The sequence below is a fragment of the Megalobrama amblycephala genome, linkage group LG4, assembly GCF_018812025.1.
Source record: "Megalobrama amblycephala isolate DHTTF-2021 linkage group LG4, ASM1881202v1, whole genome shotgun sequence".
In the NCBI taxonomy this organism is placed as follows: Eukaryota; Metazoa; Chordata; class Actinopteri; order Cypriniformes; family Xenocyprididae; genus Megalobrama; species Megalobrama amblycephala.
In genome coordinates, this window is record NC_063047.1 from 32,179,433 (window position 1) to 32,305,981 (window position 126,549).

The 126,549-nt window shown below is 38.6% G+C and overlaps 3 protein-coding genes across 9 annotated transcripts in view; all 3 read right to left on the reverse strand.

Moving 5' to 3' along the window:
* Positions 1-40,878: 40,878 nt before the first annotated feature.
* On the reverse strand, positions 40,879-93,807 carry tet3 (tet methylcytosine dioxygenase 3). 5 transcript variants are annotated; one of them, XM_048188906.1, is made up of 12 exons: positions 93,121-93,807; positions 89,861-90,592; positions 77,594-77,650; positions 57,429-60,348; positions 55,844-55,934; positions 53,920-54,013; positions 48,583-48,791; positions 48,004-48,154; positions 47,789-47,878; positions 47,407-47,544; positions 46,762-47,110; positions 40,879-46,476 (listed from the first exon to the last, which is right to left on the reverse strand). In XM_048188906.1, exons 2-12 carry the CDS (start codon positions 90,224-90,226, stop codon positions 44,741-44,743), a joined length of 6,201 nt encoding a protein of 2,066 aa, XP_048044863.1. In that variant the 5' UTR covers positions 90,227-90,592; positions 93,121-93,807; the 3' UTR covers positions 40,879-44,740. The 5 variants fall into 5 exon arrangements, with proteins under 5 accessions (XP_048044863.1, XP_048044864.1, XP_048044866.1 ...); XM_048188907.1 differs by lacking the exon at positions 93,121-93,807 and adding an exon at positions 92,130-92,459; XM_048188909.1 differs by lacking the exons at positions 89,861-90,592; positions 93,121-93,807 and adding an exon at positions 78,094-79,559.
* Positions 93,808-93,956: 149 nt separating this feature from the next.
* Positions 93,957-104,190, reverse strand: ap3m2 (adaptor related protein complex 3 subunit mu 2). 2 transcript variants are annotated; one of them, XM_048188912.1, is made up of 10 exons: positions 104,037-104,171; positions 103,664-103,938; positions 103,288-103,568; positions 100,929-101,100; positions 100,703-100,840; positions 100,482-100,567; positions 97,903-98,036; positions 96,489-96,696; positions 95,600-95,744; positions 93,957-94,889 (listed from the first exon to the last, which is right to left on the reverse strand). In XM_048188912.1, exons 3-10 carry the CDS (start codon positions 103,558-103,560, stop codon positions 94,789-94,791), a joined length of 1,257 nt encoding a protein of 418 aa, XP_048044869.1. In that variant the 5' UTR covers positions 103,561-103,568; positions 103,664-103,938; positions 104,037-104,171; the 3' UTR covers positions 93,957-94,788. The 2 variants fall into 2 exon arrangements, with proteins under 2 accessions (XP_048044869.1, XP_048044868.1); XM_048188911.1 differs by lacking the exon at positions 103,664-103,938 and having other exon boundaries at positions 104,037-104,190.
* Positions 104,191-106,933: 2,743 nt separating this feature from the next.
* kat6a (K(lysine) acetyltransferase 6A) overlaps positions 106,934-126,549 on the reverse strand; it is a 49,566-nt gene continuing 29,950 nt past the window's right edge. For both annotated transcript variants that reach the window (XM_048188913.1, XM_048188914.1), the window contains exons 5-17: positions 125,199-125,280; positions 124,883-124,997; positions 124,423-124,778; positions 122,644-122,759; positions 119,330-119,445; positions 118,371-118,512; positions 115,482-115,643; positions 114,985-115,078; positions 114,608-114,839; positions 113,817-114,015; positions 112,982-113,701; positions 112,550-112,808; positions 106,934-112,408 (exon numbers count right to left, since the gene is read on the reverse strand). In XM_048188913.1, the coding sequence (XP_048044870.1) occupies positions 109,158-112,408; positions 112,550-112,808; positions 112,982-113,701; positions 113,817-114,015; positions 114,608-114,839; positions 114,985-115,078; positions 115,482-115,643; positions 118,371-118,512; positions 119,330-119,445; positions 122,644-122,759; positions 124,423-124,778; positions 124,883-124,997; positions 125,199-125,280 (5,844 nt within the window). In that variant the 3' untranslated portion in view covers positions 106,934-109,157. The remainder of the gene's footprint in view (positions 112,409-112,549; positions 112,809-112,981; positions 113,702-113,816; positions 114,016-114,607; positions 114,840-114,984; positions 115,079-115,481; positions 115,644-118,370; positions 118,513-119,329; positions 119,446-122,643; positions 122,760-124,422; positions 124,779-124,882; positions 124,998-125,198; positions 125,281-126,549) is intronic.

Here is a 126,549-nt window from a genome sequence, read left to right on the forward strand (position 1 = left end):
CAGAGCCAATACATGCATTCATCGTCTCAATCGTGTATTTATTGTCTTGAAAAGTGTTTATCTGGATGTAAAAGTCATGGTTAGGGAGCTCTAGAAGACATGCAGTTAGTTCCTGTTTTCTTTTCTTCTATAGAGTTTTTGTTTCTTTAGCGCCCTCCGGCTGCAGTATGAATTGGAAACTCCATTCATGGAATAGCCTCTTCTTCTTTTAGATGAATTTGTGGACTAAAAATGCACAGAGAGCGCCCTCCGACTTCAAGGATGAATTGAAAACACCAACGCTCATAGTAATGACAATGAATATTAAATAAATATAACTTCTCTGTATAGAAAATTGACATAAGCATATGAGAATCCAATATTTCTCCAAATGTGCATGCTTTTAAACTAAAAGCCAATATTCAGACTCTTTGCATCACAGAAATACATTATATTTTAAAGTATAATATAAAACCATTACTTTATATTGTAATAATATTTTTCTGTATGTTTCATATATCATGATGAGCTTGAGACATCACAGAAGGTTTTTTTCACAGCCTACCTGACTGAAATGCCTCATTAATATGCAAGTCATTTCAGCTCATTACTATCCAATTCTTTTGTCTTCTCAGGTGAGAATGGCCCATTTTTCAGTGGTGATTCACACCTCCATGCATACTGTGTTTCTTGGCAAAAAGTGTCTTACAAAAACTAAATCAATATATTGTTTTATATGAAGGAGTAGGCAGCATCATTTTTACATAATTTTGAAGCAAAAACTCTAGTTTACAACCTCCAATACCCTAAAGTATTGTAAACACAGATTTACTATACTTTTTTTGGCCTTATTTCAGTGACTTAAGTTTTTTGTTTTTTCAGTAACCCCGCATAAACATTATTCCTTCAAAAACACAAACATGTACATACATGTTCCTCACATATTATTGTAGCCTAGTTTATGCTGAATATAGTGTAATGACACTTTTGTCATTTATATGTTTATGAACAACTGAAAAAAGCACAAATGTCAGGGCATGTCAAAACTTCTCCAGGCCCCAAATCAGCCTCAGACTCCAGAGGGTTAAGACACGAGGTAATGCACAAAGGTTTGGTAGGCAGAGATGGAGCCTTTGACGTGGCCAGCGTCTCTTCGATCGGAGGGATCAACGCGTACTCATGCTCCCGCATCCCCTCAACATCAGCATAATTTGCATGAGTGCGATGGATGCGGGCAGAATAGGGCTCAGAATAGAATCCCCAAGATCTCCGCACCTCAGTGTGATGATCTGGGAGAAATGGGAGGCTCATACGAGCTGGACAATTATGTCCTTACAGGAAACCTTTAGAAGTTAATGCAAAAACTGCCTTAGGTGCAGCTTACATTTTGCATAGGCCTACAATTTGTTATTTGAGTGTTGATTATTTTGTCTAAAAATAAAAAGCAATTGAATTTAAGCTAATAGTTTGGGCTCAGTTGTTAACCTTTAGTTTATAGCATTAGCAGAGATCATTTTTTTATCCTTAAGAAAAAAGATAAAATAATTACTAAAAGATAAGATAAAAATTACTGCATGACTAGCTTAAAATGGACCCCAAATTTTTTTTTTAAAAATCAGACATAATTATTAGAGGCAACAATAATAATCAAAAGGTGAACATTTATTAATAAGAAATTAATAAATGAGTAACACTTTACAATAAGGTTCATCAGTTAACATTAGTTAACTACATTAATTAACATGAACTAATAATGAACTGCACTTCTACAGCATTTATTATTATTATTTGTTAAAGGTGCCCTAGATTCACCTCAGCATAGTTAAATAACAAGGGTTCAGTACATGGAAAAGACATACATTGAGTCTCAAACTCCATTGTTTCCTCCTGCTTATATAAATCGAATTTGTTTAAACGACCTCCGAAGAACAGGCGAATCTCAACATAACACCGACTGTTACGTAACAGTCGGGGTGAACGCCCCATTATTTGCATAATGCCAGCCCATGTTCCCAACATTATAAAAGGCATTAGACAAGGGCAGCCAGTTAACGTCTGGATCTGTGCACAGGTGAATCAACAGACTAGGTAAGCAAACAAGAACAATAGCAAAAAATGGCAGATGGAGCAATAATAACTGACATGATCCATGATAACATGATATTTTTAGTGATATTTGTAAATTGTCTTTCTAAATGTTTCGTTAGCATTTTGCTAATGTACTGTTAAATGTGGTTAAAGTTACCATCGTTTCTTACTGTATTCACGGAGACAAGAGCTGTCGCTATTTTCATTTTAAACACTTGCAGTCTGTATAATTCATAAACACAACTTCATTCTTTATAAATCTCTCCAACAGTGTAGCATTAGCCGTTAGCCACTGCGGAACGCCTCAAATTCACTCAGAATAAAACGTTAACATCCAAATAAATACTTTACTCACATAATTCGAAGCATGCATACAGCATGCATGACGAACATCTTGTAAAGATCCATTTGAGGGTTATATTAGCTGTGTGAACTTTGTAAATGCGCGGTAATATAGTCGACAGCTCGTGTGGCAGGGTGCACGCGAATTAAAGGGGCGGCACAGCCTAAATCAGTGCATTGTTAATGATGCCCCAAAATAGGCAGTTAAAAAAATTAATTTCTTCTTAATTTTTCTTAATTTAAAATCTATGGGGTATTTTGAGCTGAAACTTCACAGACACATTCAGGAGACACCTTAGACTTATATTACATCTCGTGAAAAAGCATTCTTGGGCACCTTTAATGTTAATTTCAACATTTACTAATACATTATTAAAATCAATAGTTGTATTTGTTAACATTCATTAATGCACTGTAAACTAACATGAACAATCTATGAACAGCTGTATTTTTATTAACTAACGCTAACAAAGATTAACAAATACAGTATGTATTGCTCATGGTTAGTTCATGTTAGTTAATACATGAATTAATGTTAACAAATGAACCTTATTGTAAGGTTTTAACAATATATGTGTATTGTTTAATTATTATTCATTAAACTTATTGATAAATGTCAATTCCAAACATACTTTGGGTTAATTTTAAGCTAGCAATACAGTAATTTTTCAACAATAGTTAAGTTAAATAAAACTAACATTTAACTGCTGGGTTAAAACAACCCAATTGCTGGTATGTCCATTTTCAACCCAACTTGGGTTGTCTTTTAGAGTGTATATATATATATATATATATATATATATATATATATATATATAAAATGTGTGTGTGTGTGTACTCTAGTACTCTACAGTATGTAACAGATGCTTTCACTGTATGTTCCCTGAACATAATTTGCTGTTCCGTTTATTACAGAGTCAATTTTGCAATCCCCTCAGCATTTCCCTGGGTATGCATCTGCAGTTTTCCGCTCTGACTGTCTGAAAGATTTGTATAGAAGTTCAAGATGACACTCAGCAGCTCTTAAAAGTATGGAGTACTGCTGGACCAAAAACTCCTCTCTATTTTTAACGTTTAAGTATGCAGAACACCAGTGGACCAGTTCTGTATCATCTGTTAATGACACACTTATCTAAATAATCACAAGTTATTATGTTGCTTTTTTATTCATTGCTGTTGGATTTTCATTTCATACACCAACTCTAAGACCACTTGTACAAAAGCTCTCCTGAAGTATCAGTATCTCTCTGCAGCTCTCTCATCTTTTGATTAGTCTGGCAGATCCTGACTGCGATATCAATTGCTTGAAATAGACATTTCTTTTCTGAGTTCATCTGCTCTGTCCTTCAGAATTAATTTTCAGAAGCATAGGCCGTGTGTCCATCAAAGCATTTTTTCCAGCTACTAGCGTACTTTTTCAATTGTTTTCAATAGGAACGCCACGTTTTTTAAATGCCAGGAGCGCAAGGAGGCGCTGAGCGTCTTTTTCACGCTCAAGCGCTGAGAGCTCGGCGTTTTTTGAGAGCTCGACCTCGAGTTGAAGAATGTTCAACTTTGAGTAAAACCAAAAAAGACTATCCGCTTGTTAAGTCATGACATAAGGAACGTCGTTTCCGGGTCCAAGCCTCGACTCGTTTCACTTGAGAATGCCATCGACGGCCGTTTATGAGCGCCATTTATTCATTTTAAACATCAATCATTTTAAAAAGTTAAACATTTTAAATACTTACAGTCTACACAACAGTCTCCGTGCTTGCAGCGCCACAGATATTAATATTTTAATGATTTATAAAAGATGAATCATTAGCTGGCCATCTGGAATTTTGTTATGGAGATAAAAGTTCTAATTATATATTTTTTGTAGTATTACACCACATTGTGTATGTATATTAGCACCATTTGTTGTTTTCTTGTGGTATGAGACATAGACAGTAAAAGAAATGGACACAGCGACCCCATTGGAACTCAATTGAGACAAGTGAAGCCCATTTTTAGCGATTTTTAGCACTTCCGTTTCTGACGCGCAGACTCAAACTAAGCTTGATGACGTCAGCAACCTGTCTGACAGATGTAAATCTTCTAGTAGCTGTGCGTGCAAACTGCCATCGTTAATCTTGCAGAGACGGTGAGCTTCAGCGGGGAGTTCTTTGGCGTGAGTGAGCAGGAGTAAGTATTCTGATTAATTATTTTGTATAGTATTTTAAAATGTAACGCCAGTACGCCATATTAAGTTAATGCATACTATTGCCTGCGAGCTTCTCCTCCTGTCTGTACGGTAATTTATCTACTGTGCGACAGAGAGTCGAGTGGTTATGACGCAATCGTTAGCCTATTTTTACAAAAACTGTTTCTACGGGGCCATAATGTAACATAGAAGGTAATGGAGCCCTTTATACATTGTCGTGTATCTTTAGAAATAAATGATGGACAAATGGAGTCTTTAAACGCCTCAGATGTAAAGTTATTCGCTGTCAAAGTGACGCCAAAATGAATGGGAGTCAATGGGATGCTAACGCAAGTGAAGTTCTGCTACAAGATGGCGACACGCGGCCGACTTCAACTTCCGGTCGACTTCCTTGGGCACTGGTATGAGATCCTGGAAGCGCTGCCGCGTGACGTCAGACTTAACAACCGGATAGAATAACACAAGATGCATCACTCGTATTATTATGAATGGGAGAAAGTGCAACGCCGCGCAATATAAGTCCCGCCTTCTAAATAAGAGCCAATCGCCGACTGGTAAAGTAATCGCGTCACTGCAGCGGCCGTTAGAAGCTCCAGTTTCTATAGAGGGTATGCACGTGACGTCACCGTCGACCGTTACAACTGGTCACGGCCACTGAGTGGCAAAAGACTGAAGGGGCTCGCACACCGGACGCGAAGCTCAGCGTTCTGCCACGTCTTTAAAATTCGAACGCATAGTTTTCTATGAGTGTAACTTACGCACACCGGCAGCGACATTCGGCGCCTGTCCGCGGCGCCCAGCTACGACTCAGAAAAAAATATAAAACAATGCGTTCGAATTTGAAAGACATGCGAGGCGAGCCCCTTGAGCGGCAGCATTGGTTTTCAGCGTGAATGTTGCGAAAAACACACACAACACATCCAAAACGGGAAAAAGCTTTGCGATTGACTGTACAAATAGCTTTGATACAAACCCTGAGGTATATATTTAAAAACTGCAGAAAGCAACAAGGAAAAAAGCAAATGGATCACTGCAATTCACAGAAACAGCTGGACTCCAGGCAGAGAAACATAGATTTGCAGTTATCATTTTGTGTCAAATTGTTGGATTTTGAGGTAAAAACCATACCGTATATATTGTATTGTTATATTAGTTTGACAACTCATAAATTAAATATTTTCCATCTTATATTCTGCATAATTCGGTGTTTTTCAATAAACAACACTGACAAAAACGACACTATAAAACTATATATGTTTTAGGGCTGAACAACATGACGATATAACATTGATATAAGTGATTACGCGGATTTAAACCTACCTATATTGTACTAGTTATATAAAATATTCACAGGCAGATTTGCTTTATGTATTTCCTCACCATCGAAATCAGGCACATATAAATGTCAGGAAACACGACTCCAGGCTGCATGTCAATATCCAATATCCATGGATTAGGTTTATTTGACAAGTTGTAAAGAACACATTCAATTCCAACCTTTAGTGTAATCGTTTGTTTTACTCGCGTTTTCGCAGTTTCCCCTGTTAAATCCAGTCACGCAGCAGGTTCTTTTGCCACTCAGTCCAGCTGAGGGAGCGCGCTTTCGGCGGGAAAGTGACGTCGATGCATACCCTCTATAGAAACAGTCAGATGCGCGCCTCAGAAATAAGGCACAAGAGACGCGCATTTAGGACTGCGCATGCGCATTAGGTTGTTCCAGGCTAAAAAATATCGATTTTGTCATGATTCGTGCGTTTAGAAACAATATCCCAGACAGCAACATCATGTGGCCCAGATCCGGCCCACATCCGGTACATGTGGATTACACACGGACCAGATGTGGGCCAGATTCGGCCCGACACTATGTTGCTGTCAGGGATATTTATGAGACGGTTGTTGTCAAATTTCATTGGTGATTTTAAATATGAAATTTAATTGAAAGCTTGGCAAACAGCTTTAGAGAATTTGATGTTTCCCCATTCAAAGAGCTGCACTTGGATGCCCGAGAGGCGTTTCAAAGATGGCCGCCAAGTGAAGTGACTTGTCTCTGTTACTTATAACTGATTTTGCCAAAAAATTTTTTGACTAAAAATGTTGATACAATGTGAAATTACTTGCTATGTATTTTCGGGGACAAGCAATATTAATTTCTCATCCATTTTGTTCCGTTCTCTGCTTGTTGATGTTGTTGTATTTGTCCCGCCCCTCCTTCACTCTGATTGGACGGCTGGCTAAAAAGTGACAGTGATGAGCGCAGCGTTTTACTCAAAGTTGAACATTCTTCAACTCGAGGCGACCAGTAAAAAACACCAAGCTCATATCGCTCAGCGCCTCGTTACGCTCCTGCCGTTTAAAAAACGCGGCATTCCTATTGAAAACAATTGAAAACGTACGCTAGCAACTGGAAAAAACGCTTTGGTGGACTTTGGTAAAACGCTGCGCTTATCAATGTCACTTTTTATTCAGCCGTCCAATCAGAGTGGAGGAGGGGCGGGACAAATACAACATCGACCAACTGTCAAAACAATCTTGCTGTACAGCGACATCCATAGACACAAAGAATATACACTAACAGGAAGCGACAGTCAATAGAACGTTCCATTGAAACACCGGCGCTCAGCAGCGGCCCTGCGTTTCCGCCATTTTGGGGTGAAAGCGAGTTGGTAGTCCACTAGTTTCTATGGCAATATCAGCTGCTTTGTTAAAAGAAAAACGTACATTAAAGCTGAAATCCAACCTGAATGATGACAACACAGAATAAAATACTGTAAGTGATAATCAAATCCTTTTTACAGTTTATTTTACACACTTTGTGTTTAAATCTTCCACTTTTTTTCACAAAACCTTTGCTCTATAGAAACCCAGTCAGTTTGGGTTAAAATTCTTTAAAAGGCTTATAAACACTGAATTAATACCAACATATGAAATTAAATTAACGACATGCTTCAGAAAAATTGGGAATGTTGGACAATAAATATATGAATATTACAGCTTGATTTTGCAATGTTGTCAAATGTCCGTTAAAGCAAAAGTGTCCAAAAGTGTGAATTATGCGATAATGGACACAGCAATGCATCATGTATTTTAAGATCATTATGTTTGTAGCGTGATCCATTAAAACGTACAATATATAGCCTATTTAAATTCAGATTTAGTGATATATTATTAGGCTACTATTACTCCACTAGGTCTGAAATATATTGTTCGCTGCAACATGATGATCTTAAATTTATTAGTTAATAATTTACTATTAATAAATGTGTAAAGTTGCATAAAATGGAAATACTCAATAAAGTAGGCTAACTACGCTACCTCAGAAGGTTGAATGGTTGGATTCCAAAACTGGTAAAATAAAACATATATAAGGCAATACAACATTTACTGTAGGAGCCATACAATTTACTGGTGACTTAAAGGTGCCCTAGATTATGTTTTTAAAAGATGTAATGCAAGTCTAAGGTGTCCCCTGAATGTGTCTGTGAAGCTTTAGCTCAAAATACCCCATAGATTCTTTTTTTTATTAATTTTTTTAACTGCCTATTTTGGGGCATCATTAAAAACGCGCCAATTTTATGCTGCGGCCCCTTTAAATCCCGTGCTCTCCGCCCACAGAGCTCATGCTTGCCTTCAACAGTGCCTTAACAAAGTTTATACAGCTAATATAACCCTCAAAATGGATCTTTACAAAGTGTTCGTCATGCATGCGGTATGCATGCGTCGGATTATCTGAGTATTGTATACTGTTATATTGTTTACTTCTGATTTTGAATGAGTTTGATAGTGCTCCGTGGCTAACGGGTAATGCTACACTGTTGGAGAGATTTATAAAGAATGAAGTTGTGTTTATGAATTATACAGACTGCAAGTGTTTAAAAATTAAAATAGCGATGGCTCTCTTGTCTCCGTGAATACAGTAATAACCGATGGTAACTTTAACCACATTTAACAGTACATTAACAACATGCTAACGAAACATTTAGAAAGAAAGTTTACAAATATCACAAAAAATATCATGTTATCATGGATCATGTCAGTTATTATTGCTCCATCTGCCATTTTTCGCCATTGTTCTTGCTTGCTTACCTAGTCTGATGATTTGGTTGTGCACATCCGGACGTTAATACTGGCTGCCCTTGTCTAATGCCTTTTATAATGTTGGAAACTTGGGCTGGCATATGCAAATATTGGGGGTTACGTAACAGTCGGTGTTATGTTGAGATTCGCCTGTTCTTCGGAGGTCTTTTAAACAAATGAGATTTATATAAGGAGGAAACAATGGAGTTTGAGACTCACTGTATGTCAACTGAACTCTTGTTATTTAACTATGCCAAGATAAATTCAATTTTTCATTCGAGGGCACCTTTAATTTAAAAAACGGTTCTATTGCGCTTCTGATTTGGTTGTGAAATTGGCGATTTTGGGTGCGTAAGATGTGAAGGATTCTATGGGCCAGTTAGTATTTTCACCCCATAATGGCGGCCGCGCTACCGGAGCGCCATCTAGTGGCTGTTAACCAAAAAGAATAAGAGTTTCGCCTCTTGGGTTCTAAGCTCTTTGATAGACATTATGGCGACATCAACAAACAGAGAACGAAACAAAATGAATGAGAAATTAATATTGCGGGTCTCCGAACATACATAGCAAGTAATTCCACATTGTGTCAAAATTTTTAGTCTGAAACCTGCAAAATCAGTTATAAGTAACTGTCCCGCGGATATTCCGTATCATAGCAACAAAGCGTCTCAACTGAAAAAAAAAAACTCTGCGCAGCTGAAGCGCTCTCAAGCGCTCACAGATAGGCTAGACGTTTTAAGCAGAGCGCCTAGCGTTTTCAGCTGGCTAAAAACGCTTTGGTGGACACACGGCCTAACTCAAGCATATATACACTACCTCACCCACGCGGCAAACCAGGTCTAAACTACAATAACATATTTAGAGATCTAATAAACAACAAACCAAACTGTTATCAGAAAGTCTTGTCAAGTTGTTATCAGGAATTTGTGTTTATATTCAATATAAAGCAAATGTGATGTAGTGGCTTTCATTCTTTTAAAAGTGCTTTCAAAATGCTTTAGATTGCAGTGCTGCCTAGCAGACTTCAACCAAACTCCATGGTGTCTTACAACCCATGGAAATGGAATATGAAACACTAATTATGCGAGCTTTGTTATGTCAGTGACTCTAATACCTAAATATTTCATGGGCTTGCATCTGACTGACAGACAAAGAGCTCTAACACAAAGAGCTCCCCCCCCCCCCCCCCCCCCAAAAAAAAATATTGCTTAAATCTATATGGATAAAGAGCTTCAGGCTATATATAGGCTAAATTATTATTTGAAATGTGTGTCCCTTTCTGATTTCATTGATTTATTTCACACCTGAGCAACATTTCATGCAGATATTGTAGATTATGAAACCACTTGCCTATCTTCAAACTTCAAACTAATTAGAGAAGGTCTTAATAAAAATGTGTTTTCTAATCTCCATTAAAACTAGCAATAAGAGACAGGAGGGGGATTTTCTTTAAAGATGAAGATGAAATATCTCAGATGATATGAAGTAAATTTTGCAGAATATAAATCCAACATCAAAGGAAGCTTTCATTCAGGGAATGCAAACCCAAATGCACCAATGACAGCTGTGTTTGCAGTGCTAAAGATGTATGACCAATCAATATGACCAATATTTCTACTTCAGTGTTTATTTGTTCTTCAATACCAAGTCTACTGATAAATTAAACTATGTCCAACACACTGTGGTACACCAACCAGAAATCACAAGGTTCAGGTAAAGGTTGCAGGTAAACTTATTTTAATTTAATATTTTCTAATGATTGTGTCAAAAAGCTTTGTAAATAAAACAATAGACGAATTAAAAAATAATAATTCTGTATATCAGTCATCAGGCACTGAAGCATTAAAACAATCAATAGGTATGGTCACAGAAACATTGCTCAGCTCAAAATATAAACAATAAATAGGCCCTATGTATTTAGGTGACATGCATTAATGTTGTTCACAAAGCAATGACAGTCAGGCATATTAAAAAAGTTGTGAGACTGCAAACAAAGCACAATTTACCTGAAACAAGCACAACTTTTGAATTTGTTTAGGTTAGCCTACTGTTCTGCACAAAACCATCAAAGCCCTTATTATTCATTCATTTAAATGAATCCCTAAACGAAATCTCTAGTCATTACGAAAGAAAGAAGACAAAAATATTAAGTTTAACTTACCTGCAAACGAGGACTTGTACACGTTTCACTCCTGTGCCCTGGTATCACACTAAGTAAACGTCTTTTAAGTTACTTTTAACTGTAGCTTTAAAAAAAGTCTTTTATGTGCAGTCAGTATACAGTAAGATTCCTCTGTCCCCGCACGGTCATAAATGAACTAGTGTGGCTGAGAAAGCTTGAAGGACGGCTGGTGATCACGTCGTATTATTGGCATCTCCGATGATCCTCTCTGCGCTCCCGGTGAAGCTCTGAGTCAACAAGTAGCGCGCACAGGAGAGTCCTTTCAATCATATTCACAGCATCTCTCAGCCCCTCCACGCGCTGTCTCTCGTCCACGCCACGTCTTCTGCTCCCACCATCTCACAAGATTGAGCGAGACAGAACTGTGTCCTCTGCAAACACCAGCACACTCATTTTTTTCTGTCTTGTAATAGAAGCTTCGTCATTCTACAATAGGCTACATGTTCCAAAAATTTTGGACAAAATATTTAGCCTAATTTTTGGACATAATTTTCTATTATAAAAATTTCACAATTAATTGGGTGTGATTTTTCCCCCTGGTGGTGATGGAAATCTCGCACTTCCGATTCCAATTTCTCTTAATGATTCAGGTTGGTTAACGTTCCTATTAACGTCTGGATGGGTTGGTGGGTGCATGGATGGATGGAGTTAAACTGTAATAATTTTTTAGGTAATTTTTAGGAGAAAATTAAGCTTTTTTTGTTTATTTCCATTGTTTTAAATTCCTAAGCATGACCACAACAACATATTACTGGATATACTGCAGTTTCTTAAATACATGCATATTAGTTTGTAAAAAGTTACAGGGTGCAAAAGATACTGCAAAACACAAATGACTGTCATGCCTGCTGCTTTCACTATGTCACATCACTGAGAGAGAGAACAAGCATTCTGTGCTCTGCAGACTCCAGCACACTGATTCTTTTCTGCCCTTTAATTAGTGGTTTATAAAGCTCTATAAATGAATTGAATGAGCCTTTCACCTTCAATGTGCCTTCAATATTTCCTTTTTATCCATCCTTTTTAAAAATGAAATTTTATTGGATTGTATTAGATTCAAGTCTAAAATCCTGTTTGGCAGAATTCTCTGCTTTGAAGGATCAGTGCAGCCACACAAATCATTTCAGCAAATGCCCTATAGCCACAGTGACCTTGCTTCTTATTTGTGACGCTTAAAATGAATCCCACCTACTAATTCAATTCAGCAGGAATTACAAGGAAAAATTTTAAGAACTTTATGTACTGTATGTGATCACATTTAAATGTTCAGTGCATTTCTGTGTAGGGGGGCACAGATTTGATTCTGGTTTTCACCAGTATTACCATTAAATAAACAGCAATCATGCAATGCTTTCAGGGATAGACTACCCAGAATATCATGCACTTATACATATATAAACTTTATCTTTCAACTGAGCCATGAACATGCATTTTAGACATTTAAGGATCAAAATAAGAATCAAGCCTGTAAAGAAGGATCAAGCCTTATTTACAGCGGTCAAGCCCCCAACCCCAATAATTCACACCCTGATTTTTACTCAGATATGTTTATTTCAGATAAAGTGCTCTGTGTGAAGCTGACGAACTGGTACATGTCTTGCACCTCTTGCTGTTTAAGACAAAAGTGCCACATTCAGCAGGCAAAAGGTTTTAATTTCTCCCTTTGAAAGGTAAGTCAAAAGAGCACTTATAAAAGCTTTTTTTCCTCTGTTATACAACAGCAGCAACTCTAGAGATAAACATAGCTATCAGGCAGTCTAGCTCAATTAATCAAACTTGACACGAGTAGGTATGGCCTGAATCTGTCTTGATTACAGAATTACTGTGTGCAATTAAAATTTAGGGTAGTTATGACAGCTTACTGTGAAGTCAGTAAACTCTAAAGCTTCACGCTACTGTGGTTGTTTTTCTCCCAAAAATGAAAATGCGTGTGTTGTTATTTTTTCCATTGAATACAAAATGACCGGCTGGCCATTTCAAATGAAGAAGTGCTAAAAATGTTCATAGGAAAATGACTTTGGTCTGTTTTTCTCATTTTGTCAATTTATCATTTTATATTCCACAGAGAAAAAAGTTAATATGGAGTTGGAATGACAAAAGGGTGAATAAATAGTGACAAAATTTTCATTTTACATTAAATATGGTCATTCCGTGTCAAATCAACCAAATTTTGGAAACCTCCCAGCTCGAATCTTTGATTTTGTTAATATTTTTTTTTTCTCTGTAGAAAGACAAACATAAATAGTGATGAAAGTGAGAACATGAAAGTGATATAGTTCAGAGGAACATTTGGTACCACATTTGGTTTTTGATCACTGAAAATAGGTAAAATTGAACAATTTGAACATGGAGCTGCTTTGAGATCCCCATATCTATGGAACTGAACTATATAGGACCTTGAAAATGAAGATTTCAAAAGGACAGCTTATTTAGAATAAGAATCTAAGATGATATTAAGATATTAAGAATTGATATTAAGAATACTTTTAGTTATAGGCATGCAAACTTTGGGAAAATGAGTATTTATGGCACTCAGGTATGTTCTATACAATTGAGTTAATAGAAAAACACGAGATACATTTCTAGTTTTAACATTATTTGTTCTTCAGACATTCCTCTTTAACCCTTTGAGGCGTACGATCACACCGGTGTGATCAGTCTTGGCTGGCCCCAGGAGCGCACGATCACACCGGTGTGATTAGAACGTTCAGCGCATTACGTGATCAACTGCCAAATTCAAATGTGCGTGCGCGCTTTGGCTGGCGCTAAACCAGAGACGGACGCGCGCAGCGCTTTTCATATATAACATATATGCAGTGTTTTCAACCAAATAATGTTTATTTCAGGTTTCAGACATTTAAATACACATGAGTACTAACAAAACAATATATTTATAGTTTGTAAAATACACAATTATGTCTATAGAAGCGGAAATAACAACCCTTCCCATTATAATTAGACAACACATTTTATTCATATCAGATACACATTGTGAAAGTAACTTTGAAGCTTACTCTATTCTTCCCCAGTTCCGACTCACTTACTTTAATGTATTTCGGGAGAAGTGGATGAATTTATGTGTTGTAAATCCAACAGATCCGATTCTCTGTGCGGCGCAAACTAACATGGCGGCGCCCATCGTCAAGCATATAGCTCATCTAACATGATCGTTATAAAGGTGTTTAAACAGCAAAACACATCCACTTGCACATATTTGGCAATCGGAATATCAGATATTTCATGCTATAGTTAACAAATTTGTGAATATTTTGAATAAAAAAGGAAAATTGAAATAAAAGCAGATCATCAGTCATACAGCGCTGCGGTGTGTCACCTAACAAGCAATGACGTGTCACCATGGAAACCATAGAGTGATACGTTCTAAATAATGGTCGCCTTTAAAAAACTCACGCTGGGGGGTCAGCCAGAATATTTTAAACTTACGTGCGAAAGGTTAAAAGAAAAAAGTATCAGCTCTATGCAAAGTGACCCACATTTGGTTTTTGACCACTGAAAATGTGTACAATTTACTAATTTATTCATGGAGCCTCATTAAGATCTCCATATCTCTGGGAATGAACCATGAGGGCCTTTAAAATGAAGATACCAAAAGGAAAGTTTGTTAAGAACCAGAATCTACAAGGATATTAAGATATATTTAATACTTATTGAGTTACAGGCATGCAAACTTGAGGCAAAAAACAAAAGAAGTGCTTTTTGCCATTTTTGAACTGTCACCATTGGCATATAATGAAACAAAGATTGCTAAAGTCAACAGATTTTACTAACAGACCTACCAATCTCTATGTAAAAATAAAATGAGGCTGCCATCTTTCTAAAGTCATTTTTTCACCCTTCTAATTTGGCTCCAAATCTCAGGTGAAAACTGTCATTTTGACCCACCTCTAAAATAGTGGATTACTCAGTAAATATACATCTGTGACATGTAATATTATGGCTTTCATCACTATTATTTGTCTTTCTACAGAGAAAAATATGAACAAAATCAAAAATTTGAGCCAGGGACCTCTGGTTGAGTTGACATGGAATTACCCTTTTAACGTTTACAATAACAATGCTCTTTTCCAATTAAAAACTTTTCACCAAGCAAAGCTTTACAAAACTAAAGCTTTCCTCTTTCCTTTTCACAGCAAGCTGTGCTGACATGGTTACACTTGGCAGAGCATCTACAAATATACACTCTGTATTTTGCTTCTTACAAGATTATGAGACTGCATGGACATTTGGTATTTTATCTCATTGTACATAGAACATTTTTCCAGTCATAGATAAATATTCACCAATCCCCCATGAAAACCAGATGACAGATGTCTGCTAAAAATGCTCTAATCATTTGACATAATGTGAGAACTGCTTGTTCCCTTTAGAACTTTGATGCTGCCTCCTGGTACTGATGCTATGGGGGGAATGCCATAAGCATGACCGGTGTCTGATCATGGGGATTATAGACGAGCATAGGGAGGAGCCTGATGTTAGTTTTTCCCCTTTGGGCTTCTCCTGATATGTTGCTTTATTCGTTCGCCATAGTGCAAATACCAAGATGTAGCATCGTTCCACTTCAAAAGGGAACATCTCAGGTTGCGTTTGCAACTCCATTCCCTAAGAAGGGAAACAAGACGGCAAGTTTCATTGCCATACCTCTGGCCTTTCTGCGCATCTCCTTCAGACCAAGGAATTGATGACGTGTATAGCTCAGGTGCCTTTTTACACTAGGCTTGTTCGAGATGCATCAGCGCTGCGCAGACCGATCGTCGTTTGACATCAAAGTCCTGTGAGAGCGTTTGGAGAGCATACGACTCCTTATGCTTTTGAATCGCTCTTGCGGTACTTTGATGTCATACGCCGATCGGTCTGCACAACACCAACGCATCTCGAACAAGCCTACGCACAGGCACCCCTGTTATTTCGTTTTCAGATAAGGTGTTCAGCTGTATGGGCCAGTGACTGATTATGTTTTTTGTGGTTTGTGCACTGTTCATTGCATCAAAACTTTTCTGGCACACATAAGACCGCAACTTAATTATTAGTAAACTGGGGGTATTTATGAACATACTGGGCTCCACTGAGGACTCCTATTATGGTTATTGGTTATTCAGATTGCTTATTAGCATCTAACTGGAACACTTTTCCCATAATAACTTTTTATATTAAATGATGCATTGTAAATTATGACAGCAAAATTTAACACAACAGCATAATGAATATCCTTGTTAATAGACCATGATTCAAAGACATCAAAAGTTGAGCCTTGATCAAGATATGATAGGGATTACTTTAAAATATGCATTACAAATGGCATTTTTTGAACTTTGTTTTCAAAGCTGAAACTTGTGTTAGACTTTTGATCTTTAATTGGGAGCTCAATGCATGTGTAACAGGCATAGGCCTGTTACTGTGTCCTTTCTGACTGAGTGTAATATTACTACACACCACCAGAGGCGCCAAGAGACTCAGAAGTATGGTTTATACCCAGGTGGGTAGTAGAGCAAGTTAGATTTGTTGGGCAGAGGAAGCATGGCCTACCTTCTGTGTTACCACAAACCACTTTGAGTCCTGATTGGGAAACTTGATTGGGTTTTAAGCTCAATCAAAGTAAGAAATCTTTTCTTTTCTTTCTTTTTATTTATTCTATATATTTTCTGGTGTGGTTTTGTATGGGTTTGTAATCAATGTACATGCTTATTCTATGTTTTCTGTGTGGTTTGAGATTGTTTGCTAAGTGGCCTCCTTGCTAATGTGAAGTTTATGTCTTATATTGTAGAAGGACTCTTTATTGCTACTGGCAGTTTTATGACTACCATTCATTGCTGGGAGTTCAAAAGATGATGTTCATTCATGAACTGTGTCTTTATTTCACCTTGTGGATCTTTTGGATCTCATGCATGAGGATTGTGAAGATTTAACTGTTCTTTTTTGGGATTGACTGCACTTTGGATTTATTCTTTGGAGTGGAGTTTTTCTTTGTTCAAGACTACCATTGCCATCTTTACCGGTTTCAAGGACTGTGAAACCTATTTACAGCTGCGCCTGCCTACATTCATACAGTCTGTTATTTCACATGCTCATTGTTTATTTTGTTTCAATATCCATTGTTGGTTTATTGTCTATATGTCGTTTGTTTGTGGGTTTATTTATATAAAATTGCAAAAATACATTTTCATTGCCTGACTGTTCTATGTGATTTATACCTGGTTTAGATTAGGTCTATGTAAGTCGGCGGTTCCCTTCCTTAAAAATCAGACCTATAGCAGGTTTGCACTTAAGGTGGTTGAGGCTGTTATACATGTTTTAGTACTACTGCCACAGAAAGCAGAATATAAAGTTTTGGGGTTAAAATACGAATACCAGTTCCAGATCTTTTTGCCACACATGAAAGGAATTTCATGCTTACCATGTGATACAATCACTTAGACACTTTACTAGCGTCTTACAAATGAAAGCAAAATAAAAATGTATAAGTGGCTTAAGATGGAGGAATCAAGGTTACTGAACAGGAGTCTGTTTAGTGTCAGCATTTGTTAGCAGCACTATAACACACTGTCAAACATGGCATGAATCCAGTGAGCTGGTGATAATGTAATGCAAGTTTTACATGCTGTGCTGTTAATTTCCTAAGGCATCTTTTCATTTATTTTTGACTGTGGATTTCTGAAATGTAAATCTACAATTATATTTGATATCAATTAAAGATTGATGTTAGGTTTTTAATCTAGTAAATAAACATAATAGATTTGGTTGATTGATTTGTCCGCTTCATTTAAACCACTACTTTTGTGATTTAGTACAAAGTTATTTTGAAGCCTTGTGATAATCATATTTTGTTCTGATAAATAAAAATGTGACAATTAAGTGGGGTTTACAGGGATTTCTTTAGGCTCGATCCTACAGAGTTAACCAAATTGTGTTTGAATGTTCTGACAATAGCCTTGGGAAGGGGAAAAAGATGATCTTTATTTCAAGTTGTTCTCTGATTGCTAATTCTCTGATCACAATTTTTTTTTCTTCTTTTTTTTTTTTTCAAACAAGCACCACTGAACTAAGTCTGCAACATCTGTTACAGCATTAATATTTAATGGTGAACCATTAGAAGTTAGACTTTTATTCAGCTCACTGATTTTTGAGTCACAGAAGCTAAGAAATGTGAATGAGTCTGGGTACATATGATCAGCAATATTGTGATTTCCCAACTAACCTAAACAATTTTGTATTGAACTGTTGTTGATTTGTGAACTCACAGCATGTATTATGCGTTTATAGTTACAGATATGCTGTTGTTGAGATTTTTAGCATCAGTGTAATTTGTTTGTTGTGTGGTGGTGATAAGAGCTCAATTTTAATGGAAATGTATTGATTATCACTGTCGTTGAGCTTTGTGAGTTACTGTTAGTACTAAGGTCTAGAGAGTGTTGCTGTAACTCAAACAGTAGAGAATGGTGCTAGCAATGCAAGAGTCGATTTGCAGGGAATGCATTAACTTATGAAATAGCCTATATATCTTGAACGTAAGTGGCTTTGGATAAAAGCACAACATATAAATTGCATAAATGCCAATGTATTTATACAACTGTTTCACAGTATGTTTGCTTAAGATGTTTTCCTCACTTAATATAAACCATATTCAGGAAGAAAATTACAGAAAAATAATGTTGCTAGTTAGCTAATAGTGTTAATCTAACTGATCATTTTAATAATGTAGCTTTGACAAGAATTTATTGACTAAACAGGACATTTAGCATTTAGTGAAGAAACACATTTAAGGGTTAGTTCACCTAAAAATGAAAATAATGTCATTTATTACTCACACTCATGTCGTTCTACACCCGTAAGACCGTCGTTCATCTTCAGAACACTAATTAAGGTTTTTGTTTTTATTAAATCCGATGGCTCAGTGATGCCTGCATTCACAGCAATGACATTTCCTCTTTCAAGATTCATAAAGGTATTAAAAACATATTTAAATCAGTTCATGTGAGTACAGTGGTTCTATCTTAATATTATAAAGCGACAAGAATATTTTTTGTGCGCCAAAAAAAACCCCAAAATGACTTTTTAACAATATCTAGTGATGGCCGATTTCAAAACACTGCTTCAGAGCACTATGAATCTTTTGAGTCAAATCAGTGATTTGGATCGCGTATCAAACCGCCAGACTGCTGAAATCACGTGATGTTGGCGCTCCAATCCACTGGTTTGATTCATAAAGCCCTCACATGAACTGATTTAAATGTGTTTTTAGTACCTTTATGGATCCTGAGAGAGGAAGTACCATTGCTGTCTATGCAGGCCTCGCTGAGCCATCGGATTTAATAAAAAATATCTTAATTTGTGTTCCGAAGATGAACAAAGGTCTTAGGGGTGTAGAACGACATGAGGGTGAGTAATTAATGACATAATTTTCATTTTTGGGTGAACTAACCCTTTAATGTATTTTTCAACTTTTATCAACAATTCCTTTTATTTTGTAGTTTAGCATCATTCTGAGAGCATACAGCATGTATAAAATCAAAGGAATGCAGAGTTTGGATTGGTGGTATGGTTCAGTTCTGGGCATCCATGCAGCCTAGCATGGATAAGAGCAGGGAGAGAAGTGATAACCCTCGTTAGGGTAAACGGAACATAACCAACATAAATGTATTGCAGATATCATTAATGTCAATATTTTAATGTACAACATAATTTGAGAAATTAGTCAATCAGAAGGCCTAATCCTGACAGACGAGGAGGAGCTGGGGATGGAGGAGGGTGATTAGCTTCTGAGTCGAGTCAAGTCATCTTCATTTATATAGCGCTTTTTACAATACAGATCAAAGTTTCAAATCAGCTTCACAGTAAAAATAGGAGAATTAATGGACAGAGATTGTTTTGGCTTTACAGTAACTCTAGGAAAAAGTAATTAACTTAGGGTCCACTTAAATGACACCTTTTTAACTGAAAACAGAAGACTTTTAATATGTTCTTGTTGTTCATTTATGTGTTTAGTCTATGCGCATTTGAATGTGTATGTGCGCAGACGCTTAGTCTTTCTTTACAAAGTGACATTGCCAAATTACTTGTCTAGCCCGCATAATCCAGAATTATTAGTCGTTTCCGCGGATCCTTGCGAACTGGAATCATTTTGATATTTGATAACGTTTTATCTATACATAGGGAAAGGAAAGGGAAGGAGGCCTTCGTAGGGGATAGTTTAGTTGACACTTCAGGGCTGCATTGTCATTGTGCCTATAGGTGCAGGTCCTTCATCTCATCTGAATACGGCCTGGATCTGGCAGAATACGGTAAACCTCGGGATAAATAGAAAGAGACTAATATTAATTTAGATGCCATTCTTACTTGCTCTGTACTCGCTACATCAGGTGTTATGGGAAGTGTTTACGGTTCCAGCTGACCTAATTTATCCAGCCTAACAATTTACATTATTTGAATTATAGAAGTAGATAATGTGTTGTGTATGCCAGGTTAAAGAGATGTGTTTTTAGTCTAGATTTAAACTGACAGAGTGTGCCTGCTTCCCGAACAATGCTAGGAAGACTGTTCCAAAGTTTAGGTGCTAAAAAGGTAAAGGATCCACCGCCTGCGGTTGATTTTGATATTCTAGGTATTATCAACTGGCCAGAATTCTGAGATCGCAATAGACGTGAAGGACTATAATGCGTCAAGAGCTCTTTCAAAAACTGGGGAGCCAAACCATTTAGTGCTTAGTATGTAATTAACAAGATTTTAAAAATGTATATGATGTTTAATAGGGAGCCAATGCAGTGTTGACAGAACCGGGCTAATATGGTCATACTTCCTGGTTCTAGTAAGAACTAGCTGCTGCATTTTGGACCATCTGGAGTTTGTTTATTAGGCATGCAGGGCAACCACCCAGTAGAGCATTACAATAATCTAGCCTAGAGGTCATGAAGTAACTGTTCCGCATTTGTCATTGAGAGCATATGTCGTAATTTAGATATATTTTTAAGATGGAAGAATGCAGTTTTACAGATGTTAGAAATGTGGCTTTCAAATGAAAGATTGGTATCAAAGAGCACACCAGGGTTCCTAAGTGACGACAAAGACTTAACATCCATCAAGTGTTCGACAGTATTCTATGTTATTACGTGCGGAGGATTTTGGTCCAATAATTAGAATCTCATTTTTTTCAGAATTAAGTAGTAGGAAATTGCTAGAAACACAATAGTTGCTGATAATGCTGAAGGACTTTATATTTGGATACTATGATAGTCGTCGTATACCCATAGGTAGACGTGAGTCACCTGAGGGTCAGCTGATGCGAGCTTGACTGACGTGACCAGCCAGAACTAACGCTACACTTGATTTTTAATGATTCTCATATATATTATAGCATAATATATTTGTACAGATTCAGCCATTTCACCCTGTTATTGACAACTCATTCCGGCACTGAAAGTTCTTAAATAAATGTTGTTATTGGGCACTAATAAATAAAGTAGTAAAATTCTCTTCCATGTTTGGTTGCTGACGGTTTCCTCCTTAGCAGAGACTAATTGGTGAGTTGATGCCTGCCCCTTCAAGCTTATGCCTGGGGAAAATTCTCAAATATCAGGGTTTTTATGGGCATTAAGACAGATGCAGTGGTATCTGTGGTGATACGCCTCAGTGAGACTTGTATTTGAAATGAAAATACAAATGAAAGAAGGGATTAAAGTGTTGCCCTGAAGAATACAGAGTGTTCTTGGTGAGGGTAAAAGTGAAGTTCAGACTTTGACAAGCTCAATACAGAACTCAAGAAATAATATGATTGAAACTTGGCCTATACCTGAATTGTACTTATATAAACCTAAAAACTATTTAGAATTATGTGTAAAATGAATAGAAAAACATTGCCTCATGGAGGCTTTTATTTTAAATTCTTTATTATTATTATTATTATTATTATTATTATTACATTTTTATATTCTTCATAGCAGACCAAGACCATTTTGGCTAGATTATAAATATATTCAAAACTGATATTCATCTTATGAATCTGAATAGATATTAATGGATTTCATATAGTTTAAATCATTTGTATACAGTCCACTTTAAATAAGATGCAGGTCTTAACACGCTCAATGAATGGGCAACATTGATAAAGATCACTTCAAATTAAAATGGGAAAAGCTGTGGTAGAGGATACAAGAAGGGGAGAAATGCAAGGGGTCAGGATTTGGTTGGTCAGCATGGTCTAGTTTGCCCCTGCTGGTAGATGTTGTAACTACACTATCTGGCTGCAAAGAGCATCTTTCTCCTTTGACAGAAATTTGAAAGTATTCAGGGGAAAAATGTCAGCCTAGTCACTAGTGAAGGAAATAGGACTTTGTGTAATTCTTGTTGTACCATCAGTCAGTCAATGTTGTAGTAATTAATTTTTCCTGTGGCTTTGAAAGACACATAGGAATTAAACAAAAACTGTGCACATCCAGCAGGCTAAAAGCTCAATGAGGGTGCTCAGAGAATGCTAACAGTTTGCTTTTTTTCCTTTGAGAGAAAGCAAAACTGGAACTCAAGTAAGACACCATCTGCCTCTTTCTGGTCTGGAGATAAATAATACATTACCAGTCATGTCATGATCTATGCAACCCTTGTTGATAACTCTGCAAGGGTCTGTAACATAAATTCAAAAATTATCTCAAATTAGTGGTTGTGATGCACTATTAATCATGGATGGCTGTGAAACTAGAACAGGGTTCCTGTGCATAAATATTAGGCATCTTGGTAGTTTGTTGTTAGTTTGTTAGTGCCCTGTTGTCAGTATTTACCCAGTATTTATGCTCAGCTTCATGTAGAATTTAGAGTGAAAGTGCATGGAGGGACAATTCAAGACAAGAATGTATAAGCAATCATAATGCCTTTTTTTGGGTGGACATATTATTTTCCTGAGAAGACTTCCAAATATCACACCATAGGGAGAAGAGTTGCAAAATTTTTATTATAAACAACAAGAATGTTCTTTATTCATGTAAAAGACAAACAGGTAATGTACCCAGATGCAATAAAAGAGAATATTTCAAGAAAATGGTGAATTATGCATCAAGTTTTCCTCTTAGGACCCTTCAAAATAATGGTGCGATGGTTATGGCACACTGCTGTACAGTGGTGGCCTTCAGGGAAATTCATTCTCTCCAGCTGAGATGAACACCAGTCAAACATTTACATACTGGGCTGAAAGACAAAAATCTATGAAAATGAACTAGATCAAAGATGCAAATTGGTTTTATAATACTGCTATTTTTGGGCAACTTCTAATCTAATTGAAAATCAAGAATATTGCAGCAATAGTAAAAGTATTTTTCATCTAGTATTTTTCAAGTCATGACATTGTAATGTGGTTGAAAACAAAGAATGTTCAGTAAAGTATGATAGAATTGTAAACATTTAAATGCACAATATGAAATAATTTTGCAGCAAAATATCCAAAAACCACTAGGCCAGTGTTATATATTTTGTTCAGTTGAGTACTTACAATATCCCAAATGTTTTCAACTATTTGTAAATCGTGAGAAAATTGCAATTTTAGCCAAGGCTCCGGGACGTGTGAGGAGTCGCCAGTCAATGGCCTCATACTCGCGTTACCCTCAGTTTCCTGTTTTATTTTGTAGAAATCATGGAAACACTAAAGACACTTTAATATATTACATGTTTTATTAGACAAAGGAACAACTGTTTGGTTACATTTATAGACAGAAAACGAGCCATATTAAATCTTATTGTTTAAATCTACTTATCTTGATTTTCTGAGAGTACCATGCTTTTATCATACCTCAGATTTTGCCAAGTAGCTAAGTAATGCAGCATTTTCTCCATCATTCAATACGTTTTAAAATTAATTGCATGCCATTTATCAACACAAGCCACCCAGAATTAACATCTATCTAGCAGTGTGCAACAAGTGTCTCACAGCAGCCCTTATATTTACTAGCAATATCTGCATAAAAATGTTTACATTGTAAATCTCAAACAACACAAAGTGTAGGGCAACACATCAATGACAAAAATGCACAACTTAAATTACTGTTTTGAAATGGGGGTTGGATATCTCTGTGACATTCGATAGTCATTGACATTTTAAGCTCTTCAACAAATTGGGCTATTCAATGCGGAGAAATGCACTAGAAACACAGCATTCAAGAGAAATTGTTTTAAATCAATAAAATGAAACAAATAATGCAGTTTATTGGCTTTTTGGATAAGGTTACTGATCCCTTAGGATGTTTTGTGCGATAATAGTGAGTAATCTCACCTGGGTATTAAATCTATGATGGCTGTTGATAATAGAAGGAGCAGCTTGAATCTGTGCTATTGTGAAGCTCTTGTAATTGGATGAATTCAGGTTATATATTTTAGCAATGCAGTATATTATTCAAGAAGTGTTTTCTTTTTTGTCTTTGATTCTTTTTGCACACATCAGGATCATCTTACAAAAGATGCAAACAGTACACAGTATGTCACCTTTCGTCCTGGATCAGGGTGACCATCCAAACTTCCTCAACCAATCAAACAGGAGATGAATTGAAACGTTGCTGCATGGTGTACAATAAAATAAAATGTATGAAAAGAGGATGGTCTTGCATATTCAAAGTGCAAAGCAGTATGTAATGAACCAAACAGTGCCGTTAAATGTGATGATGGCATTATCACTAAATAGAGCTAAATGGTGTCTAATACATGGAACAGATGCAACAAAATTAGAAGCTAAATTATCAGAAGACCAAACCTGCTGTCTGCCAGAAAGAAAGGTGAACCATGGAGAGAAATATAACTAATAATATAATATAAAATTCATAATTACCTCAAGCGCACAGTTTTAATGAGGTCATGTTTAAAGAACAAAAACATCAATGTCATTGATTTTTTTTCTTTCACTGCACTGACCCGATTACTCTTTAATATGACTGCTGTCAAAAAAAATTGCCGTCAATCATAAAAGTATGTAAGGGCTGTCAAAATCGTTGTGAACCAAGAAATTTCAACCTTTACAGCCTCTTCAGAACCAAGATTAAGAGTTTCAGCCTACTCTTTTTATTATTATTAGTGATACAGCAATGGAGAGCAACTGCAGTCTCTTGCTTAGTTCTCCTTCTTGTAAGGTTTTTTCCTGAGAGAAGACCACAGTAATCTTATAAATCTCCATTAGAGTTTCTGAAGACTTCTCAATAAAGTCATACACTCCGATTAGCCAAGGTACTAAAGATAGTGTCTGTATATGTGACTGTGATGTGAAGATATTGGATTCCTATAAGTTCCGGGGGATATACAGTGATGACAAACTCAACTGGACTAAGAACACACAGGTGATGTACCAGAAAGGACAGAGCTGACTCTACATAGAAGACTAAAATCCTTTAACGTCTGATGCTTCACAGTCTCTTGTTGCTAGTGCCCTGTTCTACACTGTGGTGTGCTGGGGCTTTGGTGTTAAAGCTGGTTGGTGCTAAAATTCTGAATAAACTCATCAGGAAGGTAGGCTTAGTCAACAGGGTGGCTTTGGATCCTCTGGAAGATGATTGCTGAGAGGGAAATGAGGTCCAAACTAAGGTACATCATGGACAATATACATCTCACCTCCAATATTGCTTGCTGGAATGAGAAGCACTTTTAGTTGCAGGCTGATCCAACATATAGGTGCAAAAGGGAGTGCTTTAGAAGTCGTGCCTACTGCCATAAGACTATACAACTCATCCCTCATGTGCAGAGGCACTATTGATTATTGTCTGGTGGAGAACTTATAGCAATGACCACACCCTCACCCTTATGCACCCAAAATATCACATGCATCCTTTAATAAACTGTCTTAACTTCCACACAAATGTTTTTTTTTTTTTTTATGTGTATATTTGTAATACAAATAAATATATGTGTGTACATTTACGTGTAATATATGTATACTGTATTTGTACAATATGTGTAAATGTGTTTTTATGTATATGTATATGTATAAGACATTGTGAATTTTTAGGGTTCTGTATGTTTGATTGTCCTGTATATGTATGGCTGCTATATTTCCTCATGAGTATAAATATCCATATCGTATAAGTATCAATCAATCAATCAACGCAATGCAATGCAATTCATTTTATAACTCAAACTGTATAGGAGAAATATCTCTGACAAAGTAGCTTTATGAAGTCCAGAATTACAAAAACAGTTTTTGTTTGGATGTTAAAATAATCTGTCGTTTTCTGCCAGGCTATTTCACAGTTCAGAGGACCCTTTGTCAGTCTGTCTTAAAGGTGCCCTAGAACCAGTTTTTACAAGATGTAATATAAGTCTAAGGTGTCCCCTGAATGTGTCTGTGAAGTTTCAGCTCAAAATACCCCATAGATTTTTTTTAAATTAATTTTTTAACTGCCTATTTTGGGGCATCATTAACTATGCACCGATTCAGGCTGCGGCCCCTTTAAATCGCGCGCTCCCTGACAAAGTTCACACAGCTAAAATAACCCTCAAAATGGATCTTTACAAGATGTTCGTCATGCATACTGCATGCATGCGTTGGATCATGTGAGTATAGTATTTATTTGGATGTTTATATTTGATTCTGAATGAGTTTGAGGCTGTGCTCCGTGGCTAAAGCTAATAGAGGTCTTTTAAACAAATGAGATTTACACAAGAAGGAGGAAACAATGGTGTTTGAGACTCACTGTATGTCATTTCCATGTACTGAACTCTTGTTATTCAACTATGCCAAGGTAAATTCAATTTTTGATTCTAGGGCACCTTTAAACTGGACTTTGTTTGCTTTATTGCAAACAAACTTAAATCTTATCAGTTTGATATTTATAAGATCTCTGAATCACACTGACAAGACAGGATATTAGCTGAAGCAAAAACTTTTTATTATTCTGTATATCAAAGATTTGTGATTGCTTAAAGCTGATAACTTCCCAGACGAGTCCTTTGAGTATTATCATGGGCCCACACAGTCTTGAAACTGCAAAAATAAAGAATGATTATGAAATATTAACCTAAAGATATATATATATGTGACCGATGCTGGCAAAATGAGTCAGAATGCGCACAGGCTCATCAAAAATGTAGATTTTGGTCAAATTTGAGGTTTTCACAAAAATTAGTTCATTTAGCCCTCGTCTAGCGATCCAGATGCTTCAAATAGCAATTAAACATCAAAAAGTATCTTTATTTGTATGTTTTCTGAGAGGAGTACCTTTCCTTTGTCCATGAAAAATGCCAGTATTTTAAGGTTTGGTTGCTAGGTGATTTTGTTTTAGAACCTTCAGAAAACTTTAACTCGATGTGTCTCAAAATTGACTTTGCTGACTCTATCGACTTCAAACAGGTGTAGCTCAGTCATTTGTTCACTGATTCCAACAAATCATACATCATTTTGAAGGTTTTTTAATAGATATTGTGAAAATGTGCTCATTGTGAGTCATTTTGCCAGCATGGGTCACATATATTTAGTTCTTTCTGGTTCTCAAATCTGATTGGCTGAGAGCCGGTTAATATTCTCCCAGTATCAGCACTGGTACAGTTTCACCGTTTGTATCACTCCGCTTGCGGCAACTGTTATGGTGGTCGAGCAAATCTACCACATTTTTTATAAATACTACTGTTGTTATGTCACGAAATGTAGTTTAATGAGTTTTTAAGTCGAGAATGTAGTTATTTAGACCTCAAATATGCCACTCGTATCATAAACATAACAAACCTATTTTACTGTTTGTTTTGACGCTTTCGCAGATGAAAGCTCCAGGCCGTTCAGCGCTCATGTACCCGCAGAGAACAGCTTCATCTCAGCCATTCAGGTATTTGCTCCTCGCTCTTATGTAGATAGTGGTTAAAAATATAATTCAGAGATTTGTTTCGAAACACATTATAAATGATATGTATTGCTGAAAACACATTACAAAGACTGTGAACTATGTAGTACTGAATTTAGGAGTTAGACCGTTAACTCTCTGGTCCAAAACTTGATCTTGACATGTTTAGTCATTATTTTTGGAGCTTTTGCTTGTCAGTGTGTGACCAATAGGCAGTGACTGATCATTGCTGACCTGATATATTCTAAATTTTATATTCTTCATCTCTCCTCCTTGATCTTCAACTTCTTTTCTTACTACAACCTCTTTTTCTGATACACTGTCATCACTTTTATCAATACTTTCTAGAAAGTGTACAGCTTTTCCTCAGTAAACTTACTAACATCAACCTAAAACACAGGCAAAAAGGCTATTATACTGCCTGCCAGTACTGAACAACTACACAGAAAATATGTATCCTCTAAAAGGACTTTGTCATTTATGCGTAACAGTTTTGTTGGTCTTTGCGTTATAGTTTTTACAAAAATGTCCATTTAAAATGACAAAAAACTTTAGAAAACACATTTGGATGTGCAATGATATTTGTTAAAATGGAATTTGTATGTGCTAATGTCTTCACTTCCTTGTTGCCAAAAATGACAAGCATATAGCAGATAGATTTTAATTTTATTGACTGATATTACTAATATTACTAAAATGCAACTTGTTTATACATTTATTTTTAGAGTGTTTATTAAACAAACACCGTGTCATTGAAGGATTGTTCCTCAAACCTGCTCCTGAGATACCCCAGCACTTTACATTTTGAATGTCTCTCTTATCTAATATAGCTGATTCAGTTCATCACCTCATAAGTAAATGTTCCATGACCAGTTGAAGGTGTCAAATAAGTGCTCCCAAAATGCAGTGCCGAAAACCATGGAGTACCAAGATTGAAAATAAATCACTGAATAGATTAATCAAAATATATAGGCCTATACAAAAGCAGACAGAGAGAACTTTTGCCATGCGGGTTATTTGGATGTGAAAGGGCACACTCCATGCACATTAGTTCACATGGTAACAGCCCAGTTGGAATTCTGTTTCATTGGTTGTGTTAGCAGTAAAAAAATATCTGCTCAGAAAAGTCCAAACTATTTTGTTTGTGAAGAACTGTCATGATATTCATGTCAGGCATCACATTTAGAACTCTATAAAACAATTTTGCATTAACAAATTGGATATTTGAAAATTTGAGCAAGCACCTAGAACGTTTGAATATGTTAAAAGTATAAACTAGATATATACATTTTCTATTTTTTCCCCTATCGCATGTTGATTTTTGGATATTAGACTTTCCTGGGTGATTGTTTACAGCCTCAAGAGAGTCTACTCTGAAGTCTCTATAGCCTGGTTTCCAGTGAAATTACCCAGAACAATTTGTCCCAGAAACTTTATTCCCCCAAACCTGTTGCTGTCTGCATTTCCATTGCGGTCTAAAGTGGTGTGGTGTGGTGACTGCGCATGACTTTCCAGTTCCTGCTGGATTTCGTCCTTTGCATTAAGCTTAAAGGGACATGAAACCCCCTGTTTTACCCTGGTCGTTCACACCTCAAAGCTCAAAAAACCCTGTAAAAATGGGCGTGTAAAGCTCTGGAAAAGTGGGAGTGTAGAGGGGGAGAAGAGGGTAGACAACAACCAATGAAGCACAGACATAGAACACACTCATTATACAGAATAATGAATATTAATATATGAGCACGGAGAAAATGACAACAAACTCCCAAACACAAAGGAGAAATGCAAAAAAATATTTAATAGGGCTAATAATAGGCTACTTTGATTACGTTTACGAGCACTGCAGTCTTTTGTCTTTTAAGAATAATCGTGTTGTCACGTTCAGACTGGCTACACCACTGTATCAGTGTCCAGTTTGCACATATAATTCATTTGAAGAAGACTAGATGAAATATGTGTGCATAACAACACCGTGCTGGTTCATGTTTGGTGCAGGAGAATGTGTGAAATAAAAACTTTAAACACGGATACTTTATTCTGTATGAGCTATGTGCCACGTGGCTAGTGTTGTTAAACACAAAGCGAAGCTCCGTGCTGAAACCGATATATGTATATCATAACAGTCGTATTTTTCATGTGTTCGTATTCAAACTCCAGTTCTGACCACATCGCGAGCAAAATACAAACAACACATGTGCTGCCGTGCTGAGGGAAACATAGCCTATGGCTCGCGTGTTTGAACGCAGCTAGACCAGGCAGAGGTGAATGAGCCGCACTTTTGTGACATTTGAATTCTCCGCTGTGATGCGATCTCATGCGAACATATTTTCCATTTGTGCTGGTAGATTACAGCAAAACAATCCACATGCACACAAACCTCTGCTCTGGTCGCGTCGCAGAAAAACGAATTTTTGTGTTGTAGCACTGAGGAAACGAACACCAACGATATGACGAGACCGAGGCGAGAAAGTGATACTTTCTCATGCATAATACCGCAATTATAATCTTATGCATACTACAGAGCAGTGATTAGATTAAATGAGCTTTATGTCATGAATATATGTCGAGAATCACTCGAAACGGTCTACGTCAGCATATTCGACCATGCCCATACATGGGCCGAAAGTACACGATGAAGTCTGATTTTGAGACGTTGCTCCGACTCAGCTTTTCAAACCGGAAGACAGAAATCGCTCTGAAAAATGCAAAAATAACTATTTTTCACTTATGAATAACATTAATGAGAACCTTTAGTGTTTTCAATGATGTGCAGCCTATACATATCTGTTTACATCTCAAAAAAAGTGTTTTGGGGTTTCATGACCCTTTAATAAAGCCTGAACCTCGCCATCGATCCATCAGTTTTTAAACTCCATTGTTGATTCGAATAGCAAACAACTCTTACTGCATGCACCGCAACAGACCTTTAAAAACGGTGGTTGAAAAAAAATTCTGCTTGGAGTCAACCAATCAAAATGCTGCATAAACAATAACCAATCAGCATGTTCAGCTCCGCAGTCCGACCCCCAAAAGTTCCTGAACTTTGAAAAAGTACTACTTCGCGAGTAGGTCCTTTCTGAGGGGGAAATTTTTGCCTGTAACTTAATTTAGACCCTGATCCCTGTGATCGAAACACCGAGTACCACCCCAAAGTCCCTAGTTCCTGTGGTGGAAACATTTTGTCCCTTGATATAGCTATAGCCTCTATTGAAAAATCCACCAGGCAAACATGAGATTAAAAAAAGCACACCTTTCCCCAGCAAGCTGCACAATTTGCGCTATTCATGTCTGTAGTACAAACAATGCGAGACAGGATACGTGCAATATGTGAGATAGGCTTTAAGTAAGTGCCACTGATAATGGGAAAAAGAAAAACTCATATGAGCCTGTTTATTATAGTATCTTCAAAAGGCCAGCAGTATTGAACACAACCAATATTGAAAAATATAGAGACTAATTTGCACGGAGGCAATTTTATCCATCTATTAGAAATGGATTACACAACAACATCACACATTGACTGTATACTGAGAACCCCTTTCATAGCAGAAACGTTATTAAATAGCCAATTAAATGCTTTTTGCATTAGCGTGAAACTTTTTTGATTAGTAGTCTCATGCTAAATTCTCAATCTGAAGATGTTGAATTCTGGTCTAGTATTCAAAAAGCATGGTAAAAATGACAAATAGCCCCTTTTTCTTTGGGCTTTTATTCTTGATCCTGGTCATTATACCAGGTTTTTTTGAAAGAACATACTCTCCTGTCAGTAATTTACAGTGTAAAAAAACAATAATTGCCATCAGAAAGAGACAGGTTTTCTGAGCTAGAGTGCTGAACTGAATTATTTGCAACCACAGACATATGAAGATGAGAGGAATCTGATCTATATAAGCCAGCTTTAATTGCTGTTTCTTCTTCACACTTCTTAACCCTCTTTGGCATTCCTCATTTATCTTCTGCATTCAGTGCTTCAAGGACCATGTTCTGTATAGGAGCACGGCTCCAGAATAGGTCAAATTCAGGCTTCCAGCCATTTATTAGCAGTTCACAAATAGAATGAAAGCTAGATTTGAAAAAAAAAAAAAGGAAGGGTTAAAGCCATTCATCACACAGCTGAGTGAAGTTACTATACATATGGGTAGTTGTTCATGCTAAATGTTTTCCCCCCTTCGCATTGCACTATAGAGCCATAAAACTGATAAATAAATTATTTGAAATAGGCTGGAATTTTCATATTTTTATATTAGTATGCATATTTGCACCTGTTACCCTCATTTGCATGCACATGCAATCTGCCTTCCTGTTCTGTACACCAACGCCAAAGCACTAATGCTTCTTATTCACCACAGAAATATACTCATACTTCACTGTCGGATGAAACATGGAACTCAGATGCAGATGAAATGAAATGATGTCCAGACCCACTTAGCAAGCAAATTAGAATCATGTAACAGTTAATGTATTTATTTAGTGAATAAAGGCAACCAATTATTTATGGTTTCAGATGATGCCATGAATATCAGATCAAATGTTCTCCTTGATGTCAACAGCACTTTCAATTTGGTCTGAGACATATTGAGCATTTTATAGATGAAAGCTATTCACTGACTCTGCTAAGTTTAAAAGCTTGGATATACGCTCAGTTGACGTTCCATTTTTTCTCACTTTCTTTGACGTTAGAAATACACAAATTTAGATGGTTTTCAAAGTGTTCCTACAATCTCAATAGTGTTTTACGTTATAATTGTCGCATCCACGTCTGTCACGAACTCCATTTCCCAGAATCCTCCTGTTCCGCACACCTGTCTTCACTCATTCCCGCCATTCTCCCCGGATTCCCTGCACCTGTTGTTCCTCGTCAGCACTCCCTTTAAGTTGGACACTTTCCCTGCACTCCCTTGTCTGTGCTTGATTGTTGCTACATGTATGTTAAGATGTCTCTCATTTCCTGGATTATTATTAAAGCCTATATCTTGTGGATTTCCGTATTCGCTTCATCTATTCAGCAGCATACTTAACAGAAGAACAGACCAAAACTGCTGGGGATCCACTATCAAAGATGGGCTTATTCTTCATGTCCGAGATGTCTGCTCCTCCCGTACCTCCCACGCCAACTTCTGCCGTGGATCACCTCGTTGGGCTCCTGCAGGAGGGACGTTCACTGGAGAGGTATATGGAGGAGTTTGTTGAGTTGGCTTATGTGACGAATTGGCCAGATGCTTGTTTAAACACCCGGTTTCTGGAGGGGTTGGACGAGAGCACGATCCATTTTGATGAACCTGCCGATCATTTCTCCTTAGAACCATTTAAATACAAAATCAAATTAATGATATTGTCTAAGTTTATCGAAAAGATTCCGGATATTGGGTGCAATTCTCGTCCAATTCCCCCACAAACACGGGCGGCCTGGCCAGTTCGTCCATCTCCATCTTCTTCCGCATGCGCCTCCAGTGAGCTTTTCCCCTGTGTCCTGCCGGACCCACAACCCTCTGCTGGGTCCAGACGACCAAAGAAGAGGAAGAAGGCTGAACAGCCCAAGTTCCCTGAGTTTCCTGCCACTGAGCCCGCTCCAGTCCCAGTGGGGCTGAAGTTGTACTGAAAATCTTTCAGCATACCTTGTGATGTTCATTAATGTTCATTCTGTGCTGTAACAAAGACTATGTGATTGTTAAGTCTGGCGTCACGCGGCAGTGCTTCCGAGTCCAAACGATCTATACACAAGAAAACGACAAACGATGCTAATATACACACACAATGTGGTGTAATGCTACCAAAAAATTATAATTATAACCTTAATCCCCATACCAAAATCCCAGATGGCCAGACAGTGATTCATCTTTTATAAATGTGATGCTGTGAGCATGGAGACGGTTGTGTAGACTGTGTATTTTAAATGTTTAACTTTTTAAAATGTTAAATGTTTGATATGAATAAATAGCAGTCATAAACGGCCATCGAGATGACATTCTCAAGTGAAACGAGCTGAGGCTTAGACCCAGGAACAGCGTTCCTTACGTCACGACTTAAAAAGCGGATAGAATAACACAAGTCGCCTCACTGGTATTGTTTTGAATGGGAGAAAGTGCAACACGCAATATGGCGGAATAAGTCCCGCCTTCTAAATAAGAGCCAATCAGCGATTTGTGTGTTCTTGCTCTACGTAATCATCAACCGTCGAAGTTCAGTTCCAATACTCAAGAACGCAAGAACAGAGGAAGCATGAAAGTACCTGAATGTGTTCTTGATATCGAGGATGCATCGAATGCTGACTTGAGAGAATCGAACCGTTAAATATCCCAGAAGACGCTGCGGGCGGTCGACGTACGGAAGCCTGCAAGCTTTAAAGTTCTCGTTCTCACTTATGAGATTCCCACAACAAGCTCACATATACGTGACTGCTTGTGAAAGTAAACCGTTTGTTTTGCTTAATGTTTAATAAAGTGATAACCTGAAGAAAGTCTGCAGTATTTTTATTGGAATATAAAAAAAATCTTAACATTGACAAAGCATGTAACACAAAGGCTACTCATTTTTATAAATACATGCGGTGAAATAAAAAGATACAAAATTATATGAAAACAATGTCTATAATAATATGAAAGAAATCTTTTAATAGGTTAGGACATTTGTTAGATTTGCACTGTGACAGGTGTTTTATTTGTGTTGATTTTATATTGTTTATTTAGTTTCTTAAAGATTGATAGCTGCTTTGTATTTATGTTTTTCTGTTTGACAGATCTTCCTTTGTGGAGTTCTATGCATATGGACCTCTGGGGCCATATTCACAAAACATCTTAAGGCTAAAAGTAGCTCCTAACTTGCCGATTTAGGAGAAACTCTTAAAAATAATGGGCGTGTCAGTCCTAATTTTAGGAGTCCTAAGTTTTTGCTCTAAGAGTATTTCACAAAGCATTTTAGCACTAAAACTAGCTCCTAAGTCTGTGAAACTTTAGGAGTAGTCAAGAGGACTCCTAAGTCACTAAGACCAAATCACAAACAGTCCTAATCCACCCAAAGACACTGTACACCATTGAGGCAATAGTGATAGAGCCTTGGGTGCTGAACCTTTTCTTCATAAATTTTGATTTATAAATTTGAATCTACAATGAGATGCCAAAAATAAATCTTTAACAAATAAATAAATATTGTCTGATTACCTGTGGCAGTGGTTTTCATGAGTTCACATTTACAAATGATTGTTTAGAGTAAAAAAGAAAATAAAAAAAAAAAAGCATATTTGGTGTACTGTCCAAGGGGATCGAGGGCTCCGAGCTTGAAATTTAGCCCAAACCCAAAGTTCTCCCCATATCCCCAGCCGAGAGTGAGGAACGGGGTGGCGGAGGGATGCAGAAAACTGTTGAAGTAACTATAGGCGAGTCGGCTCTCGTCTGTGTATATATTCCTCCTCTCGAGCTGATTTGATTCGAGCTGTTTAAAAGTGTTCCTCCCAAACTTTGTTTATAAAACATAATTTTTCACTTGCATTTTGCATTCTGTTGAGATGCAGACATCCAAGAGGCGGTCCACAATCAACTGTATATACTAGTTTAATTAGTGACACTTAGCCTACATTTTAAAACCTTTATTTGAATATGACAACATTTTTATAAAAAAAAAAAAAAAAAAATTGAATAGGGCAACATTTGTATTTTAAAACCTTTATTTTAATATGGAAACATGACACCTCATTCTACAATATTTCTATGATTAAATCGCTGACTTCAGCCAATCACTGTGTGTATACTCCATAGCAACGAGGTCAACCCCGCCCTTACTCTTAGCTTAAGACTTCAGTCTATTCCTTAGTAAAAGTTTGTCTCAGCAGCTTTGTGAATAGGTTTTAAGAGAAAACTCTTAGCTAAGAACTTTTACTGCTATTTAGGAGAACTCTTAGTGGTAAGATAAAATGTTTTGTGAATACGGCCCTGCTGTTTATTTTTTTTCATGTAAATTTTAAGCTGATGGTCATAAACTGATGTTTGTTTTGTATTTGAGTCCTGTTTGTACCAACCACTAATGGTCTATATGTGTGGAGAAAAGGAGTTTTTAATCCACTTTTTTCTATTCTAGGAGCCAGCCTGTGTGGGAGTGCTTTCCTCTGGGGTCATCTGGGTCTTTCCTTTACTGCATGTGGTGTGAGGTTTCCTGCGCTGCATGGGTATTGATTTGATCGTATAGCGTTATTTGCATTATTCACTACACCTATTTAACATTTTTTTTGGTGCACGTCAGTCCACGTGCACGGTGTGTGCTCTTGAGGTTGTGGGACTTTGACCCAGTGACTTTTTCATTCTTCTTCCCGCAGGCTTGGTTGATCTTGCATTCAAGAATTATGGGTTCTGATTTTAATATTTGACAAAGTCTAGACATCTTAAAATTGTGATCCTCTCTTTTTAGATGGTTGTAAATGTGAAGTTGACTGCTTATTCAGAGATTTCAGTACTGATTGTTAATAAAAGTGTACTTGAAGGTCACGTCATTCACTAGCTATAGAACTTGTGTTGCTGTGTTTAATTATTTCTGTGGGTATCAAAGCCACATTGGCGTAGTCGGAATCAAGTGTGATCATTGGCTATCGCTTGGTTATGCTGACAAGAAGTGAAACTCAGTAGAACATTAGCAGCCCTACGCTTCCGCCATTTTGGGGTGAAAGCAACTCGGCAGTCCACTAGTTTATATGGCAATATCAGCTGCTTTGTTAAAAAATAAACATACATTAAAGCTGAAATCCAACCTGAATGATGACAACACAGAATAAAAAAAAACTATCATTAGTGATAATCAAATTCTAACAGTTTATTTTACAGACTTTGTGTTTAATTCTTCCACTTTTCACAAAAACTTTGCTCTCTAGAAACCCAGTTTGTTTGGGTTAAAATTCTTTTAAGTTAAAGTATTAACATTATAAACACTGAATTAATACCAACATATGAAATTAAATTTAAGGACATGTATCAGAAAATTTGGGAATGTTGGACAATAAATATAACAGAATATAATAGCTTGGCAGTAAACAGTTTTTGCAGTGTTGTCTTATATTAATGTCTGTTAAAGCAAGACTATGTAAACAAAAAACACAGCCACTGTATCCAAAAGTGAGAATTATGGGATGACAGACACAGCAATGCATCATGTTCTATAAGGTCATCATGTTTGTAGCTTGATCCAGGGGATTAAAACGTACAGTATATATTTCAAACCTAGTGGATTAATTGCTATTACTAGGCTCCACAAGATCTGAAATCCACAAGATCTGAAAGAATCCCCTGGATCATGCTACAAACATGATGATCTTAACTTTATTAATTATTATTATTAATTTACTATTTTTAGTAAATATGTAAAGTTGCATCAAATGGAAATACTCAAAGCAGGCTAACTACGTTACTTCAGATGTGTAATGATTGGATTCCACAACTGATAACATAGGCTAAAACATATATAGGCTAAGACATTACAACATTTACTGTATGTGTCATAAAATTTACTGAATTTGAGAATTTTTCTATTGCTTTTCTGATTTGGCTGTGAGATTCGCCAATTTTTGGTGCGTAAAATGTGATGGATTATGTTGTCCAGTTGGCATTTTCACCCCAAAATGGCTGCCGCGCTAAGAGCCACCTAGTGGCTGTTACCCAAAAAGCATCAGAGTTTTGCCTCTTGGGTTGTTGTGCTCTTTGCTGTAACTAGTAAAGCGGAAGAGATGATGATCATTTCACTTTTGGTCTCGCTCTGCCGTTTAGCTTCAACCAAAGAATATACACTAACAAGAACTCAACAGAGTTGAGTTATAATAGAACGTTCAATAGAACGCAGTCCACTAGTTTCTATGGCAATATCAGCTGCTTTTTTTTTTTTTTAAACGTACATTAAAGCTAAAATCCAACCTGAATGACGACAACACAGAATAAAATACTTTAAGTGATAATCAAATCCTTTTTAACAGTTTAATTTACACACTTTGTGTTTAAGTCTTCCACTCTTTTCACAAAACCTTTGTTCTCTAGAAACCCAGTCAGTTTGTTCAAGTTCAAGTATTAGCATTGTAAAGATTGAATTAATACCAAAATATGAAATTAAATTAAGGACATGCACCAGAAAAATTGGGAATGTTGGCCAATATGTAACAGAATATAACAACTTGTTTTTGCAGTGTTGTATGTTAAAGCAAAAGTGTCCAAAAGTGGGAATTATGCGATAACGGACACAGCAATGCATCATGTATTATAAGATCATTATGTTTGTAGCGTGATTCATTAAAACATACAATATATATTTCAATTCAGATAGTGGAGTAATACTTTTATTATTCCAGGTCTGATCTATATTGTTCACTGCAAACATGTATTATTAATTTACTATTATGTGTAAAGTTGCATAAAATGGAAATACTCAAAGTAGGCTATGTTACCTCAGATGGATGAATGGTTGGATTCCACAACTGGTAAAATAAAACATATAAAAGGCAATACAACATTTACTGTAGGTGCCATAAAATGTACTGATGACTTAATTTGAAAAATGTTCTATTGCGCTTCTGATTTGGTTGTGAAATTCGCCGATTTTGGGTGCGTAAGATGTGAAGGATTCTATGGTCCAGTTGGCATTTTCACCCCATAATGGCGGCCGCGCTACCAGAGCGCCATCTAGTGGCTGTTACCCAAAAAGGATACAAGTTTCGTCTGTTGGGTTCTACACTCTTTGCTTCAACTGAGGGTTGTAGTAGACGGCTACATCACTTGTCACTCCACATTAAAGAGCGCCAAAACGGTATTAGGTAATTGTTTGAATTTCTTAATAAAGAATTGTCAGAACTGACAGAATTTGAAAGCTGAGACTTTGTTTCATATCAAAAGTAATAAAGCAGAAAGCTTTTTGTGAATGATTGGATTGGAAGCGACGAGAATATTTTTGGAGCGCCAAAAAAACAAAAAACAAAATAACGACTATAAAATGATGGCCGATTTCAAAACAATGCTTCTGGAAGCTTCAGAGCACAATGAATCGGCGTATCGAATCTTCTGTTCGGAGCGCCAGTCACGTGATTTCAGTCGTTGGCTGTTTGACACGCGATCTGAATCATTCGATGCGCTGATTCATTTATGCTCCGAAGCTTCCTGAAGCAGTGTTTTGAAATCGGCCATCACTAAATAAGTCGTTTTTTTTGTGTTTTTTTTTTTTTTTTGCCGCACCAAAAATATTTTCGTCACTGTATAATATTAATATTGAGCCACTGTACTCACATGAACCGATTTAAATATGTTTTGAGTACCTTTATGGATCTTGAGAAAGGAAATGTCATTGCTCCCTATGTAGGCCTCACGGAGCCATCGGATTTCAACTAAAATATCTTAATTTGTGTTCCGAAGATAAACGAAGGTCTGACGGGTGTGATATGAGGGTAGGTAAGTAAGTAATAAATGACAGAATTCTCATTTTTGGGTGAACTAACCCTTTAAGAATCAATATCGGGTCATCAAAATGATTGAATAAAATCGAGAAAGCGATATTTTTATCCCAGCACTAGCCTAGCTAATGTTTGTGGAAGTCAGTAGGGCCTATCTAGGGGTAGTAGCCTACACAATTAAAGTGCTATCTATGTGACATTTTATTTGCCTGTTCATCAATTCATGTCATCATTTGTTGCAAAGAGTTTACATAATCATTTACTTACAGCTTTAAACCGTTTCATCATCTTTGTGTTTACCATACGGGATTTGTCATGATCTTGGAAATGTGTGTTCTCAATTTCAGAACACCAGAGAAAACATACCCTTAGTTTTTCCATCTCATATTTTATGGCCCCCATTTTTCATTTGTCAAAAGGTAATAAGAATGTATCATTGTGAAAGCAGGCATTTTATGTCAAAACCAACATAACATGTTTTTATTCCATTGATGCAGAATGTGAAGAAAATGTATTCCAAAATGCAGAAAACGCTGAACAAATGTTGTAATTGTATCATGTCAATTCTGACACAGCAGTGGGAAAATGTAGACTAGCATATGTTTTTGAGGTTTTATGTAAATGGTCCAATTCAAATAATCTACACCAAGTGAAAAATAAAAATCATTCACATCGGCCTTTGGCTAGAGTATTATGTTAGGGAGAATATATATTCAACTGAAAACTATTCATAGCCTATGTGCTTTTTTTTACATTGGACACACTACAGGGAGATTAAAGCCTCATTCACATGCAAGAATTTATATTTTACAATTTGCACCTTTCCACAAGTTAGCTCTAACACATATTTGTCTGTCATGGTTAGAAAAAAAGACTCGCGATACTAGTGCAAAAACTTAGGTTTACATTTTGAATTTGAATGCGTGACCATAACGTGTTACTGCAAAGTGTCCAGCAGGGGGCGCTGCCACACCGAATAATATTTTATTGCAGAGCTACAAGATCATCTGAACTGAAAAAAATGTAAAGAGGAACCTGATTTTATGGTATATGCAAATGAGTGTATTTGGTGTCTGATATTTTTCTCTGCTGATTTAAAGCTTTAATGGTTTTGAATTTGAAGCTAAATGTTTGAATAAAAGTCGTGATTGAGAGATGCTCATTGTGTGATGATATGAGGCTAGGGAGAAGTGTCACACGTGTTTTAAAATAAACAGTTGTAGCCTAGCCTACTACTTTTCGGTCTCTAAAATATGTAATTAACCAATGCAGAGTTTAAAACAAATAATTGTCTTGGTGCCACGTGGGCTTTAAACACAGAGAAAGGTCTAAGTATGAACTTCAATAAACAAGAATATTGCTTATTGTTTCATGCAGCAATAATAATAGATTACGTTTTTTTTTTTTTTTTCTAGGAAATAAATATAATCTGTTTAACAGCTGTTGCTGAGTAGTGGGTCTTTTGTTATGACCACTAACTGCAACTCAGATAAATACATTTCCTAATAATAATTAATTACCCAACAACAATTTAATGATACAGCATTCAAATCTAGGCCTACTCATACATTTGTGCACATACGCTGATGACACAGAACTCTGTTGCCATCATGTGGGCTTGTAGCAAAGTACAACTCATTGAGCTTACTTAAAAAAAACAAAAAACAAGCAGTCCTATTCAGACTGATTGTCTTTAAACATTAAAGCTGACTGGTTTAGTCTCAAAATTAACATCTGGTGTACAGCGTAAATTTATAGTCTTCAGTGTTCAACAGAACTGTCAAGATAGGCAGTCAATAAATGAATAAACATTGCCACACAAGTTCTTAATTTTTTTATTTTTATTTTTTTTTTCTTAGTTTAGAACATAAAACAGTATTGTGGATCTTACCACATACACTATGTATTCACATAATACACCATACAGCTACAAGGAGAGAGACCAAACAAAAGATAACACTTTTTACATACTGCATACTCAACATGAAAAATAGAACCAAGAACAATCTTTAACTCATAAAGGAATGTAGCTGCCAGTTTTTATCTTTCTTTCTTTTTCTGTTTTTTTTTTTTTTTTTTTTAGACATTTTGTCCTTTTGATGTTTAAAACTGGGCATGATTTATACTCATAACTGTGAGTGCTGATAGAGGGGGCAGAGTAGTGTGTGTGTGTGTGTGTTTGTAAGTGAGTGTTGTGTTTGTGTGTATTTGTATGCCTTTGTGTGACATTGTGGCCAAAGGGTAGATGTGAGTAAAGAAAAAGAATGAGTATATTCAATAAAATGACAAAATGTATAAAATTTCAGAATGGGTGAAAACACATTTCTGGGCAGTTTAGGTAGCACCAGAATATTAAATTAACAGTCTATTCACATCAAAAGCATGAGAGTACCTATTCCTCCACCTGCCATCATGCTCTTCAAGTACCATTTCAATTATTTATGGTGATGGCTAAAAAGGGAAACTGGAGCAGTTGGAGTGCTTTTTTATTTATTTATTTTTTTTAAAAACTGCGACCATCAGAAGTGTTTCAGAAATAACCATGTAAAAAGATTTAAAAATGATCAGCACCATATAGGTTTCCTCTCAAATACTCTCAAAACGAGTTCACATGTCAATTTAAGAGCCCAAGAACTGCAGCAACAGTGTTTGCCGAGAGTCATTTCCACAGTGAACACTAGGGGGTAGCACCATGGTTCGAAAGCCATTTAGGGTGAATGAAATTGCACTGGGCTTCAAGAGCAGTACTGAAACTCAGCTTTTTTTTTTCTAAACTTCAGGGGCAAGTCTCACATCTCCGAGAACAAGTGACAATCTAGATAATATAATGTCAGTGCAGGCTCAGAATTCTGTAAAACTTACCCCAAACAATATTTAATAAAAAAAATAAAATAAATGTAAAAAAAAAAAAAAAAATCAGCATTACATGATCTACCTGGAGATTTAAACTGAAAGCGGTCACATTTCAAACTTCAAGTTTAAACCTGATATTCTTTTCGGTTCTATGGGCAATTTTCATGTAAAAGTGATGTACTTCCACTCCCTTTCAAAACAAGAGTCCTGAATCCTTGCGAACTGTATTAGTCAACATGTTCACATTTTTTTTTTCTTTGTTCTCCAATAGTTTATGGTATACAGAGGTGGATCAGATGCAGGGGAAGGAAGCCGGTGACGATGGTAGTACAGAGGTATTGGTGTAAGTACAGTACTCACGAAAGGAAGGACAGCAGTATCTTGAGTAGACCGACAAAGCATCCTGCTTTGTGGCCTGTTGTTGACGGCTTGACATACAAACAACTGAAGACTAAAAATTCAGGAATCATTCATGATTAGGCCATCATCCCTCACCAGTTAAATAATCTTACCTAAATATTTAACTATTTACATTTCTATCTCTCCCAATAAAATTCCTTTAAAACAAAAACTAGGTTTCAAGTTGTCAATAATCCGTTCTTATTTTTTTTCTCCTCATTAAAATCAAGATTAAAAGTGCTTTTATAAAATCCTCTCTTCAATATTTACAATTTCTCTAAAATGAACAAACCCAAAAATAAAATGACAGCAATCACAATAACAATAATCATCATTATCATATTAATAAATAATAATAAAAAAGTAGGTACGAATGTGGATGTAGGCAGCAAGCCTGCAGACTGTAGCGCCCGTGTGTTTGTAGCATGTTGCGACTGGGACCAGTGTCTGTACAACATGAGGTAAAGAGCTTTAGGACCACTTAATGAGCACCAGGATCTCTCCTCTGTGAGTGTCAAGCATCTTACAGCCCTGTGTAAACCAGCGGCAGCCCTGCATTGCTCCCTATATGAAGCTCACAGACAGGCATTCACACTGGCACACATACATTCTAACCAGCGTGCATGTTTAGGAATCCATACAAAAATGCACACACACACACGCATTGTGTACTTATACATACACTTGCACAAACAACTGAGCTGAAACTGTATGCATTGCCATTCAGCACCATAAATTCCAGGTGTGGGTGATCTCTCAGGGCAAAAAGAGAGAAGAGGACTGTTTACAATGAGAGGGGCAACTTTACAAGAGCATAAAATATTCATAGTAGCACCAACTCCATGAAATGTGCTCTGTCTGTTAGGCTGGTGGGTTTTACCAGCAGTAGGTAAGAAAATATCCCCAAAATAATAACTTGGAATAAAATCATCACCACAGATGGGTAACTACAGATAAATCAGGACATGGAAGACATGTTCAGTTAACACAGGGCCAATTGTGTTGGGAATACATCCATAAAACCAATTATTCAACACGAAAGGGAACCAGTTAGGAAAGTCCCCCTTTAGCGTGAACCCTGTGCACATCTTTTTGGACAGTCTGCTGACTGAAACCAACCAGATCCACTGACGTTTCAAATCTATAGATACTCATCTGTAACGACAATTTTGCAGCAAGACACTTTTTTTTAAATACTGATTTCTTGCCTACTACAGCTGAAGGTCTTTGCACTACAGTCAATTTGAACATATCTAGGGTAAATCAAGCAGAGATTGCAGACTTTCAAGCCAATAAAAATTGGCCGATGATTTTAGAATTCCCTGTTTGAGCCGTGTCTATGTGGAAATCACAAGCTTAAGACCCAAGGTGGGTTATCTGTAGCTCTTTAGGGCGGTTTTATGAAGGTGGATTTTTGCTAGCACTATCAGCACCTTAGAGAATTTGGGCTAAAAAAATGTTGCATGGGAAGTGAAGAATGGCCAATGAAACTGCAGGCAAATGAGTCAGCACCAATCAGATGACATGATGGAAGGTTGAGCCAATTACTGGGACTGGGAGGTCCCTGTCACTGAACATGACTGACATCTGCTGCTAAAGAGCACCCAGGTCCAGCACCTGCCTCAATATTGTGAGAGCAAAATTAGAGACACTTGAGAAGAAGCACCATTTGAAGGGATGAGAGACTTTACAGATTTCATTAGAGTGGCACCAAACAGAAAGGCCCAAGCTTGTGTCTGGCCCTCTCTTTCTTGTGCACGTGTTCAGTGACTAGTGCAATATAGAGCAAATGCTCTATAGTTGCCTTAATGCAGTCACATAAATGTGACTTGCAATGATGTGAAGGCGCTTCATTAATATAGAGATTGGTGGGGTTGGGAGGCGAAAAGCGCGACAATAAAATGCTGTATAGCTTTTTCTCATGTTCATAATGAACAAGCGAGAATGAAGAAAGGAAGTCCCTCTTAGTCAAAAGGGGAAACAAAAATCATAATATTAATAAAAATGATGAGAAAAACAATAACATTAAAATAAAAAATAGTCATCTTCATAATATAATAACAATACCTGTAATATCAACGTTGACAGTAACAATAGCAATTGTAATAATATTGATAATAGAGCAATAATAATTAGGATCATCAAATTCACTTAAGGAGGGGTAGCTATGGAAATCCCTCCCACGCTGGAGAGAGCAAGAGCACCATAGACAGCGTGTCCGTTTGGGGAGCTCCCAAACTGCTGCCAAAATTTGAGGTAAAAGAAAAAACGTGAAAAAGTGCCCCTTCCTCTATTATCCCTCCCTTGTGGTGACCTGAGAGAGGTGTCAGAGCTAGAAGAGGGGAAGTAAATGGTAACGGTGTAAGATTCATGATCCTTATCATTTCTATTCCCATCTCTGGCTCTAGGGGGCAACAGTTTACAACAGTTCACACAAATCGACTGTAAGGACCAGTGAGCTGTGTGGACGGGTAAGGTGAAACTGTGACTATGGTGGTGGTATGCTGTGTGGGTGCCATTCGTGTCATCACACCGTCTCGTTTGTCCTTGGTTTGTCCAGGGGATGGGCTTGCTGATCCAGCTGCCCATTTGCGCTTTTTCCCATAGGCCTTAATATCTTCCTGTGAGAGACCCAAAAGAGCTGCTTCTTGTTGCCGCTGTCGTGCTCGCTCGGCCAGCAGTTTCATCTTGGATTCCCACAAAGCCAGACCGTGGCTGGGCTGGTTCAGGTTCTTGTGCTGGTAGAAGACCAGGGATATGCGGCTTGGGTGAGAACGGTCAGGCTTTTTAAGTGGCGTGGTGGCATGGAGCTCCCGACGGGCACACTCAATCAAGATAGAGCCATGAGCAGGGGCCACGGCAACTCCTCCAATGTTGGGATCCAAGAAGTTGTGTTCACTGTCCGACCACACCTCTTCCTCGTCAGGATCGCGTTCACTCTGGGTCTCTGCCTCACTGTCCCAACAGCCCTGACCATTTGACCTTTGCAGTGCATCAGGAAACAAGCGTCCCTCAGGTGCCGGAGATGGTGTGCTGCCTGCTGCTGATGCACCACCAGATTTCCAGGCTTTCTCCTGGAGTCCCAGAGGTGCAGAGCCACAATTCCCACCTGCCTGGGAAAGCATTTTATCAGGGAAAGCACCAGCAGGGTTGCCTTGCCTGATACCACCAGTGCCGTAACCCATGGGACCGTAAGGACTCCATGCTTTAGGTTGTGGACTAGGGGCAGGGCTACCCCATTGTCTTGGTGTGGATGGGTGTGGAGAGGGTGCAGGTGATGGACCGCCTTTTAAGGATGGGGACGGAGAGGGGGCAGGGGATGACATTAGAGTGTTAGGGCAGGGATAGGAATTCCACTGTTGCTTCTGTGGATACTGAGGGTGTTCATGTTGGTGTGGGTGTTGCTGGTGGAGCCTCTGCTTATCTGGAGTGAAGGGAGAATTAGTTGGACCAGTTCTGATGTTTGCATCCCAGCCTTTTGAGACTATGCTGCCATTTGGTTTGTGCTCAGGCCAGCTGTCAGGTTTTGGTGTGGTACTGGGAGTGCTAGGGCAGCTCTGAGCTTGCCCATTTGATCTGCCATCATATAGTGGCACATCCATGGGCTCTTGCTTGATGATAGGTGTTGAGCGGTGGGTCTGCTCAAGTGACAATGATGGAGTATGGCTGGGTGGAACAGGAGACTGTGAAACCTCAGAAGGGTGTGGGTAGCCTTGAATGGATGCATCAGCCATTTGTTGCTGTGACTGCCCAGGATGGCTGGGATAGGCCTGTGCCAGTTTGGCTTGGAGACAGTGAACATCTGGCTTTTGTTCAAATGGTGTGGCAGAGGGATCTCCAGCTTTTGGCCAGACACCTTTATCATATCCCAAGAGCTCAGGAGGAAAAAGTGCACTAGGAGGGTAGTTGTAATAACCGTATCGTATTTCTTGGAGGTTAGGGTGAAAGCCGTTGATTGGGCTCTGTGCAGGAGGTTGGCTGTTGGTAGGGATGCAACCTCTTGCATAGTTACCAGGGTAGGAGAACGGACTGCTCATGCTGTGGGGATCAGGGGTTGTCTTGCCGTTCCCTAGTGCTGGGTAGCCATGTATGGCTCCATTGAAGGGCTGGAAGTGGTCGACAGGCTCTTTTTTGATGGTTGGTTTCACCTCTTGTTTTGGAATAGCTAGATAACAGATAAACAAGAAAACAATTATACATTAAATGTATACTTTATAGTTACTGAGTGTCAGTTTTAGAGCTTAAATTCAAAACCATCAACTGGAATGGCAAATTCCATTCAAATAATAACACCACTGTGTCCAACATCTCTAAAATACGCCCACTTCAGCAAAATCAATGGTTTGTCATTTACTTTGAACATCCATTAATTTATAGAACTCCTTTTGAATTGGAATTTTACATAAACTACTTTATGTATATAGAGGTAAACTGATATTCAACCACTGACCTTTATTGCCTTGCTGAGGATGGGGTGACTCCACGTGGTGCATCTCCATTTTGACAGTCTTCTCTGGGGTTTCTACAAGCTGCAATTTCCTGTTCTTCTTCTCTGATGCTGCCTTTTTGGCCTCCAGCCGACGCTGTCGGCAGGATTTAGCAGGTTCTGGAAGTTTTCTAACCTCTCGCCGGAAGTTAGAGAGCACCTGGATGGCTCCTGTTTGCATTTTGAGACGCTGGTTCTCCTCACTACCAAATTCATCGGTCGGAGAGATTTTGTAGAGTGGAAGCACATGCAGCTGCTCATCTTCTGGAATTGTGCCCACTGTGCGATTGTCCTCTTTTGTAAGAGTGCACACCTAGAAGTAACAAAATATGGAAGTATAAGGCTAAAGTAAATAGCAACTACTTCTAATACCTACTGCCTACTGTACATAAAAAAAAAAATGTACAAAACACAAATCTAAACTCGAGAAGTGAATCATTTTTATTTATGTTCATTTATTTTTACAGGACTAATTCACTATGCATATATTGTACAGTAGTACTCCATGCAGTGATTACAGTACAGCCCTAGCTAGAATTTACATAAAAAATAAGTAAAACATCTAAATATAGATAAAAATGTACACATAAATGAAAATGAAAAATGTACCACAGTGCAGCCATTGTGGAGGTTATGCTGGTCTTTGTGAGCATGGGCACAGAAATCCATGCATGCAGTGACTCCTGAAAATGGCCGTCCTTCCTTCAAGCCCAATCGACAGTCTGAAGCAATGTTCTCATTTAAACACTGAGTAACACACACAAACATATTGTAAATAAATAAATACATTTTTTGTTTATTTCTTTCACACTTCCTGATTTCGTAATTCAAGTTCTAAAAAAAAATTCATAAACGTTTTGAACACCTGAAACCCCACCAAACCAATTACCAGAAAAGCTGTTTGATTTAATGTGCCTGAATGGTATGAACTGTGAACCATTCAGTGTAGTGTGACTACACTGATTATTTCTAATAGTCATATAAAACAAACCTGGTTACTGTAGGCCTGGGGAGCCAGCCGCTTATATATAGGGGCCACATGTGTGGCCAAGTTTTGGAAGTTATCCCTGAGATCGTCCTCCTGTACAAAAATAAATAAATAAATAAATAAATAAATAAAAACCCTTGGCTGTTTTTATTGGGCTTATAAAAACAACCACCAATTACATTAAAGTATTATTCTCCCCTTCTTTATGTGCAACTAACCTCTTTGGGGTGGTCTCCCTGAAGTCTAAACTTGCGAGGGTTTTTGCTTCGAGCATACTTGCATCCATTGAAGTACATGCTCCAGGAGCAGCCAAAAGAGAAGGAAGCTCCACAGGTATCTGGGTCCTTCCCTTGGCATGCACAGGTTCGACTGCAAAAGGCACCCACCATGAATTGAATTAGTAGTCACTAAACTCTTACAATAGATGACATACTCTGAGGCTTTTCTTTAAATAATGCTTGATTACAGTACTGCCTTTATGTAAACGTGTGATTAAACTGAATTTGTGATGTAAGAGCTCTGCAATATCAGTCAATAATGTGATTTGCATAAACACTTATTTAATTATTTTACAATGACTCTAAAAACAGTCTAGAAAATGCTGTTAAAACTGCTTATAATGTCCCTAATATAATCAAAGGAATGATTCAGAAATTGTCCTTAGGTCAACAAATTTTGACAGTAAATCATCCAATATAACTCCACCAGATTAATCGATGCACGTGTGATACAACATGGATACTTCATACCCAACCCAAAAACAAACATAAAACATATCATTTGTGTTCAAAACTCACTCGTCATTGAGTCCACAGCGGCGGCTGGTGGGGTTGCCATATTTGATGATGGTTTCTGTGAGTTCTCTGTATAGTTTATCTCCCAGAGCACGGGGAACGCCTTCCCAGGCCAAGATGACAACAACAATAACAGTATTGGCACAGTGGTGCCCAGGCCGTTGCTTCACAATGCATAACAATTTCTCCTTCTCACTGCTGCGACGAATCACCTACAGAGAGAACGACAGTCAGTAACGATGAAGACATATGGTAGATGCTAATTTGTAGGTGCGTTTACAGCAAGAAGAAAGAAAATCTATGTATGTAAACTTGTAAATTATTTTCCCATTTAGGCAGGGTTACAATTAAGGGTGTCACAATTTCGATTTTAAATCGAAATCGACCGAAATTAAGTCACAATCTCAAACTTCAAATAAAAAAATGGAATCGTCGATGCTGCCACGCCCCCATGTCACGTCCGGTTGCTTGCCAAGCTGAAAAAAACACGTGTTGAAGTGCTGCGAGTAAACCTCCTCAAACAGTCATTCAAAAGATAGCATGGCAACTGCAGATGCAGGAGACCAATCGACAGAACTCGAACCCCCTCCTCTTTCACTGAAGTCGCTGGTGTGGAAGTATTTTGGATTTCCAGTGAGTTATGTTGACAACGTTTGCGTTGTCGACAAAAAAACAACAGTTTGAGTTTGCAAGCTATGCTATGTGCGTGTACCATATTCTCTCACTGGCAGCATGGCACATGGCAGGGCATCTCCACAGGCACCACAAAAACATAGATTTATCTATTAAACCAACAACTACACAAACTACTCTTCCGTCTTCATTTGGAATTAAACTTCCAAGCAACTCAACTCGTGCAAATGCAATTATGCGTGCGTTAGGAGTGTTCAAAGCCGCGGACATGCAACCTTATTCGGTGGTGGAAAACTCCGGTTTTAGGCATTTAATTAGCGTGCTAGAACCACGCTACGAAATCCCAAATAGAACGCATCTCACAGCTACGGTGATTCCCTCCATGTACAATAATGTAAAAGAGAAAGTTATTGAAGGTCTGAGCAGCGCACATTTAGTTGCCTTGACTACAGATTGCTGGATATTAGATATTAGATATCAGATATTATATTGCATAAAAGTCTAGTCTGAAAAATGGCATAGAAACCTGTCGTTAAAAAAAAATAAATGTAAAAATTGAGAATCGAATTGAACCGTGACCTTACAATCGAAAATGTAATCGAATCGAGGATTTGGAGAATCGTGACACCCCTAGTTACAATGTAAAGAAATGATTCGGAGAAATGTCTTTGACTGCTATGTCATGTCTTGTGATGTTTGAAGTTCAAATTAGTCCCACAGTGCATGCTGACTAGCTGTTTTTGAATGCCAGAAAGGTTCTAAGAAACATACTTGTTTGGCTCAAATGAACTCCAAACCATTATAAAAGGTCCCATGTCGTGCTACTTTTTGGATGCTTTTATATAGGCCTAAGTGGTCCCTAGTACTGTATCTGAAGTCTCTTTCCCGAAATTCAGCCTTGGTGCAGAATTTCAGCCACTACAAGCCAGTCCCACAATGAGCTTTCCTCAGGACGTGCCGTTTCTGGGTCTGTAGCTTTAAATGCTAATGAGGAGGAGAGAGGCGGGGCAAGGTGGAGGGTGGGTGTGGTCTTAACCAGCTTGCGGCCACTGTACCATGCGCTAATGTTGACAGTGGATGTCTCACAATAGCTCGTACGTAACACGCAGTCATTCAAGCTTTTCCGTTTGACCCAGAATCTGATCCGGATGGAGAAGCACCGGATGAAGAAGTTGCAACTCAGCGTCTATAGCAGGATGTCTCCAAATGGTTAGTTTAAAACATTGTGTCTGGATATGGTAACTTAGTTGGTTTAAGTATGCTGTTACAGTTATTATCATGTAGCTAATGCTAGCCTACATTGTTGGCTCTTCATGTTGCTCTGATTTGCTATCGTATATATATATATATATATATATATATATATATATATATATATATATATATATATATATATATGTGACCAGTCACGGAAAGTAGGGACACAAGACGGTTTTGGGGCATTTTGAGTTATTCACAGATTCTGAAAGTGCAGTCTCCAAGCTTTCCAACGATGTGTGACACATGGAAATCTGATAATATTTGGAGAAGTTGTGGCCATTTGAAGGTAGGCAATCAAGAAAGCTCTATAGGGAGAAAAACGCCTCTAAAGTTGCAGTTCTCGCCTGTTCTCACCTGCTGGGAGTGACAATAGGGCTCATTTACATATCATTTAGATAAGCCATACCCCCTGTAAAGCTGCATGGACCGCATACTATTAATAATAAAGGTTAATGTGCATTGTAAATGTCAGTAATTTATCTTTTTTGACTTTTATAAAAATGATTTAGAGGCTGAAATATGTGACTTTTTTGTCAAAACTCTATTTGAACTTGTGCATTGTAGATAACATGTTGCAAGACACTCCTTTAAAATCTGCCCATCATTTTTAATGTTATTATTTTAATGTTTATGTAAAGAAAAAGTACATATTGATGCTAATTTTATTTTTTATTTGCTGGTTTTCCACATAAAACTTGGTGAATTGACTTTTTGAACAGGATTCTGTGATAACCGTGATCATTTTGGTCACTATAATCATGAAATGAAATGTTCTCACCTGAGAAGCCTGTTAAAGAAGAATAGGCAATCCAGGAAATAACTGGACTAACAGAGAGGCCAGAGATCGCTAACTATGGCTATTCAAAACACTTTTCAAGTCAATAAATACACGATTGAGACGATGAATGCATGCATTGACTCAGAATTTGCGTCTGAATAGCGCTGGCTCCGTGGGCGTGGCCGCATTAGCAGATAATGAGCTGAATCACGGACTTCTGACATGGCTCTCTTTTCATACAGATTACATAAACACAGAAGGTTTGTTTTGATTTGACTTACACATTTTAACACTTGACATTTCAACGTTTTTTCAGACATAGGCTAAGTATAATTTTTTTATGATTAGTATTCACTAAGTTACAGTTCATTTTCTGAGAACTATCAGATTGGACTTCGTTCAGAGGGAGACGAGAGATCACGCATAATGTTAGTTTTCTTTATTTTTCAAAAAGCACAACATTTTGTTTTTACTCTGAGTGTACACAAATAAAAGAAGACATTCTATAGTTTCAATTGATATATTACTTATGTCTCTATGGCAAAAAATGACGGAGTATTTTAAGTCTGTTTTGCTGCAATGTGAAAAAAATCCTGCAAAATGCGCCGGCGCGTTACCCGACTCCAGAGAGGTAATGTCTTATTATGCCGCTTTCATCGTCGCTCAGATCGTCTTCAGAATCAGTGAGCGCTTGTTCATAAGCATCCGGCTTGTCGAAGAAGTACTTCAAACATTCATTGAATTTTGATATCAGCTAGAGCCGGCCAGAGCGCTGCATAGTAAGTAGCCACGCTTCCCAGTATGGAAATACACACAGACAATGACACGCCCCTACTGCGTGCTAGAGTCTCCGAAAAACAAGCCGATTTCAACCTCAAAATGTACGCTTTTAAATATACCAATACTGCTATCTCAAACACGGAAAGGCTTCTTCATGATCTCAACTAACAGATTCTGCAAAAAAACGAAAATCACCAATTTTGAAAAAAAATGCTTCTTTCTCATTTTGCTCGAGAGTTGTGCTGCCGACTTGTGTCCCTGGTTTCCGTGACGGGTCACATATATATATATATATATATATATATATATATATATATATATATATATATATATATATATATATATATATAGTTATCAGCTATAGACAGTAACCAGCGCAACTAAATTAGTCAGACCTCTGCCATTATTACAAATACCTTTTCGGATAGGTGCTGTTGTGGAAAATGTGCTACCATGCCAACATCATTTATTTGTTTACATATTTTATATTTCATAAATCTTAAAAGTTTTTACAAACTTATTACAATTACATCAAGCTCTGCAATCTGGAAATGTGGATGTCGCATGTGCCAACAGCAGAACAGTTATCCAAACAACAAAGAAATGTACAATTCTCGCCATACAGTGTGTGTATTCACGCACATACTTGATGCTGTCTACCTTTACATTAACGACAGTAACTGGGCTGTATTGGCCCACGTTGAGGAAACAGTCGTCGGTGAAATGTGTGGTGCAGACATACAAAACTTTGGAAAGTTGTATCAGTGCATTACTAGAGAAAATAAAATTAACCCACTGTTTCTTCATAGGCTCGGATGAAGGAACTAAAAAATACTAAGGTGTTAATTTGTACATCCAAACACTGAGCAACTGCCATGATTCGCTCGTTTACAAGGCATGATGTCTCTTGAGGAAAAAAAATATATATATTGTGCTCAAATCTCACTGTAGTAGCTAATTTTCTCATGGGCGGGCAAAGCAGAGAAAGGGGAGGTAACCTTCCCCGTATGAAGATTCCAGATTGGGCCGTCTGAGCTTTCATTTTCTTAATTTACCCAGGGCTCGGTTTACACCCATCGCCTTTTCTAGCCACTGGGAGACCATATGCAGGCTAGGGGAACTCATATTAATGTTAAAAAACCTCATAAAATGAAATTTTCATGCCATGGGACCTTTAAAGGGTTAGTTCACCCAAAAATTAAAATTCTGTCATTAAGTACTCACCCTCATTTAGTTCCAAACCCGTAAGACCTTTGTTCATCTTCAGAACACAAATTAGGGTATTTTTGATGATCAAACTTTTTTTGAAAAAAGAAAAAAAAAAATTCTTCTCTTCAGTGTTAGTCTCTGATGCTTTTCACGCTGTAAACACAGTGGTACACTTCCGGGTTCTATGTCAGAACGCCGGCTCAGTATTGCCCGGCCTCTGCATCAGCACTACACGCATATGTCGTGGTGCTCACGTGAAGCATCGGAAACTGACACGGAAGAGAAAAAAATTCTTGAATAAAGTTGTTATTTTGTTATTATTTCTTTGTGCACAAAAAGTATTCTCGATGCTTCATAAAATAAAGGTTGACCCATTGTAGTCACATGGACTATTTTAACGATGTCTTTAGCTTTCTGGGCCTTGAAAGTGGTAATTGCGTTGCTGTCTATGGGGGATCAGAAAGCTCTCGGATATCTTAAAAAATATCTTAATTTATTTTTCTAAAGATGAACGAAGGTTGTACGGGTTTGGTACGAAATGAGGGTGAGTAATTAATGACATAATTTTCATTTTTGAGTGAACTAACCCTTTAAATCTGTTTAAAACCCTTTAAATGTTTTCCAATCAGTCAGGTAACCCGACTAGTTGATATTACAAATATGTAGATTTCCACACTTACCCACTTAGCGATAGGACATCCCTGAGAGCTCTTTCCTTCTCGCCCTGTGTAAACCACCCTCTCAATACGAATGGCTTCACCCTTCTCTCCATACCTGGAATAATAAGGGGAGAGAAGGGGACATAGGTAACTCAAATTACAGTTTAATAATGCAACATGAATACAACAGCACTACTCAATCTTAATGAACACTCATTTTAAATCACTTTATACTTAAATCAGATTTGGGTGCACATATGTAGAATTCAAATCGAGGATTTAAGGCAGTCAGTACCAGTGTGAAGAGTATGGTATAGCTTTAGTAATGCAATTTTGATATTGTGATACATTGAAATGTATTGAACGGTTACATTTGTATAGTGAAGTAGTGGGTGATACTCAGTTCTAATACACACATTTGTATATGACGGCCCATGTTTGCAGTCAACAATTGCTTGTCTCCTCAAATGAAACTCTCAGGGCATGAGCATGACAGCAGCATGTGGGAAGTATAAATACTGTCAGTTATAACTACACAGTCTGGTGGATAAGCTTCTAAGATCCACAGGGGTGGGCTATAAGGTCAAAGGCCACAAAGGGGTCAGGCTTAGGCTTAAGAAGGCTATAGCCACTGTCTGACAGACAAACAAAGGGGAGGTTCTTCCTCTACCAACCAGCTCCCCCTCTATCTCAGAGGAGATGACTCAGGCTATAGAATTTACAGCCACTATGCCCTCAATCAGCTCTCAAATAAAGCAACGAGAGTGGACAAGTGTACCAGAGGTCAGCAAAGGTGGAGATACTCTATCCAAATGGGTCAAGGAAGTTTTAGGTTCTGTATGCTTACAAGGGAAAGGGGGCAACACCCTGTGGAGCTTTTCATATTCCTCTTCACTTCTGAATGATCACAGGATCATTAAAGTATTATTAAAAGTTTTTAGTCCTCAGGGAATACAGTATATCAAGTAATCTCATTTATAGCAAATTAACGTGATTCACCGCATAAACAGAGTGAACATTTTGAACATATGATCCCTCCTGTAAAGAGAATACTACAGGATACTCATTGCTTCAAGCTTTAATATGTACCCTTTATATATATATATATATATATATATATATATATATATATATATATATATATATATATATATATATATATACCCCAACCTTTTCATCACTTCATCTCCTTCTTTAATTTCCTCTAAATTCTTTCTCTTTTCCCCTGCTATTCATTGTCTCTCTATCTCCCTGTCTCTCCCCTGTGTCGATCTGCTGATGCCAATATTTCCTGTTTCTCCTGTTGGATTCTGGGTCAGGAATTCCCTGGGGACAAGATCATAGAGAAGGAAGGTGGGAGGAGGGGAATGGGAGAGCAAACGGCAGAAAAGAGAGATGCTTATCCTCAGCTGGTTAAGAATCTGTTGCCAGGATCCAACTGCCAGAGCTTCCAAACAACTCTCTCAGAACAATGAAAGGGTCGCTAGGGAACTCTTAAAGCAAATGACGTTGGGTCAGCATTATTCCTCTGTGTTTTTTGAAGATTAATAACTTCTGTTTTGAACTGTAGAAAAATATATTTTAATCTATAAATGGATTTTCATTTGAGTTTGTCTGATTGTTACTCATTGTATGTGTATGACAATATTTTCCTCCAACTTTTTTTGGTAACATCTAACTAAAAAAGGACAACACAGAATAGGCAATTGCTAGAGAAAAAGCAAGCAAGCTGAACTTTAAATTCAACATTCAAAATAGTTTCTCCAGCTATTTCCCCTCAATAAAAATCATTTTAAAGTAGAATCTCACATGGCCTTTAGGTCATGTCCTGTAGGTTGTGTTTGCAAAAAAAAAAAAAAATGCCCACAACGAAATCTGCAAAGGAGACATTATGGAATGCAGTGTGAACCAATAATGATTCAAGAATCTGACTCGTGCCTCTCACCTCTCTTCCATCAGTTTTCTGACTGAAGCCATGTCTGGCCCAGACCCCAAGTGGTTGTAATATGGGCCCTCGTCCTTTTCTAGGATTTGGTCTAAGGGAGACAAAGAGTGAAAGAGAATGCAGGTTAAAGCATGGACACACTCTTGTACTCTTGTAATATTGGTTGATTCAGATTCCTAATGTGTAATACCATTAGAATGATAGTATGAGTCAGTCCTGTGTGTGGGTGAGCAAAAAAGAGAAAGTCTTATGAAAAAAGTGTTCTTGAGAAAAGAAAAACATCTAGTGGATGCATACTACCTGCTTACTCAGCAGCGTAAAATACTGTAACAGTAATAAGTGTAAGAATAGTTAAAAATATAGGAAAAACAGTACTTTTGAGAATGACAGACTGAGAGAAAAATGATACAACAGTCAAATATATATACTAGATATATTCCCCATGTTAAAATCAATATAAAGACTGTAGAACTGCTGAATGTACTACATATGGGACGTGTTTTCTGTGTTTGTAAGTATCAAATGGCACTGGGTGTTCCCTGTGGTGTTGACAGAGTGCTATAAGGATTCACTATGGAAACCTCCCTTCTATTGTCCTTTGCTTTTAGTAACAGTCAAGCTCCAACAAGTGTTCAGGCACAGCTTACTACCCTTGAATGAACACTTTCTTAAATGATTTCTTTCATATTTGGCAAATAATTTTGACAATTACATATCACATGTATAATAAGGTTTATATAATGAGCTTCTGATAGCTTATCAGAAAATCTTTCAGTTGAAATTTGCAAAGAATTGTCAGCTGCTGTTACAATGCAAAAGGACAACTTTCACACAGTTCAGCAAAACCTCTGAAATGACAAAATAAGACATACGAGGGCCAAGCTGAGAGGTTGCAGTCCATCTCTTCTCACCCTGTCCTCCCTAGTCCCTCCCATCTTTGATGTCTGACCACAGTATATCATATGATATATGAGCAGACTCTCTTCATTGTGTGACTGCCTCCTTTGGAGAAACTAGCTGTACTCACTGTACCAATAGCCTGAGCACAGACAGAAGGCACTGCACTGCCCTGGCCCAAAGAATTACAATGGGCTCCTTTCTTCAAAACTATTGTTCCTCTGCAAGAGGCACAGAGAACAGACTGTAGAGCAATGCACGGTCCCTGATAGAGCATGCATTCTCAGACATGGCCCAACACTACCCTGAGAAATGTGCTGATGCAGAAATTATGTGATGAAAAAGAAACATTTGGGGCTTCCTGAAGGGAATTTTGATGATCAATTTAGTCTATGTTGTAGTCTAATGGAATAACCCTAACCCTAATATTTACTAGCAATAAAGCTAACTGTAATGAAGCTTAACTATAATAAAACATAAATTGAGCTAAAAAATAAATAAAAAAGATAGGGGGTTAGATGGGTTAACTAAGCGGGTCTCATTGTCTGATCAGTAGAATGTAAGGGGATGTAGAGTGGGGTGCTGTGTTATAATGTCACAAAATCTCAGTGTCTGTTTGAGAATATGAATGCTCTTCCCCAGTTTTCTAAACCAGACTTTTTTTCCACCTGAATTCTCTCACACTTACCTACGCAGTCACAGATGGGAAAATCAGGTTGGGAATTTTTCCCTGGTGTATCCAGTAGGCTCTTGGTGGGAGTGTCCAGGTAGCGCAATGGTGACTCAAGAAAACCTTTAAGTGAAGGAGAGGAGGGAAACATATCCTTGGTGGGAGTATTCAAATCATCCCCCTCTCTGTCTGCAGAGAAACATGCAGTTGTGGAGAGCACAGTCACGCCACCAGATGACTCAATCTTTATACGTTTAGTTGGAGGGGAGAAAGGTGTAATGAAGGGGTAATTTTGCTCCAGAATTGCATCCTGAGCTACAGATGGGAGCTGCACAGAAGGTTTCACGTCCACCTCACATTCCTCACTTTCCTGTTTGACAGTACAGAGCTCCTCAGATGGCAATGGTGTTTTTTCCTTCAGTCTTTCAGTCATGTCCTTTTGACCTTCATCCATAGGCTCAGACTCATTTGTGGGAACAGGAGGGCAGTTAACTGGCTGCGTTGGGGATGGTGACTCGGGTCTGGTTTGTCCTGAGTTTGGTTGTGACTCGGTCACCACTGGATGAGCAGGGCCATTCTCTGGGGTCTCTGCTGCAGAAGCTGAGGAAATGGTGTCCCCAAACTCCTCCTCAAACTGGCGAATCAGCTCTTCAAATTTAGGATCTAGGTTACTGAGGCCAGCCAGAGAAGGAATTGGCTGTGTTGTAGAGGTTTGAGGGGTGATACTGTTTGTTGGGACACTGTCATTTGGCCCAGCTGGGCCTGAGCAAGCTATCACCTTCTGGGTGGATGGTGCTAGGACTGACACAGGGGTAGAAGAAGAATGAGTGTTTTCAGAGATGGGTGTACTACTGCCATTTAAAATGGATTCCTGAGATTGAGCTGGAGCTGGGTGGCTCTCAGCCACCTGAGAGGGGGGAAGCCCAGCTTCCATGCTTGGTAGAGATGGAACAAGCTGAGACAGGGATGGTGCATATCCTGCGGAGATGAAGGGAGGTTTCGATATTGTAATCTGGTTCTGTGGGAGAAAAGTTGGTTGGGAAGCTTTCTGTTTATGCTTCTTGATAACAATCTGTTTGGGTTTTGGAAGAGGTGTGCCCAGTGGACCAAATAGCCCACCCACTGGCTGCTTGAGAAGAGGAGAACTTTGAACATTTTTTTTCTTTTTGGGTTCTTTGTGATCCTGTTTGATGGTTAAAGGACTCTCTGGAATAGACTGTGGCCACCATTTACGAAGGTTCTGACAAGCCATGGGGGCTAATGGACTAAAGGTAGGAGAATTAGAGAAGAGGTTACGCTTATGATGAAGGTGCTGCTGTAGTGCTGCCTGAGTTGAGTGCCTAATGGTGGGTGAAAACGGCTGACCCTGGAACGGCTGCTGGCCATTTACCATACCCTCCTGGCCCATGACTGCACATCCTGAGCCCAGGTACTCCTTTGTATCCACCTCCTGTTTAATGTGAGGCACTCCAGCAAGGCTGCCCTTGCGACCATCCTGCAAGCTGGGGTGAAGGAGTGGGAACTTGAAGGCTGAGTTGGTGTACTTTCCACCGGTGTCTCCAAGGAGTTGCTTTAGCTCAGATACTGGGTCACTGCTGCCTTGGGATGGGTTTACAAAACGAAGCTGGGACTCTGTGTTCTCAGTCATCCATGGGTTCCGAGGGGAGCTTCTCTCGCAGTTTCCAGCTGTGCCCTGGTTCCACTGCTGGGGTCGGGGATTAGGGGTTGATGGGTGTATGATTGTAAATGGGGACTTGGAGGATGGGTATGGGGAAGCATAGTGAGATGAGTTAGGTGCAGGGGCCTCACCCTGAGACTGAGGTCTCTGCTGCTCCCATGATGATACCTCCGGAGGGTAATGTCCTGGAGGGATGGATCGTGGCATAGCAGAGGAGGCCAAAACAGGACCAGAAGATGAAGAGACCACTTGTGGCATACTCTGGGGGTAGGAGGTTGGCAGATGCTGATGGTGATTTGCAGGAGAAGACTCGCCTGGAGAAACAACAGATTGTGGGACAGTGGCAGACAACTGAGTCAGAGCCTCAATTGCAATGGCTGTTTGCAAGCTAACATTTCTTTCCTTGGCTATGGACAGAACACTAGGTGAGCAGGGAATAGGTGCTGGTCGGCCAAAGGGTCTAAGAGCAGAAGGCTGGTTAACAAGTGGCTGTGGATTTGTGTCTTGCATACACAAGGGGTTACTTCCACATTGTTGAGGTTGGGATTGAGAATAACGATGCTGTGCATGTGGCTGTGGAGGAGCACCCGCGATTTTACAGGAACCTTTATCCTGGGAGTTAGCCACCATTTTGATTTGCTTCTCCAGCCACTCCAGGTAGTCAGGGCAGTCTGGGCCATCACAATCACAGTTAGGTGGCTTGTGGCCATGACGGGCCTTGTTCAGTGCTGCCTGAAGAGTGTTTAGATCTTCAGGGGGGTACAACTCACCATCCACACCTTTCTTTCTGGCCTCATCTGCTCCATTAGACATTTCCTGATGGAACCTTTCATACAGCTGAGCTGTAGGAGTCTGAGAAGTTTGATGGTTGGTGTAAGGTGGCAGTGAGCCAACAGTAGCAGAAAAGGCCACCAGGGTTCGTGCATCCTCCATATCCACATCATTCACCGGTGTGCTGGCATTTTGGCCACTCCAAGCACCCTGTTGAGATTCAGGATTTGAAGACTTCCCAGCTTGCTCAGGGACCCAGCCCGGTGTCTGGGAAATACATCCAGCCCCCTCATGGAAGTTGTGCTGGTGTTGCTCCCTGGCCACGCCACTGACTTCTTCATCACAAGTATTTTCTTCATTTGCTGCATGTTTGCTAAGCCCATTAGACAGTTCATGGTTTAACACGCCTTCTTTCAGGCGGTCATGGGACCCAATTTCCATCTGGCCTCTTCCTCTGGGGCCATCCACTGAACCCACCACAGAAACAGTCTGTAGAAGAGCAAAAAACATAAGTTACTTGACAATGCTTCAGCAAACTGACAGTTTACATATATCTACTGAGTGTGTGTATATTCTTTCAATCTTTGTAAACCTTTTGTAGCAACGAAGTGTTATGCATTGATTACATCATACAAAAATAAAGAGCAAATACTATTTTAATATATTAATTGCCGACTAATTAAAACAAACATCATAGCATTTTGTCCTGAAATAGTGACATAATCATTTACCTCTATTAACTAAACAACATATTCTGATCTGTTAGACCATCTTGGTATTCTCTGTAAGGTTGCTGCCTGATTTGAAAGAAGACTACATAATACTTTGTCCCATGGAGTTCCCTGGGTTGCCTTATGCTCTTCTTTTGCTCTTTCTCTGTCTTTTTTTTTCTCTGCTTGCAAGAAGAACACATTCCGCAAAGACAACATAAAATTGGTTATTGCTGTATTGTCTAATTTAATTGATGTCATTGGGCAGACATTATTAAAATAACCTGAGTCTACCTCTACATTTTTCAAGGGCACAATTAAGACTGCTTCTACCAGTTCAACTGTCTCATGCAAATACAACCCCATATTTACAATTATAATAGAACTGGTAATGCCAAAGTCAACATACTGAGAAACATACTCTTCCTGGTTCCTGGTTTTCAGATATCCTCTTTGCTGGTCTATACGCTCTCTATTGTGCTTTTTTCTTGAAAGGGCTAAATGAATGTTGTGGAAACTGTGAACTGGCTCCAGGTGAGTGTGAAAGGGCAATATCTATAAGCAACCATCTTCGTGACACTTTTAAGTGATAATGTATTTCTAAAACATACTATAATATCATAAATTTAAGTGAATGATTTGTATAATGCCTTTAGTGCTCTTCTATGTGAAATGAAATGACATGAAATGAAAACCTGTTTGCTGCACAAAAGACAAATTCAGAGGGCTTTGTCCATGGTGAAGGCATATATTATAAAAGAGGACCTTGTGGTTTTATCATGCTAACTAAAAAAAAAAAAAAACACCCATGAAAAAAACCCACTAACATACATAACTCTGTCTATTCAGATGTCTTAAGCAGTAATTCTGTAGAAGCATCTACAATATTTGAGTATAGTATAAGAATTTTTTTTGCATAAAATGAAGTTGTTTAAACCTCTCTGATTGTGCCTTCATCGTAACAGCCCTTTAAATGGGTTATACTGATGGGCAAGCTGTTCAGACACTTTGAATTCACCTTAACTGATGGTGTCTGTTTGGACCCCCATGGGCTGTGTGCCAGCCATTGAGTAGACTGTTTGTGTGTGCGTGTTTCAAAAGCATGTGTCAGACTAGTTACCCCACTTACCAACAATGGTCACACTTCAACTCTTCAAAAAAGCTGAACCACACAATTGTTACAACAGGCTATTTTTCCTCTTTTCAGTGATGCAATAAACACCCACGTGTATGCCTTCATGCCGAATACTTTCACAATATGGTCTTAGTGTCACCGCAGAGTTCACTAGAACACACTTGCACGCAAAAAAAGCACTAGATAGTTTGTTTTTAAAAATCAGAGAGTTGATTTATTACATGCGCTGTGCAAGATGTGTATCAGATTCTTTGGATCAGTGACATACATATATATATGCAGTACACCTGCAAATGCACACCTGTCTTGACAGCAGAAAGCACGTGCTTAGGCAATTATCTGAGGCGTGCCAGGGCTTTTGCTGCCAAAACTCTCTCCCTCTTCTTACAGACACAGAGCTACTACTACTACCAAAACATTAACACGCCCAACCAGAAGAGACTGTAAAACCGGTTTTACTCAAAAGTATGAGGTGCCCTTTAAACTCTGTATGTTGCATCTACTATGTCTCAGAATTGCACACAATTAACAGCTGTCCCAGAGGTTGACAGCAGAAAGCAAAAAACCAAACAAAAAACCAAACAAAACAAACAAAAATCAGAGAGGCTGCAGACGAGGTTTAAAGCCTAGTAGTAGACAGCTGAACACGGTAAGACACACAACCCCCCCCCCCCCCTTTCCCGTTCCCCGTACTCCGGTGCCTTTCACAATCAAAATACAAAGCTAAAGCATACAGAGAGAGAAATTAACAGATTGGCATCTACTCACAGTGGTCTATCTGTCCCAATAACGTTGCTGGAGAGACAAAGGTGGGAAACGTGGACAAGAAAGTGCATGGAATACGGCATTCGAGACAGTGCCAAATAAAAAAAAAAAAAAGAAGCCAGCCGGTGGAAATCCACTATGGGTTCTTTTCTCTTTCAGTCTTTCTTTCTTTTCTTTCTTTCTCTCCCTCTCTTCTCAGTCAGCCAGGCAGTGCGGCACACGGACGCACACACACTCACGCACGCACTCTGTCATACACACCTCCCCCACGCACACACACTCGCTCTGTTTCTCTTCCTATCGCCACTGTCGTTTCTCTCTTTCTCCCTCTCTCATTATGTCTCTCTGCTCCTCCCTTCCCTTTTCTATATTCTCCTTCTTCTTTCTGCTTTTCGCATTCACCGTCTGCTTTGCCTTAAAGCCCCCACCCCTCTCTCTATCGTTTGCTAGCTCACTCCCTCCCCCCTCCCTCGTTTTCTCCCTCCCTTCATTTTCCTCCTCCCCTCCTCTTTTCTGTGTGTGCAGAGTGAGAGAGGCCATTATCTGAGCCACACTGGGCACGTACGATGGAATGGTGGAGCGTGCAGGAAATACAGCCGCTGCAAAGCATAGAGAGTGAGAGAAAGCACGAGTGGCAGACTGGCTGGCTACTGCGCTAAATAAAGGACTGTATGAACACAGATCTATGGCTTATGTGAAAGCAGAGATGCATGTTATTGTAGAGGTGTTTTGGTCTTGGTTTTTGGCTCCATAAGATGGAGGCTGCAGCAGTTAAATGTAGACGTCTACTCAGTCATCACACAGCAGCTGCCATTTAGTGTTTAAGAAAAATACAAATAAACAAAAACAAAGAAACGGAAATGACTGGCGCCGATATATTTATTCCTGTCATTATAGTGCTGTCCTCAATAGTAGACAGTCTGTTTGAACTCTGTATTGACAAGCGCTATATATTGCAAAACATCACAAGATGCTGATTTCGAACAGAAGATAGCTGGCAGAAGATGCTTACAGAAGAAACATACACAGTTTCATGAGAGACTGTCAAACTGTGAAAGGAATGGCAGTCATCTACATCATATACGAAGCATATACATTGGTGCACTTATATAAACCGCAGATATAAGAGCCAAGCAGCAGCAAACGAGTCTCAAAGCCGAGGAACACAGGATGTGAGGGGGAAAGCACAGCGACTGACAGAGGCAACCACAAGGTACAGGGAGGTTAACAGGAACCGCAGAGAGATAGGAAGCTCAAAGTTTTGAGGGAAAAGACAACGACCGTCACATAACACACATGCGTTTATGCACAATTTTGCTGCTGGTATTTTGACTCGATGGTGTTTATTCTGCTCGGAAGCGAGGGAAGGCGACGAGGTGCTTTTGCAGCGATACAGAAGGGGCAATGTTCGCGTGAGGGATTCGAGGGTAGGGAAGAGCAGAAGATAGAGACCACGATGGTAAGTGAGTGTTCGGTGTAAAAAACGAATCACTCTCGCAGTCTTAATCATGTTCTTTTCTAAGCTTTCTTTGCTGCCTAAACACTTTGTTTCATGCCAACCCATCTCTTCGAACTCCGAAGCTTCTCAGCTGGGTCTCTCACGCTCGCTCTTTTGCTGGCATCTTTTCTATATTTACCTCTCCCTTTTCTCCATGAGCTTATTTTTGTACTCGTTCTGTTCAGAGGAAAACATTGCAATCGTCTTTGACAGTTGCCAGAAAGCCCCTCGGTAGAATCGCTTTTGCATTATGAGGATGCGATCGCAGACTGCGTAACGTGCAATTTGTATGAACCCGCATAACCTCTTGCCATGTCCGCGACTCTCGTCTTGTCGTCTTTCCTTCTAAACAGTGTCTTTCTCTCCCGCTCTCTCTCTCGCGGTTGAGTCCTGCCAGTTGGATCGCCACCATCAACACAGTGAAGGCAAGGCAACCCCATGGACAAACACACACAGACCCAAAGCCCGAGCGGAGAGGTAAAATGCACTGTCACCAGCGGAGGAGAAGTGAGTGAATGAGAGAGAGAGAGAGAGAGAGAGGAAAAACGGAGAGTGGGAACCGTTATGACGTTGCAGTTGCGTCACCACAATCATTCTATGCTCCTAGTCGGCGATAGAGGGCTGGGCAGATGTGTCATAACACATAATGTAGATGTGCCTCCCCTTACACACATACACATTCTAATTCACTCGCCCGTCTAAGCGTAGTCCCTCGCTCCTTTCAGCGTGACACAGCAGTTCCTGTGCCCTGTAGTTACCTCACCCTTCCTGTTGCAAGTTACGGCGCATCTATGCTGAGAGGAGCGAAAGCGGATCACTAACAAAATATGCAGCAATGCGGAGCTGACATAACACTGATTACATGGCAACATTACTACACGCATTCTTTTGTTAAGCTACAAGGTGTCTTTGGACTTTATTTATCGGGTGAACGATTTGTGCCAATATTTGTTAATGCTGACAAACAATGTACCTTTAAAACGCCAAACGCTTTGAGACATAAATCAGGTGAACTGACACAATTTTTAAGCATGCAATCAAACAAACTCACAAACACATTTAAAGGGATAGTTCACCCAAAAATTAAAATTCTGTCATCATTTATTTACCCTCATTGCACCCCATTGACTTTCATTGTATGAACAAAAAACAAAGACTGAAATTTGAAAATGTACAGGTTTGGTACAACATGAGGTGAGTAAATAACAACAGGTCTGTAATAACGGTCCGTTTAACAAACTTTCTTCTCACCTCAATGAGAGACGTGACACTAGCTGGTTACTAATATTGAAAGACAAAAATGATACGTACCTGGCCCATATAATCAGCTCTACTAAACCATACAGGAAAATCTTGATTATTCACAGGTATACACATGGGACCTTTCCTTCTGCATTACAGTAAATGCCTGAGATGTCTTGTGTCTTTTAAAATATGAGAAATCTTAACCAAGCAAGCCACAAACATGCACAGTGTCACAAGACACTGATCATTGATCCAAACACAAGAGACACGGGGGATGTGAAACTAAACAGGTCTCAGAAAGACCACGGTAATACACGGAAAGATTTGGCATTTCAATTAGATCCAAAAGGTCACAACTAAATGCCCTTTCTCACAAATTATTACTCATCAGACAAGTGTCACCTGAATCTTGAACCACCATTAGAATACTAGACACACAAGGTCATGCTTAAGATATGAGAGTCGTTGACCTACTACCACTAGACAGGAACTGAAATTCACTGCTTCATGGCAGATGCAACTCGCTATAGCAGTTATCCTGCAACAACTATGGACAGACATCGTGTCTGAGGGCACAACATTGATAGAGTATGCCTGGGATTAGTGATATATTATAGTGATAGATTTGCCGGGCTGATTTTGAGAATACTGACCAGTAACAGTTACACATTTACATTAAATTTTCAGTCTAAAGCAATAATTTATCTTTTTAAGATGCTTTAATCCAACTGAAATCATTCCAGGATGATTTTTGCAAACTAACAGACCTAACTTTGTCCAGCATGTATACACATTAATCAGACTACATTTAGCATAGGTGAAACACTTCAAATAATAAAATTAGATATTGTATACTTAAAAGATTGTAGCTTGACAATATAAAAACCCTGTTTTTTAGATATCACTATCAGCAACAGCTGCTGAAAAAAACAGAATTGGTCAAAACTCAGGTGCAGGTCTCTTCCACCTCAGCAGATCTGGGTTTCAACCACCAAGTCTTAGGCACTGTTTCCACCTGGTATTAAGATGCATTTTGGTCGATCAGAACACAAGTGAACAAGGGAGACAGATACCCGTTTACACCTGGAGTTTTAATCCGTCTCTTTTGTTTACTTTCGACCACTTCTGTCCTGATTTCTTTGAGGGTATGGTCTATGATTGGGTAAATGTATGGGTTTTTTCAGATCTTTCGATCTAATGGATGAAATAAGCTCACACAATTTACATATGAACACGAAAGGAGATGACAGAAAAACACATGGAGAGCAGCAGCTTTCGTTTCTGCTCTGACAGCCGTGAGACCATGCCAAACGCTGTGCTTGGTACGTTTTTCGTCTTCAGCCGGCAAAGTTTAAATCCTGTCTGGCTAGCACGCTTCCCATAAGGTTTATGCATTATAGACAGATAGTAGCCATTTTTTGTGGCTGTTCGAACACGTTCAACCATATGAGCGTTTCCACTACGAAAGCAATCTGGTCAAATGCGCTTTCGACTACCTCTGGAAGTGGTTGAAAGTGGACAAGCTCAAAACGTTTTAGACCATGTTTACACCTGTATTTAGTGTTGTCCACTTGTGATCCGATCGACCAAAATGCATCTTAATACCAGGTGGAAACAGGGCCTTAGGGAAACAGCACAAATAATGAAACAATGACCTCCAATTCTTTACCTGCATTATCTAAACAATACTCATGTTTGATTAGGAACTCTCAGTTAAAGAATGCTCATTCTCAGATTTGCATGTTCTCAGAAAAATGATGACTGACACAGTAGTTGTTACGGCATTTGATGATGTCTTTTTGTCTTTTGGTTCATCAGTCTAGAGTGACTCATCTGTTGCTCATCTCAGCTTACAATCACCCACATTCAAAGAAAAGGAAAAAAAAAAAAAAAAAAAAAAAATCAAACCCCCACCTACACAAACCACCTACAGAAAAAGCAGAAAGAAACACACACACCCATAAACACACAAGGATTCAAGCATTTCTGTGAAATAACTCATAAAGCATGTGAGGTTGAATATATTATTACAGTGTACAGTCTTTTAGGGTGGAATGTATAGATTCAAAATACTGCATTTTAAGTAATCCATATATATCTACAGTCAACAAACAGCTAAATTAACTGGATTAGAATAAAGAAAGATACTGTTTTGGTCTTGTTTGTTCTGCTTAAGCATAGTATTCCAAAAGCCAAGTATCCCCAAAGAAAATTCCAACCTTTCAGAATTAAGAATTGAACAAAAAGCTAACAAAGACAACTTTACTTTAAAAAAACAGCTGTCTTTTTGTCTATTACAAGTTCATCCACTCTCCCTTTCCATTTCTCTCTCACACACCCTCCCTCCCTTTCATTATCTATATTTGTTTACTAAACCTCTCCCACCAGTCCAGAGCCGAACACTTTCACATGAACAGATAAAACATGCCTCCGCTATACTAGGGGCCCAACAAAAGGCTAAACCACGGAAGAGTTTCAAACATGCTTTCTAAGAAATGTATACGATTGCATGTGAGGGCACACGCGCACACTCAAACGAAAGCAGAGCACTCGCATGCGTACGCGTCGATGCAAATAAGCTTAGGGTCACTGAGTGCATTAGGTCTGGGGCAGATCATGAATGGCCCAGACAGTCATTGAGACCGTCAAGACTTCCACTTCTGTTTCTCTTGACTTACCTTTCCATTTTTTCCCATCTTCTTTGTAATTCCCATGTCTTTAGTTTTGTAATTGCCCTTTCTTTAGATCTATCTATTGTTCTCTGGCCCCCAATACTTTACTACCTCCCTCCCTCCCAACCTCGTCCTCTTTCTTTTTGCGTGCACCTTATTTTTGGCGTCCCCTGACCTGATGCCTCTTTTTTAGAGCAAAGTGGGTAGGTCTGTGAGGTGTAGGATGTCGAATGTAAATGTCTGTGTGTGTGTGTGTGTGTGTGTGTGTGTGTGTGTGTGTGTGTGTCATAATTCGTCCTGCCTGACACATGGCACATGCAAGTCAACACGCACAACTCAGCTGAGAGCCCCCTCCTCATTTCACCCCACAAATACTCACAAAGGGAAAGAGGGAGACAGACCGAGAGAAAGAGAGAGAGAAAGTGAGGGGGAAGCAAAGCAGAAAAGACATAAGGAAAGAGGGGGAAGGGAAGGGAAGGGAGGAGCGACCCTCATCACTCAGTAAGATGGTGGGAAAGGAGGAGGTATGAGACGGAGGAATAACAGAGCCTAAAGAGTGGTCTTTGTGCAAGAAGTTTTGGAGGAGAAGGAAAAAACTGAGGTGAAATTTGATGAGGGGGATACAAGAGAGAGGAAAGCAGAAAATAGCAGACTGGTAAAGAGACGAAAGCTTGAAAAAGAAGAAGGACAGAGAGAATTGAAAGACAATCATGTTGAAGGAGATAGATGAATGACATCATGCAGATCTCTTTCAAAATGGGAAGAAACCTGATACATAAACCACTCTAGGTTGGCTATATAGTCTCATATGAAATAATCCGTCAAATAACAATTTTTATTTATTTTTTTTTTTACTCAAAACTCAATCTATGTTGGGCAAAAATCTGCCACTAATAACCCAAAAACCTTATTTTGTTCAACTTCTATGGCAAAAGAAGCAATGAGAGAGAGAGAGAATACTATCTTTCCAGTTCTGCACAGTGGCTGGTTGCCAACCTTGTTTCTCTCAGGAGTAAGGCTAAGATTAGCTCCCCATATGTTCAAGTCAGGCGTAGCTGCTCTTAAAGGGCCAGGGTCTCTTTGAAAATGGTACAAAGTACACTGCAGCACTGCATGCGCTGTTTTGTCTCAGCCTCTCTTTCACATACAGCTGAACACAAAGCACAAATGCCTTCCAGCTAACAGCCAATCTGCCTTTCATGCATGTACAAATATTCATCAAAGAATCATTGGGGAAAAAGCATCACGGTTTACACAAAAATTTTAAGCAACACAACTGTTTTCAATATTGATAATAATAATAAGAAGAAGAAATGTTTCTTGAGCACCAAATCAGCTTATTAGAATGATATCCGAAAGATCATATGATACTAAGACTGGAGTAATGGCTGCTTAAAATTCAGCTTTGCCATCACAGGAATGTATCCATCCAAGGTAGAAATTACAAATCACCAGGGGTCAGGGGTAAGATGAAAAGAGAGAAAAAACACACTGATACTGAGCTAGTTCTCAGCTGACGTGCCACAGTACTTCCTGTCCATTCATTTTTCATTAACTGCAGTAGTGCAGTCATCCATTCCACAGGAGAGGCAAAGCCACAAGCCAAAGTGAAGGGCAAACATGTTAATGCATGTGTGGTTGACTTTACCAAACATAAAATTGAGAACAACTAGGTACAAAGGTCCTGAATAGAGACAGTATTTTGGTTTAAAAAAAAAATTAATTAGGCCACCGAGCAATGGTCTAATATCATGCACTCCTTACTAGCATAACAAACAACATGCTAAGAGAAGTATGTAATTTCTCTGTCAGTCCATCTATCCTCCAACTATCTGTCACTGGTCTCTCCCCTAAATTCAAGCCATTGGTTGTGATGCACAAACAAACAGAGCAATGTCTCTGCATATTAAACTGGGAGAGTATTTTAATATCAAAGTTTATTTTAGTCAAAATTTTAAAATAACATTTAACTATACAAGTTATATTGGTCAAGGTATTATCTTAAAAGCATCTGCACACAGCTGCAAGTTTTTAGTGCATTCATGATGGTTCAGCACAGAGCAGTTTTATTTACAAAAACAGACAAGGATCTGCAAGCATTTATCTTAGTTGTATCAGTTTCCAGCCTCCTGACATTTATCAAGCTGATGCTCTTAAAGGGTTAGTTCACCCAAAAATGAAATTGATGTCATTAATTACTCACCATCATGTCGTTCCAAACCCATAAGACCTTTGTTCATCTTCAGAACACATTTTTGATTAAATCTGAGAGGGTTTTTTTTATCTTTAATAGAATACAACAAAATTACCACATTCATTGTCCAGAGAAGTAGTAAAGACATTGTTAAAATAGTCAACGTGACTACAGTGGTTCAACCTTAATGTTATGAAGCGATGAGAATACTTTTTGTGAGCAAAAACAAAACAAAAATAAAGATTTTGAACACGGAAGTGCTGCATTGCGTTCACTGCGTCAACTGCGTAGAAGACTGACAAGGAAGAGGAAAAGTTGTTGAATAAAGTAGTTATTTTGTTTGTTTTTGCACACAAAAAGTATTCTCGTCACTTCTTAACCTTGAGGTTGAACCACTGTAGTCACGCTGACTATTTTAACAATGTCTTTGCTACTTTTCTGGACTTTGAATGTGGTAATTTCGTTGCTTTCTATGGGAGATAAAAAAACAAACTCTCGGATTTCATCAAATATACAAACCCGATTCCAAAAAAGTTGGGACACTGTACAAATTGTGAATAAAAACAGAATGCAATGATGTGGAAGTTTCAAATTTCATTATTTTATTCAGAATACAACATAGATGACATATCAAATGTTTAAACTGAGAAAATGTATCATTTTAAGGGAAAAATAAGTTGATTTTAAATTTCATGGCATCAACACATCTCAAAAAAGGGACAAGGCCATGTTTATCACTGTGTGGCATCCCCTCTTCTTTTTATAACAGTCCTCAAACGTCTGGGGACTGAGGAGACAAGTTGCTCAAGTTTAGGAATAGGAATGTTGTCTCATTCTTGTCTAATACAGGCTTCTAGTTGCTTAACTGTCTTAGGTCTTCTTTGTCACATCTTCCTCTTTATGAAGCGCCAAATGTTTTCTATGGGTGAAAGATCTGGACTGCAGGCTGGCCATTTCAGTACCCGGATCCTTCTTCTACGGAGACATGATGTTGTAATTGATGCAGTATGTGGTCTAGCATTGTCATGTTGGAAAATGCAAGGTCTTCCCTGAAAGAGATGACGTCTGGATGGGAGCATATGTTGTTCTAGAACTTGGATATACCTTTCAGCATTGATGGTGCCTTTCCAGATGTGTAAGCTGCCCATGCCACACGCACTCATGCAACCCCATACCATCAGAGATGTAGGCTTTTGAACTGAGCGCTGATAACAACTTGTCCTTGTCCTCTTTAGTCCGAATGACATGGCGTCCCAGTTTTCCAAAAAGAACTTCAAATTTTGATTTGTCTGACCACAGAACAGTTTTCCACTTTGCCACAGTCTATTTTAAATGAGCCTTGGCCCCGAGAAAACGCCTGCGCTTCTGGATGATGTTTAGATATGGCTTCTTTTTTGACCTATAGAGTTTTAGCTGGCAACAGCGAATGGCACGGTGGATTGTGTTCACCAACAATGTTTTCTGGAAGTATTCCTGAGCCCATGCTGTGATTTCCATTACAGTAGCATTCCTGTATGTGATGCAGTGCCATCTAAGGGGCCGAAGATCACGGGCATCCAGTATGGTTTTCTGGCCTTGACCCTTAAGCACAGAGATTGTTCCAGATTCTCTGAATCTTTGGATGATATTATGCACTGTAGATGATGATAACTTCAAACTCTTTGCAATTTTTCTCTGAGAAACTCCTTTCTGATATTGCTCCACTATTTTTCGCCGCAGCATTGGGGGAATTGGTGATCCTCTGCCCATCTTGACTTCTGAGAGACACTGCCACTCTGAGAGGCTCTTTTTATACCCAATCATGTTGCCAATTGACCTAATAAGTTGCAAATTGGTCCTCCAGCTGTTCCTTATATGTACATTTAACTTTTCCAGCCTCTTATTGCTACCTGTCCCAACGTTTTTGGAATGTGTAGCTCTCATGAAATCCAAAATGAGCCAATATTTGGCATGACATTTCAAAATGTCTCACTTTCAACATTTGATATGTTATCTATATTCTATTGTGAATAAAATATAAGTTTATGAGATTTGTAAATTATTGCATTCCTTTTTTATTCACAATTTGTACAGTGTCACAACTTTTTTGGAATCAGGTTTGTATCTTAAATTGTGTTCTGATGATGAACGAAGGTCTTGCGGGTTTGGAACAACATGAGGATGAGTAATTAATGACACAAATTTCATTTTTGGATGAACTAACCCTTTAAGGATCATCTGAGTATGTTTAGCCTGCTTTGTGAAGAATCCTGCATATGTTTAATGTAAACACCTTTCTCACACATATGCACTTTCTGTTTTATGCATACACACAAACACACACACACAGGGGCACACACACACACACACACACACACACTTTTAACAAAAAATAGTTTAGTATGTTTATTTAGCATTTTGAATTACGAGGATGTTGGCATGTCCTCATAATATAGGGGTGTGGCCTGGAACCTAAATACACACCACAATATAAGGACTTTGGTTCCTCATTATGTAGGTCAAACCAGTACACACACACACACACACACACACACACACACACACACACACACACACACACACACACACACACACACACATTCAAACAGCCCTACTTGACATTTAAAAATGCAAAACAGGATGCATGGTCTGCTGAAGTGTCATTTTTTGGAAGGTAAATACCAGATTAATATGTAGAGGCAATTACCTAACAATTACCAGTCTTGAAACTCTAGAGCGGGGAATGATTTTTTTTTTAATGATTTTTTCTAAAAGAGTCAAAGTAAAAATAATATTGTCTAATATTATAAAAATGCTTTTTTCAATATTATTTTAATAACTTTATAAGGTCCATATACAACTAAAATACACAAATATGCAACAAACAATAAATAAGTTGAAATATATAATTAATTGTACTTTCACTATGAGGTTGATTTACCACCTGAGGAGCATAAATTCTCTTCAGAGTGTGTGTGTGTGTGTGTGTGTGTGTGTGTGTGTGTGAGTAAGTGAAGAACAATGCACACGCACGATGCTTTCGTTGACAATGTTCATGTAAATACTCACCAACAATGAGTGTATTTGACCATTTAGGCCAAGGCTACTATGCTTGTCTGAGTTCCACTCGGTGCGTGCGCACAGAAACATCCTGTCAGAAGCGGATTCAGTTCTCTTTCATGGCTTTGAGTTTCCTTTTTTATATCAAGCATGTCCCGCTCTTTACTTTTTCATTCATTCATGTTTCTTTATTAATAATGCCAACAGTCCTGCCCACTGAAAGCTGCGCGGATTATCATACAGATATAAATACGGCACATTTTAGGACATAAAGGTCTATGCAGCAAAAGAGAAAGTAACCGGTGCATTGTTTCGCAATGTCTCTTGGCACATCAGAGCACCAGTTTCAATAAAAGGATATGTTTCAGTCCAGTCACTATTTTACTTTTAAATTTTTCTTTTTTTTTTTTTTTTTTTTAAATCTTTCATTTCGCCCTTTACCACTAACAAGCTGCATAGCCGCTTGAATCTGAGCGCAGCAGGAGCTCTAGGTTACTGTAGAAACTTAAGTGGATTACCATTGATGGCTGACGTGACACTCGCAAACAGCGCTTAACACACACTTTGGCCAGTACAACCTGAAATATATTATAATTGTAAAATTTTCATCAACTTTGGTAGGCTCAACAACAAAGGAATTGCTGATCATTAGTAATGTTGAATTTTTATTCAATCATTTTTTGGTAAAGGGTGAGACCTGGTGAGCCACATGATTTCTGTCAAAGAGCCAGGAGTGGCTCGCAAGCCATAGGTTCCCGATCACTGCTCTAGAGGATGCGGGCCGATTTTACATGCTATCTGCAAGCAATTACATTTGTACCACATGGCACAAGCTGGTTGGCCTCTGCTGATCCTGCATCCAATGAGACTGCTTGCTCAACATTTAAATAGTCATTTAAATATCAGAGTTCATCTGAAATCCTCCACCTCCCCCAGCTCCACCTGCCTAGATCTGCTATGGTTTTTTATGTTTGTCTATTTATGCAGCAGTAGCATATCTTACATGCTCACAGCAGTGTGTCTATGTATTTGTTAGCAGTAGTAAGTCCATACTTGCTCTGCAGCAGCAGCAGCAATCAGCAGCAGCATAGCAGATCTAGTCCACCAAGACCAAATACATTAACATTGCCATGTTTAATAACATGCTAAAATAATTTATAGAGTTGTCATGTTTGAACTTGTTGTCATGTACAAGTAAGCCAGTTGTGGCCTGATTCCCTGAAAAGTACACTGTACTGGTATCAAAACATTGCTCTGTTTGTTTGCACATCCCAACCTGGCACACCAACAATATGACCAATGACAAATGGGGATTGTTTGGGAAACTTGTTTAAAAAGAGTTTTTGTTGCATATGCTATATTTCATGTCATTATATTGTTTGTTAATCTGTTCTTCTAAATAAACTAATTAGCCAATTTAACTTTTATTATTTTATGTTGAAGTCAAACTGAATTTACTGTTTACTGAGAAAAATCGCTCCCCAAATTGAATATCATTACATTTTTAGCCCAAACACACGTGAATGACACAATTCCAAGGACATGTGGTGCTTACTATGGATTAGTTGACAAAATAAGTACACTTTACAATATGGTTCATTAATTAAACATTAACTAATGTATTAACTAACATGAACTAACCATAAGCAACATTTGTTACTGTATTTACTAATCTTTGTTAACATTAGTTAATGAAAATACAATTGTACATTGTTTATGTTAGTTCATTAACTAATGTTAACAAGATTTTAATAATGTATTAGTAAATGTTGAAATTAAAATGAACAAATGCTGTATTAGTGCAGTTCATTATTAGTTCGTGTTAACTAATGTAGTTAACTAATGAACCTCATTGTAAAGTGTTTTAATCAAATAAGTTTTAATTTTGTTATATGATTTAATACAAGCATATTCATTTTTTAACAAAGTTACAGAATTCAAAAAGTATTGCATAGCAGGAATGACCCATCAAAAACATCAAAACAATGAAAAAGTTAAGAAATTAACTGGAAATTGTTTAATGCAACAAAAAGTTTTTGCACAGGTAAGAATAGATATACAACAAAATAATTAAAAGCAAAGATGAACAAATGGTTGGTAAGAATCAATTTAGTAAAATGAATCATGCTTTCCTTTCATTCCAAACTCAGTAAGCCCTAGTATGTGCTACTAAAATGGTGGTAGCCTATATTTTTCTAGAAAATCCTTTTTAGGTCACTGGCTGGACTTTGGAATGTTTGGTTGGGTGAATAGACAGGAAAAAAACAGACCTGATGATGTTACGCAAACTAAGCTTAGACTATAGCTTGTGTATGTGTTTTTTTTTTTTTTTTTTTTTCTTCAGGAAACTGGTTATATGGTGAGAGATTAGGGCATCAGCTAATTAAAATTGTTTACAGCCATCATTTTTAACATCCTGTTTTTACAAAAGTGAACTTCAGTCTACATTAACTCATAGTGGCATGGCATCTGTAGAATGCGACAAGTCCATACCAGAGCGAATTACATTGTGACTAATTTGCGATGAAATGAAAACAAGCGGCTTCCTGACTTTCGCATTACCTTTAAATGCTCACACTCATAAACCATTTCCCCTCACAAGCACACATTCACACATACATACACACAAATAACACATCACGTGAGCAGCCTCATGGGCGGGTCTGAACTATAATTACAGCCGTGATGTCATCTGCCACTCACTGTTGCCGCAAAATCTAGGTCACCGTTAACCCTTTCCCGTCACGCCAGGGGATTCCACACACCTCGAAATGAACCATTACTACAGACTTTCCATGAGCTCTTTAATGTGGTACTACCTCCCATGCAACTTTCGGAGTCTTTAAAACTAATAAACTGGAGTGATGATATACATTTACCCCACAGATCAAACGCTTACAGTAGAGTGGCGTCAGCTTTTATAGTCAATTTCAGAGCGCTTTCATGTTATGGTTATCCCCACAACTACAGTACATTACGTAAATCGGAAGCCAAACCAAGGGAAAGAAGCACTACACTGAAATGACACCTCTTCAAGGAGCCTCAAATGATCTTCAGGTTAGCTTTGAAGTACCAGTCAACAATTTCTGGGTATACTTGAGTGATTTTATAACAATACAACTTAACGTCACTGCATCGTAGCAAAATGACTAACAAAGTCTGACAATGCCAATCCACAGTTATCCAAATTCAAAGTATTTTGAGAGCAAATAAGCATGTGATGCAAGCCATCTTCTCACAGCAAACTGGCAATTTGTGGCCGAGCGACAACAATGCATGACAGATGAGAGGCATGTTGTCCAACAGGTAAGCTGCAAAATTTTGAGACTACTTTTAGGCAAGCAAGATTTAGCTGTACTGAACGTGTCTGTGTTAGGTTATGTAATCCTTTGCAAGTGTTTGAAGGTGTACAGGATTTAGTGGCGATGCATTTGATCATACGAATCAAAATAGCCAGTTAAAATGAACTGGCAAGGATTATAAGTTCTAGATTCAAGAACAGCGAGTCCTGGCCGGAGCTAAAGCCAAACCCGCCGCGGTGTAGTCACAGCGCAAAGAGGAGCACTGATACCGCCGCTGCTGTCGAGACTGTCTGCTCGATTTTACAGAAGTTGCACCAATCACGATTGCTCCTACGTGTAATTCAGCATATTTGTTGAGAGTAATTCGGCACTAAAGCTCTCAAGGCTCGTCGAGTCTCTCTACCTCTGACGTGACATGTTACTCTAGTCCATAAACACTCCGCCACGTGCTCGCTCACACGGACACACACAAACACCAGCACCGTCACCGCGCATGCGTGCGCGTATGTGACCCACTAACTTTTACTCCCTTTACCTCAGATGACTGGAAACTTTGGCAGTCCCGCCCGCCACTCTTTTCTCTGTTCCCGGGCTTGACACAGAGAGCAGAGAAAAAGGAAGACAGACAGACTGACAGACTGAGTGAGAAAGAGAAAGTGAGTGAGAGAGAAAGAGAGAGAGAGAGAGAGAGAGAGGCCACTGCCTCCTCCTCCTCTCTTTGCCAGGCGAAGCTCACGCCTACATCTGTTCCAATGAGCGCAAAGCCCGGGTCTCTTTAAACTGGGGCCTAGTCCACGCGATTGTCCGCTCGCCCCATTCTGACTGGAGAAGACACATTACAGCACATCGCTGCGAAACGGACCCTGGCATAGTACTATGATCTGAAACGGAGGCCACAAACACTGAGTCGCACCTGCAGCATGCAGGTGGATGCCTGAACACAGCTGTCACTTCAACCCCAAGCAGTCACACTGCATCTGGGCACGCATTGGGCCTGTTGAGTCATGCAAAAAGCACATATCATCAACTGCAGCTCAAAACATTGCACAGTTTCTCAATCATACCCATGCGCTAAAGAAAAACTCAGGGAGCCAGAGGACTATCAAATATAGTTGACATTTGCTGTAACAAGATACATACAGTCAGACAGCTGGCCAAAGGTTATTTAGCTCACCTCTTTAGCCAGGTTTGGGATTATGGACCGGGTTTTTACGTCTTCAAAATATTCCACCTTCCAGGACAATCATGGAAATAGAAAGAAAAAAGAATAGATTTAGAACAATCACTAACCACCAATGACAATAAAAACACAATATCATAATTATCCAAACCTTCATAACCCATGATAATTAGCAAGAAAAAAGCAAACCATTTTTATCCTGTCACAAGTCATGAGTCAGAAAGATTAATTATGACTGGGCTCATTTACATGCATAAAACAGAACATGTTAAATAAATGACCAAATGCTGTCCTTTATATTTATACAACCATGCCAATTATGATATAAAACATACCTGTATGACATAAAAAGGCATTTAACTGTGAGCTAGTTGTTTCTGACCCCAGCTTTTCTATAAACCAGTACTGTTCAGACACCCCCCCCCCCCCCCCAAACACCCCATCTGCCATTACTGTCCATCATTTTTTCCCTGTGCTAATAAATATTTACCTACTCAGCCTCGCTGCCTTCGTGTGTTGCTCTTCGGTGGCGAGAGGTATCCCCCATCAGAAGACCCAAAGCATTCTCTCGGCGTCCCCCCACCTCTCTCTCGCTCTCTATCTGTCTGTCTTTCTTTATCTTTCTTTTCTTCTCCCTCTCTCTTCTGGTCTCTGTCCATTCAGGAAGCCATCTTGTGTTCTTAATCCTGTTTTACATTAGCTCTCGTACGCTCTTTCGTTCTCGCCCTCCCTGCCTCTCTCTCTCTCTCACTTCCTCCAATTCATGGCTCGACCGCATATACACAGGAGCATTTTTTTTTTTAAAAGGCAGTGTGATCGCTATCACTGCTGCACTATAGCCTCCTCCCTCTCTTTCTTTTTCCTCTACCCCCCTTCCCCCCTCTCCAAACGAAAAAGCTAACAGAATACGTGATGTGAATACTCCCCCCGCCTCCTTTCCGACCTACACACACTCAACAAACGCACGCACGGCGACGTCACGCCACCGATAGCTCACAAAGAGCGGCTGTCGGCCAATCGGAGGCGAGCATGGGCACTGCTGCTAGGGTGAAACAGACAAGAGGAGAGAGAGAGAATGAGCGAGAGACATCAAGAGAGAGCGCACGAGGGCGGGATGAGCTGGATAAAGAAAGAGGGCGCGTGCTGTGAACAATGCGTGTGCATGTGCGTCTGTGCGTTTCAGACTGGGGGGAAGGGTTTCTCTCTCGTGCACTGTGGCTGTCAATTATCTAACCCGGCTTGCCTTCCTTAAACAATGGCTCTGGAATGTGGTATCACTGAAGACCATCTGTGTCTCGGCTGTCTGCAACAACTGGACTGGACTGCACACGTGCATGTGCATGCCGTGTCTTTGGTATCACAGGCGAACAATGTCACTGACAGAAACATACACATCCAATCCTCTTGATCCAGCCGGTGACACACGATCAGCTGCCAACAGTTGTTTGAAAATACAAAGGAAACATACAAATTCTTGCCGTCTTCCATTCCGCCAAGCAAAAACGTAACCTATTATGAATACCATTTGAGAACGTAACACCATTTTACATTCGTCTGATCTTACATTGCATCGCAAATGCTAGTCAAATCGCAGCTGTTTTAAACGCTCAGGATTGACCGACTGTGCGAAGCATAAGTGCATGCTTAAAATAGCACTATAAATGCTTCCATTTCAATCTTTCAAAGTCTATAAACCATACACAGTAGACTACAACCTCTGCTGGCCAGACCTACAAAAGCCTGCTAGATGGAAATACGCGAGTAGTTAGGTTATTTCGAGTGCAAAAGCTGACGATAAAAAGCTTAGTAGCGTACGTGCTTCCATTCGTGAACAAGAAAACAGCAACTGCGATCAACAAAATCAGAAATGTGAAATTTAAAAACAGATCAAAATTTAATTTGCTTTAATTTTACTTCATAATCCTCAGGATTTGCCTGTATTTTCCTCAAGCAGAGACATGTGGAGGACGAGAGTGGAGGGAAGCGTGAGCTCAGGCTTTCGAAGAAGGAGCGGACGTTTGGTGACGCAGCAGTTGTGATGAGAGTGGATTACGCAGCGTGGGAGTTCCAGTAACACCGTGTTCGAGCATTCGTGTGCATCTGCGTGAAGGCTTGCAGTAACCACGAGGCTAGGGAAGGTTGCGCTGTGGCATCAAATTTCTGTTTAACTTTTTTCTTTACACTCCTAGCATCATAAGAAACAATGTGAATGTAATTTTGAGGTTTTGCACAAAGGAATTGGCAAAGCGTGTTCTACTGACGGAGAGAGTTGCGGTGCAAATGCATTCGGAATGACTGCCGTCTTCCTGATGTTATCTCATCTGTTTGCTTTGATACTGGCTGAATCGCCTGGTTCGTCACGAGAGCCAAAGTGCCTAAGTGGTCATTAATCTCCTTCCTAGCACTCTCATGACAAGCCAGGTGATTCAGGCTGTATCAAAGCAAATTCCCTTTAGGCTGTCTGAAAATTGTCATAATCCTGCCGGTGACTGTTAACACTGTTACACACACGCTCACACAGAGTTCTCGTGGTAAGACTGCAGAAACATCGTTAGGGCTTCATTGTCGATGAATTGCAAAGGTCTGTGTGTGTGTGCGTGTGCGTACCTGTGTGAGTTTAAATGAGGGGTGAGACATCGTTGTAATAACAGAAGGATTAACAATCCTAATTAACTCCCTCCTCCCACTTTTGTCAAACAATGGCCACCCCAATTCAACTAATCCACACTGAGTTTCTAAGACCCTGCTCCAATATACAACTTAACACACACAAACAGGTTTGTTTTTGTGAATTGTGGGGACATTCCATAGGCGTAATGGTTTATACTGTACAAACCGTATTTTCTATCGCCCTACACTACCCCTACACCTAAACCTACCCATCACAGAAAACTGTGCACATTTTTACTTTCTCAAAAAATCTAATTCTGTATGATTTATAAGCCTTTTGAAAAATGGGGACATGGGGTAATGTCCTCATAAGTCACCCTCTCCTTGTAATACCTATGACACACTCAAGTCATTATACAAATTTGTGTTCTGATATGTCACAAACACACACACACACACACACACACACACACACACACACACACATACTTACATTCACACTCCAACTCTGGCCTGGTACTGCACATTAATTGCAAGTTTTGAACTGCATGTTACATTATCAAAGTCTAATCTCATAAAATCTGTCAAGAACTTGTCTAGGTCATATTTCACCCTAAACTACATAAAATATATAGAAATATATAATATGTAAGAATATGATAGATATACATATAGGGAGAATACATTTTGTATGCCAAAAAACAAAATAACAACTTTATTCAAAAATATCTAGAAAAGATTCGTAAAGCTTTGAAGCTTCGTGAAGCAGTGTTTTGAAAATCGCCCATCACTAGATATAGTTGAATAAAGTCGTTAATTTGTTTTTTTGGCTCATAGAAGGTATTCTCGTCGCTTCATAACATTAAGGTTAAACCACTGTAGTCACATGAACTGTTTTAAATACATCTTTAGCAGCTTTCTGGGCATTGAAATTGTTAATTGTTTTGCTGGCAATGGAGACCTTACTGAGCCATCGGATTTTATCAAAAATATCTTAATTTGTGTTCCGAAGATGAACGAAGGTCTTACGGGTGTGGAACGACATGAGGGTGAGTAATAAATGACAGAAGTTTCATTTTGGGGTTAACTAACCCTTTAAATTTGTATTTAATTTACTGACTAAATTTTTTTTTAGAAACCTGCAAGTGGTACAACATCTATACCGCGGTATAGTTGTTGCATGCAAACTATGTTGAAGGGGCTATCATTTATCCATGACAAAAACAAACATAGAAAATTAAAAATAAACCGAAAATCTCCTGCCAACAAAGCATATCATTACTTTTCTGGAAGACAGACACAACTAAATGACACTAAGGGGAAAAAAAAAAAAAGAATCCAAAAAGTGTTACTACTTTTAAAGCATGTGATGTAATAATACTTTATTTTTAAGATGAATACTCCCCAAAACATCTCAGTTTCAAGCTGTCTTACATGACTGATGCAGCAGCCCTATTGACAATCTATATGCTGTAGCACTGACTGATACATACTGTAGTGAATGGATCAATAAATGTGCTGTGATGGTCATTTGTAAAGCCCTTTTTATTTGCATTATTTAACATTGCCACTCATTTTCAAATGCACCTTTTTGCATCTATATATCGAATATAATGTAGATTTAGTTCTAAACTGCTTAATGTTGCTCATCTTCCAAACACACAGAGAGCCAACAGCTACAGTAATTATTCTCGTTCAGTGACTGCTTGGGGTTTATTAGCATTATTGAGTGCTGCTACCTGTCATGCACGCTGGGTCTGCATTCATTCTGACTCAGAGCAAAACTCTGATTGGTGGAAAAGGCTATAATGTGATTTGGTTGCCAGGCAATAGTGAAGTCAGCTGGTGGTATAGAGCAGAGGTCAGCTCAATAAAATATGGCCAATTTGGACACTGTAGCACAGCAAGGTTGGTTGTTCCAGCTCTCAAAAGATAGTATCTTTCCAGTTTTAATCTCAAATTCAACAAGGCAGGTGCTCAGAATAGGTTTTGTGCACACATGCCAAGTCAAAATGATTTGTGAATCTGGATTTGGATTAGTTCACATTTATGCTACTGGATTTCTCACATTCAGTGATTTATTAATGAATGTTTTGCTGCACATGTGAGATTTCAATGGGTAGATTTTGGAGCCGGTCTCATGTGCTCAGTGAAGTGATGAGGAAGGAAAGAGGTTGGGAGAGGCGAGGGGGGGATGGGTGACCCTGACAAACACACACACACACACACACACACACACACACACACACACACACAGACATTTAAATCTAATCCACCTCATCCTTTGTCTGATCTTAGCTAGTAAACAAAATCAGCAATTCAAAATCAGCTTTCAAAAAATGTCTTTGACTGGTAAAAAAAAATATCTGTTATCAGAAACATATCTATTATTTGTTTTGGGATTGAGATAACTAGATTTTCTGAAGGTAATGCAAGTAGCCTGTACAAAGTTAGCTGCTATAATGTAAAGGTATTCTGGATGGTTGCTAGCTGGTTCCTTTCTGGCCCAAATCAAAAGGATCCACCTTCAAGTCTCTGACACTCTGGTTTTTAGATTTGACCCAAATGCCTCCTTCAATATAAATCTGTGGGATTTTTTTTTTTCAAACTGTAAGTTTGATCGGTTAGAAAGTAATAGCCCATTTCAATAGTCAATAGACTATGTAGGGCTAAAGATAATAATAGGCTATATATAGGGTTCACTGATAAAATGCTTTGTGAGTGCAACAGTAACAGCGATAAGTGTATATATGTGTATATAAGTTAAACATTCCCATTTTGTAAGAAACTACATCACTTTTCTGCTTACAGCATGACTTCATAAAGTCCTTATACTTGGAAATCAACAGCTCTGTGTCTAACATTATACATTTACAACTGTTCTTTTGTTAGACATTTTAATTCAAAGTAAATGAGTGCATTCAGATATATATATATATATATATATATATATATATATATATATATATATATATATATATATATTATAAAAAATTATATATCTATATTAGGGCTGTCAAACGATTAATTGCGATTAATAGCATTCAAAATAAAAGTTTGAGTTTGCATACTGTATGTGTGAGCACCGTGTGTAATTAATATGTATATATTTAGGAGAAATATGTTATTTATGTACAAAATAGTTTTATTTATAAATAATATAAATTATATAAAAACATAAATAAATACATATACTTGTAAATATTTCTCAAATATACACATGAATTTGTTTGTATTTATATATACATAATAATTACACACAGTACACCCACATATATTAGGCAAACTCAAACTTTTATTTTATATGCGATTAATCGTTTGACAGCCCTAATCTATCTATCTATCTATCTATCTATCTATCTATCTATCTATATATATATATATATATATATATCACGGTTCCCACAAAAACATTAGGAAGCACACAAAGGTCTTTGACATTGATAATAATAATAATGTTTCTTGAGAACCAAATCAGCATATTAGAGTGATTTCTGAAGGACCATGTGACACTGAAGACTAGAGTAATAATGTTGAAAATTCAACTTTTCCATCACAGGAATAAATTACATTTTAATATATATTAAAATAGAAAAAAAATATATTAAATTGTAATAATATTTTAAAATATTACAGTTTTGCTGTATTTTTAATCAAATAAATACAGCCATGGTGAACATGACACTTAAAAATCTTACCGACCCTAAACTTCTGAACGGTATTGTCTATGAATGACAAAATTGAGGAATGCACATTCAATTTAAAAGCTTGTAGCAAAACGTTGTACTTTGGTGTGAACTGAAGCTAGTCAGTCAGTGGTCAGTCATCAGTGTCTACATACCAGCCCTGATCCTCGCTAAAATCTAACCAGAAGCATTCCAGGCCTTGAATTGTATGGTCAATAATTAGGTTGAAGGAAAATGGTGGGAGAGTGGGCAGGAGTGTAAAAGAGTGGGAGTATTGTTGTTTCCTGTCATCGAATCAAAGATCTAATTCTGTCCGTTTCCCACAAAAGCACACTAAGACATGGATATCTTTCCCTCAATTGTCCTCACTGTCCTTTGCGTTTTCAGCCCTTCCTGTTTATCTGAATTTCTCCTTTACCTTTCCACTGTTTCTCTTTTTCTTTTGCTTGGTTCTTTTTCTTTTGCTTGGTTCTCGTTTTTTCCTCTCTCCTGCTCTATCCCTCCCCCGTTCTCCTTCCTCTTCTATTGGGCCATAGGTCAGCCCCCACACCTCCAATGGTCAAAGGTCAAAGAGCAGAGTATATAAAGTAAGCAAAAGGAATTCTCTGCACTGAGACTCTAAACCTGATCAAACCCACATATACACACAACTGGAACCCATGTGAGTGTGCTGACACTTAAAATAAAGAAAAAAGATCCTAAACTCTTTAAGCTGCAGCAGAAAAAGTATATAGTATCTGGTTTAATAACCAAAAAAGGAATTGAGAAACAAAAAAATCCATACAAAAAAAGAGACACATTATTAGTGGTGCTTAATAGGCAACATCTCAGTTACTATTGCTCATACTCAGTTTGAAAAATGCCTTATTAAAGTATTAAACTTCTGTGCATAACATGTTTGTGCTTGACATGAATGATACCTCAAATCATGTGGCTGGGTTAGGAGAGCTGTGCTATTATTAGGGCTGCACGATTAATTGCATGCTATTCTCACGCGCATTTCGTCAGTAAAGCCGGTTCCCTGATTACCGCTAAATCACCATCACCTGTTTTTAAACGGAGCGCCTTTTAATAGACGGAGCCGTAGTTCACGGACAAGCCACGCAATATCGCGTTCATTATCGCAGGCGATTCATCTGCGATATGAACGCGATATTGCGTGGCTTTTCAGTGACCTACGGCTCCGTCTATTAAATGCCGCTTCATTTGAAAGCAGGTGATGGTGATTTAGCGGTAATCAGGGAACCGGCTTTACTGACGAAATGCGCGTGAGAATAGCATGCGATTAATCGTGCAGCCCTAGCTATTATTATTTAAAGGTGCTGTAGAATCAAAAATTGAATTTACCTTGGCATAGTTGAATAACAAGAGTTCAGTACATAGAAAAGACATACATTGAGTTTCAAACTCCATTGCTTCCTCCTTCTTATGTAAATCTCATTTGTTTAAAAGACCTCTGAAAAACAGGCGAATCTCAACATAACACCGACTGTAACGTAACAGTCGGGATCATTAATATGTACGCCCCCAATATTTGCATATACCAGCTCATGTTCAAGGCATTACACAAGCCAGTATTAACGTCTGGAGAAGCACAGCCGAATCATCAGACTAGGTAAGCAAGCAAGGACAATAGCGAAAAATGGCAGATGGAGCAATAATAACTGACATGTTCCATGATATTTTTAGTGATATTTGTAAACTGTCTTTCTAAATGTTTTGTTAACATGTTGCTAATGCACTGTTAAATGTGGTTAGTTACCATCGTTTCTTACCGTATTCACGGAGACGAGAGCCGTCGCTATTTTCATTATTAAACACTTGCAGTCTGTATAATTCATAAACACAACTTCATTCTTTATAAATCTCTCCAACAGTGTGTAATGTTAGCTTTAGCCACGGAGCACTATCAAACTCGTTCAGAATCAAATGTAAACATTCAAATAAATACTGTACTCACATGATCCAAAGCATGCACGCAGTATGCATGACGAACATTTTGTAAAGATCCATTTGAGGGTTATATTAGCTGTGTGAACTTTGTTTATGCACTGTATTATAGTCAAGAGCACGAGGGGCAGGGAGCGCGAGATTTAAAGGGGTCGCAGCCTGAATCGGTGCATAGTTAATGATGCCCCAAAATAGGCAGTTAAAAAAATTAATTTAAAAAAAATCTATGGGGTATTTTGATCTGAAACTTCACAGACACATTCAGAAGACACCTTAGACTTATATTACATTAGAAAGAGCAGAGTGTGAGTGTTGAATTAGCAAAGCAATAGCACAGCTGTACATAAAATATTGCAATCCACACAACATAATGGGAGACATACTGTATCAGAGTTCAAACGTGGACAAATTGTTGGTGTGCATCTCGCTGGCTTATCTGTGACCAGGACAACAGGATAAATATCGAGAGCTATGGTATCCAGGGTAATGCTGGCAAACCAGCACATAGTATCAACCACATATGACAGGAGTAACTGTCGACAAAAGAGTAAGCTATTTGAAAGGGATGTCAAGGTACTAACCCAGATTGTATCCAAAAAACATAAAACCACAGCTGCCCAACTGCAGAATTAAATCCGCACCTCGACTTCAAGCGGAATTGAAGAGCGAACTGATATGACGTCATTTCGAACAAAATCAGGCCAAAACAAAGTTAGTTTTGTGTTCGGCAGATATCGTTGGGTAAAAACACGAACACACTGGAAATTTGCTTTATAGTACAAAATAGTAGAGACACTGACACTGTTTTTCATGTTTAATACTGTAAAGATGCTTGCTTTTAAGCAATCTGTTGTATAAAGCGCTATATAAATAAATGTGATGTGACTTTACTGGAGTGCCGAATTGCAGAGCTTGTGCAAACATATCCACATTGCTTTGATCAGATGCTTTACCCCTAATTGAAGAACGAAAAAGAACTTCGCCTAAATATATCGGAGCCTTAACACTCTGACTGTTGCGTGTCCAGAGAGAAGCAGCGGGGTGGATCAGTGATGGTTTGGGCTGCAATATCATGGCATTCCCTACTTGTGCTTGATGGGCGCATCACTGCAGAGGACTACCGAACCATTCTGGAGGACCATGTGGTTCAAACATTGTACCCTGAAGGGAGTGCAGTGTATCAGCATGATAATGTACTAATACACACAGCAAGACTTGTGAAGGAATGGTTGGATGAACATGAAGTTGAACATCTCCCATGGACTGCACAGCCATCAGATCTAAATATTTTTGACCCACTTTGGGGTATTTTGGAGGAGCAATTCAGAAAACGTTTTCCTCCACCAGCATCAGATAGTGACCTGGCCACTGTTCTGGAAGAGGAATGGCTCAAAATCCCTCTGGCCACTTTGAAGGACTTGTATCTGTCATTCTTAAGACGTACTGATGCTGTATTGGCCTCAAAAGGAAGCCGTACACCATACTAATAAGTTATTGTGGTAATTGTCCAACCCTTGTACCTATGCCATATACTTATATCAATAAAATATCAATAAAAATCTTATTCAATTTGAATTTGGCAAATATTCTATAATGCCAAATGAACTGAGGAAAAGTTGATTCTTGTTTGTCAGAGTAACAGACTTTTAGACAGCTGCTCTTTGAAAAAAAAAAAAGTATGATTAGCCACTCTCATATGTGATAATTCGGGAAAAAGAACACACTACAGCAGCTGCCTCTTTTAAAAAGCAAACAAAAAAACAAAAACAAAGAGAGGCTCGTTTTGTTAAGCTGTTGAGAGGGAGCTTCGCTGTGAGCAGCTGAGCAATTCTTCAATGCTTTTCAGTATCCGTGGGCTGATTTCCATACCTTAGCTAACCTCCCAAAGCTATGTGCAAACACAAACATGCTCCTTAACACACAAACAGCCAGCAGTTACCATACTGGAGTCAAATATCTCAATGTCACTGATACATAGTGTAACAAAGTATTAACTCCTATTAATCACATATTATATGATTATGGTTATACATGTAAAGTAATACATTAAAATATACTAAATATCAATTAAAATATCAAATATCATATCAAGTGGAAATTTCTGCACTGTGTGTATTGTACTGAAACGACTACATTAATGCTTGAAATCTGCATAAATATTACTTATATAATAAGAAAAAAGATGATTCTCATTTGAGACTCTAAGAAACTTGCCATACTGCCAGGTCATACAATCTAGGCAAGAATGGAGGGATGAGGAGACGTGTCAAGACAGGACAGGTAAGGAATGAGTCTAGGTGGACCAATAAGGGGTAATAAACAGGAAGTAATGACTGTAGCCTTGCTTTTGAGTGTTAACTTCTCCAAACAACATTCACAGATTACATGCATAGATATGTAACATGTTTGTATGTGCAAAGGTGGACTTAGCAAAGATGGACACACCATCTATGCACCCTGTCACCTTTGTAACCCTTTTTTTTTTTTACTGTCTTTTTCTCAAATTTTTTTACTGTCTTTTTCTGAACATCTGACCAGTTACCAAAGATAAGGCAACAAAAGCACATTTTGCTATTATTTTTGACAGTACACTAGCCATGATCTGCTGATTTTTTCCAGAGCCGCTTCCACAATGTCTACACTGCACAATGTATCTCTTTTACACCATGTCCACAATTTCTTTTTATGAGAGGATTCTTGAGCATGCAGAGTTGCGAGTAGACTAACTTAAACACCTCTGATCGGCCATTGCGTTCAAGAGATCAACACATCTGTGATTGGCAACACTGTTCAATGCTGCAAAAACCCATTGTAAAAAGAAACCTTTGACGTTCTCCAAAACGCAAACAAAAATACACCCTGGAGTATGCATATGCTATTATCAGTGCTGGGTAAATTACTTACAAATTATCTGTGATTTGAACTGGTCCTCTACTAACAAGCTCACAGTGCACTTTTTGTTTTGGCCAGAAAGCAAGGTTCGTCATTCATAAACACTGCCTGTATTAATTTATTCCTGATAACTCTACCGTTGACTTCACTCTGCTGCAAATGTTTTACTCACACTCGCTCCAGCTCTACTCACTCTGCTTTAACTTTTTCTAACAGTGCTGAACTGCTTGCTCATGTGCAGTAATATAGGAATGGTCCACTAGTAATCCACGATGGGGGCCCAGTATTCGCAAGATGCAATAATAACGTTAATGATTAATGATTAAGAAAATGAATACGTTCAATATTATTTCTATATGCTTCTGGGTATTTGTTGGGTTAGGGCCCCCTGATTCCCTGAGGCCCTAAGTGGCTGCTTACCTTACTTGGGCTGTGTTTACACCTGGTATTAAGATGTGTTTTGGTCGATCGGCTCACAAATAGACAAAGCAGACACATACTCCTGTACACCTGGTGTTTTAATCTGTCTCTTTTGTCCATTTTCAACCACTTCTGTCCTGATTTCTTCGGGGGGAGGGTCTATGGGTGGGTAAATGTGGGGGCTTTTTCAGATCTTTTGGTCTACTGGACAAAATAAGCTACCGTAATTAACAAATGAATGCAACCGGAGAAGATGGAAAAACATACAGAGAGCAGCAGCTTTCGTTTCTGCACTGATAGCCACAAGACCACGCCGAACGCAGTAAGTGCGTGTTATAAATCAGGAATGATGAGAGAACATTGTTCTTGGTGCGATTTTCAAACCAAAATTGGGTCTTCAGCCACAAATGTTTACGCATTAGGTCAGTAGGCGGACATCAGGCAGTCTTTTGTGGCAGCTTGAACACATTCGACCATATGAATATCTACAGTACGAAAGCAATCCGGTCAAATGCGTTTTCGACTACCTGGAAGTGGTCGAAAGTGGACAAGCTCAAAACTTTTTAGACCCCGTTTTTACACCTGTATTTAGTGTCATCCACTTGTGAACCGATCGACTAAAGCGAATCTTAATACCAGTGGTAAACAGGGCCTTATTGGCTAAGTCACAAAAAAAGAAGTGCAATATGATCAGATCTTTTACCTCCCATGGGCTCTTCCTCCTCTTCAGCTCATCACACTTTCTCAGTTTGCAGATCTGGTGTCCGATCTTTCTGTTCAGGCAGTTGCTGCAGGTACCGCAGTTCTCCTTCTGCATACAAGGCCCACATATGCCACATCTCTTCCTTTTCTTTTTCTGGGATACCACAGGCTCCATCAGTTCCTGGCCCTCCATCTGCGGCAAGGAGAACATGCCTGCTTGCTCATGCTCGGACCTGATGTAGTCAGCTGCAGGAGAAACCACCCTTGCACTCCTGGTCCCGAGGAAAACGTCAGGGTCCTCCTCGTCCACAGAGAATTCATATATGTCCTGGACGGGAGGGCCAGAGCCACCCTTCGGCTTGTGCATACTGACGGTCCCACTCTCCTTAAGGACAAGAGAGTGGTACAAGTGGCCGCTAACGGTTTCAAAATATAAGGTAAAATATAAGGTTCTTTACAACACAGCACAGACCAGTCCATAAAGTGTGTGTGCTGTGTTAGGACCACAAGGAGGAACGTTTGCAAAGGGTTTTAAAGGGTGGTGATGGGCACAAGAGGGACTCCTTACTTTGAGGAGTTAGTTCTGGGCATGACGTCATTCACCTGCAGGTGAGGGAATGTTAGGAATATGGCCGCAGGTGATGGGGAGCATCTCTCTGTTACACAAACTTGATGTCATTTGGACGTAGACAGAAAGCAGTTCAGCTCATTGCCACTTAAAGCAGTCTGGGGACTGTATGGAGAGAGAGGGGGGAGAAAAAAAAAAAGTATGGATAAGGATATATTTCAGTTTTGGTTAAATGAACTATAGTCAATAAAGCACATTTTTCATCTAAAATTCAGATTTAAAAAATATTGCTTTATTGACATGACTGTAAATAATGCAATATTTCCAAAGCTTGGAATATATACAAAAAAAATAAAAATAAAGATCAAAATAATAGAAAATATAACATAACTTAAATAAACAGTGTAACAAATTTGAACATCTATCTATCTATCTATCTATCTAAATGGGGACATGGATATGTATATATCTATGTTGATGTAATATAAAGTTTTTAACAAGCTTCATAATATAGGTCAAAAGACATTGACAGTATCAGCCTGAAATCTCATGATCATTGTTCAGTCTTGTTCAATGATCTGCAAAGGTAAAAACCCAGACAAGACACAAAGATACTGAATGACGATAGGTACTACGTGTGAAATGTGAGAAAATGCTCGGTTAGAATGGCGAATCCCTCTGAGACGGCTCTCCATTGCTCTCCACAGCTCTTTGTTTGTCCTCTATGAGTCTCAATACTGGACTTTCGCTCGACGCTCTTTGTTCAACGCTTGGGGACCGTCAATAAACTCAAATATTTTAACGGTAACTCCGGGTCACGCAGCGCACGTACTGTGCATTGTTGTTAAGGTATTGTATAGTTGAGATACACGTCAGTGAGGACTCGTTAACGGAACGTTATGACTCGCAATGACGCGTTATTTATTTGATAAAGTATGAGTAGAAGGTAAAAGGGTTTTAATGAAGAATTCCCTCTGTGCCTGACTTAATGCTGCTGCAGAGTAATTAATACGCTATAGCTATTTAAAAAAAAAAAACTGCAAGTCATCCAATCTTCCTTCACTAAGGCGAGTATGACTTTTTTTTTTTAAATAGCGTACTAAGATATAGTCTATAGTCTACATAGACATTATTTGCAGTATGAGCAAAATATTGTTTTCCCCACGTTGTATTCGATGTAGGCTAGTATATAAAGATTAGATTGATTGTTTTATTTAATACAATATATGAGGGCACAAAATAGGCAATGCTTGAGTAAGCAGAATGTAAATGCTCAAGTCAGCAGAATTTTTCGCGCTTTCTTAAACTTTGACACAATATTCTTATTTTTACCTAACAGGAATTATTTAAATATATAGCCTATAACGCACCCATAAACCGTGTAAACATATTGAAAACACAGGAAAACAGCAAATAAAACTGGAAACAAAGCTAGAACACACACACACAGAGATGACCATCTTAAAAACATAACAGAAAATATGTGCGCCAATATTCGTAACTACTATATTATATCTTGTGCAATCTTTTTGTGAATCCAGCGAAAGTATTGGAAAGCGTTACAATCCTCCCTGTCTGGTTAGTCAGGTATTTTTAACTTGTAGAAAAACTTCATTGGACATTATATCTACCCAATTAAAGAAGAATTCTGTCTTTTAACGTCCATAGCTTAATTACACATTAGACTTGAAATTATACTTACATGTGAAAACGGTTTTTGTCTTGCAAATCCTTCATGTTTTTTTTACACTTACAACTTATACAGTCACCTCAGGAGGATAGTGGTAACATAGACTAGTAATTTCACCCCTGAAGGTGGTTTATAAATGGCTAACTAACGGTGTTACAACTCACCACGTTACAGCATATTTAAGGGTTAATCTGCTAGCTAGTAGAAGTGACCGATCTTTTGAATGAAACTAAACAAATGACAGTCATATTAGCACATAAGTACAGAGCAAGAACGAAAAACTCGTTATGAACCCTATTAGAATGTCGAAATGAAAAGTATATCATGCCATCGACCACTAACCCCGGCCTTATCGTTAAATGGCCCAAATATAAAAACCAGCCAGTCAAGCTTGTCGCACGCGCTCTTTGAGACTTGAGCACGTGGCTCCTCACTCAGCCGGGCGCTTTAACTGGCGGCAAAAATGAAGAGTTCAGGAAAGGTTTAAAGACCGGCGATGATCGCTTAAACTCCGACGCATACACGCCTGTATTAGCTTTTCCGATTTATGTTGACAAACAAGTGACAGTTTTCCCTGGAAGGGTGAGAGAAACGACACATCAGCAAGGCCCCCCCTCTGCATAAAGAAAACAACACCCCGGGGTGCGTGTTGCAGCTTTGCCGGGCTCGAATTGTTACAAAATATAAACAAACAAAACAAAAATATAACATTTCTGAGTGAACAGAATGTTACATTTATAACGCATTCAATACACTGTAACAAAGGCAGTTCCAACGTTCCAAAGTTTCTGGTGTTGTTGTTACATTGATAGCTCTCATTATCACCGCCTAATACAACCGAAAAAGTTATCAGTATTCGATGTGTATTGCGCTAATCACCTCATTAGGGATTCAAAAACTTACACAGGGGAATACACATCTTTCATTTATGTACGTTTTCTAGCTTTTTCACCCCAAAAGACAGTTTCCGAATATAAAGAAATAATATGCAGGAAGAACTTACCACGTTCTCGTGCGTCTCGTCAAATCCCATTTAGATTAAAATGATGATTTACTTTTAAAAACATTACATGCATATAAAATTCCACATGACTAAAATTATTAAAGCGCAATTAGTTTTTATCTTAAAATGCAGGGCAAATGAGGGGCAAAAGGAAGAGTTCATTTGCTGCACGGGTTAAAAAAAAAACTAAACTAAACAGTCAGGACATGACATGGCGAATTTCACGATAAGAAAAAAGTTGCTATTTCATTATGGGACAGACCCTTTAACTTTCCTCTAAGTCTTGTCTACGTACTCTAGGGAAGTTTTAGAGTTAAAAGACGATGAGGAGGAGGAAGGAGAGGCGGCGAGAGACTGAAGTAAGTTGTGGAATGGAGTTCAGAGAGTGCCGTGGATCGATGGGGTTAAAATTGCGTCATCGCGGTGACTACATGTCTAGATTTAAACTGAACTTAAAGGGAAGAAAAATGTTAAACGTCCTCTTCAAGTCTATGCCAAACCATCCTTACCACGTGGTGACATGTTATGTTAATCTCTCTGTTAACATATTACACATTTTAATCACAATATTTATGCAATTTACATGGTTTAAGAGATGCATGCTGCCAAACATAAGGTTTTTTTGTATTTTTTTATTACATAGCACTGTAAACAGTTGTATTTATCTGAAAAACAGTAAGGAGGAAAGAAAACAACATCAATAGTAGCTAAAAACAAAATTCACATCATTCCTACTCTGTGTATATTTCATTCAGTATCCATAAGCAAACCAACCATAAATCATCATCATCATAAAATCTCTAGAACTGCACTTTAAATGACTGGACGGATGCAAGTACTATGCTTCGAGTCCATTTTTTAATGCATGTCGCATTCTGGGTAAGACAAATGACACAATCAAGCATCACATATAGCATTATTATGGATTGTTATGGTCAGTTATGCTTTAAATAGGTTGTCAGATATTCAATAAATAGTATAAGAAACAGTTTTAAAAAGCATTCAAACAATAGAGATTTATACTGTCAAAATACTACGGTAAACAAATAAAGAAAAGCTCCAGTGTTAAACCATCTGAAATACGGTTTACTTTGGACACAATCATTGGGGACGGAAGCCAAAATCAGTCTGTGATGGTAATATAAGATTATTGTTCTGCAATGCAGAAATGAGTCTCCTATTGCCTCGCTTCTCAGAGGCACAGATCAATACATGACAGTGCAGTTCAATCTCATGAAGAAATGAGACTCAGGATGGAAATACGGTATGAAGGAAAGAGTTTTAAAACCGACATTGAGAAATAAACCAAGAAAGGGTATGAACACAGGAGATAGATGGAGGTTTGAGAGCAAATGTAACCCAAAGAAGCTGCAAATAAAATGGACGAAATTTTTTAAATAAGAAAATGAGGTTCAGAAATGTAGTTACTGTCCCTTTAACCTGGGTGGACCTCTAATAGCACATTTGATAGTGTTAATAACAACATTGCCTCTTTGGGAGTCACACGCTCCCATTAATGGCTGACAGTCTTATCATACATTTTCCTGAAAAAATCCTGAAATGCATTCCAAAGGACATGTATCTACTCAAACCTGTTCTCTTTTCTTTATCTCCATTTTGCCATAAACCCACTGTATTAATTATGGAATGGAAGCAGAAAGAGGTCGCCTAGGTTCGGACTTGGAATTTGCCAGCCTTGGTCATGTATTTGATGCCTTTGAAAGGTTTGTACTTCTCGCCGTACATGTCCAACCTATTTACTTTCAGACCTGTTGGGTGAGAAAGCAGAAAGCAAACATGTCAGTTGCGCAGCACGTATGTATATGGCACGATAGAGTCTTTGGGGAAAGCTTGCGACTGCTAAAAGAACTGAATCAATGATCAGTCAAGATGATGCGCTTGAAACGCTCTGTCTTACAGTGCCATGTTACAGGGGCAGCTGTTCGAACCATCTGTTTCAGAATCAAAACAGCTCCACCTTCTGGCCAGATAATGCAACTGTCATAAATGTTCTCAATTGCTCATTCATATGCAGAATTGGTCTTTATTAGATCCCCTGTGGGAGATTAAAGAAACAATTTCCTGACTGTGAAAATTTCTCTGTGCACATTTACTGTACAGAACAAAATCTCCAAGGTACTTGAAACAAATTTGATATTTTAATGGACTAATTATATATATTTTTCAATACAATACATTTTATATCCCAGGAGGCAAATTCTACTGTGCATAATAAAGTAATACAATAAAGATCCACAATTAAATTTGAACTAAAAGCCTCACCATATTTTTTAAACATGTAATCCATACTGTTTGGATACAATTAGTAGGGCTGAAACGGTTTCAAAAGTGTATACTGTATAACAAATATAATTTGTTACTTTTCTATGAACAATCTTGCCGTTGTGTTGGGTCAACACTTGATGTCCTGTGTAAATTCTGAAGCCAAATCAGTTAAGAAACCACTGATCTACAGTACCTGAAATGGCCAGCTGCTGAATCTTGAACTGGATGTTGATTGTTGGATTTTCATCAGGTTTGGAGGCTCCAGCCTGGAGACTCACAGATCCTTTTAAACTGGGCAGTTTCTGGGGGTTTATCTTACCCACATCCCATGACAAAAGCTGCAAATATACCACAATTCATTGCAACATTAATATGCAGCTTCTGCCAGTTAAAAAAGACTCATAATGCACATGCTGACATTATATTACATTACATTACATTACATGTGGTGCAACCAGAAGGTATGAAAAGATGAAAATTACCCCATGATTTGCACGATGTATATCGTAGAACGTTGCGTAGTACGTCATAGTGTAGCGTAAGTGACGCTTTAGATGCAAGTAGAATATGTATGACAGTTTGGCCAGAAGGTAGTTATTTTACTTTATAACATGTTAAATATGGATATATTTCTTACACAAAATGCATCGATTCACTTCAGAAGGCCTTTATTGACCCCCCGGAGCTGTGTGGAGTATGTTTATGACAGATGAATGCACTTATTTGAGAGTCAAACTAGTGACCCCTGTTCACTGCCATTATATATAAAGGTTGATAGCGTCAGGGTGTTTGTTAATATATCTCTGATTGTATTCGCCTGAAAGAAGAAAGTCATATACACCTTGGATGGCTTGAGGGTGAGTAAATCATGGGGTAATTTTCATTTTAAAGTGAACTAATCCTTTAATTGTTGTCACCATCAGTTGATCATGGAGCACTTCTTAGCCTTTGCACGTGAAAAATAAACTGCATACTTGACAACACTGACTCAAGTTTCAATCAAGTTTGTTCTCAGTTAACTCAAAAATGAACATCAGAACCTAAAGAGCAATGAACACAGAAAACAATAAATGCTCATTTACCTTGGTGACAGGGTCAAAAGTGTAAGTTCCCTGTGAGGGGTTGAGGTTGGCGTTGAGGACACCACGGGGCAGCTGACTGCTCACCAGCACTGATTCCACCACCTTACCCATGGTCTGCTTTGGGCCGAGGGTGAGCTCAAAACGACCTTGAGAACTGCCCTCTCTGAAGCTGATGTTATGCTTTACGTACACTGGGATGGCCACCAGGCTGAAGAATATAGCAATGAAGTATTCAAGTTAAACTGCAAAATATCAGCTTATAGCTTTGCCATCACAGAAATAAGTTACATTTTAAAATATAGTATAATAAAAATCGGTTATTTTAAGCCGTAATAATATTTCACAATATTTTACTGTATTTTTGATCAAATGAATGCAGCCTTAGTGAGCATTAGAATTTTTTTTTTAAAAACATAAAACAAAAAAAATCTTACGGACCCCAAACTTTTGAAATGGTAATGTATATAATATACTACAAACCATTAATTAGAAAGTTAACAACAACAGAATAAAATGACTAATATTACTAAGGGATTTTTGATATTTTTTCCCACTGCTCTGCACAAAAGGGGCTTTTGCAAAGGGTAGTTATAAAAACGTAGTTATAAGGAACTAGCCACAAGGGCAGTCCCCCGAGAACTAAATAATTCCCTAGGGCCATTTTCCTGGTTGCATTTGCACCGCCAGTATTAATTCTGAAGTGACAGGCCGACCGACAGTGACGTCATTTGAGAATGGCATTCAACAACGTCAACAACAGGAGGATGGAGGGCGCCAATATCAGAGCTGTGTATTTGTTGCGTCGTGGGTTTTGTGATATCAGGGATAGAGAGATACATGCTCTTTCAATATGCAATTGAAAAAGCAAAAAGGAGGGCTAAGAGATGAAATCTCCTACAACTTGCTGTGCTACATTTCATAGAGGCTGAGAAAAGAACATTATGCCGCAGACAAAGGCGACAGGTAAATGCTATCTGTCACTGTTTTCCATATCTATAGAGTTAGTATGTAGAATAAATGTATGTAAACTGTGTGTTTACACGGCTTTTTAAACATGGCAGGTGCCGGTGCTTCGCATAGCATGTGTTTGGCCAATCAACGTACACTTGCGTCACTTCTAGTTCCTATTGAGCTCAGTTAGACCTTATTCTGCAGTAGGAGCTAATTTAGTCCCTCCAAAGGCTTTCCCATAACTAAAATCGTTCCAGGTTCCTGGGGTGAAAACTCCCCAAAAAGTGGGTACTTCCACCAATAGTTATAGGAACTATGAAAACGTTCCTCTGGTGTGAAAGCCTATAAATGAATATCTAAAAAGGGGCTATTTTTTGTCATTTCCCCACTATGAGTTAATAATGGGTTAATAATAACAATGAGTTAATAAAAATAAGCTAATAATATGTTGGGATGTTCTCACTTCTGAGAGCTGACGTGGTAGGACAGGAGGCGGAAGTTGCCATCTGGTGGGATGAAGGAAAGAATTCGCTCAGCTTCCCAACGCTTGAACCGCACACAGGGGTGGAAGCTGACATCATCCAGGAGTCGAGGGTTCTACAGAATGAAAGATGCCAAGTGCAAAGGAATGAAATGGAAAGAAAAGGAATGAGGTATATGGGTTAGAGTTAGTATATACAGGTGCTGGTCATATAATTAGAATATCATCAAAAAGTTGATTTATTTGACTAATTCCATTCAAAAAGTGAAACTTGTATATTATATTCATTCATTACACACAGACTGATATATTTCAAATGTTTATTTCTTTTAATTTTGAGGATTATAACTAAGGAAAATCCCAAATTCAGTATCTCAGAAAATTAGAATATTACTTAAGACCAATACAAAGAAAGGATTTTTAGAAATCTTGGCCAAATGAAAAGTATGAACATGAAAAGTATGAGCATGTACAGCATTCAATACTTAGTTGGGGCTCCTTTTGCCTGAATTACTGCAGCAATGCGGCGTGGCATGGAGTTGATCAGTCTATGGCACTGCTCAGGTGTTATGAGAGCCCACTTTGATAGTGGCCTTCACTCTTCTGCATTGTTGGGTCTGGCATATCACATCTGGCTCTTCACAACACCTCATAGATTTTCTATGGGGTTAAGGTCAGGCGAGTTTGCTGGCCAATTAAGAACAGGGATACCATGGTCCTTAAACCAGGTACTGGTAGCTTTGGCACTGTGTGCAGGTGCCAAGTCCTGTTGGAAAATGAAATCTGCATCTCCATAAAGTTAGTCAGCAGCAGGAAGCATGAAGTGCTCTAAAACTTCCTGGTATACGGCTGCGTTGACCTTGGACCTCAGAAAACACAGTGGACCAACACCAGCAGATGACATGGCACCCCAAACCATCACTGACTGTGGAAACTTTACACTGTACCTCAAGCAACGTGGATTGTGTGCCTCTCCTCTCTTCCTCCAGACTCTGGGACCCTGATTTCCAAAGGAAATGCAAAATTTACTTTCATCAGAGAACATAACTTTGGACCACTCAGCAACAGTCCAGTCCTTTTTGTCTTTAGCCCAGGCGAGACGCTTCTGACGCTCTGTCTGTTCAAGAGTGGCTTGACACAAGGAATGCGACAGCTGAAACCCATGTCTTGCATACGTCTGTGCGTAGTGGTTCTTGAAGCACTGACTCCAGCTGCAGTCCACTCTTTGTGAATCTCCCCCACATTTTTGAATGGGTTTTGTTTCACAATCCTCTCCAGGGTGCGGTTATCCCTATTGCTTGTACACTTTTTTTCTACCACATCTTTTCCTTCCCTTCGTCTCTCTATTAATGTGCTTGGACACAGAGCTCTGTGAACAGCCAGCCTCTTTTGCAATGACTTTTTGTGCCTTGCCCTCCTTGTGCAAGGTGTCAATGGTTGTCTTTTGGACAACTGTCAAGTCAGCAGTCTTCCCCATGATTGTGTAGCCTACAGAACTAGACTGAGAGACCATTTAAAGGCCTTTGCAGGTGTTTTGAGTTAATTAGCTGATTAGAGTGTGGCACCAGGTGTCTTCAATATTGAACCTTTTCACAATATTCTAATTTTCTGATATACTGAATTTGGGATTTTCCTTAGTTGTCAGTTATAATCATCAAAATTAAAAGAAATAAACATTTGAAGTATATCAGTCTGTGTGTAATGAATGAATATAATATACAAGTTTCACTTTTTGAATGGAATTAGTGAAATAAATCAACTTTTTGATGATATTCTAATTATATGACCAGCACCTGTAGTATTATGAAATATACTGCAGATTGGAATTTCAAAGTACATTTGGTAATTTGTCAAACGTAATTAAATACAATAAATGCAAATTCTGCTAAATTAATACATGTAAAAATGTAAAATTAAAAATGTTCTAGAACTGAAAAGCAATTTTGAAAGGTGAAGATTTCAGCCCAAGATGACTTATTGGCCAGTGCAACATAAGCAAAGCATTATATACCTTTAAAGATATCAAAGTATTGAAGTATCTTATGGTAGCCACCATGTAGCTAATTAGCTTTCATATATTTTCACTTTTCATTTTAATTTCATTATGTGCTTTTCTCATTTTTATTAGTTTTGCTTTTGTAAATATTTCTGTTTGGCTTTAATCTATTTTTATTACAGTTTAGTTTTAGTAATTTTACTACTTCAAACTGAAATGTATTTTATTTCAGTTAGTTGCCAGGACAACATTTCTAATTTTCATTTAAGTTTTTATTAAAGATTATTTTTTCCCCCATCTCATATTAATATTTGATTTTATTTCAGCTTTATTTCAATTAATAAAAACAATTCAATAGTTTTAGGGCTGATGCATCCAGGCTGATAAGTGTCAGCTTAAGTCAAGTCAAATTAAGTCAAGTCGAACACAATCGGAGTTATATTAAATAATATATAAATTATGGGATAACTTTCATTTTTGGGTGAACTGTTCCTTTAAAAAACTGGAGTTGTTCAGGATTTCAAATAGTTCAGCAAACTTATTTTGAAAAGATGTCCAGGTTTACCATAAATGACAAGGTGAGATCAGGCATTCCTGTAAGTTTCACACAGGCGTCTATCACTCCCTGGATCTCTGCTGTGATAGTGGAACCTTGGGGGGGAAATATATTTTTTCGTAAATCATTTACAGATTCAGGTTTTAGGTTAGTGATCAGACAGCAGTCATTTGCATTTTATGGTTGCATCTACTGTAAATTATAACATACTGCTAAATAAGAAGATCTACCTGATTTGTCAATGATAGCATCGATTTCTTCCACCACGTCAAAATAAGCTTCGTTGTTGGTATATTTGACACCTGTGCGCCGCCATGGTACCACTGACAGCTGACCTGTAGGAAGCTGCTCGCCAACATTAGTACTTCCTGTGCACAGATAACAAACAGAAGAATTTGTTTGTATGGATTCACAAGCTGAGAGACATTTAACACACCACAAAATAAAACGGAATACCTGTGATGGTGTTCACCACTGTGCGCAGGATGGTTGGAGGTTTAATGAGCTCTTTTAGGATGTTTGATTCGGTGGCCAGAGGGAAGCCATTATCCAACATCTCCTCCAGCAGCTCATAGACCACAACAACATTGTCTTTAATAGCTGCCTCTGTACACACCCCAAAATAATCCTAAAGGGAAAAATATAACACGTTAATTGAATGTTCTCAGAAGTAATGGTTTGAAATGGTAGCACTTTAAAGTAATGCTTCATATTAAATTCAGTAATACATTAATATATTTTATAAAACAGATCAGTAGTTCATGCAATCCATTTATATTCTTTACCTTTGAATACCATGCACATACTATGGTTTTACAAAATGTACTGTGTGAATACCATATGAATATAGTAGTCATTCAGTATATGTTATCACCATCTGATGATACCATCACTGTACCATGAGAGCACCACAGTATTTTTTTTTTTTTTTAACTAAATCATATTAAGCAGCTAATATCATGTTATCAAAATATCATGGTGTATTTGGTTTTGTGGTATGTTTTCATAGTAATATGATACAATTTTGGACATGTACACTACTGTTCAAATTTTATATGTTTGGGGTCAATATGATTATATATTTTAAAATAAAGTAACAATTTTATTCTTTATTTTTTTAAATATAATTTTATTCAGCAAGGGTGCCTTAAAAGACATTTATATTGATAAAAAATCTATTTCAAATAAACACTGTTATTCAAAACTTTCTATTCATCAAAGAATCCTGAAAAAAGTATCAGGGTAGCAACTTTTTTTAACATAGTTTTTTGATCAGCAAATCAGCATATTAGAACGATTTTTCGAAGGCTCATGTGACACTGAAGACTGGAGTAATGATGCTGAAAATTCAGCTTTGATCACAAGAATAAATTACATTTTAAAGCATATTCAAATAGAATATTTAAAGGTCAGACTCCTTGTGTATTCAAAAATCTCACTGGATTATAAAATTAATGGCAAAATGAATGTTTAGAAATGTGAACTGATATTTCCCACTGACACACTACAGCAAAAGATATAAATAACTGGCTTAAAACCTTGAAAATACTGACGTGCCTAAAGACTTTCGCACAGTACTGTATATCAAAGTACTATGGTACTGTACTGGCATATGATACTGACCTAATAACTGTACTATGGTAGCACCACGGTATTTTTTGAGAAGCTTGTACCATGTTTACATTTTGAACATGGTACTATGGCAATGACATTACATTTTATACAAATAATATTCAATTACCCTGGAGTACACTCAGAAAAAGAGCTGAAAAGTACTTACTTTTTGTGTACTATAGTATATATATATATATATATATATATATATATATATATATATATATATATATATATATATATATATATATATATATATATATATATATATACAGTCCAAAAGTTTGGAACCACTAAGATTTTTAATGTTTTTATTTTAATTTAATTTTTAATCATTCTAATATGCTGATTTGCTGCTTAATAAACATTTATGATTTTGTACTTTTTTTTTCAGGATTCCTTGATGAATAGAAAGTTCAAAAGAACAGCATTTATCTGAAATACAAAGCTTCTGTAGCATTATACACTACCGTTCAAAAGTTTGGGGTCAGTAAGAATTTTTATTTTTATTTTTTTGAAAAGAAATTAAAGAAATGAATACTTTTATTCAGCAAGGATGCATTAAATCAATCAAAAGTGGCAGTAAAGACATTTATAATGTTACAAAAGATTAGATTTCAGATAAACACTGTTCTTTTGAACTTTCTATTCATCAAATAATCCTGAAAAAAAATATTGTACACAAATATTTTGTACAATTGTACACATTAAATGTTTCTTGAGCAGCAGATCAGCATATTAGAATGATTTCTGAAGGATCATGTGACACTGAAGACTGGAGTAATGATGCTGAAAATTCAGCTTTGCCATCACAGGAATAAATTACTTTGTGAAATATATTCAAATAGAAAACAGTTATTTTAAATTGTAATAATATTTCACAATATTACTGTTTTTTACTGTATTTTTAATTAAATAAATGTAGCCTTGGTGAGCAGACGAAACTTCTTTTAAAAACATTAAAAATCTTAGTGGTTCCAAACTTTTGGACTGTACTGTATATATATATATATATATATATATATATATATATATCAAAGCACAATGGTATTACAAAGCAAGGTGTTACAATATTGCGTTAAAATTAACTAATTTGTGTTACTTAGTTACTTTTTATGGAACGTAATGTTACGTTACAATGGTATTACAATCTGACACTATCATTAAGAATAAGTTATCAGAAGAATACAATCATACAAACCTGAAATGTGTCCACCACACGATGGAGGAACTCGATGACAAACAGAGGAGGCACCTCGCTCTGTATGACCGCCACGAAGTAGATACGGTGACGGAGCACGTTAATGAGGTAGTGATGCGGGGTCGGGATCACCGGAGGCACGTTCTCCGGTTCCGTGGCTCGTTCCAGGGCCTCGAAAAAGTAATCGCAAACGGATCGGCTGACCACACTCTTCCAGTGCTTCTCCAGAAAGATGTCCCCCGATGCGTTAACCAGGAATAGACTGTGGATCATCGTGACAGCTGGAAGACAAAACAGGGGGGGGGGGAATGTTAAACGCAAAATTATAAAATATTTCTATGACAAGCATGATGATTAATGCAGAACTGGAGCCTACGTGGTCTTGAGTCGTTCAGGCAACAACAGAACTGTAACCTGCCAGCATCTTTATGGGTAACCGATAGGCCTCTAAGCTCATTTGTTATTCTACATCCCTATCTGGTTACCGGATAGAAGAATAGATTTTTTAAAAAGCAGCCAGCTCGGATGAAGAGGAACGGGTTGGTTTGGTTGTTAACAGGATCGCATCATCATCATCATCATCATCCCCCTATCTATGCGTTAAGATTTTCTCCTCCCCTCTCTCGCATCACAGGACTGTCTTGTGACAAGCTGCGGATTAAAAAGGTTCATTCATTCCACATTTTCACCAGCCGTTCCTTTTTCTTTGGGTGCAGATGCTCAAATTGTACATATGAAATAATACTCACGATTTCTGGATTTTATTTCTCCCACTTCCCAGGAAATTTTTAATAAAGCACAACCAGAAACGTCGCTTCCTTCTCTGTTATTTTGAGACAAGAAAACATGATTGTCATTCGCTCTGACCAATGGTGTGCTACGTATAGCACTTGTGCCCGCCCACTCTAGTTACAATTGGTCAGAGCCATCCCTTGTATTGCGGAAGCTAGTGGACAAAAAGTTCATTGGACAGTGGACAATAAACGTCACCGCACAGCGCCCTGTATTATAAGACATAATTTTATAAGATACACCGATCTCACAATATATTTTAAAACTCTTTCAAACATGAGATCACAAAACAAAAACCTTATAAAAGCAATACAAATTCTAAAGTTCATGTAACTGCCCTAATAATATTTAGGGGTAGACCAGGTACAGTTGGTACACTTTTTGCTTTCACCGTTACCACACCAAAATTATGGGACTGAAAAGAAGTGAAACGAAGTGATTTTTCATATGACATTTCTTTTACTTGTCTACTAAAATATTATTAATAATTAACATCCATAAGTAGGTCATATTTTTCACAATTAGCTCATAAACACAAGAAGCTTTTTTGTTCCAACTGTACCCATGTCGAAAACAGTCAGGTACAGTTGAAACTGTACCCTAGTACAGTTGAGACACCCATCTGGAATGCTGTAAAGCTGCCTAACCAATTCACTACAAATGTAAAATACCTTTAAAAACGAGAATTTAACAGTTTTTATTTCCATTTAGTATTTTATTTTATTATTTTGTTTAGTTAAAAGTAGTCCATTTGTAAAACATTGTGCAGTAATGGCAAACAGTGATACAATATTTAATTTTAGGCCATAAATTTAATATTAACAGTTGAAAAGTTGAGTAACAGTAAAAAACATTGAACAATTGCAAACAGCAATAATAAAACAGATGAAATCTATTAATTTTAATAGATTAATAGATCTTAATAGAACTTACATCGTGCAACTAAACTGCATGGGCCACAATAGGATTCTATGGTGTGGGTATGTGTCTCAACTGTACCCCGCTGACCACCTCGAACATTTCTCTAGATTTTACGATGACCTTGTATGACACAAAGTCATGCAATATGTCAGTGTTTAGAGCACAGAATAAGGTTTACGAAAATGTAAGTTAACTTTAACAGTCATGTAAGGATGAGAAGCTATTCAATGTGGAAGCGACGTGGTGAAGTGAAAAAATTACCTTAGAAAAAAACTTTCGCCGATATCTTCGGACTGGAGAAGCGCATGTACTTCAAATTTCACACGATTGAAGAGGGCGCTAATATGCATGTGCTAAGAAAATTTCACAGATCAGACTTGTTGCGAACGCAAGTTATTTAAGGTGTTTCAACTGTACCCTATAACCAACTGTACCTGGTCTACCCTACTTTGTATCCTATTTTTTTTTCTTTTTTTTGTATACATTTTCTTTTTGTATTTGTTATTGTTGATACTCTTTGTTTTATATGCTCTGATATGTATTACAATGTCTTATATGTCTTGTAAAATAAAAAAAGAGACGCGCAAAAAATATATACGTTTTTCTTTGCATACACAAAAATAAAAATGATTAAAAAAAAATTGTCTCCATATGGATGCCTGTTAATCCTGTCACCATCCATGCGTTTCTAACTTCTCTATATTAGCAAATATGTACTGTTAAAAAAAGTGTTATTTCCATATATTATTTGGAAATAATAAGGATAGCATTTTGTATTTGATTTGTGTCGACATCGAAAATTTACATATAATAAAACAAATTTTAGTATTAATAGATAGAAATGCATGTTTGAGCTGTTTTAACTGAAAGCAAATTGCACTGACATATCTTAAATTAGTCAGTGCCATTGTTTTGTCTCAGGATGCACACCAGTATTTATTTATTTTATTTTTTTCCTGAGGCATGTTTATAAAAGCTACTTAAATTACCTAATTGAACTAAGGCCTAATCCTGGCTTAATCCAAGCCCTGTCTGTGAAACCAGAATCCTTTAATGAACTCTGTTACTATTATACCTCCCACTTATTAAAACAAAGGAACATTTTAAGGACTCTAATATTAAAATGTGTTTTGATACCAATCAGTACTTTCATGTTACAGCAGCCAATAAATGATTGATAAAGAAAATTCTAAACTAAACCATCCAAAAAACAAACATAAAAAAGGTCTTTAAAAGCTACATGTGAATTTAGTTATGACTTCATATAGTTCAGTATAAAAGATGGGCATTATTTTAAGATCTGCTAAAGATGAACTATTAATAACATAGTTTAACAGTTTTAAGGCCTTAAGTGTGGTACATGACAACAAAGGTAATCTAACCGTATAATTAGATGAAAAATCTTAGTCTAATCTAGTCAAAACTGCTACAACAAATTTATCGAATAATAATAAAAACTAGATACCCATAGAAAAATCAGCACAAAATACTTCTAATATCATAGTATCACGATCGTGACCATAAGAATAAACTATAAAACAGACAACTCTGTTTTTAAATGCAAAGAAATTCCCAACAGCAGATGGCACAATGCAATTTAACAAAAAGACTTGTCTGATAGATCCTACGTTTTAAAATAATAAAATGGGAAAGCACCCGTTTTGTAGAATGACCCAAATAGTTCAGAAACCTTTTACAGCTATTACACTAGTTTCCAAATAAAAGATCAGTTTTTACTCATTTACAAGACTCCACTGACTGCATTAAGAACACTAAAGATTAGCCAGTTTACAAAACCTGAACAAATTCCATCTGACCGAAGCTCACAGGGCCATACACTGGCTTTGAAATGATAGACTTTTCTAAGAGCATTCATTAAAAGAAATTAATAATTTGCTTCCGAGATGTTTCAAGTAAAACAATAACAAGTGAAATGGCTCAACATAATTTATTTTTGTTTCATGTTAAAATGTACAGAGTTCTTTGAAAGTACTTGCTAAGAAAAAAGAAAAGAAAGAAACAAATAAATGGAAATACATACAAGGACAAAACAGAGAGGAGTGGAAGGTGGACGCTTCCCACCATCAGAGCGCCCCAGCTTGGCTCTCTCTCTTTCTCCGGCTACCAGGCTCTCTCTTAGCTTACAACTCACCATGTACAATTACAAAGTATACGAAAAGGTAAGCAATATAAACAGACAGAAATATACTGAGCTCATTTTTACATGCCTCATAGATGTAAGGAAGTTGTCCTATACACACACAATAACCAAGAAAAAAAAAGAAAAAGAAAAAAAAAGAAAAGAACGCTAAGTGACCTTTAGATATCTGTTTTTTCCTTTTGTTTTAAAATAGCATTAATATACTACACAAAGATAGAAAACTCTAGAGATGAGATGGAATGGAAAGGTTAAAGGCATCTTAAATTCACTAAAAGTGAGTTGTAATTTTTTTTAGTTTTGAATTTCTTAATAATATTACCCCAAGAGTCGAGCTAAAAAATATGCATTGTTTTTTCCTGAAACAGAAGTGAAAAAAATGACAGTACCAATATCCATGTCAGAATTTCTTTTTTTATATTTTAGAAAAAACATTTTCTCTACAATAAGTCTTCTAAAGTCAAAAAGAGTCAGCTTGTGTCATAAAAGAAAGCTGCCCAGTCTGATAAAATTCAGAAAAACAAAAGCGCACAAATAATATATGAAACGTCAGGTCTTTGAGAAAGATTCCTCATATTGACAATGAATACTGGAACATTAAGAAATTCTCTGCCCGTTGTCCTAAAACAGTAACCATCTCAGGACATCATGCACTTTAACCTTTATCCCGGGTATGAGTGTTCGTTTGTCCATGTGTGCATTGCAGACACGGATCTAATTATTTGTACAACTCCCTCTCGTGGCTAACAGCTAACATCACTTCTGCATGATCAGCTGGAGTACGAGGAGCGCTACTTACTGGTGCCACAGTAAGGCCTACTTTAGGAGGCATCGTTAACATCATTGGATGAGCACAGTTGCAGAGCTAACTGCTCAGTAGATGTGGTTAAACCCTTTTTACCCACCACATTACGTGGACGCTGCACTGTGTAGTATGAATTTAAAGACCTTCCCACTATTGACTGCTGCACCCTCTAGTGACATCTGTGGAGTGTTCGTGAAAAGTGTGTGTAAAAGATTTCACGAGTATGTGCTGTGAACCAGGTAGTACCAGAATATTTACATTATTTAGTTTCCATGGACTTCTGTTCAGTTCAGTCTATAGATGCATGGTCATTACTATCAGATGTCCATTAGGGCTCTTACCACTAGTAAGTTGGGATATACATGGTTCCATACTGGGAAGACACAGATTTACAGACAACTCGGACACTTTGTGTGTGTCCCGACTAGAAGTGCCTCCACGTAAGCTTTCAAGTGGCTATAGAGCTGTGTGTGTGAGTGAATGTATTCATGAGTGAGTGTATGAGTGAGCGAGCATGAATCACTTTGTCCAGAACAGCCACACACATAAAGCATGAGAAAGTCAGACTGAAACACAAGCATTTCAACAGTCATCGAAAAAAAAAAACCATTAAAAAAAAAAGTAAATAATAATAATATAATAAAAAAGAAAAAAAAAGTCCATCTACAATTATTTTGTCTCTTTTAAGGTAAGGCTTCCTATGTCAATTGAACGATTGTGTGCATGATTCAATGTATGCTCATTAGCAAAGTAAATGTATTCGTTTCTCAGTTTGAAAAGTTAGGTCCACTTCCCCTGTAGCTGCTTTGATGCTTTGCCCCTTCTGTCTCACGGATAGAGAGGCGGACACTTTGGCGGACCAACCCCTGTTGGTACAACCATGGCAGACACGGTCTGTAGGAGCATGACACTTGCCATAATTAAGGTCCATTAGATCATCTCCCATGATCAGCCCATTATCATCTCCCCAGCTCCGTCAGCTCAGGCAATTGGGAAATGAACCTAAAAGGAACAGAGCTTGACGACAACATATTTATAAAGGAAAAGAAATCGTCGCAGTCTCTATGTCCTCTTCCTCCACCAAGCTCACTTATCTTGTTGCCTTTTCGCCCAGACTTTGGAGGGTGGATACAAATGGATAAAGTACAGAGATGCAGAGTCCTGTGGGGAACGTCTCTGCTCGTTCTCTGGTGCTCATCTGCTCATGTAAGGCGACTGTTTGGGGACGCCAGCGTAGCTGTGGTGCGAGGGGCCCGTGTACATCATGTTTCCATGGTGATTGGGCTGCATAGGCTGCTGTGGGTACGCCTGCCCTCCCATCATGCCCATTTGCATCTGCATGGGGTACTGGGCCGGCTGGTTCATATAAGGCGGGTTACTGTGGTACCCGCTGTTCATCATGGGCTGCGGCATGCGGTAGCCAGCTGACATGGCAGCATTTAGTGGATTCATGTTCATAGAGTTGTAGGCGGCAGGTGTGGGCATAAGGTTGGTCATCATGCCACGCTGCACCGCTAGAGTGCGTGGGGAGCCTTGCATGGTCACAGTGCCAGAGCTGCGACTGTACAATTGCTGCTGGTGAGGGGAGCCCGCAGGAATTTGAGAGGCTTTGGAGCGAATTGAAATGTGGCCTTTGACAGTAGTCATTTGGCCTTGCAACCGCTGTGTATGGGGAGGGGGAGGTAGTCCGATGTTAGCGCCTGTCATGTTGCACTGAATCAAGGGAGAGCCAAGGTTCATGGAGCCAGAACTCAAATTGGGAGGTGGGGTCATAGTGGGCTGAGCCTGGGGCAAGGGTGGGTGAGGGGAAGAAGCAAGCTGTGCTAAGCCTGGGTTGGATAGCGAAACGCTTGTGGCGTATGAGGTGACCGCAGCTGAATGTGAATAAGACATGGCATGGGGGTCCATGATGGTATTGGTTAGCTGCTGGAGTTTGGCTAAACTGAAAGTAGCTGAGGGTTGACCGTAGCCACCAGCGCCAAAGTCCTGGCCCATGCGGTCATACAAACTCCTGCCGCCTCCACCGCTGCCTGCACTTTCAGGAATCTCCATGATCATGGGTGTGGAAGCGAACCCATTTCCCATGCTGCACTGCGAGAGTGCTTGCTGTTGAGGTGGAGGGGGTGGTGGAGCAGAGGGTGGTGGCTGAGGGTTTTGCTGCTGTTGAGGTGGTTGCGAAACTTTCTTCTGTTGCTGCTGGCTGGCACTTGGAGGCCTTTCGATGACACATCCTTGTGGAGACTTTATACTGCAACTTGGAGTGCTGGCAGAAGGGGGAGGAGGTGGGGGTGGAGGTTGTGGGACACCACTACCACTGTTAGCACCAGGTCCACTGGTTGGTCCAGGACCTGCTTGCTGGATAAGGCTACAGCTCCCCATCGCAATCTGAGAGCCAACGCCTGTGCTAGAGGATGTCAGCCCAGGAGTTGAGACGAAGGAGCAGCTGTTGCCTTGCGAAGATGATGACGATGGTGTGGTTGAACTAGAGGATGAAGACGACGAAGAAGAGGAAGCAGCCACCGCTGCTGCAGCAGCTGCAGACATTCCACCTCCATTACTTCCATTCCCTCCTCCGTTACCTCCACCACCCATTGTTGAGTCATAGCTGCTCGGATTGTCATAGTTTTCGGTGGTGCTTTCAATGCTGCCAAGGTCACTAAAGCCACTGTCCACCACTTGCTGTGAATGATCAGAAACTGACGGCACATCCATCATGGGGGAGGTCTCCATGTTTTGGAGTGAGGGAGCTGATAGAGAGCTGGGATGTTCTGGAGTTATTTGGGTATACCCTCCACCTGTTCCCCCACCAGTTCCTGTGGGACCAGGCACCCCAGGTCCAGGGTCCATAGGACCAGGAGTCATTCCAGGGCTGTTGACTGAACGGACAGACTGGTTCGGTAACGTGGGCATTGGTGGGTTGGGCATGGGACTGTGCTGGGAGGCTCCACACTCTTCCACCAGGGCTAGTGTTTCCTCCTCTCCCTCACCGTGACTATAGCTCTGGAGGGTCCGACAGGCAGCTAGCGTCTCCTCACAGTCCTGGTAGGCTCCGTGGGACTCTGCATCCTCCTCCTGCGCCTCACCTTGTGTAAGTGACTGGACCGCTTGCACCGTTTCCAGATCCAGTTCACTGCTGTGGTGATGCGTGTGTTGCTGGTGGCTCAGGTCATCTTTGAAGTCAGGATGCTGGTGTGAATGCTCAGCCCCCATCATGAGCACAGACTTATCCTCGACATGTAAAGGCTGCATGTCCAGCGGTTCAGAGGGGTCTGCAATGGCAGTTACTGTCTCTACAGCTGCCGCAGCCGCTGCAGATTCCTCCTGCTCTCGTCGTCGGCGTTCATCTGTATCAGCAGAGCTAGTCTTCACCTCCTGCACCTCCTCTGCATCCTCTTCCTCATCTTCGCCCTCCTCCTGTTTGCTGACATAATCCCGTGCCACGTTGACCTGTATGTCTAAAAAACCCTCACTACTCTGGGGTTCTTCTTTCACAGGGGGAGAGCGAGGAGGCGACGATGGTTCCTCCTCTTCCTCATCCTCTTGCTCCTCCACATCATCCTCAGAGTCTTGGCCCTTCCTCCTTTTACTGCTACTGCTGCAGTCACTTTTCTCTTCAAGACGTCCGTCCCCTTCGTCGTCAGCATCATGATCATCACTACGCCGGCTTCCTGAACCTGGTGTAGTTGCTGTTCTCCGACTAACCCCATTATCACAATCTTCATCATCCCGCTCTTCATCCTCCTCTGCATCTGCCACGTCTGCGTTAGCTCTTGGCTGAGGGACTCTGGTGCTGGAAGACTGTGACATGGTACGAGACGGACAACTGATCTTCTCCGCTGCCCATGGTCTGTCATCCTCTTCATCATCTTCTTCTGGTTCAGACAGAGGAGGTGGTTTAGGTACAGAGGGAGGGAGGTTGGCATTTTTTGGTGGCCGACCTCGTCTTTTGGGTTTAGATGGCTCTCTAAAGCTCTGAAGAAAATCCTCCTCCTCTTCTGAGTCTTTCCGCTTCTCAGGGTTGAGGTCAGATGTTATGGCTCTGGCTGTCCTCTTACAGGTCTTGTCCTCCAATGTTGAATTATCTAGCTGCTGCTGCTGAGTTAATCTGCTTTGCTCAAATTCCTGTCTTGTTGCTTCCTCTTGGGCCCGCTGAAGGTAATAGCTGCGAGGTTTCCTGCCAGGCTTCATTTTGATCTTTGGGGGTGGTGGGTCCTCTGAGGATGGAACTGCCAGACTAGTATCAGCTGTCTGACCAGCTCCACTACCAGGCTTCCTGCCTGGACGCTTCTTCCAGTGGAGTGGTTTGCGACTCTTGCCCTTAGGCCAGCCTTTCTTCTTCTTTACTGGGACCTCAGGCATCTCAGCTGTTGCCCCTGTTCTCTGTGTTGCCTCTGAAGGTTCAGGTCTTCTCAGGACAGCAACTGGCTTCAGCACAGGAGTGGGATCTGAACAAAAAAAAAGAAAAAAAAAAAAGAAAAAAAGAGGTAACCATCTTTTAAGCGATCACATTATGGCAAACACTAACATCACACAAAACTTTCAAGAATGGACACATAACCCCAGCAGGAGTTCTCAGGTATACTAACCGTCTTCCTCTGATTCAGACAGATTGTCTCTGTTGATGCTTTTAAGGGCTGGTCCCATGTGTTTGCGGGCTGCTGTGTAGCGTCGGAGAGGATTGCCAAATGGAGTTTCCTCTTCTAGTCTGGGCATGGGCCTTTCAGAATCTGAATCCACAAATGGCTCATCCAGAACTTCAGTGGTCTCTGAGATGGTTTCTGTAACTACACTGCTGTGGGGATGGCTGCGCTGACGTACACGTCGCTTTCGCAAGGACTTCTGAGACTACAGGAGAAGGAAAGAAAAAACAAAAAAGAAAATTCTTTATTATCCACAGCATCTAATGTTATGTTCAAAATAATAAAAAGGTTTTATAGAATGACATACATATTTTTAAGCTCTATATTAAAAAACATGACACACAAAAGAAAACCTACATGGACCTATATTGCACATACCTTGCATTTAAGCCCTAATGTGGGCTTTGTAAGGAGAGGTGGTGAACGAGCCCTTAACCCCTCCTCATCATCTTCATCCTCATCTTCACTGCTCTCACTGTTAAAGGCCGGACAGGCTGGCGTGGGTTCACTCAGCCTTGAGGTATGCGACAACGATGGCAGGTCATCTTCAGGCCCCTCACTGAGCCTGCGTTTTGGGCCACGCTTTTTCCGTGGTGGCCGCCCTCTGCTGCGTGGGGGTGGAACTGCAGGGTGCCTGGAAGCCTCCAAGGGACAGGCTGATGTAGAGTCAGGCTCATTTTCTAAGGCCAGGAGCATTGATGATGTTGTAGTCACTTTATTAATGCCAGTTCTTTCATCCTCCTCCTCCTCCTCCTCCTCATCATCATCATCATCCTCCTCATCCTCCTCCTCCTCCTCATCATCATCCTCCTCCTCTGGGGGCCTAAGTTTACGGGGTCGACCTGGCCCTGGACGTGGTACATCTTTCACCTTTCCCCATAACCAGTTTTTGGGAGGGCGCCCAGGTCCCCTGCGCTCCCCATTAGCCGTAAGAAAAAGGGAAGGACGTTCAGGTCCAAGAACACTGTTGCAAACAGAAGAGGACTGTGGAGGGCTTTGGTTTTTAGGGAATGCTGGGAAGCTCTTTTTCTCGTCCTCCTTTTCCTGTTCTCCTTTCATATGCCAGGAGAGCGGAGAACTCTTATGGCTGGGTTTGATCTATACAAGAGATAAGATGCACAGAACAGGAGTTCAGCTTCAGCATGTACTGGTACACATCACAAACACTGCATACTTCTTAACTGTTATTCAAGGTTCATTAGATGATGCTTACCTCTTTAAGTCCCTCCTCTCCTTCTTCCTCCTCCTCCTCCTCCTCATCCTCATCCCCTTCTCCTTCAGATACTACTGTGTTGGTGACGATAACAGGTGTCCAGCGCAAGCAGTCCGGATCAACTTCAAGGAGTCGAGGTTTGGCCTTCAGTCGGGCCATGTGAGTGGCCACCAGTTTTTCTCTGCGCAGAATAATCACCCTATAATAGGAAAAGAAAGCAAAATCAGGAAACTTTAAAGTATGCTAAAAATGTAACAAATATACACTACTGTTCAAAAATTTGGTGTCAATAAGATTTCTTAATGTTTTGTAAAGAACTCTCTTATGCTCACCAAGGATGCATTTATTTGATCAAAAAATAAATAAAAACTGCAATATTGTGAAATATTATTACAACTTGTATAAATTACGAAGTGTAATTTATACTTGCAAATGAAATGCAACGATTACTCCAGGCTTTAGCGTCACAAGATCCTTCAGTAATCATTCTAAAATGCTGGTTTTGACTTTTTTTTTTTTTTTTTTTAATTATCAATACTAAAAACAGTAGTGTTGCTTAATATTTTGGTGGAAAACGTGATGTATTTTTTCAGGATTATCTGTACTTGGTCAAGTATGCTAAAGACGAAGCACTGTGTACATTTTGGAATGCAAGTAAAACGTTTTAGGTTAAAAGATATGAGAATTAATCTGCGACAGCTGTGAAACAGAACTTGCATTATTGTTCCCTGTGCCAGTTTGTACAGAAAACATTAGACATTAAATCAGACAATATAGTGTGTCTCTCTCACCGGTCCCCTCTCTGTTCCAGCATATTTAGATTAAGCAGGGTGGCTGTGATATCTTGAGGACAAATGCCAGTGACTTTGCTGAGTTTGCGGATGGTGAGCTGTCGATCTCTGATCTCATGCAGGCACTCCAGCACCACACTTCGCCAATATGCCATGTAGGATAGCCGGCCAAGGTCTGACAATGGCTTCTCTGGTGAGCCTGGCTGGCCTTCCCTCTTAGACAGAAGGTAACCTGCAGAGAGAGCCATAACAGTTTATCCTTTGTGTCTAATAACACCATCTAAAAGAGTATAATTGTCAAATATTTTCTTTATTAAATAACAAAAAATGAAACCACAGACTAAGGGAAGAGCAGAAAGATAATGCAGAGTACTTACTGAAGTCAATGAGGAATCGCCCATAGCCCTTGCGCTGATATTGTGGAAGAATCATGATGCAGGATACATTATACTTTTGTTGACAATGCTTCTCCTAGAGATAAAAAACAAAATAAAAAAAAAAGTATAAAATGAAAGCAAATGTAACATGCCACAAAAAAAATATGTTAGGTAAGATCTTACTCGCATATTAAGATCTAAAATAATGTTTACAAATATTTATTGCATTTTGAATATGGCTTTAAAATTATTTAAACGGCATCCTCAACTGACCCAAAACCTGTTTATTAAACTTCCTTACTGTAAACATCTTTTACAAGAGCATTATCAACCCACAAGTAAACAGACTATTTTCTATAATTAAGGCAAAAAGCAGCAAAAAAAAAAAAAAAAAGGCAAAAAGCAGCATTAATAATGAACCCAAATTGCTCAACATCATCATTTGACTTTAGAGGATGTAAAAGTAACTAAGAAGATTTGTGAAATGATTTGCTCACTTTTGAAAAGTATCCTACAAGATGGCAGCCTTTACTGTCATTCTGTGTGAGTACATAGAAGAGGAAGGGCTCCACGTCATAGTACAGCGTCTTATGGTCCAGGAAGAGTTTGGCCAGCAGGCACAGATTCTGACAGTATATTGTGCTGACATTTCCATCCACCTGGAGAGGAGAAAAGTTTTTCAGACTTTGGTTGACTTACTGTGCCATAACCAAATATGATGCTATAAAGTAACAATGTGAAGTGAATTTGCTAGGATTCAGATACACTAACAATTAGCTCCCATTCATAACTCATAATAGCAAAGTGCAATGCCAGTAAGTTTCTCAATTTCCAAGTATTAAATCAACATTTTGAAACAAATCATGCAGCAGAGACTGGCACAAAACTTGCTCCACATGAACAAAGGCTATGATATATCGCATGGCTTTTGCTTTTCCTGTCGGCTGAATGCCAAACATTTTAGCTTTTAGCAGTACTGCCACCACAGGTCTCCTGCTGAGTCAGGACCAGACCAGGAGCAGCTCTGAAACCTGAGCCTCTAAAACTAACTGACCAAACAGGAAGACCAGCTGTAACACACCTAACTACATAGAGTGGTGTTGATTAATGTGGAATATATTCCACATTGGTCACAGCAGCAGAATAAAGTTGTCAGTTCAGTTTAAGCGTGCTATACATGATTACATTCACACATACTTTTGTTAATAAAGAAAAAAACAACTGCATTCTATAACCAGATAACCCTGAAATTCTCAGGTTCCCACGTTTGGTTAACTTTTGCTGTGAATGAAACAGCAATAAAGGACTAGTTGTGAAACGTCATATAGTATAATAGCCACTCACTCTGGATACAGAGGTTATATACCACTTTCATGAGAATGATACCGGTAACTAGAGAGTTTTTAAAATTAAATTTAAGACTTAAGACCTTTTATTTCAGGGGGCAGTTGCATAAACAGCTGACAAGTTAAGACTGTGTCTTAAGAACTCATCTGACCAACTAGCAATTAGTTAGGGCAAATCAGCCTTACTTTTCTGATTCATATTTGGCCAATCTACATTTTTATGTAACTGACTTAAAGTTATGACCAGTCTTGAAGAAAAAATGTAGATGACTAACTTGTCACTAAGCATATTATGTAACCGGAAACAGATTATTTTACTTAAATAGGCTGGGCCACACATTGAACTGCAAAACAATCAATATTGGATTTTACTGACACGATAATAATGTGTTTAAAGAAAGGCAATAAATAGATTGTGTCGATACTAGCAAAAATTATATACTGAATGTTTTAAATAATTTTCTTTGTCTTTTCTACCTGTGCTGGGGCAGCCCATAATGAAGCCACAAGAGTTTACGTTGAATTAAATGACAGATACAGTTTGCGTAACCAAAATACAAAAATATCCAGGAAAAAAAGTTATGTATAATGCTTGATTTTTAATTATAAACAAGCCCTCGAGTCTTATTCTGAAATATCTGTTTCAAACATCATCCTGAATAGTAGAAGCTAAAACAGGGAAGGATTTAGAAATAATAAAAGGATAGAATGCTTTCACTATTTCTTATACACTAAAAATAGTTTGATTAAATGCTTGCCAATTCTTTGTGAAAAACAATTATAATCAAATATAACGTCACCAATGCCGCTTCAGATACGTTTTATCGATTGAATGTATTATGTTCAATTAATCGATTGTTTTATCATTAACATCCTTACTTACAACCATCTACAACTTATTGCAAAATAAATAAAGTAAAAAGCAGAAAAAAGTCGGCACACCAAAGCTCCAAAAATAAGCGAAAAATTTTAATATAAGACTGACACGGGTTACTTTTCGAGCATGCAGGCTCTTCGTCAGACCCGTGAGTCTTATATAAAAATTTTACGCTTATTTTTGGAGCTTTGGTACGCAGACTTTTTTTCTGCTTTTAATTAATATTTTATGGTCGAGCACCCATCTTTGAGCATATTTTTGCCGGTAATATGCATGCTTTTGTCCTGATTTTGCAAAATAAATAAACACTGACATAATTTATCAACAGTAAATCATAAGAAATTGCTTGGCATAAATGTGTGCTATTCACTGATTGCGAAGTGCTCTGAAACCATGAGCCTGTAGAATGTGCAACAGCACCTCGTTTTTACTTTGAAAAAGCAACAATCACATTAACAATTAAACCATAGTCTTCTCAAATTGGGCTGTATCGCAATTCCTATATCTCTTAAATATTTTAAATGATAAGACAAAAATCTTGATTATCATTAAGACTTTTTATAAACTTAAATTAACTGAATTTAAACCTTTTGAATGACCTGCAGGGACCCCTAGAAAAGGGGCTAGAAAAGGGTTATCTGCTCATATAGATAGTAGTCTGTAAGCAGTTTTCTGTACTGGAGAATTTGAGACTCAGAGTTTGGGGATTGAAAACCATGAGTATGAGAACGTAACCATGTAAGCTCGGTTAAATCTACTCTGTCAGCGCTGATTTAGACCACAACGATACAGTTCTGTATGCCATGTTTACACCTAAATATTCTTTCATAGAAACACGATGGCTGTAGTAAATCACCATAGTGATTCTGAAACAATGAGTGCTTACCATTCTTCATTTATTACCCTGCTGTGCAGCATCATTACAACACTTCGTGAGGGCAGGAAGTGGGTGGATGTTATTGCCTGAGCCAGTGCGCGTCTATCAGTGTGAATGAGATTTCCTTTGTTGGCTCAGCACGTACGAAAACACACATTTGCGTGTGCATGACTAGGTCGACGAGCATATGTCTGTGCTGCCAAGTGTGTACAAACAAAGATGTGTATGCATGAGTGTTTGTGTGTATTTGTGGTTTTAATCTGGGGTGGAGATTTCTTTTCCTCACCTCGAACACGGACACGTCATCCTTCCTGTAGATCTCGTTGGCAGGCGGGTGGAACCAGCTGCACTTTCGCATGTGCTGGTAGAGAATGCTGCGGCTCTTCATGTAGCGTAGACAGAACTCACAGAGGTAGAGCTTAGGGAGCCTGTCACATCGAAACAATCACACATCAGTATTTACAGCCAAAAAAAAAAAATCAAAGGTGTAGAAGCACATCTCTCTTGTGAGCATTTAAATACAATCAAAACAGCAAAAGGTTAAGATGTTTGACAGCTAGATTGACACTAACATGATTTAGCAGTACTAAATCACACAATAGTCAACACCTATACATGTTCAAATATGTCAGATACATACACACACACACACACACACACACACACACACACACACTATTATAGTATTTATTAATTTGTAATTATAGCATTTAAATGGACTTAAGTTTTAGTAATTTTATGTGATTGTCATTTTTATTTTTTTAATATTTCTACTTTGAGTAGTCAGTTCCCAAGGCAACCTATCCAATTTTTTAAATTAAATTTCCATCTAATATTTATATTTAATTTATTAGCTTTATTTTAATTAGCATAAACTTTTATAGTTTCAGTGAACAAAAACAACACTGCTAAATTACCATGTTTAATTGACGTACTTGAATATAAAAAAAAAACTGAAAAGGATCATCCAAGGTTGCTTGTCGGTTTAGGACAAGAAAATACCGATTGATCCATAAATATTCTGTCAATAAACAGAGGCCATGGTTATTGATGATGGAGATAAATTTTAAACCGCCACATATGATTTAATTAAATCAACCTGACCCATACACAACCTTTTAGCACTAATTCTTAATGTATACTTTTGAACACAAAAAGATTAACGTGTTGAAGCTGCATTAAACATCAGAATGGGATTATTATTATTTTTTCATGAAAATGATTATGGCACATGTTGTTCATTACCTGCTGTACTCCTGTGGGTATGGAGAAGAGTACCACGTCTGAATTTCATACTTCCCAAACTCTATAACTGATGGGCAGCGCATCTGGGGGTCCGGTGGACCAGTCACCCCGACTTTCTATAAGAGTTCAAGTACAAGAAAGTTAAGAAAAAGATACCAGTGGGCACATTTACAACTTAGAGACTACTAGGCCACGATGGCAATTACCCAGAGTGTCCTGCCACACACAGAACAGAACAAAGACACTCTTTTACACAAGAAATACGTCTAGGCTCTGACTTTTGTTATAATAATCAAGAACAGTTTTTCACAAGCATACAGCTCCCCATTCAGGCTTACAGGATTATTATTAGCTCTTATACGCAGACCAAGTGGAAATTGAGAGCATCTGCCACTCGCCAGCCTGCTGATACTCAGTAGTGGTCACACACTTTTCAGCTCTGCATCTCAATGACATATGCAACCAGTTTATTCGATACACAAACAAGGGGTGAAAGAGCTTGTGTTTAACCACCATCATATCATGTCAAGTTGGTTTTGAAAATATAAAGGTGTATGAATTGTAACATTTCTATGTTCAAGCGTATGTACTGTAAGAAAACAAAACAAATGCAAACAATCAAAAGCAAATACAAATCTGAGCAGGTCTATACTTAATATAACATAAGTTCTAGCAAACAGACTGCACATGAATCAATGCATGTGCATAGTCACATTCAGATACACTCATCACAGCTCTAGACTGAGACAAACCCATTTGAATAGCCTACAAGAGGTGCTCGTTGTGATATTAATGATAACAGTTTTTCCTGTAATAACAGATGACATCTGGAAAATGTGCACTCACTCAACCCAAACAAAAATAAAATCCACGTTTCCACCGAAATTACCCAGAACAATTTGTCCCAGGAACGTTTTCCCCCCAGACCTGTTGCTGTCAGCATTTCCATCACAGTCTACAGTACCGTGAGGATCAAGCAAATTAGTCTGGTGACGTAGGACTGTGTGCGACGAATGAGCTTAAAGCATGAACCTCGACGTCGGTGCATCGGCCGTATTTCTTAAACTCCATCGTTGATTCAAATAGCAAACAACTCTAACTCCATGTAGCACAACAGACTTGTAGCTCAATGGTGGTTAAAATAAAATGCTGCGTGGAGTCAACAAATCAAAATGCTACGTGAACATAACCAATCAGCATGTCGAGCTCCCAAGTCCCACCCCTGAAAGTTTCTGAACTTTGAAATAGTACTACCTCACGAGCAGGGACTTTCTCAGGGGGAAATTTTTATCCGGAACTTCATTTAGACCCTGGTTGCTGTGGTCAAAACAAACAGAGTGCCACCCCAAAGTCCCTAGGGAAAGTTCCTGCAGTGGAAACGCAGCTAAAGATGGTAAACAAATCAAAGCTATTAATGATTTCTCACTCATGAGGTTTTGGAGCTAGTATGACATCTCTAATGTTTTTGAACTTATAAATTAAGTTGCATTATCGTTGTTTGTATTAAAAAAAGTGTCTGAAATGTAATGGCAGAAATTGCTCATTCGAATGTTTAAAATTTGTAAAATCAAGTCGAACAATAGAATTGTCAATTTATATCTCACTTGTACAAACATGGACAAACAATGCTTTAAATCTTTTTCATAGAGCGAAAACACATGGAGGTCTGGATGTCAAGTTTTTACTGCAGTTTATTGGAAATAAAAATAATAAAGCAAAATATGTTTTTATTAGATATGACATCAGGATTTGAACCTGGTTTTGCTCGCTAAAATGAAATTGTATTGTTAAACTGCCAACCAGTGCAACTTCGTGAGTAAAGGTCCTTGCACAATGAGTCCAAATTTTTCGTATGCATTTTTTTCCGTATTCGTCATCCTAAAAACTCGTCACGCACAGAAACCTTGCATACCGAGTCCGATGCATATTAATTAGATGCGAAAACATTTGCAAAACAATACAAAATTGAGTCTTCAAGCAGTGAGGATGATTCTGTCCTCTCTCTTCTTAAAAAGAGAAAAAGAAAGAGGAAATATTGGGTCCATCCAATCCTGGCAATCATCTGCCACAATCTGTCTTTATATTCTGTCTCTTTGTATTCCGCACTTTGTTTTGTGCTGTAAGTCTAGGTGGATCAACTTGTCACACGCCATTCTGGATTTTTGCGTTCGCTTGTATGGTGGCTGTGAATTGACAAAATGCTTGCTATGGATGTGAAAAACACAGAAAATTTAACCCGATCCATTTTTTTTTTTATGACAGACAAACGTTTGAGTCAGTGTGTAAGCGTGATTGACAAAACGTGAGGTCGTATTTATTTTTTTAACGTGCGAAAATTTAGGACTGTGTGCAAGGACCTTAGTTCTTATATTCCTGTACACATAAAAAAAATCATTTAGGGGGATTCATTTAAATGCAGCTGTCCCTCCCTGAACTTTGCAGTGTACATGGCCTAAATGTTATAGATACTACAGCATGGTATTCTTCCTTTCTGGCTGCTCAACACAAGCATGTTGGCTCTCTCTGATGCTGTGCGCGAATATGATTGTCTCTCTCTGGGTTAGTGAGTGTTTTTCTTCAACTGATGGCCTCAGGCAGTCAGAGTGGCTGCTTCTGGGAGCTTCAAATCACACACACACACACACACACACACACACACACACACACACACACACACACACACACACACACACACACACACACACACACACACACACACACACACACACACACACACACACACACACACACACACACACACACACACACACAAATCAGCCAATCAGTCTACACATGTGCATTTGTGTTTGTGTGTGTATCACTGAGAGAGGCACCAGCTGTCAAGATAATGGAAACTCTCAAATCCCCCACATTACATTCTGCAGAGATAAAGGCCTTCACAGCTTCCAAGTCTTCACTAATATAGCAAAAGAAAATTCAGTGACTGCAAACAAGCAATGGGTATCCCCTACCATCAAGCATACGATTTGTAGACAGAAGGATTCAGTATGTTTTTTTTTTTATAAAGGGCTATTAAAGTTTACACATTAGCATATGGATTTAATTAAATGTTTAACTGTTTAATTAAAATGTTTAATGTATAATTAGACTTTGTAACAGTTTCATTCTGTTCTGTTTGATTTCTAAAAACTGAGCTGCAGCGCAAGTGTCTCACACACAGTCCCTAGAGGAGCATGTTTCTCAGTAAATGGAGAAAGACATTCTTTACGGATTATTTATAAATCAGATTCAGATGGGACAGTAATTTGAATGTTAGACAAAATACAATGATGTTTCCTCCTCCCTTTTTGTACCTGTAGTGCCAGTTCCTGAATGTGCCTGAAGAGCTCCACGTCTTTCTCAGTTAGGTTTTCATGTCCTGGCAGCTTGTCTTCGTCCTCCCGCCAGTTGTCTCCACACTCCTGATTGTCTGTGATGCAAACAGACACGAAGACAGTTAAAACAGCCAGAGAGTGAGTGAGAGTACAAAACTGAATGTATAAAAGCAAACACACTAATAAAGACAGCACAGTCGCATTTAATTCATACTTTTCATATCACGCTGTGTTTTAACTAGGCTCAATCTGACAAGTCTTACAATTATTCTGTCTTCAAATGTCAAATAAAAGTAAAGACAATTATAATGTTGCAAAAGATTTCTATTTCCAATAAATGCTGATCATTTGATCTTTCTATTTAAATTAAGAGTCCTTTCCACAATTACATTGCAGGGTTAGGGTTACATTTGAGACTAACATTTGAGAGCAGTAACACCAGTGCCACCAAGTTCTACAGATGGTGGCACCAGCACCTGATTTGGTAGCACTTCTATATTATCGTACTGAACTGACCGACAGCTTCAGTGACCATGAAACATTCAAAATAGCATGTAAATTGCATAGTATTTAGAGCTTTGAAGTGCTAGAAAAAGTGTGAAGCATTTGCAAGTCCTTAAAAATGCTTGAATTTTCTCTCAAAAGGTTGTATGAACCTTGAAATTAATAATGTAAAAACATTCTGTCTATTTTCCAACTATTCCGACTATTTCTGGCCCCAATACCAATTAGCGTTACCAAAGTCCCTTCCAAGGAAAGTCTGTTCACTCGGCTTCCATATTTGCATTTGGGGGAATCCAGACATCTCAAAAACTGCTTGCCAAACTCACAATTATATAACATATTTCAAATCAGCAACCAAATCTGACATGAACTGTCCCACAAATGTTTCTTGTGCTCAAATAGCATTAAAAAAAGGCTTATTTTTCAGACTAGACCAGCCAATGCGCGTGTGCAGTCCTAAGCGCGAGTCTCAGGTTTCTATGGGAAATGGAGTTCCTAACAGCAGCTGCAGTGATACAATGACTTTACCAATCAGCGATTGGGTCTTTTACTCAGAAGGCAGGACGTGTTCTGACATATTCCGCATTGCAGTTTCTTACTTTCATAAGAAACAGGAGTGAAACATCTTTCAATATCTATAGTCTTTGGCGTTACTAAATTAAATCCATGGTGAACGTTAGTGATTTGTGGACTGGAAAGCCTTCTATAACTTTGTTCAAGACACAATGTTTCTTCTGCTTTCCACATCAGCGCTGTGATCTGAAATGGTTTATAACAGAGAATTCTGCACCAAATTTAAATGCTCTTCACTAGATCTCACAGCAATGTTATTAATTCTGTGGCGAATTTAAATGCTTTCTCCTGGATCTCCCAGCGCTGTGTAGTAACGGTGCCACGTGATCAAGATGTGTAATTATGTGAAAACTGCAGTAATGGCTGCTGAAAATTCAGCTTTGCCATCACATAAATAAAAATAAAATTCACATAACGTTTACATTTTATCAAATAAAGAGCCTTTTTCCAAAAACAAAAACTCTTAAATTTTACTTTTAGGTTTAACAAAGTAAAGTCAGCACAATGATGTTCCAATATATACCTTTTAATTTTAATCTCACCACAAACATGACATTTTAAGAGAAATGCTCAATGCGTCTTCTTGTGATTGGATCACCTAATACGGATGTTAAAAGGTTTAAAAAATTTTTTAAAAAATAAAGGGGGGGTTAAACAGTTTAGGTTTCTGACCCATCTCACCTCCTGTCCTGTCATCGTGCTCGCCCTTGCGGTTGCTCTTCTTGCGTATACGATATTGCTGGGAATAGTCCACCACTTCAGCACGGGCTTTCCTCCCGTCCGGGGATGGCGTGAAAAACTTGCTGAGGGCATCGATCAGACCCTTTGTTTTCTTGTTAAAACGCAGGCCACCATGCGCAGAATCTTCTTCTCGGAGAGAAAACAGCATGCGATCGTCACCAGGATAACCTTCACATGAGGAGCTTGAGGAAGAGTGTGGGGATGAGGAGCCTTGCGAGCACTGATCCACGCCTCCGACGCCCCGCCTTCTCCTGCCACGTCCACCACCTCGAAGTTTCTTAAAAGGTCGGCCCGGTCTGAGGACAAGAGAACTTGTAGTAGTCTTATGAAAGCTTATGCAAATAATTTCAACAGAGTTCTGCAACCATGATCATAAGGAGAATCAAACAGTTTAATATACCTGCCCTTCGGCCGCCCCAGTGGTGCATTGTATCGCCGTTTGATTTGTGCTGCTTTTTCATGTAAGAGCTTTCTTCCCTTTTTTCTTGGCCGACAGATCTGACAGATCCACATGCCTGCAGAGCAGCAATCAAGAATCATTACTTGTAAGTATAATCACAAAGAAAAATAATTTTTATGTAAAGGAATTCATTCAACAATATGCAGTTAATAGAGGGAATGCTACAAATTAAGCATTGCCTAGACACAAAGCCACTGATTACACTGTAGTAATGCACACACTCAAAAGGCCTGCATTTGAGTGTGTAGGCACTCACCTTTTGGCATTCGCATCAGTGGGGGGTCACAACACTCCATATGGAAACCTCTGTCACAGGAGTCACAGAACAACATGTTGTCCTGTAAAATACAAATGTACACAGACAACCCAATTATGAATTTTTGGCATTCTGAATCCTAGAGGAGTTTGTGACTGCTCTCTTTTGAGTTTTACAGTTGAAGAGATGCGACAAGGAATGCAAGGCTGAAGTAATAAAAAATTAATTTTAAAGTAAACCAAGAAATGCTTTATGTAAACACATTACACAACAAGAAGTCTGTGGTATCGGGACAATTTTGACAGGGTAGTACGTCCCAATACTGACCCACTGTTGTACTACATTAAGGCTGGGCGGTATGACAATATGTATCATGGCGACGGTATAAAATGTCTATCATTAGTGATCTTGCTATACTGTGTATATCACGGTATGTAAATATACATGCGTAGCACAGCACTACTGATTCTTTAGAGCAGGGGTCTCCAAACTCAGCCCTGGAGGGTCACTGTCCTGTAGAGTTTAGCTCCAACCCCAATTAAACACAACTGAACCAGCTAATCAAAGTCTAATTAGGCATGCTAGGATTTAGCTGGTTCAGTTGTGTTTAATTGGGGTGGAGCTAAACTCTACAGGATAGTGGCCCTCCAGGGCTGAGTTTGGAGACCCCTACTTTAGAGTGATGAAAACCATAAATAAGACAAAGAGGGCTTGATGTTAAAAACAGTTATTAAGCGCAAAAAGTTGTGAAAGAACTCTGTGCCCGTGCTGACTGGTACACTGCCGAAGTTAAAGCTGCCTCTCTCAGAAGGCAAATTTTGCGGATTTGGGACATGCTTGATGTTAAAGAGTTATTAAGCACAATAAGCAGTGATAAAGAAGTCAATGTGGTGCACGCACTTCAGCTGTGTGTTAGTCAGCGCGTGCCCCACATTGAGTTCTTCATTAATGCTTATTCTTAATAAAAGCCACGTCTCTCAGCACGCGATCTCAAATTCTCTTTCGCGTCTTATTGCGCTTGAACGGTCGAATACACACACAATTACAGCCGGTTATGTCTCAAATTAAAGTAAACAGTTGGGTGAAAACCAGATTTGTATCTGTATAATAGATTCGCAAATCAAATGGAAGTGATGTCTCGCGCTTATACTTCAATGAGTGCGAGACATCACTTCCGTTGTCAGAGCGCGTTCAGACCTCACTAGCCGAGTGCTGAACGCAGTTGGACATAGTGGTGTATTAGAGGTAAAAGATTATATAAATACTGTTCGGTTTCACGCACAAACTGATCGTTTATTGTCTTAGGACATCAATGTGTCATCACGAGCCGCAGGGTTTAATTTTGATTTGT

Bases quoted from the DNA above. Each gene is read 5' to 3' on its own strand.
- tet3 (XM_048188906.1), bottom strand. From the start codon at position 90,226: ATGCACAAGCCGAAGGGTGGCTCTGGCCCTCCCGTCCAGGACATATAT. The intron at 54,014-55,843 runs GTGAGAGGCACG...TTATTATTCCAG, and splicing joins AGAAAACTGATGGAAGAGAG to GTATGGAGAGAAGGGTGAAG. The intron at 47,879-48,003 runs GTTAGTTGCACA...ATTTTTGTACAG, and splicing joins AGGGAGACCACCCCAAAGAG to GAGGACGATCTCAGGGATAA.
- ap3m2 (XM_048188911.1), bottom strand. From the start codon at position 103,560: ATGATCCACAGTCTATTCCTGGTTAACGCATCGGGGGACATCTTTCTG. The intron at 101,101-103,287 runs GTTTGTATGATT...TTTTCCCTTTAG, and splicing joins GTGTGGTGGACACATTTCAG to GATTATTTTGGGGTGTGTAC. The intron at 100,841-100,928 runs GTATTCCGTTTT...ATCTGTGCACAG, and splicing joins AGTGGTGAACACCATCACAG to GAAGTACTAATGTTGGCGAG.